At 38.1% G+C, this 144,179-nt stretch overlaps 2 protein-coding genes, 1 non-coding gene and 1 pseudogene across 5 annotated transcripts in view; 2 read left to right on the forward strand and 2 right to left on the reverse strand.

The window, feature by feature from the left end:
• Positions 1–15,279: 15,279 nt before the first annotated feature.
• On the forward strand, positions 15,280–114,049 carry ANXA10 (annexin A10). Of its 3 annotated transcripts, XM_072773849.1 has the most exons (12): positions 15,305–15,478; positions 48,976–49,057; positions 62,003–62,097; positions 86,049–86,162; positions 87,656–87,746; positions 89,098–89,177; positions 104,782–104,835; positions 104,931–105,024; positions 105,694–105,789; positions 108,128–108,186; positions 111,584–111,706; positions 113,740–114,049. In XM_072773849.1, exons 1-12 carry the CDS (start codon positions 15,461–15,463, stop codon positions 113,806–113,808), a joined length of 975 nt encoding a protein of 324 aa, XP_072629950.1. In that variant the 5' UTR covers positions 15,305–15,460; the 3' UTR covers positions 113,809–114,049. The 3 variants fall into 3 exon arrangements, with proteins under 3 accessions (XP_072629949.1, XP_072629948.1, XP_072629950.1); XM_072773848.1 differs by lacking the exon at positions 111,584–111,706 and having other exon boundaries at positions 15,280–15,478; XM_072773847.1 differs by lacking the exon at positions 104,782–104,835 and having other exon boundaries at positions 15,300–15,478.
• On the forward strand, positions 101,086–103,576 carry LOC140603229 (peptidyl-prolyl cis-trans isomerase FKBP3 pseudogene; annotated as a pseudogene).
• Positions 114,050–126,774: 12,725 nt separating the features above from the next.
• LOC140603304 (U6 spliceosomal RNA) lies at positions 126,775–126,879 on the reverse strand. Its single transcript, XR_012006301.1, has one exon. It is a non-coding gene; the product is annotated as a U6 spliceosomal RNA (small nuclear RNA).
• A 1,331-nt stretch (positions 126,880–128,210) lies between these two features.
• The window catches only part of DDX60 (DExD/H-box helicase 60), a 140,549-nt gene continuing 124,580 nt past the window's right edge, over positions 128,211–144,179 (reverse strand). The window contains exons 37-40 of the mRNA XM_072773853.1: positions 143,960–144,102; positions 140,147–140,298; positions 132,137–132,199; positions 128,211–128,938 (exon numbers count right to left, since the gene is read on the reverse strand). Of these exons, the coding sequence (XP_072629954.1) occupies positions 128,839–128,938; positions 132,137–132,199; positions 140,147–140,298; positions 143,960–144,102 (458 nt within the window). The 3' untranslated portion in view covers positions 128,211–128,838. The remainder of the gene's footprint in view (positions 128,939–132,136; positions 132,200–140,146; positions 140,299–143,959; positions 144,103–144,179) is intronic.

Below are 144,179 nucleotides of genomic sequence, written 5' to 3' on the forward strand. Positions count from 1 at the left end.
CTATATTACAATGTATTTTAAAGACATTTGTATTTTTGGCAAAATGCACGCTATTACTCCAAGGACATCTATCAGGAAGAAACAATTTTCACACTTAAATGCTTATGTTCACAGGAGTTTTTAAAAAAGATTTATTTATTTATTTATTTATTTATTTATTTAGACCGAGCAAGCACATCAGCAGGGGAAGAGGCAGATGGAGAGGGATAGGATCCCAAGCAGGCTCTCTCATCGAGTGCAGAGCCCAGTTCAGGGCTCAATCTCACCACCCTGAGATCATGATTTGAGTTTGAATCAAGAGTTGGCCACTTAAGTGACTGAGCCACCCAGGTGCCCCATATGTTCAATATTTTGAACATTTTTAAAATGTTCAGATTAATTTTTTTTTACAAATTATTTTTCAATGTATAAAGTGAGAACTTCCAGTATTGGTGTCCAACTAAAGTAGTTGTGTAGCCTCAACCACCTTAGAGAGATGATAATTATAACAGATGACAGTTATAACAACTGGATAAAATAAAAAGTCAAGCTATAGGGGCACCTGGGTGGCTCCGTGCTGGTGTCTGCCTTCAGCTCAGGTCATGATCCCGGGGTCCTGGGATGCAGTCCCCCATTAGGTCCCTGCAGGGAGCCTGCTTCTCCCTCTGCCTGTGTCTCTTCCTCTCTCTCTCTCTCTCTGTCTCTCATGAATAAATAAATAAAATATTTTTTAAAAAGCTACTAGAAGTTGTCCAAAATCATACAGAAACCATAGGAAATTTCACTCTCATAAATCAGCTCTAAAACAGTAAGAAATGTGAGTTTGAGAATTTAGAACCTGAGTCTGTTACTTTTTTTGTTTTTTGTTTGTTTGTTTGTTTTAATAATAAATTTATTTTTTATTGGTGTTCAATTTGCCAACATACAGAATAAGAGTTTGTTACTTTTGAATTACTAGTTCTCTCAACCCCCTCAGCTATGATAATGCAAATAGGCAGGAAAAAAACATAGTCTCATATGGTCTAAGTGCCAAAAGTGAGTTTAGGATCAGAAGAGGCACTGCCAAAAACAAAAATACTAGACATTCAAAGAAATAGTAAAGTGTGACACATATCCAGTAGACTGTCCTAGAAACTAATTCTAAATTAGCCCATACAGTAAGTTAGGAGAAGACCTCGAAGCCCCTCTTATAAGCATTTGGACATAATAAGACATGGAAATTGGGGAGGGAAGGAGGCAAGATAGCAGAAGAGTGGCGGGCCTCGGTTCACCTGCTCCCCTGAATTTAGCTAGATGATTGTCAAATCACTTGGAACACCTATAAATCCAATCTGAGATGTAAGAGAAGAATTGCTGGAATTCTACAAATAGAAAAACACTTTTTTTTTTTTTTTTGCAAGGGAAGAGTGTGGAGAAGTGAAACTGATGAGAAGTGAAACCATCAGAAGATAGGCCCAGCCAGGGGAGGGGAGGGGGAGCCCCTGCAAGCCTTCTACTGGAGAGTGATGTAGCACCACAGCACACAACCAGAACCTCCAGAAATCTGCTCCAGGGAGGGACATCCCTGCCTAAGAGATGCTCAGTAGTGCCGTGGGAGCAGAATCCTAGGTGGGACAATGTGGTCCAGGATCCCCGGATCACAGAGAGAACAAGGTGCCTGAGCCCGAACAGTTCCCAAGCGTTGGACCTGGGCACCTGTTATGGTCTGTGAGAGAGAAGACAGCTCTCAGCTCGGTTCACCGTAAACCCCAAACCACTCAGCTCTCAGCTCGGTTCACCGTAAACCCCAAACCACTCAGGATCCAGTGACAGCTCTCGGTCAGGGGGCTTGGAGGTTTGCAAAGGACAAGAAAGTGGGGTCCCACTGCCTCCCCTCAAGAGGGGTGTGTGTAGTGTGCACGGTTAGGCAATTGCTCTCTTTGAGGGTCCCACAAAGAACAGCAAACAGGACCCTCCACCTTCCCCTAGGGAGGATCAGTGTGGGCACCAACCCCAGGAATCTGCAGAGTGTGACACCTACAAGAGTGAAGACCGCGTATCCCTGCAGGTTTATTAAGAAAGGGGACCCAGGTCTTTCCAGCTCTGGCTCAGCCATTTTTATTCTCTCGTCCTCTAAAGAGGGTGGAAAGCCTTCAGGGAATAAAAGCCACAAAAACAAACAAACAGAATCAGCTCACACTGAGCTCAGGCCTTTGGTAAGGGTGGCGTAACTGTTGGGGCAATGACACCTGAGAGTCAGCCCTGCAGGTATCTCCCCCGGACCAGCTGGAAGAACAGGGAACACCAAGTTTATGGAGCACTCAGCACTGTAACACCCCACCTCTAGAGGAGAGCACATATAGAATTTGAGAGTTTTTCTCATGATTCATTTAAATTTGTTTAAAATTTTCTTTTTTTTTTCCTTTTTAACTAGTTTCTTATTTTATCAATTCTTTGTTTTTAAGGGTTTTTTAACTTTAATTTTTTAAATATTTTATAGGTATATTCATTTTTGGCATCTTTCACTGTATTCAATTTTATTTTTGTATAATATATGAGTTTTATTTTCTATAAAATTTGGAGATTTAGCGTCTTCTAACACACAGACCAAAATACACTCAGGACCAAGTGGGTCACCCTGTTTTGTTCACCTGGGAGATTATATACTCTCTTCCTTTTTTTTTTTTTTCTTTCGTAATCTTTTCAATTTTGGGATTTTGGTTTCTGGCCTCTTTGAAATTGTCTACTGTGTATTTCACTTGAGGCAGAGTTTTAATTTGTTCATATTTTATCCATTCTTCTCTGGGAAAAATGACTAGAAGGAGGAATTCACAACAAAAGAAAGAATGAGAGGTAATACTCCCTATCCCAGTTCTAAACGATACGGCTATAAGGAAGATGTCACAGCTGGGATTCAGGATATTTATAAAGTTACAAGCTGGGCTTGAAAAAAAGCACAAAAGACACTAAATAATCTCTTTGTGCAAAAATGATATCTAATCAGGCCAAAATTAAAAATGTTTTAAATGAGATACAGACTAAATTAGATGTTCTAATAGTTAGGGTAAATGAGGCGGAAGACAGAGTTGGTGACATAGAAGACAAGTTGATGGTAAGGAATTAAGCTGAGGAAAAGAAAAACAATGGACCATGAGGGGTGGCTTCAAGAAATCAGTGATGGCATGAAAATAAACAATATTAGAATTACTGGGGTTCCTGAGGGAAAAGAAAGAAGGGAGGATAGAAGATATATGGAAGCAAATCATAGCTGAAAACTTCCCTAATCTGGGGAAGGAAACAGTTACTCAAGTCCGAGAGGTAGAGAAGACCCCTCCCAAATCAACAAAAATAGATCAACACCTTAACATAATAGTGAAGCCTGCAAATTTCAGAGACAAAGAGAAAATTGTGAAAGGAGCTTGAGACAAGAACTCCTTAACCTACAGGGGCAGGGACATTAGATAGGCAGCAGACCTCTCCGCAGAGATCTGGCAGGCGAGAAAGGGCTGGCATGACATATTCAGGGTCCTGATGAGAAGAACATGCAGCCAAGAATACTTCATCCAGCAAGGCTGTCGTTCAGAATGGAAGGAGAGATAAATAGCTTCCAGGACAGACAGAAACTAAAAGAATATGTGGTCACTAAACCAGCCCTGCAAGAAATAATAAGGGGGATCTTGTAAGAGAAGAGAGAGTCCAAAAGTAACATACACCAGAAAGAAACAGAGACAACCCACAGAAACAGGGACTTTACAGGTAAAACAATGGCACTAATTGCATATTTTTTAAAAGTCACTCTGAATGTAAATTGGCTATGCCCCAATCAAAAGATGCAGGATATCATATTGGATAAAAAAGCAAGACCTGTCCATATGCTGTCTACAAATGATTCATTTTATTTTTTTTAAGATTTTATTTATTCATGAGAGATAGAGAGAGAAAGAGGCAGAGACACAGGCAGAGGGAGAAACAGGCTCCATATGGGGAGCCTGATGTGGGACTGGATTCCAGGACCCCAGGGTCATGAACTGAGCCAAAGGCAGATGCTCAATGACTAAGCCACCCAGGCATCCCAACAAAAGATTCACTTTAGGCCTAAAATGTGAGGATGTGGAGAACAATTTATCATGCTAATGGACCTCAAAGAAAGCTGGAGTAGCAATCTTCACATCAGACAAATTAAATTTTAAAACAAAGACTGTAGTAACGAATGAACAGAGACACTACATCATATTTAAAGGGTCTATCCAATAAGATCCAACAATTATATAGATTTATGGTCCTAACTTGGGAGCAGCCAATTATATAAACCAATTAATAATCAAATGAAACAAACATTGATAATAATACACTAGTAGTAGGAGACTTCAATGCCCCACTCACAGAAGTGGACAGATCATGTAAGCAGAAGATCAACAAGGAAACAAGGGCTTTGAATGACACACTGGACCATATGGACTTCCAAATATAGAGAGAGCATTCCACTCTACAGCAAAAAAATACACATTCTTTTCAGGTACACATGGAACTTTCTCCAAAAGAGTCACATACTGGGTCACAAATCAGGTCTCAACCAATATGAAAAGATTTCTATCATTCCCTGCATATTTTCAGACCACAATGCTTTGAAACTGGAGCCCAATCACTAGAGGAAATTTGGAAGAAAACCAAACACTTAGAGGTTAAAGAGCATCCTACTAAAGAATGAATTGGTCAATCAGGAAATTTAATAATTTTAAAAATTCATGCAAACAAATGAAAACAAAACACAACTGTTCAAAACCTTTGGAATGCAGGAAAGGCGATCCCAAGAGGGAAGTACATAGCAATACAAGTCTCTTTTTAAAAATTAGAAATGTCTCAAATACACATGCTAACCTTACACTTACAGGAGCTAGAGAAAGAATAGGAAACCAAGCATAAATCAGGCAGGAGAATATAAATAATAAATATGAGCAGGTATCAATGAAATAGAAACTAGAAGAACAATAGCATAGATCAATGAAACTAAAAGCTGGCTCTTTGAAAGAATTAAGAAGATTGATAAACCCCTGGTCAGACTTATCAAAAAGAAAATAAATTAATAAAATCGTCAATGAAAGATGAGAGATCACAACCAACACCAGGGAAATACAGACAATTTTAAGAACATATTATGAACAACTATATACCAACAAATTAGGCAATCTGGAAGAAATGGATGCTTTCCTGGAAACTTACGAACTACCAACATTGAAACAGGAAGAAATAGAAAATCTGAACAGACCCATAACCAGAAAGGAAATTTAAACAGTAATCAAAAGTCTCCCAACAGGAGTCTAGGGCCAGATGGTTTCCCAGGGGAATTCTACAAAACATTTAAAAAAGAACTAATACCAACTCTTCTGAAGATGTTTCAATAAATAGAAATGGAAAGAAAACTTCCAAACTCGTTCTATGAGGCCAGCATTACCTTGACCCCAAAACCAAAGACCCCATGAGAAAAGGAGAATTACAGACCAATATGCCTGATGAATGTGGATGTTGAAATTCTCACCAAAATACTAGACAATTGGATCCAACAATACATTCAAAGGATTATTCACCACAACCAAGTGGGAACCTGGGCAGCAAAGTTGGTTCAACATTCACAAATCAATCAACCTGAATCACCACATTAATAAAAGAAAAGAACCATATGATCCTCTCAATTGATGCAGAAAAAGCTTTTGACAAAATACAGCACCCCTTCTTGATTAAAACTTTCCATAGTACAGGGATAGAGGGAGCATATCTCAACATTACTAAAGCCATCTATGAAAAGACAACAGCAAATATTCTCAAAGGGGAAAAACTAAGAGCTTTTCCCCTAAGATCAGGAACATGACAGGGGTGTCCATTGTCCCTACTGTTGTTCAACTTAGTACTAGAAGTCCAAGCCTCAGCAATGAGGCAACAAAAAGAAATAAAAAGCATTCAAATTGGCAATGAAGAAGTCAAACTCTCATTCTTTACAGATGGCATGGTACTTTATGTGGAAAATCCCAAAGACTCCGCCCCCAAATTGCTAGAATTCATACAGCAATTCAGCAACGTGGCAGGATACAAAATCAATGCACAGAAATGAGTTGAACTTCTATTCACTGAGGCTGAAGAAAGATAAATTAAGGAATCAATCCCACTTACAACTGCACTCAAAAGAATAAGATACCTAGGACTAAACCTAACCAAAGAGGTATAGGATCTGTACAAACTACAGAACACTTCTGAAAGAAATTGAGGAAGACACAAAGAGATGGAAAAATTTTCCATGCTCATGGATTGGAAGAATTAATATTGTGAAAAATGTCTATGCTACCCAGGGCAATTTACATGTTCAATGCAATCCCTTAATCCTAAAATTTGTATGGAACTAGAATGACCCTGAATAGACTTAGGAATGTTAAAAAGGGAAAACCAAAGCTGGCAGCATCACGATGCCTGACTTCAAGCTATACTACAAAGCTGTGATCATCAAGACCGTGTGGTGCTGGCACAAAAACAGGCACAGAGATCAGTGGAACAGAATAGAGAATCCAGAAATGGGCCCTCAACTCTGTGGTCAACTAATATTCGACAAAGCTGGAAAGACTATCCACTGGAAAAAGGACAGTTTCTTCAATAAATGGTGCTGGGAAAATTGGACATCCACATGCAGAAGAATGAAACTAGACCATTCTCTTACACCAGACACAAAGATACACTCAAAGTGGATGAGAGATCTAAATGTGAGACAAGATTCCATCAAAATCCTAGAGGAGAACCCAGGCAACACCCTTTTTGAACTCGGCCACAGCAACTTCTTGCAAGATACATCCACGAAGGCAAGAGAAACAAAAGCAAAAATGAACTATCGGGACTTCATCAAGATAAGAAGCTTCTGCACAGCAAAAGAAACAGTCCACAAAACTCAAAGACAACCTACAGAATGGGAGAGGATATTTGCAAATGACAGATCATATAAAGGGCTAGAATCCAAGATCTATAAAGAACTCAACAGCCAAAAAATAAATAATCCAGTGAAGAAATGGGCAGAAGACATGAACAGATAATTTCTGCAAAGAAGACCTACACATGGCCAACAAGCACATGAAAAAATACTCCACATAACTTGTCATCAGGAAAATATAAATCAAAACTACAATGAGATACCAGTTTACACCAGTCAGAACAGCTAAATATAAGGCAGGAAACAACAAATGTTGGCAGGGATGTGAAGAAAGGGGAACCCTCTTGCACTGTGGGTGGGAATGTGAACTGGAGCAGCCGTTCTGGAAAACAATGTAGAGGTTCCTCAAGAAGTTACAAATAGAGCTGCCCTATGACGCAGGAATTGTACTACTATGCATTTATCCCAAAGATATCAATGTAGTGATCCAAAGGGGCACCTGCACCCCAAAATTCATGATAGCAATGTCCACAGTAGCCAAACTGTGGAAGGACCTGAGATGTCCATCAACAGATGAATGGATAGAGAAGATGTGGTCTATGTATACAATGGGATATTATTCAGCCGTCAGAAAGGATACTTACATTTACACTGATGTGGATGGAACTGGAGGATATTATGCTGAGTGAAATAAGTCAATGAGAGAATAATTATCACATGATTTTACTCATGTAGGAAATATAAGAAACACTACAGAAGATCATAGGAGAAGGGAAGGAAAACTGAATGGGAAGAAATCAGAGAGGGAGACAAACCATGAGAGACTCAACTCTGGGAAACAAACTAAAGGTTGCAGGAGGGGAGGTGGGTGGGGGGATGGGGTAACTGGGTGATGGACATCAAGGAGGGCACGTGGTGTGATGAACACTGAGTGTTACACGCAACTGATAAATTCTTGAACACTACATCTGAAACTAATGATGCACTATATTTTGGCTAATTGAATTTAAATTAAAAAATACATTAATTTATGTTAATGATAAAAATAAGAAAAGATTGAAATTTGAGTAGCTTAACATTAAATCCATAATAGGAATAAACTTTACCAAGAATAAATCCAGACTAGTATGGCTTCACTAGTGAAATCAATCAACTACTACCGAAAGAAATAATATTAATATTACACAGATTCTTTCAAAATTAGATGAAAAAGAAACACTTCATAACTAATTTTATAAGGTCATTATTCCTCTGATAACAAAGCTAGACAAATCTATTATGAAAAAGAAAATACCAGGGCACCTGGGTGGCTCAGCAGTTGGGCATCTGCCTTCAGTCCAGGGCATGACTCCGGGGTCCTGGGATTGAGTCCCATGTCAGGCTCCTTGCTTGTAGCCTGCTTCTCCCTCTGCCTGTGTCTCTGTTCCTCTCTGTGTGTCTCTCATGAATAAATAAATAAAATATTTTTAAAAAAAAGAAAAAGAAAATACCAATATTTTATCCTTTATGAATATTAGATATAATTTTTAAAGAAAATATTAGAATACTAAATTCAACAATATATTAAAAACACAATACATAGTGGCCAAGCAGAATTTTTTGCAGGAATAAAGGTTAATTTAACATTCAAAATAAATTACTATAACTCAATATATTGATACAATAAAGGAAATAGTTCATTTAATTATCTTAATAGTTTCAAAAAAAGAAATTTTAAAAATCCACCAAACATTCATGATGAAAAAAAAAACCTCTCGGTAAACTATGAATAGGAGACTGAAAATATATCTTTTAAGGTATATTTAAATATACATTAGGTAATATACTTAATGATGAAAAACTGAATACTCCCTTCTAGGATTCATAAAAGTTTAGGATGCCTACTCTACTATTTATTCAAAATTCTTAGCCAAGAAAATAGAGAAAAATAAATTTTAAAAATACAGATTGGAAAGGAAGGAGAAAAAATTATATTTTTTTCTTCAAACCGACCTGTTTATGTAGAATATCCTAAAGATTTACGAAAGAGCTGAAAAAACTAACAAATTAACTTAGCAAGGTCATAGAGCACAATGTAAATATATACAAATCAATGCTATACCCATTTATTAGTACTAAAAAACTGTAAAATAAAGTACCAAATATAATATTATTTTCAATGGAATCAGAAAATGTGAGGTCTTTTAATAAAATTAAAATAAAATTAATGAACTAAAAACAACAAAATATGCATGAAAAAGTACATTTCAATAAATGAGAAATATACTGTGTTCATGAATTTGGAGATTAAATATTGTATAGGGATCATTTATTCTCAAAATGACCCATAAATTCAGTACAATCCGAATTAAAAGAAATTGGCAGGTTGTTTTAAAACTCATAAAATAATGGAAGTAATGCACAGGAGCCACGCAATTAAAAAAGGAGGCAGTGGAGAAAGAAGAACGGGAGTAGGAGAAAGAGAAGTATATCAAGTGTGAAAAATCACATTATTTGATATTAATTAAGACAGTGTAATATTGGTGAAAGGAAAGTGTAACGCAGAGCCTATTAATACATATATGGTAAAATAATTTTTGACTCAAGTGTCAGGATATATTAACGGAGAAAAGAAAATCTTATAAACAAATGGAGCTGTAAATCTGAGCTTCCCTATGGGGGGAAAGAAAAAATAAAGCATGACTCGTACTTTACATCATACAAAATATGAGTATTGATCATATCTCCTGTAGGAAATGTAACCATAAACTTCTAAAAGAAACACTGTGACACTGGAGTAGGCAAAAACCTTTTAAGACACAAACAGCATGAATCTAAAAATTATTAAGTGGACTTTGTCCAATTACTAATTAGAAATAAAGAAAAATTTCCCATTCGTAGGACATCATTTCAAAAATGGAAAGACAAGGCACGCACTTAAAGCATGCATTTGTGAATTGAAGATGATAAAGAAAAAAGATCTCTTATAACTCGGCACTGAAACCATCAACTCAGTTGGAAAATGGATAAAAGATTTGAACAACTTGCGTAAGAAGATGTAAAAATGCCCATTTGGTATATGAAAAGACACTCCGTCTCCTTGGTCATAAGGGGATTGCAAGCGCGAAGCACAGTGTGGTACAGCCACACTGATAAAACTAAAATTTTAAGAGGTGATCATGTCAAGCGTTGGCATAAAAGCATCCTTACTTATGTGACCGCCAGGTGATCAACAGGTAAATGGGTGAATAATATGTAGCAGATCCACACAATGGAATATTACTCTGCAATAATCAGGAATGAACACTTGATATATACATGAAATCAATCCCAGAAATATTCTACTGGAAAAATCCAGACAAAAAAGAATACGTAGCCTACAATCCCACTTCTATGAAATTCTCAACAAATCAAACTAATCCAGAGTTGCGAAAACCAGATCAGTAGTTGCCTAGGGCAAGAGGTAGATGGAGGAAGAAACGACACAAAGATCGGGAACGCCTTTGTGAGGGATGAAAATGTCTTGAATCTTGACTTTGGTTTCAGTTCCACAGATGTATATACCTTCAAAACTTATCAAATAACACACTTTAGATGGATGTGGTTAATTGTAGATCATATAAAGCTGTTTATAAAAATAACAAAGATTAGGGGAAAGGAACGAGTAGCTTACAGATTTAAATGAAAATGGAAACCTACACAGGCAAGCTCAGAGGAAAAAAAATGTACACACGTAATTTAATAAGACGACTTTTCCAAAACATACATTACACTTCAGGACAGACATCTGAAAGGGAAATGGATGGAAATAGGAGGTCAGAGAGGCCGAGGAAGGATGCACAACAGCAACTGTTAAGGGCTTATTATATGTTTTTTTAATGACAGAGGGGATGGAATTGCTACGGTATTGGGATATCAGCGGAGGCTTTTCAAAGATTAGAAAGATACATTGCAGCTATCTAATCTTGAATAAAAATATTTATACAACACCTTTTAGAAGGATAAAGATGTACATAATTCTCCAAAACTCATTAGGGAAGGGGCGCTGGGGGGGCTCAGTCAGTTAAGTGTCTGCCTTTGGCTCAGGGTCCTGGGATCAAGCCCTCTCCTCCTCACTCAAGATCCCTGCTCAGCACTCTTTTTGTCTTAAATAAATAAATAAAAGTCTTTTAAAAAAAATCATTAGGGAATATTGAGACAAAACAGTTTAAAAACCACTGTTGAACTGGAAAAGAAATTTGTTCTATTTACAGCCATCTTCTCACAATTGTTATTTTTAGGTATTTTTGTAGTGCTCAAGGAGGCAATATTATTATACGAGTATAGACAAATTTATATCAAACAACCTACATTAATAAGCCTTTTTTGGAATCATGTATAAAATTGAAATCCCAAATTATTAATTGATATATATAAGCAGCACAAGGAAGGAAACTTTGTCTTGTTCAGTGAAGTACCCCAAGCACCTAGTGCCTTTCTAGGCACGTATCTGTTGCTTAATAAGTATTTGCTAATAAATGGAGTGAAGGATATATAAAATTGGCTCCTAGGAGGATTACATGATTGTTTGGTATGACATACTACACAGGGATTCAAATTTTATCTAGATGATCGCCTAGTGAATAATTTTCCAAAAAAAAAAAAAAAAACAGATTCATAAGGTCAAGGTTGAATTGCCTCCAGCCAGAATGCAGTGGTGAACGTTGCCCAGGTGAGGATTGCCTTCGATGCCTACTGCAAATCGAGAGGCCGAGGCGCCCCTGAGGCCTGCTGCCCCTGGGTTCTCACCTGCGTGTCTGCCCTTCTGGAGAGAAGGTGCCGGAGAGCACAAGCCGCAGACCAGACCAGCAGAAGACCTCCAGGTATCCAAAAGCCTGCGCACCTAACTCTGGGAAACGAAAAAGGGGTGATGGAAGGGGAGGTGGGCAGGGGGTTGGGGTGACTGGGTGACGGGCACTGAGGGGGGCACTTGACAGGATGAGCCCTGGGGGTTATGCTTTTTGTTGGCAAATTGAACACCAATTAAAAAAAAAACTAAAAAAAAGGATCTAATCCCACGGATCTAATGGATACGGATGTGGGAACATTGATGCAAAGATGTAAAAAAAAAAAAATTTAATTTGCAACATAAATAAATAAATAAATAAATAAATAAATAAATAAATAAATAATAAAAGCCTGTGCTCAGCCATACCATGCTACCCCCAAGTCACAATCCATCAGGTGGAGCTGGTCACATGGCTCAGCCCCAAATCAAAGGAACAGCGGAGTATATACGTGTACCAGAAATGAAGAAATCAAATGATCAGTACAGTAAAAACAATAACCTACACCACACCTAGTGTCAGGCCACCGCACCTCTAACTTAAGCAATTATTAGTGGGGTACAACCAATATTTGCCCCATTTGTCTAACTAACCCACCTGCCTTTGGATTTATCGCTTTTCTTTTTTTTTTTTTTTTTTTTTTAAGTATTGACTTTGACAGGTTACAAGCATGTCTTTTTGGCCTCGAAGTCATTCTGTCTTTTTATACAGTTTTAGCTTATCTCCTCTCTGATCCAGCATGTGCTGATTTGTGACCAGGGACAACGTTAATTCCAATATATTGAACGCTGCTAGTATTCCTCTTTTGTACCTATAAGGTTGAATTTTAACTCAAATAAATGTAACAGGAAAAATTTGGTATAGGCCATATGTCACTCTTCAAAGTCAAATTTAGAATTAATACAATTACGGTACACACTTCAGACCTTCCACCTCCCTCCTCTACCCCCAAGTGTTTGTTTCTCCGTTTCTGCGCGGGAAGACCCTTTCCCTCCTTCTAATTTGTATTTCAAATGCTACTTTTTGCTTTTCTCACAGCCGAAAGTAATTTGCTTTTTATGAAATTGTCCATAGTTTCCATAACCTGCTTATGGCATTTATCATTTCTCACCTTATATACTATGAATTTTACCCATCTACTAAAATATAAATACCTTTGAATCAAGAATATGCTTTTAAATTTTGTTCTATGTAATTCCTGTCTTATTTATTTATTTTTGGGGTTTTTTTTTTTCTTATTTATTTAACAGAATATCTTTATACCATAGACATTGAGGTTATAGTTTCTGATGTTGGACTACCTAAGCTCAAATTTCCACTGAAGCACTTATTAGGGTATGATTTTGGGCAAATTTTCTGACTACATCGTACCTCAATATTCTCCTCATGAAAATACAGGTGATAGCGCCTAACCTATACAGTTGTTGTAAGAATTAAATTCACTTATATGGGTAAATTTGCTTGAAACAGTGCCTAATATAGAGTAAAAGCTTTATAACTTTTACTATTAGTAACTATTGTTAGCATTTCTTGCTTTCCATATATTAGATATTTTAATCATATTTAAATAAGTTAAACTTCAAAAAATTATCATGAAAATTTTCAAATATAAACAAAAATTGAATTATCTAATGCACTGCCATCTCTTGAACAACTTTCAAGATTTTGTGATACTGAATTAACATTCCCCACGCCTTTTTCACATGAAATGTTTTAAGCAAATCCCAGACCTCATCGTTGTAACTAAGTTTATTTTTTAAAAAGTGGTGGTAGAAGGGGAGAAGGGCGGGGGGTGGGAGTGAATGGGTGACGGGCACTGGGGGTTATTCTGTATGTTAGTAAATTGAACACCAATAAAAAATAAATTAAAAAAAAAAGCTAAGTCGCAAAGTAATGATGAATAAAAATAAAATAATCATCATCTAGAAGGAAAGTAGGAAATATCACCAAATCTCTTTTCTCTCAATTATCTGATAATATTAGAGAAAATATGTTTATCTCAAATATTTTGAAAATTTTCATTTCACGCTGACACAATCTATAATTATAGCCACAAATCACACAACTTTAAAAAATAACCATAACAGAGAAAATGGTGGAACCTGCGTGGATCATTTGGTTAGGTGGCTGACTCTGTGACTCTGGATTTCAGCTCGGGTCATGAACCCAGGGAGTCCTGGGATCAAGCCCGGTCTCAGGGTCCACGCTCCCTGCCATCTGCTTAAGGATTCTCTCCCTCTGACCCTCCCCCCAAGTGCTCCTCTCTCTCTTTCTCTCTCTAAAATAAATAAATTTTTTTTAAAGAAAGAAAGAAAATGATATTTTTAGTTGAAAAATAAATTTTCCTTTGTTTTTAACCTTGAACTGTATACATGCAAGTATAAAGCTATTAGTAATTACTATATGCTCTTTACATACACACAGAAAAAACACAAGACAAATTCAGACATAAATACAGACACACGTACAAACACGTGTACACACATATACACAGAATGATTCATTTTTTGTAACTTTTTCATGAGCAGGCATAACATGGTACCAAGTATATTATTAAATTAATCAGAATCTTATGAATTGAATGCCCCAGATATATTTTTCTGCTCATAGTAAACATTGCATTATCTTGCTTAATGATTTTCATCCATATTTTAACAGTAGACTGATTTTGAGCAAAGTAGTTATGGAAGCTGCTCCACTGATACTTACTGTAATTTTATGTTCTTTTTTTTTTTTAATTTTATGTTCTTTCAATGAAAAATTATTTACCTGTAATTCACTTTCAAAATTTTTTAAAAATTTTATAGACTAAATGAATTCTGTGCTGTTCAATAAATGGCAGTAGAATGATATAATACATGTTTATTTGATATCTGGAATAATGTTTGAAACTTAAGAGATAGACATTTCCTAACAATTCATTAGAATTTGAAGGTATTTTTATTTTTAAAAATTTTTTTTAATTTTTTTATTTTTTATTTATTTATTTATGATAGTCACAGAGAGAGAGGCAGAGACATAGGCAGAGGGAGAAGCAGGCTCCATGCACCGGGAGCCCGACGTGGGATTCGATCCCGGGTCTCCAGGATCGCACCCTGGGCCAAAGGCAGGCGCCAAACCGCTGCGCCACCCAGGGATCCCTGAAGGTATTTTTAAAACTATTTCCTTAAAATGTAATAAAATTAAATAGTAAAATGAAAATATATATGAAGTCCGAAAATGATAATGAATTTATAGTTTCTCCAAAGACTTATTGCTGTGTATTCAATTCTGACCTAAATATATTATTTTTTTTAATTTATGACCAGATACACGGTAGTTAAGAATACTTAATAATATAGATGCACATAGAACTTAGCAATTTGAAACATGAAGCTAGGGGCCTGAGTACCTGGAAGATTATCTAAAAATGGTAAAGCAGAAAATAAATCATTAACTTTGTGACTAATCAACTTGCCTTTCCATAAGTCATCTGCTTTTTCTAAAGATTACACTTCTTTCATTGGTTGGCTAATGTATGTTCCTTAAATCAACACAGGACCAGAGGTTTTATTTATTTTGTGCAATATTCCTACCTGGTCACCTATGACTGATAACTCAGGGTAAATACTGTATCTTGAGACATGAATTGACCCTATATTTTCTTTCCCGAGAGACTGAGGTGAACAGTAGACATATAAATTTGAACCGTGATCCTCGATTCTTTGTCTCCATAGGAAGACAAGCCTATGCAACTGATCACTTACTAAAACTCTTTTGTTTTACTCTGAAGTTAACCTCAATCATCAAAATGTTCTGCGGAGACTATGTAAGTATAACGGCTGCTTCTATAAAACGTTTCCAGTCTTTTGAGATTTGAACCTTATTTATAACATTTCAGTGTAGTACTTGACATTTTCACCAGAAAATATTGACATTTTAATTTATTTTCATTAAATTTTTAATTAGTAGGTGTTCAACATAGCTATTAAATAAAGTTAATATTATTAAATCTCAAACCTATGCTATTTTTGAATTTATTATTCCATAAAGGGAATTTAGATGCCGTTACTTTCATAAGTGACCTCTCTTTGATTTCTCACAGAAGTTATATTTCCCCATATGTATTTCTATAAGAAACTAAAAATAAATGTGATTGTTAATTTTTATTTTAAATCTATGTTCTCTGCAGAAAATAGTTTATTTTTTAATGATTAGCTGTTGAATTTAAGCAAGGCATAACTCAGTTTAGTATTTTTTTCTCGTCTGAATCATTTTGATCCAACTGTTCTAAAGGCCACGAACTTTTGAAGAGCTGACATAGACACTCAGTTGTCTAAATGTACATTTTTAAAAGATACCCATTATGCATGGTCTTAGAAATTATATGTAACTGTGTTCTGTGTTGATGACAATTTTTTAAATCTATATAATAAAAAAATGTTCTCAGGAAGCTTATTAGTTTTACTGCAAAAAGTTTTATGCAAAAAAAAATCACAGCATAATTATTTGGTTAAACTTTGGCAAAAAAAATAATTTTATTTACTTATTTAAAAAGTATTAATTTTTGAGAAATTTCATTTATTTTGCTTTTCAAATTAAATATTGAATAAGGATCTAAAATGAGTCCACTTTTCATCACTGTTGCCTTACGCTTAATCTCGTCTTGAGATTCTAGGATCTCACAGGCAGTTAAAACTTAACATTACAGTTTTATTAATTGTGCAGCAGTTACATTTCACTACAGAGAAATAAAAGTGATGAGGTAATTTAGACCAGCATGGTAAATGATTTTACAAATGATTTAATTTGTAAAAAGCTACTGTTTTCTCACTTTATAGTCATTCAAATATAATTATTTGGAAATAATATTATATTCTATATGCCATGTATGCCAATTTATCAAAGGAAGGATATATAAGCTATATTTCAGGGAATATTAAAAGTTATGAAGATGATAAGATTTTAAAGAAATGCAACAATGGCCTAGGGTTCTAGAGCAGATAAAGGATATCCGAGACTAAAGAGTTTGATTTGAGCATGCTTAAATATTCATTTTAAGTATTTTTGATCATTTAAGAGATAAATGTTAGGTTTTATGTATTATCTCAGCACGTTTTGATAATAAAATGGTTTTACATAATCAACTTCATTATATTTTAAGGTGATTTTTTATTATCTTGAGATATGTGACCCACGTGATTAGAATTGGTAATAGTTGAGGTTAAATTCATCTGTTTAATCGCTGTTTGAGTCTGGTGTTCTCAGGCAAAAGACAAGCTTTTCCAGGCAATAAAGCAGAAAAACTCATATTATAATGTGGATGATTGTTGATTGGTTGCTCTTAGGTCCTCTACTGAGCCGTTTCTACTCAATATTTGACATCTGAACTTAAATGCTTGATATGAATATGTGATCATTTTTGAGAGGCACTGAGGTAACTCATTAGTATCAACTTAAAAATATAGAAAATTTAAATATAAGTCAAGCAAGAGACAAGATTCATAGAAAAGTAGTTGCACATCTGAAAGAAATAATCATATGTAATCCTTTATAATTACTTTATAAAATTATGGATGTAGATAACCCTTAATGATTAAGGCTAGTTTAAGTGGGTTTGTCGCATTAAGAAAGTAAATTTACCTTTAATGCAATGAGTGTATTTTACCTATGTGCTTGATGAAAAGGTTGTCTACTGAAAGCAAGATTTAATTAAATGATTATGGAAAGTCTGAAATTGTTTTATTAATTAGTCAGATACAAATCACCTTTTAGGAAGATATTATTATAATATCCCTCCTACATTGAGGGAAACCGCACTGAAGAGTGCTAATATATGTATATATCTGCCAAAACCCAGGATCCAAACCCAGTACCCCCATGTCATTTGAGCTTTTAGTCACCATAATATACTGCCTCGTCCAAATATATTGGTCTGATTCTTCTAGGAATATATTTGAAATTGTTGGCTGTTTTTGTTCTGTTTTGTCATTAGTTGATCCCCTTTTTTATATAGTAGAATTTTATTTACTTTGGATTTATTTGATTATATTCTTCCTTTTTGACTCAAAGTAAACTTTACTCCTATTCTTTTTCCAATCCTTTTGACAACTTTCCTATTTCAACCATATGTATTGATTGATAGAAAAATATTAATTGTAGAAGTATTACAAGCAATATTACATATTGATATCATCGTCCAATCTGAATTAACATTATGTATAATGCCTGAAGTAGAGAAACAGTTGTTAAAATTATCTGAATCTCTACTATACACCAGGAGCTTTGCACACCTTGTCTACTTTAACAGTCACAGAAAATCTTTCCACAAGAATACTCTTTGACATGCAAAAGTTTTAAAATTCTTTTTGGAAACACCAGATATTCTGTTCAGTGGTGCTACAGTACATTATTTTCAGTCTTCACAACCTTCAAGGAGAGTGTTCCTATTTTCCACCCAAATATACTGAGGCTTATACTTTCCTCCAAGTGAAACACCAGGAAGAGGTGATGCAGGATACTAATTCCAAAACTATTTCTAACACACACACAAGAAAAAGGTAAAAAATACCGAAGTGTGATTATCCTACATAATTACAGACTTCGTGTTTCAAAGCAAAAAGTAGGTCCTTTGGGAACCCAGTTAAGAGGTAGAAAATTAGCAGCAGTAAATTTACAAAGATGGCAAAGGATGGCTCTTACTCATAAATCTGTCTCTAGAATGGCTCCCCAAAGAGTGTCAAAGCCAAATGACAGCAATTTAGGCCATTTCTAGTGTGCGTAACATGATTGTCTGCCTTTTAGCCAAACGAATGTGGACTGGTACTTAGCAGTGAAGTACATGTGAAGCAGGAAGAGCCCTCATAAATCCAACACAGATTCAGGGCATCCCATCCACAGTGACTGTGAGCTGAGAAGACCTCCCAGAGGAGCAGAAGCTGTTGATTAGGCAAGATTATTTTAAAGCAGGATTTTCCTATCGAAAGGTGTTCCTGAGAGAAAAACTTCCATCCAAGAAATCTGACTTTGATTATTTATCTGCAGTATGACTTACTGAACAAATATTAATAAAAGGTTATTCATACGTTAGATTGCTTTCTGCTATCACAAGACTACATTGTCTGAATTTTACACACTTCGATTCAACAAAAGTTATGAATCATGCTGGTTATGCTTCAACTCTTGCTGAAGCCTCTTGAATTAATGTATATTGGACTGGAAAAATTAAATGTGGTGACTTTTTCCTTGAAGCAACATAGAAGTATGTTGTTAAATTTTTAAGGCCCCATATACTAGCTATAGAATACTTTTAAACGTAAAGGCCAAGCAAATACAACTGTAGAATAATAATGAAATAAAGTCAGAGCCAGCCTTGCCCCCGTGGGACCCATATGACTGAGAAAAATTTACCTTTCTGCCTCTCAGTTTTCTACCTGTGAAGTGGATGTGATGATACCACCGGTGTTAAAAGAATTTCTTGAGAATTAAGTGGCAGATAAAACGCTAAGAAGACTTGAAGCATAAACAGTACCCCAAAAAGGCACACGAGTATTGGTGTTTATTTAGTGGCAGTTCCAGCACTTTTATCCCACTCTAACTCAAAAGCCCTGGCATTTAGCAACCCAGTGAGCTCCTTCTAGAGATGAAGCTGTTTTTACCAAGTTTAAGTCTACATAAACACACATATATGTGTGCCATCACTCACATATATATGTACACGCAAACATACACATACACAGGTATGTATGCCATTATTCATCAAATCTATTAATAAAATTGAATAACATCAAAAATTTCATGAATGGAAATACATAGTCTCTTAAACTCAGCATAATCATTATTTGTGAATAGCTCCTACCATACTAAAATTTTCATAATCCCACTTTTTTCCCTCACTGGTTACTTCCAGACTCTTTTTTTTTTTTTATGGCAAAATTCCTTGAAAGTGCAATGCATTCATCATATTCAATTCCTCTCCTCTGATTCTCTCCAAACCCACTTTAACTGGGTTTTCACCCAAACCCACTTCGCCTTAGTTGTCCTTTTGAACATCAATGGTGATCTCCATGTGCCTGAACCCCACATCCAGTCCTCATTCCTCATTTTATTAGATATGTGAGTGTGGTTTGACATGGTCTCCTTTGCCAGGAATGTTCTAGCTTTCAACTGAAACTTTTCTTTTTCCTACTTATGGTCACTCCTTTTGTCATTATCCCAATATGATGGTTTGACTGTAATGTATAGACAAAGTTTCCTGATTTACATCTCAATTTAGCATCTCTGCTTCAATCCCAGTCATATGACCAGATGTCTACTCACTCAGTGGAAACTATCATCTTAACAGTTCAGGCCAAAAAAAAAAAAAAAAAATTATCTCTGACTCCTCTCTTTCTCTTGTGCCTTAAAAACAATCTATTATCAAAATCTTTTCTATCTACATTCACAATATATTCATTATCTGACTACCTCTCAGCACTTCCATTACAACTATCCTGGTCCAAGCTACAGCATCATCATCACTTGTCAACTTTACGAAATAGCTTCCTACCTGGTCTCCCAGTCCAATGTCTGCTCTCAATTCTAGGTACTAGGGAAACAACAGTGAATATGATTGTCAAAAGCTCTGACTTATTGAAATCTGTATCCCACTGATGTATAAGAACCATCATTATTCCAGAATTAAACAAAGACATGAAGCAGGAGGTAAAAACATTAAAGAGGAGACTGTGAAAAAGAATTTGGTTCTGGCTTTCAAATTCTTAGAGCATTCACCATAATAACAAGACAAGCAATAAAACTTAAATTTGTAGGGGACGCCTAGGTAGCTCAGCAGTTGAGCATCTGCCTTTGGCCCAGGGCGTGATCCTGGAGACGGGGAATCAAGTCCCATGTCGGGCTCCTGCATGGAGCCCTCTGCCTGTGTCTGCCTCTCTCTGTGTGTCTCATGAATAAATAAAGAAAATCTTAAAAAAAAAAAAAAACTTAAATTTGTAGAATCTGTTCCACTCTCAAAAGTGCTTACAGTAAACAGATCATAGGGCCTGTGGAAGATGTGATTCCACTTATTGCTCACCAGATCTGTTGTTATGTTATTTTATCTCTTAAATGCCAGGGCCCAGATTATTTTAAAGTCATTCCGAAAGTTATTTTTCCATTATATTTCTATTAGTAACATTAATGCAATTCACTCACTTAAATAAACATTAGGTTAAAACCAAATCCTCTTCAAGTTTAAACAACATTGAAAGTTGGAAAAGCAACAACAGAAAAAAAATACATGGCTAATTATATTTTTATTTCTTCTACTTAATCAACCTATATAACAGACAGCACAGGAAAAAAGTCATCGGATTATCACAACTCACTTTTAAAAACCTGTATTTCTCTTATTACACCACAAGATTAAAGTCTTAAGAAATGATGTTTGCGTAACAAGACCCAGTTATCTTAATGAGTCATACATTTCTGGGACTAGGTGGACTTGAGAAAGCAAATAGACAGCACGGGCATTCCCGGGTGATTGGCCCCTTGTAGCCCCACCTCCCGGACCCACACCCAGTCTTCCATCCACCATAGATTTCTTCTATCAGCAGAAACTCCTTGTAATCAGGGATAGTCCAGCTTGATTCACCAAAAAAGAATGGATTGCATTTCTTTTTAAGTATTTCAGAGTTCACACTATCAGTCCCTGACTCAGCTGCTTTTGAATTGTCTCCAAAGATTCTGAAAGTCTGCCTATAACTCGTGGACGTGCTTTTCTCACACAGGCATTTAAAGAAACTGCCTCTTGAGACCCATTTCCTTTGCCAAGATCCCACCTTACACCACATATAATTATGAATATATTCTTTCTCAATTACCCTTCTATTGCTGTTCTTCAGACATTCTGATAATCATGCTAAAAGGAACCAGAAAAACTGTTAACAGTATTATAAGTATCCTGTATAAAACATACAAATAATTATAGGCTCTTTGTACATAAGATGTGTTTCAGGTACCGCTGTGGATAAAATGGGAATCACTTTACTCATATGGGCTTTTCCTCTTTATTTTGTGGCAATTAATAATAAAGCAACAAGATGTCTTAATGTATTTTATCATCCTATTTCTTAATTGCAACGTTTGTGCTATTTTATTTTTAAATAGCCAGAGTTGAAAGCACTGTAGAAATATTTTTTCAAGTTAAAAAAAGCTTCAACCCCAGTAGACACATTGTTCTAAGTAATGTGTATTAGCAATCCTTTAAAAAATATAGAAACCATTGTATTTTATGGTCCTTATGTTGTTGCCATCACCACAATAGTCATCTTCTTGAATTACCATTCAGTTCTTTAGAAATGTTGAATATATGTACACATTCTTCTAGATTGTCATTTAGCTGCCAGGCTCAAAATGTCGGAGAACAGACAAAGACGCTGTAAGATAAGCCTTGGTACCTGGAGGTACACACACCCTCTGTGTACTTTTCATCACCGGTTATACTGACTACTGTGGGTTTAATCAAGCACGTAGCTCATATATATATAAAAGTAAATATTCACAGTGAGTGCAGTAGTCCCTGCAAGGCAAAAAAGGGTCAGATTTGTGAACCCTCAATATAGGCGAATCATTGGTTTTGAAATGAGGAATTTTCTGTGCAACAAGGTCGCAACTGAACCTATCACAACTTAAGGTTCACTAGAAGCTCGTCAAGATCTCACTCCTCTCCAGGTCTTATTTTATCTCAGATATTGTGAATTGTAGGATGACGGTGTATGGATACGCCACTTCTTTCAAGATACTAAATGTCTTCTAATTTTACAGTTTAGTGGACTTGGTCTTTTTCTTATGTAGAATACTGATTTGGACTAAGTTGAATGCTTCAGAGTTTGAAATATGGTTTTAGAAAATATTATTTAACTCAGTTAGAAGAAGGAAGTATTAAATAAGAGCCTTTCTCAGAATCACTGGGTTATATATATAACTTGTCTGCCAATAACAACCAAGAAACAGGTGAGTCACCTCCCTCTCAGATACTATGCTTTATCTCCTCTCTTTAAAAAAAAAAAAAAAAAAAAAAAAAAAAAAAAGATATAGAAATGCAGCTTTATATTCTAGGTTTGTTTCCTTCTTAAGTCTCTTTGTATATTCAAAAGCAAATTCATGTAATCTAAGATTCAATGTAGGAACTGTTAGGATAGGTATACTGCACTCTAGTGTGCTAAGAGGTCTATTGTACTTTTTCCGGCCCCAGTCCTGGCATTAACCACTTCTCTGAGGATCCCTGATTCCCTTAATCGAATAATAATATTTTAAAAACTGAGATCTGAACGCTGGGTGGGCTCATTTCTACAGGGGAACCATTGCTTATAAACTCTTTAAGATGACAGAGCCATGAAATACGTGAAAATGCTAACCCATATATCTGCACGTATCTATATGCACGTATGTACGTTTAGATCTTCCCACCTATTCACCTATCTATCCATCTACTACCCACCTTTCTGTGTGTGTGTGTGTGTGTCTGTCTCTCTCTCTCTGGCTATTATCTATCTTCATATCGATAACGTCAATCTAATCCAGCACCAAAATTTTATATTCCTCTATTATTTATAACCTCACACAGTAAAAATCTGCCAATACCTAAAACGTGTTTATTTGTTCAACACTAGCATAAGTACAGTTTAAAATGTGGTAAACCACAGCCCTGTGAGGACCAATTTTGCCAACAAAATTTTTATCTTTAGCTTTATGATATCTGGTTAAACACTATTTGCCAAAGTTAGGACATGTCCCTTCTCCCAAACCACTTCACTGTGGGTACAACACTCATTTATAAATTAGATTTGCTTGTTACGATCTGCGTTCCTTGTTGGATTCCCTCTACATTCTAGTCGATCTTATTAATTTAAATTTATGTGAGACAGAAGATGGTGTTTGAGCTATACTGTTGTATGAGTTATGAGTCATCATCCAATACTACATTTCCTTATAGAAGACTTTCATCACCCCAAATCCCTCCACGGTTCCCATTCATAGTCAACCATGTCCCCAAGCCCTCAAATCCTGGCAATTATTCATCTGTTTTCCATTCCTCTAGTTCTGCCTTTTCCAGATTGTCATATAAATAGAATCAAAGACCATGAAATCTTACGAATATAGCCTCTTTCATTTATTAGGATGCATTATCTCATTGTAGTTTTACTTTGCATTTCTTTGTGTATAATGATATTAGTACTTTTTCATATGCTTATTTACCATAACTTCACTGAGAATAGGTCTGCTTATAATGCTTACCTATTTTTTAATTCAGTATTTTTTTCTGTTTATTTCTCATTGTTCTTTATTGTGAAAAAAAGGTTTTCATGAGATATGTGATTTACAAATAGTCTCTGATTCTAGGACTTGTCTTTTCATTCCTTCAACAGTTTTTTTCACAGATCAAAAATTTACAAGTTTGACAAAGCCTAATTTTTTCCTCACAGATTATATTTTTATTGTCATTTCTAAAAATGTTTTACTAACACAAAGTCATGCAGATTTTCTCCCTTATTTTCTTCCAGATATTTTAGACAATTACATTTCTATTTAGGGCTAAGGTCAATTTGAGGTTAATTTTTGTGTAACATGTGAGCTATAGATCAAGTTTTTTTTTTTTTTTTTTTTAATGGACATCCTCATAGTGCTTTAAAAGCACTATGGACAGTGCTTTTAAAACACTGTTTCTTGGAAAAAGTCTTCTTTCTTCATTGAATTGCTTTACAACTTTGTCAAAAGCTATTTTTCCATATGCATGCAGCTCTATTGCAAGATATCCTGTTCTATTCCATTTATCTATTTTTCCAGAACATTAATCAATACCACAATATCATTATTACTGTGATTTCATAACAATTCTTAAAATCAACATTATTCTTCCACATTTTTCTCAAATCTGTTTCAGTTGTTCTAGGTCCTTTCATCTGTATGGGTATTTTAGAATCAAATTGTTCAAATCTACATAAAATGCTGATGGGATTGGGATTGGGATTGTGTTAAATTGACAAACCAACTTGAGGAGAATTGATATTTTAGCAATATTAAGTTTTTCTGCCATGAAAATGATGTACAAAATCTCCGTTAAGTTATGTCTTCTTTAATTATTGCCAAGAGTGTTTTTTTTCTTCTCTTTCAATATATATGCCTTTTTAAAAATATCTTGATTCCATGGGATGCCTGGGGGGCTCAGTCATTTAAGCATCTGACTCTTGATTTCAGCTCATGTCATGATCTCAAGGTCCTGAAATCGAGCCCCATGATGTGCTCCCTGCCCAGTGGGAAGTCTGCTTCCCCTGTCTCTCTCCTCTGTCCCTCCTCCTGCTCATGCATTCTCTCTCTCAAATAAATCTTAAAAAACATTTTGATTCCAGTACAATTGACATAAAGTATTATATTAGTTTCAGGTATACAATATGATGACTTAACAGTTCCATATATTACTCAGTGTTCATCAAGATAAGTGTACTCTTAATCCCTTTACATATTTCAGTCCTTTCACCTACTTCCCCCTTGATAGTCATCTGTTTGTTCTGTATAGTTAAGAGTCTGCTTTTGGGACACTTGGACGGCTCAGTCAGTTAAGCATCTGCTTTTAGCACAGATCATGATCCAAGGTCCTGGGATGGAGCCCTGCATCAGGCTCCCTGTTCAGTGGGAAGCCTGCTTCTCTCTCTGCTCCTCCCTCCTGCTCTGCTCTTTCTTGCCATCTCTCGTTCTCAAATCAATAAGTAAAATCTTTCAAAAGAAGTCTGTTCTTTGGTTTGTTTCTCTTTTTTTCTGCATTCATTTATTCTGTTTCTTATATTCCACATGTGAATGAAACCATATGGTATTTGTCTTTCTCTGACTGGCTTATTTTGCTTAACATTATATTCTCTACTTCCATCCATGTTGTTGCAAATGGCAAAATTTCATTCTTTTTATGGCTGAATAATATTCCATTGTTTACATACCACATCTTCTCTATCCATTCATCTATTGATGGACATTTGTTCTGTTTCCATAATTTGGCTATTATAAATAATGCTGCACTAAGTATAGGGGGTGCATATGTCCTTTTCAATTAGTATTTTTGTATTCTTTGGGTAAGTACCCAGTAGTCTCATTGCTGGATCAAAGGGTAATTCTACTTTTTTATATTTTTTAAGGAACCTTCATACTGTCTTCCACAATGGCTGCACCAGTTTTCATCCCCACCAATGCTGCATGAGGCTTCTTTTTTGTTCACATCCTGATAAACACTTGTTGTTGCTTGTGTTGCTGATTTTAACAATTATGACAGGGGTGAGATGATATCTCATTATGGTTTTAGTTTGTATTTTCCTAATTATGAGTGATGTTGAGCATTTTTTCATGTGTCTGTTGGCCATCTGAACATGCTCTTTAGAGAAATGTCTGTTCATGTCTTTTGCCCATTTTTAATTGGATTATTGTTTTTTTTTGAATGTTGACTTACATATATGTTCTTTATATATCTTAGATACTAATCCTTTATTGGATATGTCATTTACAAATATCTTCTTCCATTCAGTAGGTTATCTTTTAGTTTTGTTGGTTGTTTCCTTTGCTGTGCAGAAGCTTTTTATTTTGATGTAATTCCAACATTTTTTGTTTTTGTTTCCCTTGTCTCAGGAGATATCAAGAAAATGTTACAGTTGATGTCAGAGAAATTACTGCCAATGTCCTCTTCTAGGAATTTTATGGTTTCAGGTCTCACATTTAGGTGTTTAAACCATTTTGAGTTTATTTTTATGTATGGTGTCAGAAAGTGGTTCAGTTTTGTTCTTTTACGTGTAGCTGTCCAATTTTCCCAATACCATTTGTTAAACAGACTTTTTCTCTTTGCATATTCTTGCTTCTTTTGTCAAATATTAATTTGCTATAAAATTATGGGCTTATTTCTTGAACTTCTGTTCTGATCCCTTGATCTATGTGTCTATTTTTGTGCCCGTACACCAGTACCATACTGTTCTGATTACTATAGCTGTGTAATATAACCTAAAATCTGGAATTGTGATATCTCCAGCTTTGCTTTTCTTATGATTTCTTTAGCTATTTGGGGTCTTTTGTGGTTCCATATAAATATTAAGATTATTCTATTTCTGTGAAAAATGATATTGGTATTTTGATACAGATTGCATCAAATCTGTACATTGATTTGGGTAGTATGGACATTTTAATAATATTCATTCCTCTAATATATAAGCATGAAAGATCTTTCCATTTGTTTGTGTTGTCTTCAATTTCTTTCATCAGTGTTTTATAGTTTTCACACCTAACATCATATTCAGTGATGAAAAACTGAGAGCTTTTCCCTTAAGGTCAGGAAAAGACCAGTATATTCACTCTCACAACTTTTATTCAACATAGTAATGGAAGTCCTAGCCACAGCAATCAGACAAGAAAAAGTTAAGAAGGCACCCAAATTGGTAAAGAAGAAGAAAAACTTTTATTATTTGCAGATAACATGATACTATATATAGAAAACTCTAAAGACTCTACCAAAAAACTACTAGAACTAATAAATGAATTCAGTAAGGTTGCAGAATGCAAAATCAATGTACAGAAATCCAATGGATTTCTATATGCTAATAATGAAGCAGCAGAAAGAGAAATTAAAATAATAATTAAAATAATAATAACATCTAAGAATAAACTCAAAGAGGTGAAAGACCTGTATAATATACATGTTTTATTTTTTAATCTTATTATACTGATTTTCAGTAAGATGTTGAATAAATGATAAGAAAAGACATCCTTGCTTTGTTCCCAGTATGAAGGCAGTGATGGAGCAAGTGGTGGAGTACATTCATATTTCACCATTGAGTATAATGTTAGCTGAAAAGTTTTTGTAGATGTCTTTAATTAGATTAAAAAAAAAGAAAGAAACTGAGGCCCAGAGAAAAAAAGAGGCCCACGATGAACCGGCTGGTCAACAGAGGATGAATGTAGAATATGTTCCACAGAGAATATGAAACTGATTGATTACACACTGAAAAAAAAAGGGACCAGGAAAAATAGCAGGAGTTTGTGAACAACGCAAGTCAGGAGAAAGGGCAGAGCTGGCAAGAGAAACAGTGCTTTTTCTCAAACAGGGCTTGTGCAATACACACCTACTATTTCTTAAGATGCGATTTGATTATCCTCTTTAGAATCCCTTCTGGGGAGGGATGATGTTTTTGCAGCCATTTGATGGATGCAATTCCAGGAAACAAAGTCATCTATGTGCTCAAATGCATGCACCCCAATTCAGCATGTGGTGCTGGCAGTTCCACTGCAGCTGGTTCCCACCCCAAAGCTCTTAACTGCACCAGTCAGTGGACTGGTCCCCTAGTTCCCTAGGGCTGTCAATACCACCTTGTAATTCTCTTATCACCGAGGGTGTGCTTGCTGTGGGCCAATAAAGAGAAATAATAATAATAATAATAATAATAATAATAATATTTTCTTAAAAATAATAATAATAATAATAAATAATAAAATAATAAATAAATTTTAAAAATATGTTGCCTTCTCTTTCAAGTTTGCTAAGATTTTTAAACATGAATGAATGCTATACTTGAGTTTTTCACATCATATTTTGATGATCATATGAGTTTTCTTCTTAGTTAATTAAAATGATGAAATAAATTGATTAATTTTTTAATGTAACCTCAGCTTTACACACTTGGAATAAAACTCACTTTGTCATGGTACATTATTCTTTTTATATATTCCTGCATTGCATTTTCTTATATCAGGTTGTGTGTTTTTGCATCTTTGTCCATAAGGATTACTATCCTATAAGATTTATTTCTTGTAATGTTGGTTTTATATTGGTATTAGTGTAAATATGTCTCTATAAAATGAGTTAGAAAGTGTTATCTTCTATTTTCTTTTTTTTAAGATTTTATTTATTTATTCATGAGAGACAAAGAGAGAGGCAGAGACACAGGCAGAGGGAGAAGCAGCCTCCATTCAGGGAGCTGGACATGGGACTAGATCCCAGGTCTCCAGGATCACTCCCTGGGCTGAAGGCGGGCACTAAACTGCTGAGCCACCCAGTCTGCCCCTATCTTCTATTTTTCTATGAGAGATCTGGTAACACTGGTTATTATTCATTCCTTGAATGGTTGGCAGAAATCTCCAGTGAAATTATGTCCCTGAGGTTCTCTTTGTTGTCTATAGATTTAATTTCTACAAAAGATATTAGAGATTTCATGTCATTTGTTTTTCTTGAGTGAGTTTTGATAGTCTTTGTCTGCTAAGGAATTAAAATTATATTTACGGGCACAATTGTTCATAGCATTCCTTCTGGTAGTGATGTCTTCAGTTATTTTCATATTTACTATTTTGTATTTTCTCTATTTTCTTTGTTAGACTTGCTAGAATTTTATCAATTTTACTGTCCAAAGAATAAGCTTATGATTTCATTTATTTTCTTTTGTTTTTCTTTTTAAGTTTTATTTTTACTCTTGTCTTTTTTACTTCCTACTCTCTGCTTGCTTTAAGTATAATTTTCATTTTTTTTCTAATTTCTTATGATAAAGCTTAATTTTTAAATTTGTTTTAACATAGGCATTTAAAGCTATAAATTGTCCTTTAAGTACTGAAACTGAGTACTGTGGGTGCCAAACTTGCATGGTTAATGTAAATGGTTGACTTTGTTTCTCCTGTCTTTTTTTGATTAGAAAATTTCCATATAGTCTTGAAAGCTGCTAGGATCTGTGACCAACTTCTCAATATTATACAATATTATACAGTATATTTAGATCAATAATAGTTGAAAGCATTTATGAATTTACAAATTTCTAAGTATATAAGAAATGGGAAAATATTATAGGTATATGTGTGGGTATCTAAAAGACTGCAAGTTTAAAAAAATAAAAAATAAAATAAAAGACTGCAAGTTTTAATTTTACAACTGAATTAAGTTATTATTTCTAATTTTGCATCTAAATGATTTTTTTGAAAATGATATTGCCTCTTAGAATTCTCATAAGAACAATTAAAATCTAAGCAGGAGTATAGGTTGAAGCTAATGATGATAATGAGGAATAGGAAGAGGAGAAATAAGATTAATAAAAACTACTACTAACTGGAATATATATATCCCATTAATCTCCATGACAACTCAAGCAAACAATGTATCTATGACTGTAATTCCACAAAAGGTGAATCAGGAGAGTTTAGGGAACTTGCTACATTGTCCAACAAGGGATAGTGATTATCTGAAGCCAAGCCAGCCTTACTTAGATACATGTGTTCATCAATAAGGGGAGTGGAAAGAATGTCCTAATTTTTACTGATTACACTTTATATTTTTTATAATATCCAGAGAAGGCAATTATCAGATGTTTCCTAGCTAATGCTACATGATACTTGCTTTACCTTTTCACTTACTTGATGGATGAATGTTTTTTTTTTAATGCCCCACCTCCTCTACTCAGGCATATGATGAACCATAGAAAATAAAGATGCATTAGATATAGACATGGAGGCATCCTAAGCAGTGACATGAGGCACTGACCACTTCACGCAGTTCCTAGTATAGTTCACACTCCACGTTAGGTGGGGGAACTCATGACTTGTCTCTGGAGAGCCATCAAAACATCAAAATAGACCATGAAATCATTGCTATATTAGTATTATTTTCACACAGACCCCACTGGCAAAGGTATAAGCAAACCAACCAAAAAGAGAGTATGGATCTAATGGTTACAAATCAAAGATTGAATAATTCAATTTAAAATAAAAACAGGAAAGACAAAGCCTTGGGGTTTGTTTTGTTTTGTTTTGTTTTGTTTTAAGATTTTATTTATTTGACAGAGAGAGAGAGAGCACAAGCAGGGGGAGCAGCAGGCAGAGGGAGAGGAGAAGCAGGGAGCCCAGTGCTGGGTTCAGACCCCAGGACGCTGGGATCATGACCTGAGCCAAAGGCAGCCCTCAACCGATTGAGTCACCCAGGTACTCAATCAATTACAAAGCTTTGTAATTTGTAGTTAAAATGTCTATTACTTGGTTTCACTTCTCACTGTTAAATATTTCTTTGGGAATGAAAGAAATATAGACTGAGAAAGTCCATTAAGGCAGGCAATGGGGTGAAATAGAACAAAGAATTTCAATGAAAGATACAAAGCAATTTAAGTTTTAGTTTTTTTAAAATAAGTGTCTCTGACACATTGTTAACTTTCTGATTATGTAAATTAATGCACTATTATATTATTTATCCTTTATTTTTGGAAAATAGCAAAATGACCTTCTAGGCAGTTAAGCTTGGGCTATTAATTAGAAACAAAAATATACGTGACTTTTTTTATTCTCACACCGTCCGTTTCAGCACCATGGGGCTAGTTTCCTACAGGTCCTGTCTTAGCTCAGGCTGCTATAAGAAAATGTAATAAATTGGGTAGCTTAACCAACACAGGGTTTTTGCTCACAGTTGTAAAGACTAGGAAGTTCAAGATGAAGGTTGACAGCAGATTCAGTTTCTGAAAGAGCCTGTCCCCGGGTTTGCGGAACGCTTTCTTCTCACTGGGTCTTCACATGGCAGAGAGAGACTGCTCTGATCTCTTCTTACAAGGATATTAATTCTGTTGCGGGGAGGGGGAGACCCACACTTACACCTTATATAAATCCAATTACCTTTCAAAGTCTCCACCTCCAAATATTAATACATTGGGAATTAGGGCTCTATCATATGAATGTGGGAGACACAAACATTCAGTTCATAGGAGATATCATGAGTCTATTACTCTACCTAATTGCATATTAATAAGTCACTTCCACTAACAAAAATTTATAGATATTAAAAAAATGTCTGTTTGTGGAGGTAAAAATTTTGAACATCTATTTTTTTGTTAAGATTTTATTTATTTATTTGAGAGAGAGACACAGAGATAACAACAGAGATAGTGAGAGAGGGCAGGAGCGGAGAAGAGAGGGAGAAGCAGGCTCCGTGCTGAGCATGGAGCCCAACTCAAGGCTCGATCCCAAGACCCTGGGATCACGGCCTGATCCAAAGGCACATGCTTCACCCACTGAGCCACCCAGGCCCTCCTGAACATTTTATTCAAAGTTTCTCTCTCACCGGCTCCTGCAGGCCAAACTCCTACATCAGTAAAGAAGGCAAGACTGACTTTTTTATCCTTGTTTGGGTCTGTCCCTCATACCTGAGAGCAGTCTGACAGGCCTTCAATGCCTCCAGAATTAGGGAAGGGTGAGTATATGGGAAAAATGTTCCAGAAAATCTTCGGTCTAATTTAACAGGTATTTTAGTCATGTAGCACTAAAGTTCTCTGGCCACAGGAGATGTTTCTTTGGAACACAGGAGGTTTGGGGGATACCTCTCATGGCCAGGAATCCTCTGGAGTTTATCAGTCTGCTTCTAAAGTTCCTATCAATCCTCTGAAAGAAGATTTGGACCCAAATCCTTCAAAATGACTTATGACTAAATCTTCCTACTTTGTGGCTCTCAATTGGCCCATGGTAAACACTCAAGACGTCCTATGTCCCAACAAACTCTGGGAGTGTGACCACCTCTGGATGTACATAAATTCTTAGAGTTCGGGCACTCCTGGTGAAGTCACCCCTCTTCACCTAAAGCCGCTAGTTACCCATGTAGCCTCACCGTTAGCCTTTCCCAGTGAGAGTCCACGGTGTCCCCCAAACTCCAGGAACACGGATCCAGTGCTCTCTGTGGTCTCCGTGAAGATGGTATTAGCATCCTTCAGCTTCCACCTCACTTACCCTGGCATGGCAGAAAGGTCTTAGAGAACGCTATCATTTCTCCCAAAATAATCCCATCTATAATTCTAAATTAGACCCTCTTCAACTTCTCAAGGTTGCTAAGTGAGAGAAAACTGGTTCCTAGAATTTTCTTTGCAAGCCCCACCCAGGCGGCTTATCCTTCCATTTGGGATGTGGATGCACTTGGCAGCTGCTGTTTTGCCAGCAGGTTAGAGCCTTGATGAAAACTGAATTCTAAAGGGAGCAAAGTTAAAATCCTGTTCTAGTATTATATAATCATATGATTTTTTTGGCCCTTTTTTTTCCCCCTAGTATTTGTCTATCAAATGAATATTTCTATCAACTATCACTTTCCAAAAAGGAGATTAATGTATGTCCTGTGTGGAGCAATCCATACTGATTCCTATTTAACACACCATATTTATTTGGCAGAGATTTTCCCTTGAATATAAGATATCATATAAGTTTTGATGAATTTTAACATATGTTCTCAATTTTTGTACATTATCTAAGTACTAGTATTGATTTAGCTCTTACATTCAACTGTTACACGTTTTAAGTGAAGAAAAGTGATGTAAAAAACGTTCCAAATGCAATTTAGAACAGAAAATGGAATTGTACTTGAGTACATATTACAAAAATTTTAGATGGGTTATCAATGCTTTGAAGTATAAAAATAACGAAGCATTATTTTTAAAAATAACAAGACTAGATTTCCCCTTTATGTGGATGACTATCATTTCCTGAATCAGTCGTGGTATCATAGTGTAGTTTGGCAAACGGTTGACAGATTATTTCAAAAATTAAAAAAAAAAAGTTGGGGGGCATCTTACCATATAGTTTAGTGACCATCAATATTTTCTGAATCATCTTTCACTTCCTAAAAATTTGATGACTTCTAAGATACATACTTCTCAATGAGATCACTTATTAATTGTTATTTATCAGAATATTGATGAACATTTGCAAGGAAAAGCATAATAAAACTTAAGTCCAATGACCTTATAAAACCAGGCACTCTTAAGAAATTACATTCTAATACTTTAAACATTTTTCAAGCCTTTTAGCTATTAATAAAATTAAGACATCTCACTTGTCTTAGATTCCTTACTCTAATGCCATCAGTGCATTTTATTAAGGAAGTAGAAAGCCAGGAGCCAATCGATAAAACCAATCAAGGTATAATGTGCTCCTTTTGTCTCTTCATCTCCAGAGCAAACTACGGCTAGATGAACAACGAATGTCTATAAAGAAATTTTCCAGTAATTAATGCTTTCCACCTTTATTATTATACCACATTTTTCTTTCTTTCTCTTCTTTTGATATTTGTACATCTTCACTCACCAAACATAATAAAATGCCATACAGGACATTTATTTAAAATAATATTACCCTAAACAAACATTACTTTAATTTTAGAATATATATTAGTTATATGTGTATCAAAATTAACTCCAAAATTCTAAAACTTTTCTTTGGGTTAAATTTCCCTTAATACAGAAATATACAGTTTCCTTATTATATATGTAACCAACTTATTTATGGATTACCCAACCAAGATTTTATTTAGCTGCAAACTGGCTTTTCTTTGAGATCATATTCTCTTGCTTTAGTTAATATTAATTCAGAGAAAGGGAAAAATGTAAAACTAGCTAAAACCAAGAATTATTATAAAAGTAAAATTAGGTAGAAATAGAGCATCCTATTTTCCACAGTTGTCCTTCAGTGTCCTAAAAGGAAATAAAATGGTATGCAAAAGAGGCCATTTTTTTCTCATTATCATTTCAAAAACATGCAGTTCACTAGAAAATATTATCTTTGATTTCTGTATTAAAAGCTAAAGAAATTTTAATTACTAGGAGGCTGATTCTCTTTGTCAAATAGATTACTGAGCTTTGAGAGTACAGGTTACTAACCTCTCAAAAATATCAGATTAGAGGAAAAGTTGCTGAAATTTTAGAATCACTATTCATCTAAGGGTCGCAACATCATTTTGTAGAAATTGTTTCAATAATCCATGAAATCCAATTCTTCACACATTAAATAGCAGCGTAATCTCCATAGGTAGGAAATCCAAGACTGCATGTGTTACATGAGTATGAGAAATCATTTAGATCCTATACTGAATGTGCTTCTCATTTAACCTTCCAAATATGTGAAGTTATTATGTTTTATGCCCTCTAGATTACATTATCTGCATTAGAAATGTTTAACCACTTTGTGAGACATACACAAATATGAAAGCAGCATTAATGTTTTGAAATAGAGAAAAAAATCAACAAAGGAAAAAATGAATAGAGTTGAAAGATAAGATATACTGGAAAAGCACTAGGTTTAAAGTCAGAACTCTTACTATGCTGAGCTGGTAATTATGAAACCAACAGGTTTGTATAAAAACTGAGTTATTTTTTTTGTGATATAGAAATAAGAACACTCCCCTTGCCAGATATAGCCTTGCTGATAACTTCAAGATAAGAAAAGAATATAAAAATACTGCTTAAATCACAAAGCAGCTATACAAATAGTAAAAAGCAAAATCTCTCCTTCACCTCTAGAATACTATGGTTTGCAAAACACATTCACACATTATTTTATTTGGGGGCGTGGGTATGTTCATTTAGACCTAAGTGTTATTTTATCTCTTTTTAAATAATATATTATTAATGAAATTCAATAAGTGTTATAAGAACTTAATTAGACCATTCATAAGAAAGGTTACAAAGTATTTTTAGGTATGTCCATGATATTTTTACCTTCAAAGATAAGAAAATAGCAGAATAGACTTTAATACCCATGGAGTGGTACAATATGAAAAGAAAAAACAGATTACCACATGATACGTAATATATGATTCCACTTGGAAAAACATAACTATATGTAAAGATATGAAAAGCATAAGAAGAGCAGTTGGCAGATGTTTCCTTTTATTTACAATCATTAAAATATTTAACAAGAATTTGTAGATAATACCATAAATTATTTTTTTGACTTTTTTCTCAAAGATTTCCTTATTTGCCAAATCAGTTATATTGATAGTATGCTAATTATTTAATGATAAAAATTTCCCATCTATGTTTCTTCTATATATGGAGTCTAGTCTAGCAATTAAGAACACAGGCTTAAAAAAAAAAAAAAAAAAAAAAAAGAACACAGGCTTTAAAATCAGACAGATCTGGGCCTCTGGGAACCATTATTTACCAACCAGGTAACCTAGAAACAGAAGTTAACCTCTCAAAATCTCAGTTTATCTGTGGCAATAGTACCAATCTCACTTGTTTGCAGATTTGATTGTTAGTTTAATTCCTGGGAGTTAAATAATACTATGTAAATTATTTTACAATTCTTGGTATATATTGAAAATTCAACGAGAGTTGACAATTTTTTACTTGTAGTATTAAGAGTATGAACCTACTTCTTTTGTTCACTTACTATGTTACCCTGATTCAGATTTCTCTGGGTTGGAATCATTCTTAAGTATTAGGTTTTGGAAAGGATATGTGTATGCTATTTTTCCTTTTTGCCCTTTCTCTTAAATTATAGTTTGGTCTAAAACTTCTAAATCCTAGATCTTTTCCTCTGAATTCCTCTGAAGACCCATCAAATGTCTTCTAACATTTAATTTTGTGGACGAAAATTATAATCCCAGTTTGATCATTCCTTATAAGCAAACTGAATATGTCTAAATGTTGTGTCTTAAATGTTAATCTTGACTTCTTCATTAATATTTGCCAATATGGGACTATCGCTTTTCACAAAGATGTGATTTGTTCATTACCTGATTTTGTTCTATCTTTTCTCTTGTATTACTTTTCTTCCATTGTTCTGCTCACTTCAGATGCATGTACATTAAATGTAATGTCCTCAATTATGCTTCCATGCTCTATTTTTTATTTTATAATTTACAGTCTCATCACTATATCTTTTTCTGATTAAATATTCTGGACTATGAACAGAATTTTCTACTAGAAATAATCTTTTATAATCCTCGTTAATTGACCTTAGTCACATGAAATTCTTCTATGATCTTTCACAGTAGTATACCTATCCTAGTAACTTCAGTGATAATCTTTATTTACTTATTGAACTTTATTAGCATTACCTTTTACTTATCCAGACAGAATATTACTTCAAATGTCATCATATCTTATTAAATGCTAGCTCCCCAAAAAAATGCTACCAAAACACTCTGATGATGAAGCAAATCTAAGGGGAAACTCTACCTTGATGGTCTTAATAGCATTCGAGTGGAGGGAGAAATGGATTCTGGCCTTTTCTAGCTTCTAGAAGCTCCCCACATTGCCTTAAGCCATGTCCTTTTCTTTCACCTTCAAAGCCAACAATATAGCATCTGGTTTTGATCATGATGTTCCGTTCTTCTATAGCCCACCCCCTGTATAAGGACATTTAGGATATTTATGGCCTAGCCACATATTTCAGGATAATCTCTCCATCTCAAATTCCTGAAATAAATTACACCCTCGAATCCCTTTTGCCAAATAAGGTAATGTTCACAAGCACCAAGAATTACGAATTGGCTATCCTGAGCCTTAAAAAGTGGCCATTCAATGCTATCAATTTTACTCTAATTAGGTTAACTTTAGTAGTCTTCTGTCACATATTATTAAGATAAAGTTAATACTATCTGTACGAAGATAAGTTATTTTCAATCATATCTTCCTAGGAAATTGTTTCCTAAAAATGTTAAGTCATGTTAATGAAGAAACTTTCAGATCTTAGTTATAAGAAGCCGTGTGGGTGAATTCAATTCTCTCTTTCTTAAACTCCTCGACGTCTATTCACTAAGTTGTAAAGACTTTACAATGACTAATTTAGTAATTGGTTCATATTTATAAATACTTCTGCATCAATTTGAGAAATAATGTAACTAGGACTATCTTAATATCATTATCTGTGTTAGTCATCTGATCATTAAGGTCTATTTTGATTATATAATATATACAAATTTTCTTTGAAAGCATAGCCTAGATGTAGATCAAAGTCATAACTGTTCTTTAAGATTCAAACTAAGTCACAAAAATATTATCTCTGTGGCTGTTTCTCTAAAGATGGTTGCCTGAGGCTGGAGGAACACAGGAAATAAAGATGAACAGGTCTCTCCCTTCAGGCTGTGTTTCCATTTCTGTTCAGTCTATCTCTTCTCCATGGTGGTAACCCTATCATGGACAAAACCCTAATTATTCATTCTTTCAAAACACCATCAACAAAAAGCTATCCCAAGCAACCTTTTTGGGGGGTTCATGATAAAAGAGAGGTTATTATTGGAGTTCTGAAAATACCTTGAAGTTAAATATTACGTTCCATTCTTCAATGCATTTTGGTGACCCAGTCACTGGGAGTCTATTTTTGGCTTTTTCACATTCTCTCAATCCCTCCTTCTAACACACACACACACACACACACACACACCTCTTTTTCTCTTTGAACTGACTTGAGTAAGAGCTTATGCTTTTAGGGTTTTGTTTTTACCAGCAAGATTCTTTGCAACTAGATTTTTTTTCTTGCAAAGATGAGAAAAAGGCCTCAATAATACATGCTATTTTTATTTTACATCAATTATAGCTATAATGGAAAGGGCACTAGCCATGAAGTTAAATTTGGATTTGAGTATTGGCTTCATGACACATTACCTGTATGTATGGCTTTAAACAACTTTCTCAGCCTCATAATCTCATCATCTGTGAAATAAGATTAGTTTTATCAGTCTCACAAGACTGCTGAGGTGATTGCCAAGGAAGTGAAAGTGAAAGTATATAGAGCATAGCCTACTTATATGAGTAATGAATTTTTTAAAAACTACCGGATAAACTAAAATTGTTACTATAGTACATGTATTTTTATATTCTGTAAACATTCCAAGAGCCTATGTTATTACATCTAAGGCACTAGCCTAAATTTTTGCAAAGCAAGAAAACAAATGTACCTGTCCTCCAGAAGTTTAAAATTTAGAGGACAAGACAAATGCAAAAACTGCAAGGCCATGTAAAATAGAGATGTAAAGTAAATGATAAATAATACTTGATACAATTTGAAAAGACTTCACACATAATATGCAGAACTTGAGGTGACTCTAGCATTTGGGTCAGATACGATCCATATAGATGGAGCATATGGAGATTTTTGTTTTTAAATTTATGTCTAAGAAGTACGTGGTCAATGAGTACTAAAGAGTCTACTGACAAGTATGAATGAAACCTAAAGACTAAGATTAGAGATTGACCCGCTTGGAGATTTTGCGCATCACTTATTCCAGCTTTCTTTCCCTGCATCTATCTCTCTGAGTACAAATTATACTTTCAGTATCCTTCCAGGCCAATTACGGTAAAAGATCAGTGGCCATTTACTTTCACAAAAAGTAAAGGTATGATGTTTACCACTGCCTTCTCTATCACCAGAATAATAGAGAGAAAAAAAAAAAAAGAATTAGTATCTTCAGATACCCCAAAATAAAAGAAATAAAATAAAAGGAATACCTTTCTGTGACTAAGCTAGTAGATCAGATATGTCTGAGAGTGACTGTAAATTAACAAAAGAAACTATTTTTATATTTCAATGCTTATTATACAGAGAAAATGTTGATTTGAAATAAAATATTCTAATAACTAAGAAAAGACTCTATAATGGTACAATGGTAGTGTTAAAAAATCTGTGTCATTCCTCCTGCGGGATGTCTACTAACCAAGGCTCCAAGTAAGGCAAATATTTTTCCATAAATTGGGATAGGTTTAAGACAAATCCAACCACAGTTTTTAATCCATTCTTTTTGTGGCCTCTCAGCTAAATGAAGTTTTGTTTATTGAAGCATTGGGTAATGAAACACTATCAATTTATTATCAAAATTTTATTTTTTAATTTAATTTTAGTAATTGCTTCCAGGTTCACTTATTTCAGTGTATTTTTCATCAAAAGAAAAAAGGGGAATTATCCAGCTATATTGCTTTACATATCCTTAGTCCTGCCCTTCAGCTAATTAGAAACATCAAATCCATCATTAATTGAAAAATATTCAAATAGCTCTAAAAGCAATACTGAAATAGTTGTCCCCCTAAGGATGTTTGAACAACTGGAATAATAGTGTGTTCTCCAAAATAAATTCTTTTAAAAATGCATCAGACTATCACATAATAAATATATATTGTATTCTTTCAGTTTTTAGCAGGAATAAATCATGTCACTCCAGATTTCTTATAATCTTTGTCATACTAGCTAAGTGCTAAGCTTCTGATGAACAAGGGACTCGCCTACGTGTAGCTCGGCCATTCTAATAAGGGTTGGGCAGTGTTGTAAAGCTACAAAAGAAAAGGAGAAAATGTACATTTAGCCTTATTAGCATGGAACTTTAAACAATAGAGCTTTCAAAAAAGATCACATAAAAACACACGTTCCTCTCTTTCAGCTGAACTAGTCACGCAGAGTGCCATCTGATGATCAGTCTCACAGTGGTTCCAGCCACGTGTTTCTATTTTGGGGAGGAAGCCTTGTAACCCTGCAGGTTCTTCCTCTTCACTTTGATTTATGCTGTGTTCTCCGGTCCTGAAAAATCCTTCAGACCAATCTGAGGGCCAAGGGATTCTAATGTGATTGCTGTCTCAGAGCAGGAGGGCTTGGTGGTGGTACCAGCATGCTGTCTTTTCCAATAAGTCAAACTAATGAACGGGGAGCTGTTGCCTAACTTATTCAGAATCCATCTGTTGTTTCATTCAAAGAAAGATATTAAGCCTTATAGGTTATATTCTGTTCTCTAGAGAATTTCTCCTTCAAAACCATTTCATGACGTGGAAGGAGATTTTCAGAGATTTGCTGGAAAGAAAGTGAAAAATATGTATATATTTTAGGTGACAAGAAAATAACTCTGAAGATACTGTTTAAATGCATAATGATACCTTTATGGCATATTCTATTATTTATTTGGAAAAAGAGAAAATATCAAGAAATAAAAATAAAATTAAAATATCAAAAATGTGATTATTTATATTTTTTGTAATTCTCTAAATGTTCACACCATTTATTCTAAACTATCTGGTCGATATAGAATATTTGTGCAGACAAAGATAATAAAAACTCTACTCGTTGGATAGATTTGAATCTTTAATGCTTGTTTTTATTTAATTATGAATGGCTTTATTTTTATCTGATATTTTTCTTAGAAACATCATATATAATAATATAAATATATGGTATGATAAACATTCTTTCCATAAGAATGGAAGATTATCTCATAGGTCTTTTGTTCTCTTAGTTTCAAGTATTTAATACTGTTTATACTGTAATACTGTCACAATAACGATGAGAAAATTTGGCTAGAAATAATATGAAATAGCAAAAAAGGAATAATGTCAGCCCATAAAACAATTTAAGGGAATGAGAGATAGAACCTCATGAAAACACATGAGACTTCCAAACAACACATTTCCACTTGTTGAAATCTAATCAAACATGAGGTTTTTGCCTCAAAACTTCTTCAAGAAAACTTCCCTTAAACTCTTTCCTATTTTCACTAGATTATCTCTTTCTCAAAATCTGTGATATTTTATTAGATTTTTATGATACAAGTTATCATCTGCCTTGAATCCGTTGTGTAGAAGCATTTCATGTACAGTAATAAAACTAATGATAAGATGCAGCACAATCTATTACACACATTGTGGTTTATTTTAACTTTCTTCAAAAAATAACTAAATAAACTGACAGCGGATATGATATTTTATTTCCTGGGTAATCTTAATTTTCCCCTTGAATATGTTTTTTAAGCAAATTCATTCTTTTTTAGTAGCTCAACTTTTTTATCCTCCATTTTCACCCCCTACTAATAAGACCCATTCTCTAAAGTCCATGTCAATTGCATTCTCTTTGGATCAGCGACATCTTGACCTTGTTTCCAAGCCTCCTAATCTCATAAGAAAAACAAGGGTTATAAAAGGAAAGAGAAGGTGCTTCTGACTGAGATAAGGTGATTAGGGGGTAATTACCATTTTATTGGATTGCCTAGTAATATTTTTTTCAAGATCTATTTATTTATTTGAGAGAGAGAGAGAACAAGTCGGAATGGGAGGGCAGAGGGATCGGGAGGGAGAGAATCCCAAGCAGACTCCCTGCTGAGTATGGAGCCCAGTGCAGGGCTCAATCTCACACCCCTGAGATCATGACCTGAGCCAAAATCAAGAATCAGATGCTTAATCGCCAGAGCCACTTAGGCACTCCTGCCTACTAAGTAATTTAACTGGGAATTTGCACATAAACTTGAAGCTCAGTCCACCACATTACATGCTGTAGAACTATGTTCCAGTTGTGAACTTTAACTTCTAAGAGGCAACGCTCAGAACCAATGTGAATTATATTATATTTAGCCGAATTTTAAGTCAATTTGGTGAAATCAAAATTCTCACACTCTATTGAAAACTTAGAGTCTATTGAAAAGGCTGAAACAGCAATGATGTCAAATCATATATAGCACCTCCAATAAAATAACACCATATAATCTATGTCTTTTAGGACAAGATGACACATAAGCCAGAGTCTGCACAGAGGATGTAGACATAAAACTGCCTTAAATACCCTATGATAATAAATCTGCCTTAAATACCCTATGATAATAAATCCACATAATAAATATGTGATGTAAAGTCTAAAGCCTTGCCTGGACTTCAAATTCTCAGCATTCTATGTTGTCAAGATATTTTTTTCCACATGAGACTGTACAGCAACACATTATTTTATTTACCCAGACTGAATCAAATAACTCATCCTTTTCCGTAGTCTGAAAAAAAATCCATATACAATACCTTTTAACAAATATTAATGAGAAATTGTGAATAGCAGAGAGAAATCAAAGAAAGTAATTCAACCTCACTCTCCATTCCTGTTATTATCACATATCTTCCCAAATTGCTTCCTAGAAATCCAAATATTCTTCCTTTGTTCATGAGAACAGTTCGATCTCCAAATTTGCACAATCATTCACATTAGGGTTCATTCTCAACAAAACGAAGGAAGCCCAGTTAATAGAACTCATTATTCCTAGAAACCTGGTAAAATTAGAGATTAGTATTTTCTGCTGATATTCCTACTGGTGTTCTAACAGGATATAGTACAGCCCTGGCATAGGATACATTGTGGGCACCAGAGAAGGAGCAGACGATTCTACTAGACGCGTCGGGAAGGGCTTCCTGGGAAAGCTGATACTGGAGTCAAAGCTTGGAAGTTAAATCTTGAGTAGATGTTTACAAGAGTCAAGAGATGGAGTGTGTGTATTGTGGGAGGAAGGGGGAATATTCCACACATACGGAACAGAACGAACAGCGATACAGATGGCCCCCTACGCTGGAGTGTGCAGCTGTGTGTGTATGGTGTGGGAGTTGAGAGGTTTAGGAGAGAGAAAATACACATGAACTCAGATAATGAAGGACCAGCCATGAAGAGCATTGTTTATTCTGTTAAAATATTTGAACTGAATCCCACAAGTCATCTATTCTCAGTCATAGGAATGAGCAGCAATATGCCCCGAAGATAGATATTGCCGTTCATACTAATAAGCCAAAGAACGGATGTATCCTTCTATTCCTTACACCTCATGTTTTGCCCTATATTATGAGATTCTCATTCAGCATTACGATCTACTCTGCTGAGCAGGCGAAAATAAAATGTGATTAAGGCTAGCATACTGGTATGTGCTCATAACCCTAAATGTTCTCAGGGCTGTTTCTTTCATGTGAAAATCATCTATTCTGTGCACCACAGTAGAAAACTAATATGAGAAGCATTGCTTTGCGTACTAACAATTTTAAGCATGGGAAGACAAAAGATGTGTTTGATCTTTCAGAAGGATCATTCTGGAAAATTGAGCCTACTTAGCAGCCTATTGAAATAAACCCAAAAGAAAAGTGGTAAAGGCTAACGTACTAATAACAGAAACTTTAAAAAGGGGAATCACCTGAAAGCTATTGTGAGGACAGAGCTGACGGGACTGGACTGAAGGGCGGATTAGTCGTGGAAGGATAAGAGAGGAACAATGTGTCTGTAACGCATCTTTCCGTGTTGTGTTCAAAGCCACTGAAATCCCATCAGAACGACTCTTGTCAGATATAAGTCAGAGATCAGGTGGCCGAAGACCTTCTGGAGAGTTTAGGGCATTTGGGACTGAGGCAGTGGAGCCCCAAAAACCAATGCCCTAAAGGTGAATACCTGCCTGGCTTTCCCTATGGAAAGGAAATCCCAAGATTTCTGTAGTTTTTCCTTTCATGGCTCTAAAATTCCTAGATTAACTGGAGATCTAGTCCCCTCAACTAAACCAAAACCAAGGTATTTCGATGATGTTCAACCATTCATGGAAACCCGGACTCTATCAAGCATCCAGTCACTAAATTGTCAAACTGCATGGCTAGTATTCCAGAGTCCAAAAGTCCAAAAGTCAAGACTTTCAGATTTTGAATGTAACTCAAAAGCCACACGAGAAGAAGGATTAAAATGTGGAGAGCCTATGAATGTTGACTTTAGAAAGATACGGCCTTATGGATGCCGGCCCTGGATTAGCTGTGAATAAATGAAATATGATGTACTTACTGATGTACCTATTGATATGAGATGTTGCAAATAATTTTATCAACTTCCTGAGCAGAATAGATGTGAATTTTTTGTTTTCAGTTCGTATTCATTTCCAGATAATAATTTAAATTTTTTTGTGTCAGTTAAAGAAATCTGTTCATTATCTACTCAGGCTAGATTCTAGAACCAACTTTAAGTCTACAAATCACTCATGCTCTTCTGCTTAATGAGTTTATGGGGCAATTTATTCTGTCTTTTAAAAAGGGAGTATTTTGTATTCCTCTGTCAAAACCCGAGTTCACAAATGACTAGAAGCAAAGATTATATTTTGATTACCTTGTGGTAAGAATTTAAATCGAAATGACAGGCACTAGAATTTATTTTGCCTTTGACAAGTAATACTATTTCTAAATCTGCCAGTTTTCAGAGCAATAAAAATAAAATAATTTTACCATATGCTCATTATTTTCATGTCATACAGGAAAGCATCCAATTTTTCAAAATTTCCAATTAGCTCTAAGATGTGAAAAATTAGGAACATGTGTATTAAAAATAGCATTGCTTTAAAAGGCATATATGCTCAAAAACACCTGAAACAACAGGCTCTGACTCTTTCAGAAGATTTAACTACTGTTACTGTGTTGTTAAAATATATCTTAAAAATTACTGAGTTGAGTTACATCCAGTTGACTAAGCAATCTATCTTTATTAAGTGTATGCTATTTGTCTCAGTTCAGGGGTGCATTAAATTCCAACTGGGTTTCCAAATTAGCTATCTCTGCCACTTGCATCACTTCTGGTTATATCCTTCACATTGGAATACAGGGTTATTTGTGGGGTCAAATCAGACTATTTTACTCTCCTGCCTAAGAATCTCTAGATGTCCCTTGGTCATAATGTCTTTGCCGCTCCTCACCTCTGCTCTTTGCTCCTCACAGAAGTCAACTATCGAGACTCGCCATGTTCCCATTTCCCAGATCACTTCCTTGCTCATGCATATGGTTGGAAAAAATTCTGCCCTGGGAAACTAGGAACCTCTCCCTCCCCTGCACCCTCTCCTCCAGGGTGATTCTTGTTTGTCTCTCTCATTTATTCCTCTGTTCAGTTTTTCTAATACAAAGCAACAAATACGATAAACACAATGAATAAAAGAATCTTCTTAATTCATGTATGTTCTGCATTTGTAAAAAAAAATAAAAGTTGTATCATATTTATTGTGTATAAAGCTAGGTCATTCAGCCAAAAATCTCATTTTTTTAAATAAATTATTTAACGAAAGTGACATCGTCAGTGGATGAGAATATTTTTAAAAAGAATTCTCACTACATAGATTTGATATATCACAGTCAACCGGCATAAAACGTAACTAGAAGGATAATTAATGGACCCAAAGACTAGCTACTTAGCACAGCAATGTGTTATAAGCAACAAGTACTATATATGACTCAGTGAAATTCCCAATTTTAAGAATAGGTAGCTAATAAGAAAACATAAGGTTCTGATTTTAAATTAAAATGCAGTAAATTCTAGGGAGTTAGTAGAAGAAGTGGTGAGAATAGATTCATCTCATTGGAGAGCCTGGTGTTGGGTATTTAGGAATGCACAGACTATGGTTGAGCACAAATTTGGGGAAAAATATCCAAAGGAAAGATCAAATTACCTTAAAGTACATGAATATATACCTATAGGTACATCATATCCTTTGAAAAAATGTTATGGCTCGAGACACCTGGGGGGCTCAGGGTTGAGCATCTGCCTTAGGCTCAAGTCATCATATCAGGTTCCAGGATTGAGTCCCGTATCGGGCTCCCCACATGGAGCCTGCTTCCTCCTCTGCCTGTGTCTGTGCCTCTTTGTGTCTCTCATCAATCAATCAATCAATAGATAAATAAAATCTTTAAAAAAAAAAAAAGTTTTATGGCCCAAACCATTAATCAATCTTTTTTTTTACATAATTGTTTCATTCCAGGGACAAAATTAGAAATTAGTAATTGACTGTTTAAATAGACTTAACTGGTCAGTTTAGTCAAACCGATCATTAAAAGACTGGGGATTTCCAGGGGCTGGCAGGGGAGGGTGGGGCAGACTGGGAGAGGTTTGCCACAGTACAGACTTCAAGTTATAAGGAAAAGAAGTTTGGGGATCTAATGTATAGCACGGCGATTTTAGTTAGCAATACTGTATGATATACTTGAGAGTTCCTAAGAGTGACTCTTAAATGTTCTTATCAGAAAAATAAAAAGGCAACCGTGAGGCCATAGACGTGTCAGTCAACTTACTGTGATCATCTTGGACACGCTACACACGTACATGCCATACAGCTTAAATCATGTTATAACAACTTAAACTTACACAATGTTATATATCAATCGCCTCTTAGTAAAGCTGGAAAAATATTACCATTAAAGGATAAAATCAGTATCCCAATGACAAAATTAGTAAAAGGAACAGTATGTACCTTATATGGAATCATGTTGCTGACTTGAGCTTAAATGAAATAAATAATTAGCATAAAAATAAATATAATGCTTTCCTATTATATTTAAATAGGGAATATATTTAAATGGTTTACTATTATATTAAAAATAAATATAATGGTTTACTATATAAACGGCCATAAATGACAAACGCTTACTAGAAAAATTGCATCCAGTGAATTACTAAGCATTTACAATTTTTTCTTTACTTTGTCTCAAATTTTTTTTCCAAGACATTTTTAGTGTATTATTTTAATCCCAACTGACAAGGAAATAAGGGCTTTAAATGGCAAAGAAGGTGAGAACTGTAACAAAAAAAAAAGAATGATTTTTATATTATATCATAAAAATATGTTGCACTAGTGCAACCAACAAGGATCACCAACAACCAAAAACTCTAAAGGAAAAAACTGGACTTTTTCCTTTCACCTACAGATTGTGTCTGATAAATCACAATAAACATTTACAACTTCCTTTATCTATAGCTTTTTATCTATAATATTTAAAGCTGTTTTTTCTTCTGTTTAATAAAGGTAAATGCTTTTCTTTTATAGCACTTTCTCCAGTAGAAATTCTGGAAAATTCTAGTCTAGCCAGCAATGAAATGCTCTGCTGTAAACATTTGCATACTCCGTGCTTTAAAACTGCCTGGATGACTTACGCCTATTTAGCAGAATGTCTTAAATTGTTTTCAAAACTATTTTCTCTTGTATAGTTTAAAACAGCCCTCTGGCTGATAGCAGTCAGCAAAATTAAGGTAAAAAATGGTTATTGTCCACATAAGACTTGTCCAAACAAATCATCCGAGTCCTAAAACAGGGGAAATAAAGTATCTCTGTTTCCAAATATATCTTGATTGTCCCAACGGGCGGAAAAAACTGAGAAAGAACTATGTAGACAAAAAGGCAGTGACAAATAGCAGAAAACAATTTCTCGCATTCGATCGATGGCTGTTATTTCGAAAGTTTAAAGCTTTCATTCTTCTAGGATAACAAGATTTAAAGGAAGATGCTTCAGGTGAGGAGAACTCGGCCTAGGAATTTACATTAGAATTTGCTGCCGAGGCTTAATCTACTAAATGAAAGAAGAACCAAAGTCTGACTTCTTAGTAGAGTCCCAGGGGGACGTGTAGGGGATAAAGGAGGTGACAGTCATATGGCTCTTAGTACACGGCCCACGGAGCTGAGGCCTGGCTCTGGAGAACTTGTCTCTAGATCACGTCCGATGGACGTGAGCATGGGAGCCAACCGCGTGCCCTCGGCGTGTAAGATGCAGACCACACTCTCACTGGAGTTACAAGCATCTGTGCACGTCGGCATTTAAAAAAAGGTTTTGCACTTATGAAAATACGACTGTATCCCAATGATTATAGGGTTTCCAGTCTACTTCAGACAGACAGCTTCATGACCACTGACCCTAATCAAAGGAAATCCGAACTGAATGTATTTTTTTTTCATTTTTAACTCAAGTGAACGAGTTTCTTAGTCCCCCTAAAACCGTTTCATAAATATTTTGCTGTCAGTATATGTCTTGGACTAGAAATTATGGTGCAATCTTCTCGTTAATTAATTAATTTTCTACAGTTAGAAAACTGCATCCTCAGCTGGGATACTATGCGCATAGAAGGGCTTGGTGAAGGCCTGAGTTCTCGGGGTCTCGTGGACGCACCTGTCGTGGGAAGGCGTTTCCCCAGGGTTTGTGGCCACACCGGCCACCGACGGGGACAGCTCCCAGGCTTAATGGATTTTGATTGATCGTTGTCTTGTGCTGAGTTTGATGATGGGGGGGGGGGCTAGTCCTGGCTGGCTCTGTCTGAAATAATGGACCGTGTGGGTTCAAAGCCTGACATATTTCGAAGAGAATCTGCCATGTTATTAGCAAATTATTTTATTTTATTAAAATAGCAAGTTCTGCTATTTTATTACTAGCAAGAAAGAAAATTTAAATGGAACTTCAGCCAGGTTTTTGCGTTTTCCTCCGCAGGGTAGGCCTCAGCTAAACAAATCTCTGCCTCATCTACACCACCTAGACTTTTATGAAGCTGGCAATCCAAATTCAAATATTTTGGCTTTCTCTAATATGATTGTAGGGCCCCTGATGGCTAAAAAAGCTGTGGTGGCAAGAGCCGCTCCTAATCCATGTGAATGTCGTGAATTCCCCCACAGAACTATCTTTTCAGTTTCTCTAAATAGCCACCAGTTCCTGAGAAAATGTTTACTGTTGTTACAAAGATTTATACTTATTTGATTCTCACATTTTCTCCTATTGGCCCTGGAATCTCAAATTCGTAGATAAATAATAGAACCAATATAATAGAGGCCGATGGATTAAAAAAAAAAAAAAAAAACACTCAACCAAATTTGCTCCCTACAATTAACGCACGATTAACACACTCGTTTAATAGACGTGAATGCATGTCCTGGGGTAATTGAAACATACAGAATGTATTTTTGTTCTCATCTATCTGCCCCAAAAAAAAAAAAAAAAATGTTGGAATCTTTCTTGTAAAACACCGCAATCTCTTTCTCGTTGGCTCTTCTACCAGGTGCAAGGAACCATCTTCCCAGCTCCCAATTTCAACCCCGTAGCGGATGCCCAAATGCTGGCGGGGGCGCTCCAAGGATTCGGTAAGCCCCGTTACCCCTTTCAGCTCTGCCTGTAATCTCTTTCACTTTACCTTGTTTGGGATCTGCAGAGAGCTGCTGCCTAACAGAAGGCAAACAGATTAAAACAAAAAGCTGGGCAAATAATGAGGAGAAAAATAATAGAAAAGGACAATAATGGTGAAGTGACTTGTTCTCTCAATCGCAAATCTGATCTTGATGTGTTTCTGCCTTAAATCCTTAAATGTCACCTCATAAGTACATTAACTGGAATCCCAAACCAAAAAAAAAAAAAAATCAATCAATCAATCAATCCATCCATCCTAGGGAAAAAAAAATCGTTCTTTGTCCTTGTTTGTTTACTAGCCTATTTCTTTTCTGCTTCATTTCCAGCCAAATTGAATTTTCTGCTACTCCCCAAATTGGATCTGCTTCTCCACGTGTCTGTGAACTAGCCCACAGTCCCCTGCATGGAACGCTTTCCTCTCCTCCTGTTAGTTTGAATCCCAATTCCTTCCAAGATTCCCTCCAAGTAATTCCTCCCCTTTGGACCCTGAATGTGGGCACTGCAGACTCCCGGGGCCCTGCCGGCCGGGCCCCCTCTCTGCTCCCCGGTGTCCCTCTGTGTCACCGCACACCCCAGAGCCCCCCGAGTGTGGAGCCTGGCATGCGGGGCCTCCGTGGACGGGTGCCCAGTGAATGGCACGAGAGTCCGGAAAAGGACTGTAGAGACGAGGGAGGCGAACCGTTGAATTCTTTCAACAAGTTTTAATCTTTAAGAAATGAAGTGGAGCTGGCGAGCACCCATGAGGTCTTCCTTACCTAAAACCTGCTTTCAGACCTCTGGTGAGCCTGAAGGTAAACCCTGAAATGTTTGCATAAAATTTGCACAGCCTTCCCGGGGGCAGCAAGCTCTTAACCTGAAAGACAGGGTGGCCTTGGGGCGCCTGGGGGGCTCAGCGGGTGCCCACCTGCCTTGGCCCAGGGCGTGACCCGGGTCCTGGGAGGAGTCCCCATGGAGGGGGGGGTCCCCACAGGGAGCCTGCTCCTCCCTCTCCCTGGGTCTCTGCCTCTGTATGTGTGTGTGTGTGTGTGTGTGTGTGTGTGTGTGTGTGTGTGTGACAGAGACAGACAGACAGACAGAGAGTCTCACATTTTCTTTATCCATTCATCTGTTAATGGGACTTAAGCGGTTTTCATTTCTTGGCTACTGTGAATCCTACCACATTGCATACGGAGGTGAAGATTTCTTTATGAGACAGTGACTTCATCTCCTTTAGACAAACACCCGGAAGCAGGACTGCTGGATCATATGGAAGTTCTGCTTTTAATTTTTTGAGGAACATCCATACCGCTTACCATTGTGGCCTTACCGATTTACATTCCTACCAAGAGGAATTCCCTTTTGTCCACATATATTGTCTTTCTGATGATGGACATTCTAACAGGTATGAAGCGACATTTCATAAGAGTTTTGATTTGCATCTCCCTGATGATTAGTGATATTGAGCAGCGTTTCATGGACTTACCAGGCATTTGTATGTCTTTTTTAGAAAAATGTCTATTCAGGTTCTTTGCCCATTTTTAATGAGATCATTTGCTTTTTTGCAATTAAGTTGGATAAGATTCTTATGTGTATAGATATTAATCTCTTATTAGGTATATAGTTTGCAAGTATTTTCTCCCTTTCTGTAGATTGCTTCTTCATTCTGTTGTTTCTTTTCCTCTTCAGAAGCTTTCTAGTTGGATGATGTGGTTCCATCATCGTTGTTGATTTTTAACTTGGCTATTATGGTTTACTTAGAAAAAAATCAGAAAGCAAAAAAAAAAAAAAAAAAAAAAAAAAAACTCTAAAACAATGAAAATGAGAGTTTTAACAAAAATTGTCCTAAGTTGTATAAAAATTCACCAATCACACTAAAAAGGAACAACTCTCAGTTAACATTCCTTAGTAGTGCAGCCCAACATCTAATCCCTTACCATTAAAAGCTACTTTCCCTATCTATACAATCTAAGAATAACTGTATTTATTTTGTCTCAATTAGTTAAATTTATATATACAACATATACATTTAACATGTATAATTTCCAAATCATCCTTGTGAGATGCTGGACAGCTGGAACTATTTTTATCCTCATTGCCTAATTCTTGACAAAGCTGGATACAATTCAAAATTAATCTTTTTTGAAACAGTGAGTTCTATTTTGAGTGGACATCTTTGCTTTGTTCCTTATCTTTGTCCCAATTAAGTTTAATGTTCCCTATAGATTTTGCTGAGAGTCTTTATCTTGAACAGGCACAGGATTTTGTCAAATGGTTTTTTCTTCATCTGTTGATACAGTCAACAGTTTCTATTATTTATTCTATTGATGTGATAAATTATGTTAATTGATTTTCAAATGTTGAGATAAGACTTGCTTATGTGAAATAAACACCACTTGGTCATAATCCATAATTCTTTTTATACTGTGTTGAATTCAATTTGCCAATTTTTTTGGAAGAACTTTTATATCTGTGTTCATGACGGATATGGGTGTATAGCTTTCCTTTCTCGTAATGCTTTCTCTGTTCTTGGTATTAGGGTTATGCTGACATTATGAAATGATTTAGGAAGTATTCTCTATGCTTCTATCTTCTGGAAGACACCGTAAAAGAAATCATATAATTTAATCTTTAAAACTTTGATAGAGTTCACCAGTGAACCCATCAGGGCCAAGTGCTTTCTGTTTTCACAAGTATTTAAATGTGTTTAATTCCTTTAATAGATATAGGCCTGGTTCATACTGTCTACTTCTCTTTGTGTAAGTTTGGGAAGACTGTGTCTTTGAAGAAATTGATCCATTTCATCTAGATTATCAAATTTGTGCCCACACAGTTGTTCTTAGTATTTCTTTCTTACCCTTTTCTTACCCATAGTATCTGTAGTAATGTAGCCTTTTTCATTTCTGATGTTGGTAATTGTGTCTTCTCTTTTTTTCTTAGTTAACTTGGGAAGAGGTTTATCAATTTTATTGATTTTTTTCCAAAGAATAAGCTTTCAGGTTAACTGACTTTCTCTATTTCTTGTTTTCTATTTAATGGATTTCTACTCTAATTTTTTGTTGTTTCTTTGCTTCTGCTTGCTTTAACTTGTTTTTTTTTTTTTTCTAATTTCTTAAGGTGGAAGTTTACATTAGTGATTTTAGGTCTTTCTTTATTTCCCACATATTTGTTCAAGGCCATAAGTTTTCCTCTAAGCATTTCATTTGCTGCATCCCACAAATTTCAATAGCTTATATTTTCATTTTCATTTAGTTTGAATTCTTTAAATGTCTTGAGCCTTCTTTGACACATATGTAATTTACAAGTGTGTCGTTTAATCTAAAATATTTTTTTTAGATTTTATTTATCTATTTATGGGAGACAAAGAGAAAGAGGCAGAGACATAAGCAGAGGGAGAAGCAGGCTCCATGCGGGGAATCCGATGTGGGACTCAATCTCAGGACCCCAGAATCAAGACCTGAGCTGAAGGCAGATGCTCAATCACTGGGCTATCCAGGTGCCATAATCTCCAAGCATTTTAGGGTTTTCCAATTATCTTTCTGTTATTCATTTCTGGTTTAGTGCCACTGTGGTCTGAGAGCATATTTTGTATTGTTTCTATTTTTTTAAGCTGATAAAGGTATATTTTATGTAGTCTATTTTAGCATTACATCTGTGTGTGAGAATAGTAAGCAATCAGTTGTTTTTGGATAAAGTATTTTATAGTTATCAGTTAAATCAAGTTGATTGATGTTGTTGATTTCAAGCATGTTCTGACAAGTTTTCCACCTGCTGGATCTATTTATGATAAAGAGGTATTAAACTCCTGATAAAATAGTGGATTCATCTGTTTCTCCTAGCAGCTCTATTAGTCTTTGCCTCATGTATTCTGATGCTCTTTCAATGGGCTTATACATATGAAGATTTATAATATCATCTTGGAGAATTGGTCCCTTTATCATTATGTAATGGTTCTTTTATCCCTCACAATTTTCCTTCTTCTGAAGTTTTTTGTCTTAAAATCAATAGAGCTACTCCAGCTTTTTTTTCTCAATATGTTAGCATAGTATGTCTTACTCTGTCCCATTACTTATAATCTATCTGTGTAGACCACTCACTGCTATTTAGATATAATTTGAAATTTCAGTAATAATTATGTTCTTGCTTAGTAGGCCACCTTTACTTGTTTGACCGTAAGTCAATGTTTATTATTCACAGATTCCACATTTGCCAGTTTGACTACTAGCTAAAATTCATCCATAACACCAAAATCAATACTTGCTGTGCTTTCATGGTCATTAACAGTCATACGCAGAGAGGTGTAAACTTTGAGTCCCCAGACTGCATATTTCCAGTTGACGTTAGACAAGATGATGCTCTCCCTCCCTGTCCCAGCTCTTATCCTGTTAACAAGTGTCCTTTTTGGGGTCTATTTAATGCTACATTATGCTTTTGGTTGGTGATTGTGTCCTCTAAAATACTCCCCCCAAATGTTGTGGGGAAGTACTGTCAAATGTTCTCAAGCACAAGAAGAAATATTATGGAAAAAATTTGTGTATCAGATAAGCTTCATTCAGACATGGGTTCTAATACTGTTAGCTATGCAATTAATGTTTATAAATCACTAATATAGTACATTTAGAAAAAAAGATAAAATTCACTGACCTATACATAAAGCTGTCCAGAAAAATGTGAGGTATTATCTGTTCTATAAAGCTATGGAAAAGCAGCTAAATTTGTGAGTTCATGACATGAAAACTGATAATAATATAAAAAGTGTAGTGATCACCTTTCTTTTGAAAGTAGTGATAGATGGCTTACATATTTCAAAAGGTCATACAGCATAAAAACTGTTAAACTTTCAGTTGAACAAGTTCTATAGATCAGTAGGTTATAGAAGAATGCCTCAAGAGTTTCTTTAAAAACACCTCCTAAATTTAATACAGGAAAAGCAAATGAGGAAAGGAAGGATTTCAATGCTGAAAAGACAGGCTTGTTTTATAAGGACATTCACAAACAGATATGTTATAAATGGCATTTCTGTTGAAAAAATGTTGTGACCAGTGGTTGTAGAAACCTAAATGTATATTTTCTCCCTAGTGATACTTCAGCATCTATTAATTCAGTGTTAATCCAACTTTATAGAAAACTATCACAAATAACAAGAATCAACTGTACATCATAAAAGCCTATAAAATTGCTATACTTTGTTATGCCAAGCTTTTCTACTAAACCAGAATATAAGAATTATCTATAAATTCTTGTCAGAATGCAATAGGTTAAGAAAGAAAAACCTATAATGATTGTAAAGAAGAAGTCAGAATTCTTATTATGTGCAGAGTATATTATTTATAACTCAAAATCTAAGCTAATCAACTAAAAAGTTACTAAACATTGTGAGAGTTCAATAATTTTCCTAAATACCAGATAATTTTATGGTCATAAAATTTAATGTCATTTATTTAAGCAATTATGTGTTAAGAAACAAAATAAAAATAATATAGCTTTAAATGTCAACTTAAATGCAAATATTAATGTTGTTTAGCAAACTAAAGTTTCTTGCCATTTACAAAAACTCCACATATCTTTACTAAGTCTTTTTTTTTAACTTCATTTTTTTTTTAAATTTATTGGAGTTCATTTTGCCAACATATAGCATAACACCCAGTGCTCATTCTACAAGTGCCCCCCTCAGTGCCCATCACCCAGTCACCCCAACCCCCCACTCACCTCCCCTTCCACCACCCCTTGTTCATTTCCCAGATTTAGGTGTCTCTCATGTTTTGTCTCCCTCATTGATATTTTCACTCATTTTATCTCCTTTTGCTTTATTCCCTTTCACTAATTTTTATATTCCCCAAATGAATGAGACCATATAGTGCTTGTCCTTCTCCGATTGACTTACTTCACTCACATAATACCCTCCAGGTCCATCCATGTGGAAGCAAATGGTGGGGATTCATCGTTTCTAATGGCTGAGGAATATTCCATTGTATACAGAGACCACAGCTTCTCTATCCATCATCTTTTGATGGACACCGAGGCTCCTTCCACAGTTTGGCTATTGTGGCCATTGCTGCTGTGAACATCGGGGTGCAGGTGTCCCGGCATTTCACTGCATCTGTATCTTTGGGGTAAATCCCCAACAGTGCAATTGCTGGGTCGTAGGGCAGGTCTATTTTTAACTCTTTGAGGAACCTCCACACAGTTTCCCAGAGTGGCTGCACCAGGTCACATTCCCACCAACAGTGCAAGAGGGTTCCCCTTTCTCCACATCCTCTCCAACATTTGTGGTTTCCTGCCTTGTTAATTTCCCCCATTCTCACTGGTGTGAGGTGGTATCTCACTGTGGTTTTGATTTGTATTTCCCTGATGGCAAGTGATGCGGAGCATTTTCTCATGTGTGTGTTGGCCATGTCTATGTCTTCCTCTGTGAGATTTCTGTTCATGTCTCTTGCCCATTTCATGATTGGATTGTTTCTTTGCTGTTGAGTTTAATAAGTTCTTTATAGATCTTGGATACTAGCCCTTTATCTGACAGGTCATTTGCAAATATCTTCTCCCATTCTGTAGGTTGTCTTTGAGTTTTGTTGACTGTTTCTTCTGCTGTGCAGAAGCTTTTTATCTTTATGAAGTCCCAGTAGTTCATTTTTGCTTTTGTTTCTCTTGCCTTCATGGATGTACCTTGCAAGAAGTTGCTGTGGACAAGTTCAAAAAAAGGTGTTGCCTGTGTTCTCCTCTAGGATCTTGATGGTTTCTTGTCTCACATTTAAATCTTTCATCCATTTGAGTTTATCTTTGTGTCTGGTGTAAGAGAGTGGTCTAGGCTCATTCTTCTGCACTTAGCTGTCCAGTTTTCTCAGCACCATTTATTGAAGAGACTGTCTTTCTTCCAGTGGATAGTCTTTCCTCTTTGTCGAATATTAGTTGACCATAGAGTTGAGGGTCTACTTCTGGGTTCTCTATTCTGTTCCATTGATCTGTGTGTCTGTTTTTGTGCTAGGACCACACTGTCTTGATGACCACAGCTTTGTAGTACAACCTGAAATCTGGCATTGTGATGCCCCCAGATATGGTTTTCTTTTTTAATATATTCCCCTGGCTATTCGGGGTCTTTTCTGATTCCATATAAATCTTAAAGTGATTTGTTCCAATTCTCTGAAGAAAGTCCATGGTATTTTGATAAGGATTGCATTGAACGTGTATATTGCCCTGGGTAACATTGACATTTTCACAATATTAATTCTTCCAATCCATGAGCATGGAAAAATTTTCCATCTCTTTGTGTCTTCCTCAATTTCTTTCCAAAGTGTTCTGTAGTTTTTAGGGTATAGACCCTTTACCTCTTTGGTTAGGTTTATGCCTAGGTATCTTATGCTTTTGGGTGCAATTGTAAATGTGACTGACTCTTTAATTTCTTTTTCTTCAGTCTCATTGTTAGTGTCTAGAAATGCCACTGACTTCTGGACATTGATTTTTGTATCCTGCCACACTGCTGAATTGCTGTATGAGTTCTAGCAATCTTGGGGTGGAGTCTTTTGGGTTTTCTATCTACAGTATCATGTCATCTGTGAAAAGGGAGAGTTTGGCTTCTTCTTTGCCAATTGAATGTCTTTTATTTCTTTTTGTTGTCTGATTGCTGAGGCTAGGACTTCCAGTACTATGTTGAATAGCAGTGGTAAGAGTGGACATCCCTGTCTTGTTCCTGATCTTAGAGGAAAGGCTCCCAGTATTTCCCCATTGAGATCGATACTTGCTGTGGGCTTTTCGTAGATGGCTTTTAAGATGTCAAGGAACGTTCCCTCTATCCCTATGCTCTGAAGAGTTTTGATCAGGAATGGATGCTGTATTTTATCAAATGCTTTCTCTGAATCTATTGAGAGGATCATATGGCTCTTGTTTTTTCTCTTGCTGATATGATCAATCACATTGATTGCTTTATGAGTGTTGAACCAGCCTTGCATCTCGGGGATAAATCAAGTCACGGTAAATAATCTTCTTACTGTACTGTTGGATCCTATTGGCTAGTATCTTGTTGAGAATTTTTGCATCCATGTTCATCAGGGATATTGGTCTGTAATTCTCCTTTTTGGTGGGGTCTTTGTCCGGTTTTGGAATTAAGGTGATGCTGGCCTCATAGAACGAATTTGGAAGTACTCCATCTCTTTCTATCTTTCCAAACAGCTTTAGTAGAATAGGTATGATTTCTTCTTTAAACGTTTGATAGAATTCCCCAGGGAAGCCATCTGGCCCTGGACTCTTGTGTTTTGGGAGGTTTTTGATTTTGCTTCAATTTCCTCCCTGGTTATCTCCCTGTTCAGGTTTTCTGTTTCTTCCTGTTCCAGTTTTGGTAGTTTGCAGTTTTCCAGAAATGTGTCCATTTCTTCTAGATTGCCTAATTTATTGGCATATAGCTGCTCATCATAATTTTTTTAAATCATTTATATTTTTGTGGTATTGGTGGTGATCTTTCTGATTCATGATTTTATTAATTTGAGTCTTTTCTCTCTTCTTTTTAATAAGGCTGGCTAATGGTTTATCTATCTTATTAATTCTTTCAAAGAACCAACTCCTGGTTTTGTTTATCTGTTCCACAGTTCTTCTGGTCTCTATTTCATTGAGTTCTGCTCGAATCTTTATTAACTCTCTTCTTCTGCTGGGTGTAGGATCTATTTACTGTTTTTTCTCCAGCTCCTTGAGGTGCAAGGTTAGCTTTTGTATTTGAGTTCTTTCCAGTTTTTGGATGGCTGCTTGTATTGTGATGTATTCCCCCCTCAGGACTGCTTTTGCTTTATCCCAAAGATTTTGAATGGTTGTATCTTCATTCTCATTAGTTTCCATGAATCTTTTTAATTCTCCCCTAATTTCCTGGTTGACCCTTTCATCTTTTAGCAGGATGGGCCTTAACCTCCACGTGTTTGAGGTCCTTCCAAACTTCTTCTTTATGATTTAGTTCTAGTTTCAAAGCATTATGGTTTGGAAATATTCAGGGGACGATCCCAATCTTTTGGTATCAGTTAAGACCTGATTTGTGACCCAGTATGTGGTCTATTCTGGAGAAAGTTCCATGTGCACTTGAGAAGAATGTGTACTCAGTTGCATTTGGATGTAGAGTTCTGTAGATATCTGTGAAATCCATCTGGTCCAGTGTATCATTTGAAGTTCTTGTTTCTTTGGAGATGTTGTGCTTAGATCTGTTGATTGTAGAAAGCACTGTGTTCAAGTCACCAAGTATAAGTGTATTATTATCTAAGTATGTCTTAACTTTGATTATTAATTGATTGATATACTTGGCAGCCTCCACATTCCGGGCATAAATATTCATGATTGTTAGGTCCTCTTGTTGGATAGACCCTTTAAGTATGATATAGTGTCCCTCTTCATCTCTCACTACAGTCTTCGGGGTAAATTTTAGTTTATCTGATATAAGGATGGCTACCCCTGCTTTCTTTTGAGGAGCATTTGGATGGTAAATGGTTCTCCAACCTTTTATTTTCAGGCTGTAGGTGTCCTTCTGACTAAAATGAGTCTCTTGTAGACAGCAAATAGATGGGTCCTGCTTTTTTATCCTGTCTGAAACCCTGCGCCTTTTGATGGGGTCATTAAGCCCCTTCACGTTCAGAGTTACTATTGAAAGATATGAATTTAGTGTCATCATGATACCTATTCAGTCCCTGTTTTTGTGGATTGCTTCCTTGGACTTCCTCTTTCTACTACAGAGTCCCCCTTAATATTTGTTGCAGAGGCGGCTTGGTGGTCACATATTCTTTCAGTTTCTGCCTATCTTGGAAGCTCTTTATCTCTCCTTCTATTCTGAATGAGAGCCTTGCTGGATAAAGTAATCTTGGCTGCATGTTCTTCTCATTTAGGACCTGGAATATATCCTGCCAGCCCTTTCTGGACTGCCAGGTCTCTGTGGAGAGGGCTGCTGTTATCCTAATACTTCTCCCCATAAAAGTTATGGATTTCTTGTCTCTTGCTGCTTTAAGGATTTTCTCTTTATCTTTGGAATTTGCAAGCTTCACTATTAAATGTCGAGGTGTTGGACGGTTTTTATTGATTTTAGTGGGGGATCTCTCTATTTCCTGGATCTGAGTGCCTGTTTCCCTTCCCAGATTAGGAAAGTTTTCAGCTATGATTTGTTCAAATACATATTCTGGCACTCTGTCCCTTTCGGCGCCCTCGGGAACCCCAATTAAACGTAGGTTTTTCTTCCTCAGGCTGTCGTTTATTTCCCGTAATCTATCCTCATGGTCTTTTCATTGTTTGTCTCTTTTTTCCTCAGTTTCCCTCTTTGCCATCAACTTGTCTTCTATGTCACTCACTCGTTCTTCCACCTCGTTAACCCTCGTCGTTAGGACTTCTAGTTTGGATTGCATCTCATTCAACTGATTTTTAATTTCAGCCTAATTAGATAGAAATTCTGCAGTCATGAAGTCTCTTGAATCCTTTATGCTTTTTACTAGAGTCACCAGTAGCTTTATAATTGTGCTTCTGAATCGGCTTTCTGACATTGAACTGTAATCCAAATTTGTAACTCTGTGGGAGAGAGGACTGTTTCCAATTCTTTCTTTTGTGGTGAGTTTTTCCTTCTGGTTATTTTGCTCAGTGCAGAGTGGCCAAAAACAAGTTGTACTTGATAGAAGCGCAAACTCTTCTCACTGTAGCATTCCAGCTGTTCTCTCTTTAAATCTCAGACTGAATTTGTAGGTTTTCAGGATGATTTGAAAGTTATCTAGGTAAGTTGGTGGGGACAGGTGACTTGGGGACTCTACTCTTCTGCCGTCTTGCCCCACCTCTACTAAGTCTTTTAGAAAAGAAAAACACTGAAATAATTGAGCAGATATAGTGACAAAAAAAAGATAACTTTTCAAAATTGATTCCTAAATTTACATTTATCTGAATTAAAATTTTTAATGAACTTTTGAGATTCATATAAAATTAACCTGAAATATCCTAGAGGAATAAATAAACAAGAATTACTAGGAACACTTTGAAAAATGAAGATTGTCAGAGAGGTAGGTTGTAGATAATCTCAAGAGAAAAACACAAAAAACCTGAAGACTATTGCAATCATATAAATGTGATGATAGTAAAAACAAAAATGGATGTAACTGAAAAATCTATTTATTATTAAAAATGTATTCCTTTTGGAATTCCCATCATGCAGTTAACAGACTCCTACAGAACTGCTCTGCGTCCTTTGAGTCCAGGGTATTAACCAGCTAGCCCCAGGGCAATATGTTACTCTATGCCTCTCACAAACCATAAATTTCAGTATTTAGAGGTGATTCTAGCCTCCCTCCCCCCATTTTACACCTTCCGGTCATTCCTCTCACCTGCATAAAACATCCTGCTCTTCCTTTTGTTTCACATGGTATAATTATCTAGGTAAATCATAGTCACCTGCCTTCATTTACTGGCTATTTCAGCACCTGACTCTGCTTTCCTAAAAACCTAAGGGCATCCAAAAAGATGATTTGCTTAACATCCTAGCCTGTCAATTCCTTTTTTTCCTCTTCTCCAATAAATGTCTCCTTTTGTCAAAGAAAAATTATATTATACAGAATTGAACAGGCAAGGAAGACTTTATTTGAGACTATTGCAACAGAAATCAAGACATAAGCAATAGAGGAGAGAGACTGAACTTAATTCCTCTGAAACTAATGACAAGAGAGTTTTCGAGCGTTGGAGAGCAGTGGGGAGGGGACGACTAGCTGAAAAGTACTGGAGAACACTGGGAGTTGAGGGTGTTTGTCAATGTGATTAGGTCATCTGTGTCTGCTAATTATTATTTTTTTAAGATTTTATTTATTTATTTATTCATGAGAGAGAGAGAGAGAGGCAGAGACACAGGCAGAGGGAGAAGCAGGCTCCATGCAGGGAGCCCGATGTGGGACTCAGTCCCGGGACCCCAAGATCACACCCTGGGCCAAAGGCAGGTGCCAAACCACTGGGCCACCCAGGGATCCCTGCTAATTATTTCTTAAGAAAAGTAAGGTCCCTGTTCCCCCACAGAGACTGGGAGATAGGGATTCTCTCTTTCTTCATGATTATATTTCCAAGAGATGGCTTCCAAGCTTTTGGGAAAGACATTTCTGGGTTGTAAAACTGGGAAGTGATTGGCAGATTTATTTCTCAAAGGAGTAAAGAAGACTCTACAGTTGCAAAGTTTCCAAAGCAAATGCTCCCAGAAAAGGGGGAACAAGAGTCTATAGTCAGAAAGAACCTGCCTAAATTTTAGTCAAGCTGAGGGAAATGTTAAGGCCTTCTTGCTCACTCTACTATGACTACAACTAGGGCTAAATTTGTCTAACCTAGCTGTGCATTCAGGTGTTATATCGGTACGGGGAGTTGGCATATAAGGAAGTGGAGGCCTCAGACAGCCCAGAAACAGCCTCGGCTACAGGAGGCGAAGGCCGTGTTACCTGGCGGCCACGAGATCCACACAGTCCCCCAGGAGGTCACGCGGCCCTCGCACTTCCACACTTTCCTTCTCCATTGCTCTTCCTTCTGGAGGTTTTGAACCATAGCTGTTATTTCTGTCTTAGTGCATGTTCCTTACAAACTATGTCTCTTAACTGTAAGATGAGAACGATGCTGCACCCATTTGAGCACCGATCAGCTCGAAGGTCAAGGAAGCCTTTTTTGGTGGAGTGGAAGAGGCGGCTGATGAGAGACATGCATTTTATCCCTCTCCCTCTGTATTTCTTAAATTGGATCTTTTTAAGGGGAAATCAGTAGGAACAGCACTAAAATGAGAGGGAAGAAGAACACAGCCCTCATCAAGTGTTGCTCTACAATTCCAATTTTAGTTAAAATCGCTCACTGCTCTAAAGCACCATCGGGGACGATGCCGGGGCCATGGCTTTTGATCCTTAGATGATGGCTCCTTCCAAAGTACAGAGCGGCACCTTGACTAATCTCCGAATATTCCTCTTCTCCAGGCTGCGACAAAGACACGCTGGTCGCCGTCCTAACTCAGCGCTCTACCGCTCAAAGGCTGACGATCGCAGAGGCCTACCAGAGCGTGCTCGGCCGGGTAGGGTCTCTTCCGCTTGACCTATTTTAGGGCAAACTCCTGGGAAATCCTAACCGTTTCAGAAAACAGGTACTGCTCTTCTCCTCGGTCTCACAATGACAAAGATCTCAGAGTCACCGCGTGTCGGAAACGGTTCCTATGGGTCTAACATGTTCCCAGGACTGTAAGAAAGACGTGTCCGTGTGTGAGGCACGTTCACACTCCTAGTGACTCTACCAACCAGCCCCTTCTCAAAGACCCTTCGGCTTCACAAAATAGACGTTCCGATAGGCCCACGCTGCTGCTCGGCCCAGTGAGACCAGAAACGTTGTGCTGGAAACGCCCCTGTGTCGAGCTTTAGGGAAAGCAGAGAAAGGGCTAATGATCACTGGGTCAGAAAAATAAGATCTTTCCTGCAATTCTCCACGGGTCTTCACCTAACCCTCAACCAAAGTGAATTCTGTACTAGCTTTTCTTCTCACAGCTTGCAGTGGCAGAGACCATTAAAAAAGAACGGCAGCAGTTAAAAATAGTTCAAGGCAATAAAACTATCCATCGTGCTTTAAAGTAATCACCTTCTAATTCCAAAGCAAGTGCCATTAAAGATTCCTTTCTTCTGTTATGCATTTAAACCACAGATTCAGAACAAAAGCTCTTCAGGCCAAAAGGGCCTGAAATACCAATTACTTTGTCAACTGAGCATTATGGATGAAGCAATCATAAAGCTTTCCCTATAGAGTTAGCTCTTCTAAATTCACTCCATCTCTAAACCTCAGTCTTTAACCAGCTCTAACACATGAAATAAAGGATAGCCCTCTGTTGCAGTATAAATTAATAATCAAAGAAGCTACCCCTTCTTTGGGGTAAATTAGTTGAGTTAAACCATAGAAGAAAACCAAGCATTCTTATTTCTTTTTTCCAGGTAAAACTGCTATGTAAGCTTATGTTCCTATGATCCCAGGGCTAGTTTCCTTTTGAAAGAGAATGTAGAAACCATCAAAGTTGTGGGTAGCACCACTAATCAAATGTAATTTTAATATGCATACTGTTATAAGAGTGGTCATTTTTCAGTATTTTTTAACCCCAAAGTGTACGTACATCTTTGCATTTTATACGTCAGGTCAATTTAGGTTGGAGGCATTACTTTACTACGTCCCACAAAATTACACTAAAACAGATTAAAACATTAAGAAAGGACGTACTTACACTCAAGGAACGTAAAATCCGTTAAACAACTCACACTCTCAGGGGTCTCAGGGTTGGTGGCCCCCTCCCTTCTGCTGAGCGGCGCACACTGCAAGGGAAAGCTGGGCTAACACCACAGCAGCGCCAACGGATGACAGTGGATCCTGCTGGCCCCTTTCCTCCAAAACACCCTTGTCATGCGATCTGTTATCCAGCCTTGAGAATTATTCTTCCTCTCACATTTCTTTCTCTTTCTCCCACTTGCACAGTCTTGATTCATCTGGTACCCAGACTAGTAGGAAACTCCTACCAGGTTCCTGCTACCCTCATGCCTTCCCGCTCTGGTCTATCCCCCACACGGAAGCCAGAACGATTCCAAATCCAGATTTCTGCTTTCTCGACTCGGGCCCTGAGTGTTTATCTCACTTCTGCCTCACAAATACCCACAAGTCCATAGAATACGCCAGTAGCTTCCCAGGACACACAAAGCCTTGCTTACTTTGTTTCTGTTCTCCGTCGTACTCCTTCCCTCCCGTCTTCACACATCAGTGACTGCAGACCATTGAGGCCCATGCCCCCCCCTTTAATCAGGGTGCTTCATCTACTTCAGGGGCCTGATGTCCTCCCGCCACAAGCTGCACCCCGCTCTTCCTCCCGACATGCACAGTTCCTCACACCACTAACCCCAAACAGAGTGGAACGGACTCGTGCTGCTACTGTATTCACAAAACTTCCCCCTCAGGACCTAGGGGCACATCAGTGAGCTTGTTTATATGTGTTTCCCTTTACCGGAACCTGAATCTTTGAGAGTTGGAACGCATTCATCCGTCCCTACCGTCTAGCCCAAATGTCTACATAATGTGCTGAGATTGCTTAGTCATGTTTGTGCAATGACACTGTGAAGGCAGTTTCGGTTGCTTGTGTGGCCTTCCCCACCTTCCCCACCTGTCACACTCACCCTCTGCCCTGAGCTAGCTTATTGGGGGGGGCGGGGGGGGTCACAGAACTCCCCGTACATACAGTTACCATGGCCTTGCCACACAGGGTTGTGTCGGCTCACTTTTTTCTCTTGATGACTAGACTGAAATCCCCTAGAAAAGCAGGGACCAGGTTATTTGCTGCAATCCCTCCAGAGCTCGGCCCAGGGCCTAACCTAGAAGATGCATTGCATTTACAGAACAAGGGAATCTAAGGAATTCTATTTTGCCTACTTACATTTATGTTTAAAAAAGGGGAGGAGACATTCCTGTATCATCCACTTTAAACTTTTGCTATCTTTGCCTTTCCATAGCGAGAGTTTAGAGATTTCCTGTATGTTAGTCTTTGATATTATTTTTTATTAATATGGATAATCAAGATTTGCCAGAATTATTTTTTTAGCTGCCGCACAAAGCGCTAGTGTAGGCACGCTCCATAAATACGTACTACTTGACATTTTACACTAGTGAAGGATGGCTGACTTTCATCAACTCTTCCTCACCCAGAGCACACTAATCCCTACACCCAAATGAAAAGCCTTTTTGGAACGCCTCTGACTGACATATTAATTAACCGACACAATGATGAGGTCTCCCCTGACCTTCCACACCAAAGTAAACACTATGCTATCGCCAGTGCAGCAAAACCAGGGGAACAAGGAAACACCTCTGGGGCTAGGCAGAGAACTATACATGCCTGATAAGTTCAGCACTTGGACAATGATTCCTGGATGTAATCAACCTAATTTATGCTCTCAGTTTTCATCTGCAACAGGGATAATCAGCTCTGAAGTACCCGGGCATGTAGAATTCATTAAAATGGTGGGGTTGGTCATACAATTTAGTGCCGAGGCTAACTTGCCCTGAGCAATACAAAGTTAGAACTTAAGCCAAGGTTATCCGACTCTAAATCATGTCTTTCAAAGTTCTCCATGCCTGTTGTTCTCAACCGAATGAGCACCAGATTTAACAAGAGCAGATACCTATCCTGCTACCCCCCTCATATTCTTCAAGGCTTTGGGCAATGTCTGCTACTCCAGAAGGCCCAGTCTGATTGGTCTGTTTAAAACTGTCATCCACCCAAAGCCTGTGCCAGGACCCACATCTCTTTCACCTATTTTTGGGTTTTTTTTTTTTTCTTTAACACTCACTGCTTTCTAACACACTACCTGATTTATTTATATGTACGTATTATTTATTGTTTGCCATCTCTCCCTAACACAAGCCCCACAAGGAGAGGAGTCTTTGTTTTGTTCATTACTGTGTCCAAAGCACTTGTGACAGTGGCAGGCACAAAGCTGGTGTTACAGCCTCAACTGTAACATTTAAATGTTGAAACCCTAACCTCCCAAAGTAACTGTATTTGAAGATAGGGCATTTAAGGAGATGACTAAGGTTACATGAGGTCATAAGGGTGGGGCCCTAATCCTATAGGACTGGTGTTCTTTCTTCTAAGAAGAAAAAAAGATACCAGCAGTGCATGTATAAAGAAAAGACCATGTGGGACCATACAGCAAGAAGGCAGCCATCTGCAAGCCAGTAGATATCTCCCTAGAAACCAGCCCTGCCAGTATCTTGATCTAGGACTTCCAGGCTTCAGACTGTAAGAAAATAAATTGCTTTGTTTAAACCATCCAGTCTACGGTAAACTGGCAAGGCAACCTGAGCAGACTAACGTAGCTGATACTCAGTGCAGAAATGTGGAGGGCAATGCCTGGGTGGCTCAGGGGTTGAGCATCTGCCCTCAGCTTAGGGCATGATCCCAGGGAACTGGGATGCAGTCCCACCTTGGGGTCCCCACAGGGAGCCAGCCTGCTTCTCCCTCTGCCTGTGTCTCTGCCTCTCTCTGTGTGTCTTTCATGAATAAATGAATAAAGTCTTAAAAAAAAAAAAAAGGAAAAGAAATGCAGAGAGAAGTTAAGAAAGCCAAAGAGAGGGGGTAGCTGTAGGCTGCCAGAGGTAGAAATCAGCCACCCTGTGGACAGCAGGAGCTGTGGAGAGTTGATGAGAGTTGATCTGGGGGAGAAAAGAATCAGAAGTGCTACAAAGGGGAGGGAGCCCTGGTCACAGAGAGAGAAGTGAGACAAAAAGAGAGAGAGAGAAAGAATGAAAGCACGCACAAGGAATCGCATGAGAAAAACTCTTCCCCAAAACCGCTGACTGGAGAAAGGAGAAGGCCTGTGTACCACAGGTGTTCATAAACAGTGGAGCACAAAGTTCGAAGTTTTGGTGGTCCACACCATCCCCAAGGTCATGCCTGTTGAGCTTGGCAGTGCTCTGGTGGGAAAAGAACGTAGAAACCTGGAGCAGGCAACAAGACCAGAGGATGCCCCGGGGCGCACAGGGAGGATACATTTCCCCACTTGAGTGCATTTGGGAGTGGTGGCACAGCCTCTCTGGGGACAAAAGAACTGAGGGTGCCAATGTGCTGCCATGTTCACTAGCACAGGAACAAAGACATCAGCTGGGGTCAGCAAACCTTGGTGCTGGCTTTTTGGTTGTGCTTTATCATAAACTTAGAACAGTTGAGGGGCACCTAGTGGCTCAGTCAGTTAAGCATCTGCCTTTGGCTCACATCAGATTGCAGGATCCTGGGATTGACCCCCACACCTCAAGCTCTCTGATCAACGGGGAGTCTGTTTCTCCGTCTCCCTCTGCCCCTCCGCACACAAGGCCTACCTCAAGAAGTAAGAAAATTCTCAAATATACCACCTAACCTTACCCCTTAAAGGGATAGAAAAGGAATAGCAAATAAAGCCTAACGCCATCAGGAGAAGAGAAATAGTAAAGATTAGAGCAGAGGTAAACATATAGAAACAAACAAATAAAAAAATCAGTAGAATTGATCAATGAAACTAAGACCTGGTTCTTTGAAAAAATTAATAAAACGGATAAACCCCTAGCTGTACTTATCAAAAAGAAGAGAGAAAGGACCCAAATGAATAAAATCATGAATGAAAGAGAAGAGATCACAACTGACACCACAGAAATACAAACAATAATAAGAGAATATTATGAAAAATTATACACCAACAAATTAGGCAATTTGAAAGAAATAGACGAGTTCCTAGAAACATACAAAATACCAAACCTGAAACAGGAAGAAATAGAAAACCTGAACTAACCCATAACCAGCAAAGAAATTGAATCAACAATCAAAAATCTACCAAAAAACAAACAAAAAAAAAAGATTCAAGGCCAGATGCCTTTCCAAGGGAATCCTACCAAACATTTAAAGAAGAGTTAATACCTATTCTTCTCAAACTGTTTGAAATAACTAAAATGGAAGCAAAACTTCCAAACTCATTCCACGAGGCCACCATTATCGTGATTCTAAAACCAAAGACTGCACTAAAAAGGAAAATCACAGGCCAATATATCTGATGAACATGGATGCAAAAATTCTAAATAAAATACGAACAAATCAAATCCAACAGTTTATTAAAAGTATTATTTACCACGACCAAGTGGGATTTATTCCTGGGTGGTAGGTGTGGTTCAATATTCACATATCAGTCAATGTGATATACTCCATTAATCAGAGAAAGGATAAGAACCATGTGATACTTCAATAGCTGAAGAAAAAGCATGTGACAAAATACAGTATCCTTTCTTTAAAAAAAAAAAAGATTATTTATTTATTCATGAAAGACACAAAAAGAGAGAGAGAGAGAGAGAGGCAGAGACACAGGCAGAGGGAGAAGCAGGCTCCATGCAGGGAGCCCGACGTGGGACTCGATCTCAGGGCTGAAGGCGGCACTAAACTGCTGAGCCACTGGGGCTGCCCCAGTATCCTTTCTTGATAAAAACCCTCAACAAAGTAGGGAGAGATGGAACACGCCTCAACATCATGAGCCATATACAGAAGACACACAGCTAATACCTTCTCGAATGGGAAAAACCTGAGAGCTTTTCCTCTATGGTCAAGAACAAGGCAGGCATGTCCACTCCCACCATTACTATTTAACATATTATTTAAATAGTCTGTCAGCAGTCAGGCAACACAAAGAAACACAAGGCACCCAAATCAGCAAGGAAGAAGTCAATCTTTCACTATTTACAGATGACATGATACTCTAGATAGAAAACCCAAAGACGCCACCAAAAAACTGCTGGGACTAATACATGAATTCAGCAGATTCACAGGATATAAAACCAATGTACAGAAATCTGTTGCATTTCTATACACCAATAATGAAGCAGCAGAAAAAGAAATCAAGGAATCAATTCCATTTGTATATGCACCAAAAACAATAGAATACCTAGGAATAAACCTATCCAAAGAGGTAAAGGATCTGTACTCTGAAATCTATAAAAGAGAAAAGAAAGAAATTGAAGAGGATACAAAGAAATGGAAAACCATCCCATGCTCATGGATTAGAAGAACAAACATTGTAAAATGTCCATAGCACCCAAAGCAATCTACATAATTAGTGCAATCCCTATCAAAATACTAACAGCATTTTTCACAGAGCTGGAACAAACAATCCTAAAATTTGAGTGGAGCTACAAAAGACCCCAAATAGTCAAAGCAGCCTTGAAAAAGAAAAGCAAAGATGGAGGCATCAGAATTCCAGACTTCAAGGTATATTACAAAGCTGTAGTCATCAAGACAGGTATGATATTGGCACAAAATCAGACACATACATCAATGGAATGGAAAAGAAAACCCAGAAGTGGACTCACAACTATATGGCCAACTGATTTTTGACAAAGCAGGAAAGAATATCCATTGGAAAAAGGATGGTCTCTTCAACAAGTGGTGCTGGGAAAACTAGATAGCCACGTGCAGAAGAATGAAACTGGACCACTTTCTTACACCAGACACAAAAATAAATTCAAAATGGATGAAAGACCAAACGTGAGATAGGAAGCCATCAAAATCCTAGAGGAGAACACAGGCAGCAACCTCTTTGACCTTGGTATGGTAGACATGTCGCCAGAGGCAAGGAAAACAAAAACAAAAATGAATTATTGGGACTCGATGAAGATGAAAAGCCTCTGCACAGTGAAGGAAACAGTCAACGAAACTAAAAGGTCGCCTACGGAAGGGAGAAGGTGTCTGCAAATCACATATAATAAAGGGTTAGTGTTTAAAATCTATAAAGAATTTATGAAACTCAACACCCAGAATACAAATAGTCTAATTAAGAAGTGGACAGGAGACATGAGTGAACATTTTTCCATCGAAGACGTACAGATGTCTAACAGACACATGAAAAGATGCTCAACATCACTCATCATCAGGGAAACTTAAATCAAAACCACGATGAGATACCACCTCACACCAGTCAGAGAGGATAAAATTAACAACACAACCAATACTGCGTGAAGTGTTAACTAACTAGAATTTAAATAAAAATTTTTTGGGGGGAAAAAAGGCAGACATGTGAATGCGTGAAGAGTCTAGTTCACTCTTCAGACCCATCTTGTTCTTACAACACTATTTTTTTGCTATTATATCTCAGCTTTTGATTAAAAACACTGATATTGAACTATCAACATACCTAGGAAGTAGCTGTTTAGAAAATCACCCTCGCTACTCCCCAGGTAGGACTGTCTTGTCACGAGCACCAGCGATAGGCGCGGCACCTGTTCGTCTATCCTCACTTCTACCTTAGAACTGAGGGCTGATGTAGTTTTAGCCTCAAAAGCTTAAATTCATCACACAATTTATCACACATCAATTTCTTAAACGTGAATTAAGTAATTTAAAATGGTGCAACTAGGGATCTCTGGGTGGCGCAGCGGTTTAGCACCTGCCTTTGGCCCAGGGCGCGATCCTGGAGACCCGGGATCGAATCCCACGTCGGGCTCCCGGTGCATGGAGCCTGCTTCTCCCTCTGCCTGTGTCTCTGCCTCTCTCTCTCTCTCTCTCTCTCTCTCTGTGACTATCATAAATTAAAAAGAAAATAAAAATAAAATAAATAAAATGGTGCAACTAAAAAAAGAAAAAAGAAAATGGTGCAACTATCTCATCTTCCAAGTATATAATGGATTCGATATACTCCTTTCGGTAAAACTTAACTACCAGGAACGTAATTTATAATTTCAAGAAGATTTTCTGTAGAATCAATCAAAATTTTATAAGTTCAGAAAACCTCTGTGTATGCTCGTTACAGCCTGAACTATTATTTGTCTTTAAAATAACATCTGATCTCTGCCAGGGAGGGATGGAGGGAAGAAGAAAGACGGAAAGTAGGAGAAAGTGAGATGCTGTGGAAGCCGGCTCTGACTGGGCTTCGAACTATCTGAAACATTCTGTAAATCTGCACTCCACCTGCTGCAAATATATAATGATTCCCATTTCCCTTAAATTTTCATAAAACTTCTGAAGTTGTGACCCATTTTATGGATATAAATGGGATCTCATTATGGTTTTAACTTGCATTTTTCCCTGGTAAAATGTAACATTGACCATCTTTTCATGTTTTTTTTTTGTTTTTTAATAGACATCCTGGCTTCTTCCCCTTTTAAATCTAGATTCTCTGTGTATTTTTCTTTCAGTAGTCTGCCATTTACTGACTGTAATTATTTATAGAATTTGGACGTCAGTTATTTCTTGTGTATGTAGACTATAAATATTTTCTCCAAACATATGTTTTAATTTCAAGTTGTGTTGTACAATCCGCCAAAAGCTGTGAAAGGTAATGAGACTTGGACGTCCGAGACAGTGGGAAGCTAAGCAGCCGAGAGAACGTAGATCCTGGTAGAAGACAAGAGGCCCCTGCGGCGAAGGCTAATTACGGGTTCTCACTCACAGTCACAGCTGCCACAACGTCGAATGTTTGCACCAGTTCCCTGAGCCTCGATCCCAAAGGTCAAGGCAAAAATGAGTAGGTGACATTTGCACACACGGTGGGTTGCCCTGCAGAGAAGAAGCCATGTGATGAGAGACTTGACCCATTGACAATGGGCAGAGCGAAGGGCTGCCCCCTGCACTTAAGGTGAGCCCGTCTACCTGAGGGTGCCATTCACCACATGAACACACTTGGAAAGCTGGTCTAGAACACGCGACTGTCGGTGCCTCACTCTGCGCCACACTCAGAAACACGAGACCTACGGAAAACCGTCTTCCAGCAACATCGCCTGTCATCTCATTTCACTACATGCCCCTTCACCATTGGCTTTTCTCCTAGGAGCCCAGCATGCTCGAAGCCACTCCTATGATTCCAACGAAGGCTGAGACTAAAGCCATGAATTTGTCTCATATAGCATGTAACTATCAAAGATCCCAGCGGCAGGGGGAGGTCAACTGGCGGTATCGCTACCAGTCACTCCAGGGGCCTGGACCCAATGAACTCAACAAATCCCGTAAGTCATCAGGGCCTATTTAAAAAAGCTAAGCGGCTTGTTCCTAAGGTTTAGACATGACCTTTCCTCTTGAAGTCTTCATTTAGATACAATAAGATGTATTAGCGATGGCAGAGACCTTACCTTTGCCCACAAGGAGGAAGTCTAGAACCAGCCCATCGTCCACAATAACAACCTTGACCAGTGAGTTGCGGTCGTCCTACCTTCCAGAGCCGAGGTGATGTGATTAGGTATTTCCTCTGCAGCTGCCAAGGTTGTTGCTCTTGCTCCACCATTAGGAAACTGTCACTTGTCTAGTCGTTGAGACTTCATTTTTTGTATTATTTCCAACTCAGACTCAGAACTTTCTTTCAGAAGGGTCAGGTGCAGGAGGGACAAAGACGTTTTTATAAAACTTCAAAAAAAGCCATTATGTTACACAAGCAGTGTACCCAACGAAAGAGCTTTATCCTTATGATCCAGGACTGTGGAACTACAGAGGTAATTTGGTGGCTGAACTAGAATTGGTTCAAATCCTCAGCCCACTTCTGCTTAGACGGCCACCCACCGAGCAGAGTAACCAATACACTCCGAGGCTGACAATGCTGGAAGAAAGAAAAGAATCTTCATACCCAAAATTGGTCAGGATAGAATGCAAAATTTTCAAAATAAGTCTACATGATTAAAGGAAAACTCCTGTTTCTCTCTACACAGTTCAACACTTCACTTCTGATACCAAATGTGTGAATTACTTTCCTCAAACTGAAGATAATTCTCAAACTAACCACAGATCCTAGGTTACAGGCATATCACAAAAGTGTCTCCCACTTCAACGTCCTAGATTGTCACCTATACCTCTGGTTAACTGAAATTCGGAGGCTCCCACAACATCCTCCTTAGCTCAGTAATTTGCTAGAATAGCTCACAGAACTCAGGGAAGTGCCGTGCTTACGATTACTAATTTATTATAAAGGATACAGCTCAGAAACAGCAAAGTGTCAGAGGTGTATAGGGCAAGGCGTGTGGGCCAGGGTGCAGGACTCCCCGCACCTCGAGGCGTTCAGCAGCCTGAAAGCACTTCACACCTCTTTACAGTTTCTGTAGAGGTTTCACTATATAAGCACAAGTGATTGAATCATTGGTCACTGATGAATGAGATAGTCCCCGCCCCCCTGTCTTCCTAGAGATTAGTAGGGCTGCCGGTTCCAACCCAATCCTCTGGTAATCAGCCCCCTCCCTCTAAGATCACCTTCTGACCATAAACTTAGATCTGATTGAAAGGGGGTTTTTATGAGTAACAAAAGATGATCCTCTCACTCCTATCAGAAAAGTATAAGGTTTCAGGAGCTCTATGCCAGGCACGGGGATAAAAGCCAAATATATATATTTATTTATTTATATTTATTACATATATTAAATATATATTTTATATATAAATACATATAAATTATAATAAATTTATATATAAATAATATAATATAATATATAATATATAATATATAATAATATATGATTTATTATATAAATATTATATAATATTATATAAATATTATTTATTGGTAAATAATTATTAATAATTATTAACAAATAATAAATATATGATTACATGATTTATATAAATAATATAAATAATAAATATATAATGTTATAAATGTAACATATAAATTAAATATATATTTATATATGAGTATTTATATTTATATTTAAATATATTTATACATTTATAAATATATAAATATGTATATATTTATGTATGTTATTAAATATTATATATATAATCACAATATCACAGTAACCCTCTCCCCCACTTCACTATGATTATAATCCAGGAGGGAAAATTCCATTTGGTGACCAATGGCCCTACTAAGCTGTGTACAGCAGGAGGAGGTAAAGCAGACAGAGTCAGAAATTTTATTGAGTCAATCAATTATCACCAATACCAGAAACCAATGGATGGCAGGAACTATGGGAGCTCCATCAAATAGCTTCACTATCAGTCTATCAGTTGAGTGACTTTGATAATAAACATGGCACCATGTACCAGACTGCAAGTAGTCTGGAAAGGCAAACACATGACACAGATTAGTTTCAAGGACAATAATTGTGTCCAGAGTCAGCTGACTCAACAGGAACAGCTGTGCTTCTACTTGACAAAGTATTAACGATTTCCAGGACTTCTAGTAACCTCAAGAGGAAGTCAACTCTGGCGCGTCCCATCAGCCGCGGCTGTGCGGGAGCAGTGCCCTGTGAATGATGACTTGGCTCACACTGAGTAAGGCAAGTCAAGGCAAGTCAGCTCACAAAGCTGGCAAGAAATGCTCACCTTGGTTTCAAGCACATAAAACACTACACGCCCAGCGTGTGACAGTGCATGTGTTCTGATGTCCAGGAGGATGACGGATCCGGGAGCAACACTATAATACGGGCAGTGCAGGCTTGAGTCGGTCTTAGCAGGGAATGAGTCCTCACCATGGACGTCTGTGAGAGGGACACCCAAGTTCCCATCAGCAGCCACCGTTTGTCTTGATAGATTACAGCCCTCCAAAAAGTCCTTTTTCATATGGAATCTGTACATTTCCAAGGGTCAAACCAAAGTGATAGGTCTAACAACCCAGAGTGGGTTGAAAGACTAAAAAGTTTTTCAAGAGGGGCACTGGCCAGAACTAGGAAAACAGCCTTGATTTCTGCCCATTAAAAAAAATAAAAAGTCCCTTTTTGGTTCTTCACTGCTATTGCTGAGTTGAACAACCACGGCCACCCAATGGACGTCTTTTGGGTTTAGCATATTTGAACCATCAATAAACCAGTCAAGGCATTTAGGGCAATTGACTAAAGACTCCATTGACTCAGTAGCTTGTTTCAAGAAGCAGAGTGGGGTTAAAGTTTTCCCCAAAGGAATAGCTGCCATTTTTTTAATGTAAAACCATGATTCTCCTGGGCCCAGGCCAGCTGTTACCCTCAGTGTACCGTCTCCATTAGGTGAGATTGGTTGATTTCTTCCCACCTTTCCAATCATTGATCACAGTTGACTCCCCAAAATGAGATCACCAGGAACAAGTCATCCCCAGAGATCAGCATTCGGTTAAGTGCTGTGCATAGTTGTATGACGAAGGCAACAATTTTAAGACACCAAGAGGCACCTGTCGGATGCTGGCTCTTCTTGACCGAGACTCTCATCAACAAGCCATCCGTCACAGAGACGTACGGCAGATCGTGGTCATCGGGGTCATTGAACCGTCCCCATTGTGCTGTAGGCAGAAGCCCTTCCCTACGTGCGGCTTGTTTCCCACCAAAAGCATCTCCCTTGGCACGTGAAGGCACTCCCAGGGGAGACCAATGAACATCCATTCCAACCGTAGCCATCATGGAAGCTGTTCTCGCAGAAGAGTGAAAGCCGCCCAAAGGGCCTCGAGCACAAGCTCCCGTAGTTTTCCTTTTTCCACTGCAAACCTTGCCCACGCCCATCATTTGAATTGGAGGCAGCCCCAATTTCAACCGACAGGACCACACAGAACGGCGACCTGGCAGCTGTATCCAACAGATTCCTAAGAAATTGGGTCCTTCTGTTCCCAAGAGTCCGCCCAGCACGCTCCAACAGCAGGAATGCTTTCGTCCACCGTGGGACAAGACCTTGGTGCGACTCCTGATCATTCCTCTTTGGAAAGCAGCAGAGGCTGGGGTAGCGGGGAGAGGAAGGCAGGCACGGGAGGACAGCAAGAGGCTCTGCATCAGTCAGCAGGACATTTCCTCCCCGTGTGTCACCCGTGCGCCTCTCAGTCACACGGACTTCCATGGCTGGGGCCCACCGAAAGTTCTGCAGCAAGAAGTGGCAGCTTCATCCCTGCGGACCCCGTGTTTCGACCTTGTGCACTCCTGACTCGGTGGCCAGAGCCACGTTTTGTTCTGGCCACAGGCGCTGGCTTGGTCCTTTGGGCTGGTCTAGAGGAGGCTGACATTTGGAAAGGTTGGTACTGCGTCCACCCTGGGCATGGCTCCCGGGGCAGTGCCGCTGTGTCTTGGCGGTGGCCTCGCGGGCTGGGCCGCAGGTAACCAAGAGCTGGGGGCTTTTCCAGGCAGTATACTGTTATTGTTGAATATTTTTATCCTACCTTATTTTATACTCCCCCAACTTAATGATTATTGAGCTTTTGATGGGTTAATGTCTCTTCAGTTTTATTCATAATTTTCAACTTCTTTGTTTGTTTTTCTTCAAATACGCAACTCCGTGTTTCTGGTCTCAATGTCGTTTTTCAAAAAAAAAAAAAAAAATGATTTCCTAGCATTTTTTTCTCCCAGAAATGACAAATGATTGGTGTATGATTTCAGTCCCCTCCTCAAGAATACCTTTATCATTTTATTGTTGAGTATTAGTTTAGATGGCTATAGCATTCCTGGCTGAATTCCAGTTACTTTTCCTTAGGTCTTTGCAGATATAATTTTTATTTTTTTCCTAGCCTTCATGGACAACTTTTGAGAAATCCCTTCTTTCATTAACAGTCTTCCTTTGTAGATTACCTCTTACTCTGTTTGTTTTAAAGTTTTTTTTTTTAATCTTTGATATTCTGTAGTTTCACAGTATTAGTTAATAGGCTTGTGTATTTTTATCTAAATAACTGAGGATTCAGAGAGTATATGATATTTGAAATAGTATTGCCCTGGTATTGCCCACATTCTCTCCCGCGGTAGCAGTTGGTTCTTGCCATTCAGTCTTCCAAGTCCCTTAACCTTTTATTTGTATCGTCTATTCTTCTCTGTTTCTGCGGAATCTTTTACAATTTTTTCTGGTAGTTTTCCCATTTACTAATTCCAACTCAGTTGTTTATTAGCTACTCCTTAAAATATATATTACGTCTTTAAATTCTAGAACTTTTTCATTTCTAGAATTTTATTTACTTTCTTTTTGAGGTGTCATTTTTTCATAGTGTTTTTTCCTGTTGTTACCAATTGTCTCAAATTGATGAAGTTTTAATTCTGCGACATGTAGAGTCCACTGTCTATCCTCCAGGAAAATTGATTTTAAGTGCATACTATATTTTTGTTATGAGAACTTTTAAAGTGATGCTCTTTTTTTTAGCGAGATTTTTTAAAATTTTTTAAATTTTTATTTATTGTTATTTTATTTTATTTTATTTTATTTATTTTATTTTATTTTATTTTTCTGGAGAGTCAGAGAATCTCTGACTTGTTTGGCATTTGCTTCTTCCTGGTGTCCCAGGAGAATCACCAGCCCTGGATCAACTTTGATGATGGTTTCTCTTCATGGAGGTCTCAGTTCTTGTGCATACAGTAGAATAAATTTAAGAATCCTGCCCAAGGGAGACACAGCTCTATTATTGTGAAGGTCTCCGGGAAAATATCCTTCTACTTAAAACCCAGACAATGCAAGGTAAGCTTTCTGCTCACCTTCCAATGCTGGGTGATATATTTTTTTTTCCTATTTCATACTTTTACTGTGGGTATAATCCATTGAGGTTCCCAGCCTCATAGTTCCTTGCATTACAGTGACCCCATAAATGCTCTCTTGTCCTCATATAACATCCCATCCTGGGCACTGAAACCTAAAGCAAATCATTCTCAAAACCAACCCCTACTCTCCCCAGTCATCTGCAAGATCATCTCCAAGGTCAGCTCATTTGCTTATCCTCTGGTTTTCATTTATCCCCTGGTGTTGGCCCCCAGGGATTTCTCTTTATTCCGAGATCAAGCGTACTTTTAAAAGAATGTTACTCCTAACGTGGCGTTTGGAGGAGAGGACTTTAAACTTAATATACTACGTTTCTCCAGAAGACCGAAGTATTATCATCATCACTAGACAAAAATTAGTTCAGACTCCCGCTGAAAATTGAATCATTAAGTAAACTGTGAAAACGGCCGTTAAGTGGAGCTGTTCAAAAGAATATTCACTTACCACAGTGAGCTGACAATGCGGCTTGCACAAATGTTTTTATGATACGATATAAAATTATGCGAGTATTTATACAATGAGTATCGGGGTAGGTGGAGCTAAGAGAAATTCTAAGGCGCGCTTTAGAGGGGCCTACATCACTGAGGGTTTAAAGAGCGAGTATTGGTTCTTTATGATAATAGGAAAAGGCCTATAAGTTAAAAGCATACACAAATGTCGCCCTGAGCATGCTCAGACAAGCAAAATGTGGGTCATATGTCTACTTCCTGCCCCTGGTTACACATAATTATATATAAAGGTAAGAAGAACGAGGAAGAAGAAACTACCACTTCGCTTTCCGTTCAAAGGGAGCAGCGGGAAGAGCGGCCCCGCGGGTGATCTGCAGCTTCAGCGTCACCCAGAGCAGCTCCACTTGAAGAGCAGGCACCGTTCGCTTCGGCCGGGCCACACTGCGGTGCCCAGAGTCCCTTTAGGGCAGATCTTCGGCAAACAAGAAAGCAGAGGGGGCCGGGCTGGGGCGAGTGACGCTGCAAAGGTTGCATCCGCGAGGCTATTTCTATAAAGCCAAGTGCAAACGTAAGACCTTGACTGGAGCACCTACTTGAAGGCTCCTCCTTGAACGTGCAGGTTTTAGCTCTTGAAGCATATTATTCAATATTTATCTTCCCCTCGGAAAGCAAGATCTCCTCTCAGATGTCCTGATAATATCACACCCCCTCCCCCAGGAGGGCGCTCAGCACACTTCGCATTGCGAGGCCGTTATCACTCCTGCCTTTCTTGATTCCCTCCGCTCGGAAAACCTGTCTGACGATAGGGCCCTTCCCTGTGCATCTTGGGAGAGCCAAGGATGACCCCACGCAGGTACGTGTTGAGTCCCAAGTGGGCTCCACTTATTTATTTTAGACCCACTCTGAGCGGGCTCACCCCGTGGCAGGCACAGTCCTGCAGGCTGGTGTGATCGCGGCGAGGAAACCAGGGCAAAGGCCCTGCCGCCAGGCAGCTTCCATCCCATCTTGGTGAGACAGATAGAAGAAATGGTAAACTGAGTCATGTTAGAACGTGACAGCGTCACGGAGAAAAGGATGAGGCCTGGTGAGGGACGCAGTAAGTACTAGGGAACCGGGTAGGATTTAAGATCGTGTGACAAAGGCCGGGCCACGAGGGCAGGAGGGCTCAGGAGGGCAGCGAGGGGCGACCCCCAGGACATCTAGAGGAAGAGGGTTGGAGGAAGAGGGAAGGGCAGACAGAGGCCCCGCGTGGACAGAGGCCCGCTCTTCCGGGCTCAGCGAGCGGGAGGCCGGGAGGGGGGTTGCAGGAGATGAAGGCCCAGAGGTGGCCGAGGACACCTGCGAGCCCCTGCAGCCATGTGCGCTTCCCGGACAACCACACGGCGGCCTCCCTGGTGGCCGGCCCTGGGCGAGGAGGGGACGGGCCTCTGAGCGACTGATGGGACTTGTGTGCGCTCGGGGTGGCTCTGCCCGGTGTGCCGAGGGTCGCTCCGGGCAGACGCAGGAGGGACGGTCCTTCGGAGGCTTTGACCTTCCCAGAGGGGGCTGATGACTGTGGCCGGGCCGAGCCCTGTAGCCGGGAAAGAAGGCGGAAGAGCCCCTGCTTCTGGGTGTCTTGCTAAGTTGAGACAATAGAAGCTACTGACGCTTGGATGACACAAACGTTGAGGGAAATAACACAGTAGGTGCGATCCTGACGTGGAGAAAGAGCCAGGGAGAGAGGACTCGGGGGGAGCCGGTCCAGACCCGGCCATTCCCTATCAGCAGCGAGTTACGGAATCCACTTTGAGGACAGGAAAGACACTTGAGTACGTCTGATATGGCCCAGAAACATCGTACGCTTTCCATCTGAGCTGCGTGTCCCTGGACTTAGATCAGGGCCGCTGGGTGCGCGTCACAGAGGGGAGCCGGCGCCGAGGGGCTGAGCACCCCGCCGGCAGGCCAGGATGCAACCCAGAGGCTCCCCTCCCGAACCCCAGACCCCAAGGCCATTAGAGGGCCTTGGCACGGTCTCCTTCACGGAAATCCTGGAAGCCCACTGCCGTGTGCCCCAGGCCCCGCCAGCCCGCGCCGCACCCGCCGGGCCACGGCCTGCCCACCCCAGCCGCGGCCTCGGGACCGCGAGGCCCAAGCCGTTGTCCCCTTGAGCGCTGACCCGATGCTCTACCTGCAATCAGTAAAAGGGGGTTTGCCCAAAAAAGGGGGGTTTGTCTGGGTGGACATCGGTCATTCATGTTTGCACTAGTTCACATACTCACTCGTGAGCGAGGCGCACACCCTGTGCTCGGCCCCGTCCCGGGCCCAACCGTGCACCTAGGAGGCCTGAGGGAGAGGCCGGGTCCTGCGGACTGGGGGTACCACACCGCTGTCGCCCGGCCGTGGGGGTCTGGAGCGATGGATGCGAGGACAGGGCAGGGTGGCAAGCAAACAACGGCCCCACTTAGAGGAGGGCCCTGAGGAGGGGTCACCCCAGTGTGCGCCTCTCCGTCGGCTGCCAGCCGCCCCGTCTTCTCCCAGTAGAAGGGGGTCGCCCGGTCCACGTGCACCCGAGCCTTCGGGGGGCTGCACCGGATTTGAGTGAAACAGCACTTTCGGCCCTGTGTGCTGTGCACACCGCCTGGCTGACCTGCCCCTGCGGCTCCCACGGCGCTGTCCAGGGGAGACACGGGGAGCCGGACTCTTGGCTCCAGCGCTTGCTCTTTGGCCACGTGGAACTTGCTCCTCGAGCTGAGCTCTGCGTGCCACGGCTTTGCCCCCTGTACCGTGGGATCTTCTGGTTCTCGTGGTAATGAACCATTAGGGTCGTTCCAACGTGCAGAGACCACCTGACAGGTGGGAACGGGGACGCTTGGTGGGCCACGTGGTCATCACGCTCCTCTGCTTAAATCTCCACGAGGAGGACCTTTGCTCTCCGGACTGGAAGGGACTTTGCAATGACCGGCGGCCAAAGTCGCTCAGAGAACCTGCAGATTCCCAGGCCACTTGGAGCCAGGGGCAACTGCGGGTCCTGCTCCCCTCCATCCCAGCGACGCTCAGCCGGGGGCGGGGGGGAGAGCAAGCACCCCTGCTCCAAACAGGTGCTATACTACCGCTCTGGAGGGCCTCCCACCCAGGAGCCCCGCTCGCCCCCCGCTGCCCCCCAGGTAAGGATGCATTGCTGTGCGGCCCCAGTGTTACGAGAGGTGTTTGATTCTAGGGTGGGAAAAAAAATGCAGAATATTACTAAATTAAATGAGCATTTGAACCTGAGTGTTAACTAGCATAGCCCATAGATGCAGGAAAGGATCTATTTGAAAGAGCTACGTCAATCCAAGCTTTAGGAAACATCGGCTTCGCAGATGCCAAAGTAACACGCTAAAATAAAACTCAAAATCCACAATATTGAGGATATAAACTGCACGTTTATAAGAAACACTCATTTCAATACAACCTGATGAGTTTTCACAGGCACGATAGCCCTAAATGGTCCACATCCTTCCTGTCACCCTCTTTTGGCCGTCTCTGTGATTTTAGACGCCCCAAACAACGTGCAGTGGTAGCGCATCGTGGCTTTAACTCCCTTTACTCTGATGACCAATGTGAGCATCGTTTTCCGCTCTTAGCGCTCATTTGCTTATTTCCTAGGTTAGCTAACAGCGCAGATCCCAGGTCCGTGTTTTGATCAGGTCGTCTTTGCATTATTGGGTTTTAAGAAGTTTCTATGCCTTCTGGGCACAAGTGTTTTGTCGGACGTGTGAAACCAAACACGCGTGGTTTCCTTGGAAGAACGCAAGTCTTTATTTTGATGAAGTGAAATGCATCATTTTTTTTCTTTCCACGTGTGGATTGCTACGTTTACGTACTCTATCCAGGAATTCCTTGCTACACCAAGACCCAGGATTTGTTCCTACGCTTTCTTCTGCAAGATTCACAGTTTTAGCTTTTCTTTTTGGGTGTGTACGTCGTGCGTGACACGAATACAAGTGGCTTAGGAGCAAGTATCTCTGCCTTGTTCTCAGTCCTGGGGCAGGAGTATTCACTGTTCACGATCGCGTCATCTCAACTCTAAAGTTTCAGAAATTCCTTCTATCAACATGAAGAAATTCCTTCTATCCATTCTTCCCTAAGAGTTTTTCCTATGCTTATATGTTAAACGTTTTCAAAAGCTTTTGCTACATTTATTGATATCTTGCAGCTTTTCTACTTACAAGGAATTGAGTTTATTGATTTTTTCAAGTGTAAATTGACCTTGCCTTCCTGGGATAAATCCTATCTCGTCGTTACATGTCACTCTTTTGACATATTTTACATATTGGATTTTATAGCTGATTCCACTGGGGTCTAGAGACTGGCAAGGTGGAGTTAATTATTGATTCAATCTCCTTGATTACTGTAAGGAAATTCAGATTGAGTGTAAAATTCTGCTTGAGTTTTCTCTGATAATTTGTATCTTTCAAGAAATGGGCCTTTTTCAATTAAATTTTACAATTTAGTGGCATTAACGTGTCCATAAAATTTCTTTTTCCTTTAATGTCTGTAGTATTTGTACATGACACTCTAAAATACCAAATACTGATATTTTGTATTTTCTCTCTTTTTTTTGATAAGTCTAATTAGAACTTCATTAACATTACTGATTTTTTTTTTTAGAGAATCAGACGTTTTATTGGTACTTTCTAATATTTATCAATTATCTATGTTATTGGTCTCTGATCCTGTTATTTTTTCTTCCTTCTTATTCTCAATTTAATTTACTCTTTCTAGTTTTTTTTTTTTCTAGTTTTTTTTTTAATGTGGAATCTTAGGTCATTTATTTCATATGTTTTTCTTATAACAAATATTTTAATATATTTATATTTATAAGTTCACATAAATTTATATAAAGTTTATATATTTATATAAATATATATTTATATATCTTATAACATAAATATTTTCTTATAACATAAATATTTATATTTTCTTATAACATAAATATTTATATTTTCTTATAACATAAATATTTTAACATAAATATTTATATTTTCTTATAACATAAATATTTTAATATTTAAATAAATATTTAAAGCTAAAAAATTATCTTCAAACACTGTCTCACCTGCATCCTACAAATTTTAACATGTATTTTTCACCTTCATTAAATTCAACATATTCTTTGACTTCCTTGTGATTTATTATTTGATCCTTGAATCATCCAGAAATATTTTTTTTGACTTTCAAATATCTGGGATTCCCCATATATATTTTAAAGTTTATTGCATTGTACGGAGAGAACAAATTCACGTGGAAGCACATTACCAGACATATTGAAGGGAATATCTCCATTATGTGTCAGTACAAGTAGGCAAGGACCTCACTGTTGGGAAAGAGCTACAGGTGGGCATGGGGGGAGGGAATGGGCGGAAGGTTGAGGAAGCCAAGAGAGCCCCGTCAGGATGGCAGTGTTGGGGGTTAGGTCCTTGGGTTGCGTGTCTAGGACAGAAGGCACGATCCCAACAGCTAAGTTGAAGTTTGAGCGTAGGGTATCAAGACCCAAGTACCACACCTGCTTGACTTCACCCTTAAAACACCTATGCAAGGTAGGATTGACTTAAAAATGACAGAGTGATTAAAATTATCTTGTAATTCATTAACAAAAAGTAGTTATTAGATCTATCGCAGACTCCTAGATCTCCTGCATGAATATCTGATTTAAAAAAGCATTTTCATAATATTTTATCTGGGAGAGACCATTGTGCATCCTAGATATTTAGAACAACATAATAATGGGAAATTATTTGTGGAAATAATTTTAAGGGCACAAGGTTTTTTTTTCATATAAAAAGTTATTACATTTTAATCTCTTAAGGGGTAGAACTCAAAGTTAGAATATTAATCAAAATTCATTCCTCTTGATGATGCATATTGAGAAAAAAATATCATTTTTAAGAAGCTGTAATTATTTTGTGCCTTAATAGAACACAGGCTTAGAGTTCCTTGGCCACCAAAAGCTGCCCTGGGTCCCGAGTTCCTGCAGGAGCAAGGTCCCCTTGTCACATAATTCTGTGCTGCAAGTCTAATCTGACGCTCCTCTTCTCCTCCAGTGGGTCTTGCAGTCCTTCAGATGGACTTATCACCCGCGTGTGCAGACACACCTAAGCAGACACAAGGATTGCCCCCGCGGTGCACTCCTCCCTCACCGACCGACCTTCCGAAGGGATTAGTCAGGGCTGTCCAGACACGCAGGACCCACACGATATGCACACGTACGCCCGTGTGCTTGGCAGGCGGCCTGCACCTGGCCCCTTACAGACAAGCCTGGGAGAGGGTCCCTAGCATCGGGGTACTGGGGGGTTCTCATCACAGCAGTCCTCTGAGGGCCCTGGCCGCCCGTGGAAGCCCGAGGCCCCACGGGATGGGGCTCCCCTGGGGAGAGTGTTCACCAGAGAGCGCGCAGGCCTGGTTCACCTGAGCCACCCAGACGCTCAGCACGTCCAGCCCACCCCGGTCCTTCTGCACCATCCAGACCCACATCTACTCTTCCCACAGGTCTAATAAAAGGGGGAAAAAATCTCTCTCCCCCTTGAAGTCTCTCTGTCCCTCACTCTTTCCCTGTCCAGATCACGTAGGACCTTATAGCAAGGATAGGATAAGGTGCTCAAACGTCCTCATTAGAGCAATGGCAAGCTGTTTAAGGAGGTGGCATGAGCTAGCTCTGTCCGTCCAGCTAAAGAGAGAGAGAGAGATTTTAAGGAATTAGCTTATGGGATTGCAGTGACTGGCAAACTCAAAACCCATAGCAGGAGACTCAGGGAAGAGCCGCAGTCCAATTCCAAGGCTGGTCTGTTTGTAGGATTCTCTCCTCTTCAGGGGAGGTTAGGCTTTTTCTATTAAAGCTATTTCTATTAAAGACTGGATGAGGGCCACTAATATTGTGGAGAATATTGCTTTACTCAAAGCCTGCTGATTCAAATGCTGATCTCATCTACAAAATACCGTCACAGAAACATCTAGAATAATGTGTGACCTAACGTGTGGGTACTGTGACCCGACCAAGTCGACATATAAAATGTCACCTCTGGGTTTCTAGAGTGTGAATCTCCTTGAAAACAGAGACTCTGTTGCGTTTCTCCCAAACCTACTATGTCTTGGAAACAGTATTAAATCAAATGTGTTGAGTAACCGCAATCTTTCATTCAAACACAATTTTTGAGCTCCTGAGTGTATGAGAATGTGAGTTTCATAAGCTCATATGTTTATATATGTTTTATTCATTGATGTAGTCCCACCACCTAGAAGAGTGTCTGGCTCGTGTCACCTTAACAAGTATTTGGTAGAGAAATCGGAAATGGTCAACGGTGCATAAGGGGGGAATTAAATAGAATATAAGTTCTACAGAAGAAGGGATCTTATGCTTCTTGTATATACTGCAAGCACCGGAGTCACTGACCCTAGCAGAAATTCGATTCAGACTCTCTGTATTACCAGTTACCAACTTACAGATAAGTGCTTTTATTTACTAAAAGTGAAAACCCACAATGTAGGAATGGTGCTGTCAGATTATCTTAAATAAAATTAAAATTATGACTATCTTTTATTCTAATAAAGCTTATTATTCCTCATCATCTTTCACTTGAATCCTGTTGAGTTACCTCAGAACTAAAATATTGCATATTTTTTAAATAAAATTGAATGTACTCTATATATCTTGGTGATAAATGTTAAGTTTTAAATATCTTTCAAATATCTTTGTAACATTGCAAAAAATGTTTATATAACATATATTTTTTAATATTTAATTTTTAAATATTTATTTATTTATTTTATTTATTTATTTATTTATTTATTTTTTTGAGAGAGAGAGAGAGAGCAAGAAAGCATGAGCAGGGACTGGGGGGAGGACGAGGGCAGAGGGATGGGGAAGCAGCAGATCCCCCCAGCAGGGGCTCCATGCAGAGCTCAATCCCAGTACCCCAGGATCACGACCTGACCCAAAGGCAGACGCTTAACCAACTGAGCCACCCAGGTGCCCCTAACATGTATGATTTTAAAATGCCCATTCTACACTGGCAAAACAAAAGTCAAAATTAAAATGATCAATATCATGCTTTCATAATATGTATTCCAAGGACAAACATTCAACACGCTTGTTTTTCCTCCTTAAGGGTTTAACTTTCAATATTTTTTCAAAAATGTATTAATGCAGCTATTTGATGAAAGTTCTTGGATTACTCAGTTCATCTACACAAGTTGATTGAATCGTTGAACTGCAATGATAAAATAAGATGCATGCTCGATTTAAGGTCTAGTGCTTCATTAATTCCACGCAAGAAAACTAAACTCTCAACCACGATGTTTTTCAGCTTCAAATTTTTACTTATTTTCATAATGAGATCAACAGGTTGGTGTTGGGATTAGGGAAAGAAGATCATTTCATATTTACGTGACCGCAGTGTCCCTGTGGATGACCTCTCATGCAGAGATGCGACTACATCAGGCGTTCTCAGACCCTCAAGTCCATCAGTTCCTACAACTCATATTGGCATAGAAAAGGAAATCGTAGTCAGAAGACTTTCTGTAATTATCCCATTTCTCTTGTAAAATTGGTAACTAATATAATAAAAGTCTTTGCTCCTCCATCCATAGGACTTAATTGGGGACCTGCGGGAGAAGCTCTCAGATCACTTCAAAGACGTCATGGTTGGCCTCATGTACCCGCCGCCATCTTACGATGCCCATGAACTCTGGCATGCCATGAAGGTAATGGTTTGACAGGAAAACACGCCTGGAGGAAGCGCGAGTCAATATTTCAATAGAGCGGGAACTGCCTGGGATGTTGCTCTACGTGATCAGGTTTAGAGGAGGGGATATCTGAGCAAAATTAGAGCGATGCCCATGCTGTGCTCAGGACAAGTGACCCTGTTAGGAAGAGGGACCCCGAGGCCCCAGTGGCTGGGACCAGTCTGTTCGTTTGCTGTGCACACGCGGACCCACTGACCCAACTCCGTGCTGAACCACAAGGAAGAACGAAGTAAGCTTCCGGGGCTGTTCATCTCTGTCCCTCCCTAGTGTGTATTCATATATTAAGCAAAAATGTTCTACGTTGTGTGAACCTCTTTAGATTTTTGTTGAGTATCGGACTCACTACGTGGAGGTAGGATACTGAGTCAGAGATAAAATATAGACATCTTTATTTATTTCTGTGACCTTAAGTTACTCTTTTACAAAAACTGTTGCTCCAATGTATAAAAATCTTACTTCTGAAGAACCAAAATAATTCTTCCTTACAGTGAAGTCACGCCCACGAAATAAATTGACTACAGATTTGTTAGAGACTTTCTGGGCCAGGGATGGGGTGTGAAAGGCTTTTTATGTCTTTCCAAACACAGATATTAAACACCTGCAGAATTGTTGCAATCGTTCCAATATGATGCCTGCCAGTGATCAAGTTACTCGATCTGGGAGTGATGTGGGGCAGGAAAGAGGGAGCGGGAGGGGACACTAAGGGAACTTGGATTTTGGCCATCATTTTTGCAGATGAGAATAACCATTGTATAAAATTCATATGTACTTAAACCAATCGCTTTTTTTTTTTAATGTGGCAATTCCTACCTCTTGCAAAATGATGTGCCTACAAACTAGAAGAAGGAAGTCTCAGGTTACTGTTTAGATAAAGGGTTATCGTTTATTAGGGTCACGTTGAATGGTAAGGATTTCTGAGACTTTCCAGAAGATGTGCGGTCTTTGCAATCACTGTAATAGAAAAACGTACGTGTACAGCTGTTAGAGACCCGAGAAAGTACCCAGTCCAAACCTTAGACAATTGGTACAAAACTCCACATTTAGGGAGAGGCAGAGACCGGGCCTTGAATCGTCTTTAGGAAACTCAGAGACCGAAATTCTAATTTCAGCTTTGCAAAGAACTGATATTCTAGTAGGAAAAAAAACAAAATCAGTGTCATGAGCTCAAACATCTTTTTTCCACATTATATAGAAATGTCCGTGTTGTTTTGTTCTAAATGAAGGAACAGGGATTCAGAAAATAGTATCTTCTCAGGGGCAAGTGACTAGTACACAGCAGAGCCAGAACTGAACCGAGCCCATCCTCGTCCCAAACACGCTTTCTTTCTCCTCCGCCCTCTCAGAATACCAGGAATGTTGTAAATCTTTATTATCTTTATCTTTATTATAGGAGATGCACTATTATTCCCAATACAAATGCCTTTCTATTTCTCCCTTTCTCTGTCTTTCAGGGAGCAGGCACTGAAGAAAACTGCCTCATTGATATTTTAGCTTCAAGAACAAATGGAGAAATTTTCCAGATGCGAGAAGCCTACTATCTGCGTAAGGAAATGCACATACGTGCCTATGCTTTACACACATATAAACTTTAGATTCTTCAAATGCACAGAATATTCCAGTTTAAACTTTTTTTTTTGTTTCTTTCTTCTAAGATACCCTTATATTTGAAATATTTATTCTCACTCAAGACCAATTAAACCCACTTAAGTAAACTTGATGATTAGGCGCCAAAAATGAAACGATTCTCTAGACAGTCAAGTTAAGAAAAGTTTCCAAGAAAATACGTACAACAGGGATCCCTGGGTGGCGCCGCGGTTTAGCGCCTGCCTTTGGCCCAGGGCGCAATCCTGGAGACCCAGGATCGAATCCCACGTCGGGCTCCCGGTGCATGGAGCCTGCTTCTCCCTCTGCCTGTGTCTCTGCCTCTCTCTCTGTGTGCGTGTGACTATCATAAATAAATAAAAATTTTAAAAAAATTTAGAGAAAAAGAAAAAAAAAGAAAATACGTACAACTTACTACAAGCTAAGTGCTTACGTTAATACAGGCAGGTGCACAGCGCTGTGGCTCAGGAGCATTTATCTCTCACCCAGGAGAGACCGGGTAGAGACTAAAGCAAAGGGCGATCAATGACCTCTTCGCAAATTCGACAAATGTGGGTAACTACTGCACCGTACATACATCTCATAATCCCTGGGATCTATCTCAAAATCATATTTTTACGCATCGTAAAAGTAATAAAGTTGACTAGTTTTACTTTCCAAAAAAAGCCTAATACCTCAAGCTGCATTGCATCAGGTATTACCTCTCACTGAATGTCAAGATACTAATCTAGACAGTCAGCTCGTGGCATCGAACGAGAACAAGAGGAAATTCCCAAAGGGAAGGAAGTAAGAACCTTCACCTAAAATATGAAAAGGAGACAAAGCACTTGGGACAAGTTACGGGCTGGGTCTATGGAAAGAGGATGCAGAATTCCAGACTTTGAGAATTAGAGAATGTTAAACGACTCTCGACGTTGTTTTTCAATTTTGGAATAAAAATAATAGGTTCTTTTTTTTTTTTTTTTTTTTTAAGAAAACAGACTTGTGCCTATGTTAGTTAGGTGTCACATTTCTTTGGTGGATTCTTTAGAAGATTGGCTTTATCCGAGGAGGAGGCAGTAAACGACAAAGAAGTGTCAATAGATTGATTGTATTTCCTGTACTTTCCACTCACAACTGGGACAATGACATTAACTGATTCAAAGTATGTTGAAAAAATTAAAAAAAAATGAAAAAAATGAAAAAAAATAAATAAAATAAATAAAAATAAAAAATAAATTTAAAAAAAGTATGTTGACATGTGGTTCTATAATAAATCATACCTTTAACATGGACGGTTATTTCTTCCTAGAATACGGCAGCAATCTTCAAGAAGACATTTACTCAGAGACCTCAGGACACTTCAGAGATACTCTCATGAACCTGGTCCAGGTACGAAATTCAAAATTTCACACCTTTTTGCACTAGTAAAAAATATACGTTTCATTTTCAAAAAATAGGACAGAAAACTCTAGTTTAACAGTAAATCCAGTATAATGACTTTTACTGGATACCATCCAAACTCAGAGCGCTATAATAGAAGCTTGGATTGGATATAGAAACAAACAAATATAAATAATACGCCATTTCTATTCTTAAAAAAAAATCTACTATATATATGATGATTATAATTATAGACATATACACGAGTAATGACATATTATGAGGGTGTTAAAAGGTTAAATTATTTTTAAAAGATTAGAAATTAGAATTCTAATTCTATTTTTTTAAGACTACTAAACAGGTTTGGTGCGTACTAGCTTCTGAGGTCCGAGTATGGCCTAGTGCCCTGGGAGGGGAGAAGTGCGTTTCTCACTTTAAACCTACAAAGTACTGTAATATAAATATTCTTGTAAGCATTTTTGGAATTAAAAAGACAAGAATCGGGGCACTTGAGTGGTTCAGATGGTTAAGCATCTGCCTTCGGCTCAGGTCATAATCCCGGGGTCCTGGGATCGAGCCCCACATCAGGCTCCCTGCTCAGCAGAGGGTGTGCTCCTCCCTCTCCTTCTACCCTTCCCTCTGCTATTGCTCTTTCTCTCTCTCTAATAAATAAAAAAAAAAATCTTAAAAAAAAAAAACAGAATCAAAAACTATTAGGCGTTTGCTCTCTGTCTAAAGAGGTAATAAGCAGAAATGCAGAATCTGAATTGAATCCTATAGACTCCCAAGGGCCAGCATACGATCTTCAGCGTTACCTTTGAAAATTCTGTGGTACTACACGTTCCCACAAAAGAACCCTACGGCTTCAAATTAAAATAATTAAAATTCGACCCTTATTTTATCTTTCTGTACTGACTACACGGGACGTAATTATTGTATTTCAACTAGTATTTCTTGAAAACATCCCAAACATTAGCATTGCATGATAATGTGTTTTAGATATAATCAGCCTTTGTCGGACGCATATTCTTGGATATTCCTGTCATCCAGTTCAGCAAACGCAGTCAGGGATGTAGAGGGAATCCGTGTTCAGCTCTTCACTCTCAAAAGAAAACGTGGAAGTCCATAGCTGGCAAAAATGTCTTAAGGACCAGTGTTTTGGTTTGGTTTCACGTTGTAGGAGTGTGCGTGCGTGTGTGTGTTTGATGAAACAAGCATTTCTGAATCCCCAAAACTTTTCTCTTTATGTCAAGAACATAGCCGAGCCGTTGGTAGTTGGCGTAACATCTCCCTAAGAACCCTGGGTGGATGGACTGTGGGGGTGGGAACGCGGAGCTCAGAGGAGACTTCACCGCCTTTAAAGAAAAAAGAATGGATGGGAGCCTCCTGGGGAGTACGGGGGGACGGGCCACACCTGGGAAGGTAGAGGAAGACCGAGAAGGAGGAGACCGGGTGAGGCCGCCCCTGGGCCGCCGGGGCCCAGGGCCCCACATGCTCAGGTGGGGAGTCATCACTGGACGGAACCGGGCCGCCCGCCAAGGTCCTTTGTCCCTCTGTGCTGAGCCCTCCGGTACCAAGGGCCTCCATCAGTCGCTGCCTATGTCTTTGTTAACCTGAACACGTGTGGGCCCAGCTGCCGGCTCCGAGGTGCCCTCCCTTGGCCCGTGGAGCTACGCCCGGGGCCTGCACCCCCCGCAGCCAACCTGGCGACCCGAGCGGCCCGAGGAGCCCCTTGTGTCCAGTGTGGCCTCCAAGACATTCAGAAGGACCCTAAAGCCACTGCTCCCAGGGAACGCTGCCTAGACCTCGCCGCGGCCCAGCATCTCTCCTGGGGTGCCCTCTGCACCCTCCCGCCCCCGACCACACCTGTCTTCTCCACAACCGAGGGCCAGTCCCTTGAACGTCCTCACATAATGAATGAACTTGGCCGGCCGCCCGCTGCAGGGCTGTCTGGGGGCGCCGGCCTCTCGGCCCTTCCTCAGCCCCAGCTCACATGCTGGGGTCCCCGGGGGCCCCTTCGCCGCCACACGCCCAGACCTCTCTACTCTCCCCTCTTCCTGCTTGCAGGGCAGCACCTATTCACCTGGCCAGCCCCTTGCTCGCAGCTCCCCAGCAGCGCGAAGTAGCTGCCGCTCGGTAGGCTCCCAGGTGGCCCGAACAGGTGTCGCGGCCCGGCTGCGGCCCCCCTGCTAGTGCTGCAGAGACCGGCCCTTTCCACCTGCTGGCCCGTCGGTCCCCCCCCCCCCGCCCGCTCCTCCTAAGCCCTGCAGGCGCACAGGTGCTGAGGCCGCCCGGGAACTTGGGGTGGCCTCGCTGGGATGCCTGCCACTTCCCCTCACGCTCCGCCGGCCAGACCTCCACGAGGTGACTCCCCTGCTCCCGGGGGGGGTAGCCCAGAAGCCAGCTGGTTGTCCTCAAAGAAGATGAAACAGGTCCGGAGACCAGCTGTCAATATACAGACGAGACTTGAAAGCCACAACCGAAGCAGGCCGGGGAGCAACAGAGGAGGGAAGATGAAGACACCTGGGACAGTAAGGAGGGAATCCAGGAGGATGACTACTGGGGCCAAAGCAGAGAATTTCCCGGAGGAGAGCAATATATACACAGACCAGCAAATAAAATGTCCTGCGTGATTTCTTAAAGGCACTTTATTTAAAAAAATACTTTAAAGGGTAAATTTCTTTCCATTTTTACCTATGCTTCGATTTTTGGCACATCCTTATCGCGTCACTGTTTAAAATGATCTTTAAAAGATCGCGGTGTGAACGATTCTCGGCCTTACTTCTAATCTTACCTGCAGAATGATGGTGTTCACCATACTATATGCTATGATGTGTATAATACACAATTTTAATCTGGATATATGTAAATTTTTATGTGATGAATCCTATCATGAATAATTCTTATGAGATGAACAAAAACCAACCCCAGTTTAATCTTTTATTTCTTCTGCTTTGTCTTTGGCCTCGATGAACTACGCATGTGCAAAAAAATGCATCAGCCCAACATTCACCTGTACTTGGTTGATTGATAGCTGAGTTGTTCCAACAAGCACATTTCAAAAATGCTAGTATGAGCGGCACCTGCAGGGGCTCAGCGATTGTCTACTTTTGGCTCAGGGCCTGACCCCGGGGTCCCGGGTTCGAGTCCCACGTCGGGCTCCCTGCACGGAGCCTGCTTCTCCCTCTGCCTGTGTCTCTGCCTCTCTCTCTGGGTCTCTCATGAATAAATAAATAAAATCATTTTTTAAAAAAATGCTAGTGTGAGAGCTAGTACGGGAGTTAGGAGTTCTCATCGGGCCTCTGATTGAACCCCCTCTTCAAAGCCCCATGCTACTCCTAGGAGCTGCTCTCTTCTGAGCCAGCCTTGGGTATTTCTATTCTATTTTATCATATAATGTGGGATGTGTTTACACAGCCACCTCTCCCAGTAGCTCAGCTTCCCAGTCATGAGAATGATGTCCCCCTATTCAACGGTAGAGTCTTAGAACAAGGTTGCGTGCAGGGTATGTGGAAAGCAAGTCGGACTTTTCGGAAATAAATGCTGCAAAGAACAAATTCATTAAAAACTCTGGGAGGATAATGTTCAGTGCTTGCTGAAATCACAGGCTTCCTACAAAATGGGTCTGTGCCAGGGTTCTGGAAACTGAGTGCTGCCTGCACCCCCGGAGAGGACGAGTGAAGGCGGTGCAGGGTGGATGGAAAGGTCCTGCGTGGGCATGCTGGCTGGCTCGCAGGACGCCCGCCCGCCCGCCCGCCCGCCCACCCGCCGAATGGGGCAGATTTGTCGGATGGAATTTCTGGCTGAGATGCGGGTTGACAAGTTGTCCGTAAGCAGTAGAGAGTCACAGGGGCATTCTTTGGCAGCATGCAAGACGATAAAATCGGGAGATTTTATCCATTATCATATCTGTGTAAGCAGCAAAAAATTAAGTTGCACGTGTCATGATCATTTACCACAAACAAATAGAAACATCCACTGAAAGCCCCGTTTGTGACTTACGAGAGTCTTACTTATGAAGAATAAAAGCTAATTTCCCCTTATTATCATCTTTAATTTCTTAATTCCATTCTCTTTGACTTCAAATTGATCAGATCAATCAGATGTAAGGTGAAGTGAGACAAGAAACAGTGAGAAGATGCAGCAGGAGGCAAGGGACGTGTATTTAGGCAAGAAAAAATTATTAACAAATTCCCTCTTTTATTACTCAGATTGTCTCACCGGCCATCTTCCAGCAGGGAGAGCAATCAGAATTCTTAGTTCCAACTAGATTAAAGAATAAAAGGAAGCAAGGAAGCATCCAGTTGAGGAAAAAATACAGCAAATTCCCCAGCTACTCGGGAAAATAGACCCACAGCCCTATGCTGATTTTTTTTCCCTAAAATCACAAATTCAAATATTTACCTTACAGAGATGTCTACATTTTTTTTTAATTCCGCAAAACTTTGCTTTTTAAACAACAAAGTTTGTAAGACTTTTCCGATGTTAAAATATTCTCTTACTACACACAAGAAATATGAAATTAAGAATGGTTTCTACCTTGTCTAGAAACATAAAGTGAGAACGTGAATATTTCCTCTAGGATAGCAAAGGCAATGCGCGAATTTACATGACTACTTTATTTTCCTTCTTTTCTTATAATGTTATTTTCCTGCCTTCTTCATCCCGGGTGTATTAACATGTCCAAACAGGTGGCATGGGTTCTCTTAATATGTGTTTCTTGTGATTAAAAATTTCATGTTGTACTTCACACATTATTTTGTATGATTGAATTAAAGAATAATTATATTAGATTGCAACACTAACTCTCCATTCATTGCCAGACAACACAGATTTTAATTCTCTTTTATCCTCTTTGTGTGGTAGGGGTGCGTGTGCCCAAGTTATTGCCAGTTTTGAATTAGGAATAAACATTCCTAAGGAAATCATTGCTGAGGAAACCAAGTATTAACTGCACTAGGTTTACGAGAGATTGGTAATTTGGACTTATTGGATTTTTTTCAAATTGTTCACTTTAAAAAGGTGGTATAGTACTAAGCAAATCCACTGGCTTTTCAAATAAATTAAAAAGTTTGTTAAATTAGATTAGATTAGATTAAATATTAAATTAAATTAATTGAAAAGCAGGGTGGCTAAGTATAGCAAGTGTCTGCCGTCCACTTGGGTCATGGCCCAGAGTCTTTTTGATGGGTACCCAATGTCTCACGGAAGTGTCGGATCATTGTGTTACGTATCTAAACCCAATATTAGACTCTATGTTAACTAACTGGAAATTAAACGAAAATTAAAAAAAAAAAAAAAAACACCACACATTCTCTCAATTTAAAAAGGTCAAATAAATAAATAAATAAATAAATAAATATAAAAAAATAAAAATAAAAAAATAAAAAGGTCATAATATTTTTTTTTAAAAATTGTAACTAATGATGCTACAAAATATAACTTAAGACAACTATTTCCCTTGGGGCACCCGGGTCTCAGTCATTGAAGTGTCTGCCTTTGGCTCAGGTCATGACCCAGGGTCTGGCGATGGAGCCCTACATCCTGCTCAGCGAGGCGTCTGCTTCTCCCTCTCCCTCTGCCCCTCCACCTCCCCGATTGTGCTCTCTCTCTCTCCTGCCCTCTCTCTCGCTTGCTCATGCTCTCTCTTTCTCAAATAAATAAATAAAATATTTTGAAATAAATAGATTATAATAATAAAACCACAGTTTTCCAGTCAGAAATTCATATTAGCCTAGGCGTTGCCTCTAATAAAGGAAACCAGCAGTCCCACTGTAAATCCATGAGTTGCAGCCTAATATCAAACAAGTTTTTATTTTCTTAATATCCAAATAGAAATGTATTTCAATTTATTGGTGAAAAATATACGTTCTCTTCTAGGAAATGAAATGTATTTTATTAGATAATCTTGCATTCTCTTAGACTTCTATCAGAGATTTTGTTCCCAAATCCTGCTTCCCTCCTTTCTCTTCCCTAAGTGTTTCTCCCAAGCACACTCCATAATAAACAAGTCGAGTGCTCATCTACGTCTCAGAATCAGCTTTCCCTGGAACCCAGCGGCCATATCCCCTCCTTGCAGAGACAAGGAAACCAAGGCTCGGAAGGATTCCCATTACACATCTACAATATGAAAACAGACCTAAGTACACTATCACCCCATTGTTTAAATCTAATTTCTCCTTCCTCCAACCCCATTTGACTCCATTCCAGTTCTACTTCTGTTTGGTAAAACGTCAATGACCAATATGCAAATAACCTCTCAAAATCTCTGTACTTCTTAAATGGTTGAGCTAAACACCACTTAAAAGTACTGACATCTAAGAATCAGGATTGCAGTGGATCTTTCAAAGCAAAGATTCTTCTAGTGCAGGGGAAAAAAAAAGCCAACAACACACAGGTTTGAAAATTAAGCATGACAGAAAATGGCAGGAAACACCAGTGACCCATGTTTTCTCAATGTAATCAGGCAATCGATCTTATTTGTTTGTTTTCTTTAAGTTATTTATTTTTAAAAATTTATTTATTTATTTATTTATTTATTTATTTATTTATTTATGATAGACATAGAGGGAGAGAGAGGCAGAGACACAGGCAGAGGGAGAAGCAGGCTCCACGCAGGGAGCCTGACGCAGGACTCGATTCTGGGACTTGAGGATCACGCCCTGGGCCAAAGGCAGGCGCCAAACCTCTGAGCCACCTGGGCATCCCAATCAATCTTATTTGTAATTGCAGTTCCTTTTCCCTGAAATTAAACAATAATACTTTATTATTGATAAAGTGTATATGTGTGTGTATTTGTATATATAGTGATATTATCTATAGAGACGTACGTATTTTAAAACAGCACAAGTAATTTATGTCATCATGGGGTTTTTCCTAATTTGGATCATGACTTTACAGTATAAAGTGTTACTTCTTACTTTTAATTTCTAGAGTTGGAACATTAAATTGCGTGTGTGTGTTTAACTTTGAAATAGCTTTTCAGTGTAGTTTACTTCAGCGAGTAAATGTTTCCTTCCAATAGAGAATATTAAGAAATGAGGGTGAAGAGACCTAGATTTTATAAGATGCCAAGGAAAATTAATAAAGTTTACCTAAAGGGGTGCTGGGGTGGCTTAGTCAGTTAAGCAAAGGCCTCTGGCTCAGGCCACGATCCCAGGTCCTGGGACGGAGCCCGCGTCAGGCTCCCTGCCCAGTGGGGACTCGTGCTCTCTCCCACCATCTCTGTCACTATCTTTGTCTTTCCCTCAAATAAGTAAATAAAATCTTTAAAAAATGAATAAACAAAAATAGTTTACTTAAAGACTAAATACTTATAAGGTTTCACAGTATATTTCTTTTAAAATCTAAAAAACACAAGTATAAAATAATACACAGTTTAAATTCCTTAAAATTACAATATTACAAAAATTCCTTAAATTACAATAGAAATTAAAGTAAGAGGAGGTATCTTAGGATAATCTCCTTTAATAATAGTCTTTTTGAAGATCAGGAGTCTCATGATAATTCATACTGTTTATGTATAAATGATCATATATATAATTAAATGTATAATTTCTCTTAGAGGTTTTAATGTTTTGAAGAGTTCCCACTGACTCCCGACTTCTACATCAGTGGCTCTTCAGTTTGGAGCTTCTGACCTAGCATTTCAATTAGTAAATTTGGTTCGGAAAAAATAAACAGTGAATTAGGGAACCGAAAAACCTTATCCCTTCTCCTGACCACTACCTGTGGTGTACACCACTTCAGAGAGAATCGATCTAGACATTTTACAAAAAGGAAATGGAATTTATTCCCAAAGGTTGTGCAATTTAGACTGATAACTTCCAACCAGATAACTGAGGGCTACTTCAGCGTGAACAAATCTCTTCCACCCTATAGTTGGGATCATTTCTCTCTCTGTCCAGCTCCTTCTGACTCTCGTGTGCGTGTGCGTGTCTCTCTCTCTGTTGGTCTGTCTTTCGCTTTCTCAATCTCCTTTTCTCTTTGTATATATATAAATGGTAGATGATAGGTACATAGATAGATAATAGATAGACTTTGTGTAAAACAAGGTATATATCTATATATCTTTTCCTCTTAGCTGTATTTAAGTCAGTTGTATGTCCTTATATTTATTATTTTACCTTCTTGAGATTCAGATTAGAGGGATTTGCTTTATAAATTAAGGAATGTGAACTCATTCCTCTCTCAATTCCCTCCCAATACAAATATTCTAAAATTATTCAATTATTGTAATTACATCTACTACTTGCCTCTGCATTTTATTTGATTTTCAGAATCAAAGTACCAACAATCTGTGGCTTTCATCTTTTTAACATCATGGAAATCAGGCTCACCTCTTTTGTGGAATTAATAGAGATTGAGAGGATTGGAGCATAGGAGCCTTAAGATCTTCATGAAATGGAAAATGTTGGAAATTATTGTCATATTTCCTGGGAGAGAAGATTTTTTACTTGACCTTTAAAGTATTTTCAAAAAAGGGTATTTTGAATAAGGAAACAACTCAGCCAGAACACCTTCTTCTTGAAAACTGCATGCCAGTCATTAAATGGGCTTACCACACTTCATGCATGCTTTTATTAAATTAGATATAAAAAAAAAAACTAGATATACAGGAGATCTAATTATCTGTCAAATAATACAAAATTATTCATTTGGAGATTAATCAATGAGTATGTGCAAATCACACTGGAGATGATAAGTGTTTCCATTTCATCTCAGCTCTTAGGATTTTCCTTACAATCGTTTCTCAAACTTGTACAATGAGACCTCTGGGGATGCCATTGCCATCAGATTTCAGTGATCATCTCTAGTCCACTTACCTGTTTCAAATATTTTCAGCCAGGTTTTCATTCCCTTAGTTTCTCCTTTCCACAATTTTATTTTGCCCCTACCTCAAATTCTGTACTCATTTATGTCATTTCTCTGGCATTTACATCAGCTACACACACCATGCTGCTGTTGTAGGATTTTTACATGACAAAACCAGCTTGACTTTGCCTTGGTGGAAAAAGCTAAATCACAAACTTACTTATTCACGTATATATTTGTTTTTAATCTACCAGTCTGCTTAGAAGTGCCTTTGGTAATTAACTGCAAAAGGAAGTAAATGGATAAGCACCATGTCAAGTTTAATGTCAAAAATCTAACGTTCCAAAAAATATTTCAGATAATCAGAACTGCAGAAAATTCTTAAATATTTCTCACAAACTTTGAAAGAGTAGGCATTTACTTAGCTATGCAGTGTGATTGGAAATCACCAAGAAAATTTCAATTCAATGATCTGTAAAATCTTCTTACATCTACTAGTTGATCTTTTCATTATTTATTTTAATTCCAGTGTAGTTAACATACGGTGTTATATTAGTTTCTGCTGTGCAATATGGTGATTCAACAATTTCATATGTTGATTCAGTGCTCGCCAAGATAAGTGTACTCTTAATCCCCTTCACCTACCCACCCATCCCTCACCCCCACATCCCCTCTGGTAACCATTCATTTGTTCATTTTAGTTAAGAATCTGCTTTTTGGTTGGTTTGTCTCTTTCTTTTCCCCCTTTGTTCATTTTTTTTTGTTTCTTAAATTCCACATGTGAGTGAAATCATACGATACTTGTCTTTCTCTGACTGACTTATTTCACTTAGGGTGATACGCTGTAGCTCTAACCACCTTGTTGCAAATGGGAAGGTCTCATTCCTTTTTATGGCTGAGCTAGGTTCCATTGTGTAAATAGACCGTATCTTCTTTATCCATTCATCTATTGATGGGCTGCTTCCGTAGTTTGGCTCTTGTAAATAATGCTTCAATAAACATAGGGGTGCATATATCCCGTCATATTAGTGTTTTTGTATTCTTTAGGTAAATACACATTACTGCAATTAGTGGATTGTAGGGTAGTTGTATTTTTAATTTCTTGAGGAACCACTATGCTCTCTTTCTTTCACAGTGCCTGCTCCAGTTTGCATGCCCACCAACAGTACACAAGGGTTCCTTTTTCTCCACACTCTCACCAACACTTGTTTCTAGAGTTTTTGGTTTTAGCCATTTTGACAGGTGTGCAGTGATATCTAACTGTGGTTTTGATTTGCATTTCCCTCATGATGAGTGATGTTGAGCGTCTTTTCATGTATCTGTTGGTCATGTGAATGTCTTCTTTGGAAAACTGTCTGTTCAGGTCTTCTGCCCATTTTTTAATTGGATTATTTAGGGGTTTTGATGTTGGTTGTATAAGTTCTTTACATGTGTTAGATACTAACCCTTTATTGGATATGTCATTTTGAAATATCTTCTCCCTTTCAGTAGGTTGTCTTTTAGTTTTCTTGGTTGTTTCCTTTACTGTAAAGAAGTATTTTAGTTTGATGTAGTCCCAATAATTTATTTTTGCTTTTGTTCCCTTGCCTCAGGAGACACATCTAAAAGGAGGTCATTATGGCCGATGTCAGATAAATTACTGCTGTGCTCTCTTCTGGAATTTTTATGGTTTCAGGTCTCACATTTAGGTCCTTAATGCATTTAGAATTTATTTTTTTATGGTGCAAGAAAGTGGTTCAGCTTCATTCTTTCGCATGTAGCTGTCCAGTTTTCCCAATACCATTTGTTGAAGAGACTGTCTTTTTCCTATTGGATATTTTTTCCCGCTCTGTCAAAGTTTAACTGACCATATAATTGTGGGTTTATTTCTGGGCTTTCTATTCTGTTTTATTGGTCTGCAGAAATCTGTTGTATTTCTATACACTAATAATGAAGCAAGAGAAAGAAAAATCAAGAAAACAATGACATTTATAAATGCACCAAAAATTAGATACTTAGGAATAAACTTAGCCATGGAAGTGAAAGACTTGTACTCTGGAAAATGTCAAACATTGTTGGAAAAAAATTGAACACAACACGAAAAAATGGAAAGACATTCCATGTTTATGGATTGGAAGAATATTGCTATAGTATCTATACTACCTAAAGCAATCTACATAATCAATGCAATCCCTACCAAAATACCAACAGCATTTTCATAAAACTAGAACAAATAATCCTAAAATTTTTATGTAACCACAAAATATCCCAAATAGTGAAAGCACTCCTTGAAAAAGAAAAACAAAAGTGGAAATATCGTAATTCCAGATTTCAAGTTATACTACAAAGCTATCAAAATATAGCTGATCTTTGAATTCTGTTATTTGAAAGTTATTCCTTTAGCTTTCCTATATTCTTTTAGTACTGACTCAATTAGCATTTGTCACGTGCCTACAACGTGCCAAGCATGATTCTATGCAATAGGAAATTATCAGTGAACAAAAGAGACAAAGACATCATCAATCTTTAAGAAGCTTACATTCTAAGGGGGAAGGAAAAGTTCAAGAAAAAATTTAATAAACAGGTTCATTATACAGAATGTTAGAAGGCAGTTAAAAGTATGGAGAGCAAGATCATGGGGATAGAAATTGTTGGGCTGGGCATGGCGGGTGGGTTGCAATATTACAGAAGTCAGGGTAAATCTCATTGAAAAGAGGAGATGTGAACAAACATCTAGAAAGAATGTGTCAGCAAATGAATGATTAATGATAGGGCATTCCAGGCAAAGAGAAAAATTAAGGAAAAGTCCCAAGGCAAGGGAATGGCTGACGGTTGTGAAGAACAGCAAAGAGGCCAGCTGGTGCCACCTGAGCAAGCCACGGAAACGTGTTGTAGGAGTGGTGAGTAATGTCAGGAAAGTAGCAGGTGAGGGAATTAGGTCAAATCTGCAGCCTTGTAAGGACTTTCATTTCTGTTGTGAACAAAATGGGGAGAGGAGACTCGTTCCTGGATTTTGAGAAGAGAAATGATTATATGATTTTATGCTTTAAAATATTCACACTAGATGCAATGTCAGGGAAGAAAGTAGGGAGACAGGTTAGAAACAAGCCTGGATGAAAAAAACATGGATGCGAGAGCAGCAACAAAGTCCAGATACGATGTTAGTCTGGACCCGAAGGAGAGCTCTGGCAGTGATGAGGTGCCCAGATTCTGCATGTACTTTGAGGGTAGTATCCATATTATTTCCTGAGGAGTTGGATAGAGGATGTAAAGTAAAAAAGAAGGGGAAAATATTAGCTTTTTTAGTCTGAGCAATAGGAATGATGGAGTTGATATAAACTGAGATCTGGAGGGTTATGGATATAGGAGGTTTTTGAGTTGAAGGGAGACCTGGAGATAGATTTTGAACGTGTTGCATGTGAAGACGTTGGGCTGCCAATTGGAATATATGTACCAGAAATTCCGATGTTAGATCTGAGCTAGGGATGTAAAATCAGGTATCATTACGACATAGAATGTAAAGCCACGTGGGCAGCTAAGATTAATAAGGGAAGGATTGTAGATGCAGACAAGAACAGGACTAAAAACTGAGCACGATAACTTTCCAGTATTAAGAGATTGAAAAGTAAAGGGGGGACCAATACACAAGATTAGGAAGGAGTAACCCAGGGGGTAGAAAAAAGGAGAATGAGAGTGTAGGATCCTGGAACCCCAGTGATGGAGGCATAGCCAGGAGGAAAGAGTGAGCATCACATCAAATCCTACTGATGAATGAATGGATAAAGAAGATGTGGTTTATGTATACAATGGAATATCACTCAGCTATTAGAAATGACAAATACCCACCATTTGCTTCAACGTGGATGGAACTGGAGGGTATTATGCTGAGTGAAGTAAGTCAGTCGGAGAAGGACAAACATTATATGTTCTCATTCATGTGGGGAATATAAATAATAGTGGAAGGGAATATAAGGGAAGGGAGAAGACATGTGTGGGAAATATCAGAAAGGGAGACAGAACGTAAAGACTGCTAACTCTGGGAAACGAACTGGGGGTGGTAGAAGGGGAGGAGGGCGGGGGGTGGGAGTGAATGGGTGACGGGCACTGGGGGTTATTCTGTATGTTAGTAAATTGAACACCAATAAAAAATAAATTAAAAAAAATAAAATAAATAAATCTTTAAAAAAAAAAACAAAAAACAAATCCTACTGATAAGTCAAATCAGATAAAGACTATGAAGTACCATAATAACTTGGTTATTAAAGAAAGGGCATATATTCATAGAAGACATAGCATATTTATTGCTTTCTGTCATTTGTTACTTGAGTAAATTAAAACCATAAGACACTGACCAGAGGATATTCTCTGAAAATGAGTTCTTTAGGCTAAGGAAGAGTATAGTAACCAAATCTCAGGCCAGATATGGCACTGAAATTTTTTTTTTAAAAATCATCTTTTTCAAAACAATCAGACCTTGAGAAATTCACTTAGTATCTGTAAACCCATTTATTTTTTATCTTCGAGATAAGGGGCCAAACCATACAACCCCTAAGCTCCCTCCACCTCAAGACTTGTGCAATTTGAAAATAACTCCCAAAATTCTACCACTTAATGAAATGACATTCACATTTAAGTGTTGTCTTCTAGTGTTGCCCATCTATGTAGAAAGCACACTTGTATACAAAAATACACAGATTTTAAAAATAAGAATTTGATGTGTGCATTCTTAGTCACCTGATATTCCGTAGTGGGTCTGGACTGTGAGCAGATACACAGCGAGCAGCTACCCAACAAGGATTTTATCAAGTTTCCACAGGACCATGGTTCAGCTTTGTTTCTTGTGGAACAGAAGTTATTAGGAAACATTAAAAATGTGACCAAGACAGCTAACAAGACCCATCTGGTTACAGCCTATGACCATCTTTTTGAAAATAAGCATTTCAAAAGGTAATGAAAGGATGAGTATAAAGTGGCTATAAGCAGTGAAAAATGAGAAGCTTAATGAAGATAAATCCAAGGAAACCACGTCTGAAGAGACTCTGGATGAGGCTCCACCAAAACATATAAGATCTGTTCTTAGATATAAAACCAACTTCCCAAAAAGGGCAAAGTTGTTCACTGCTGGTTTAGAGGAACACTATAGGATGGGACTGGCTTTGATGCTAATATTCAAGAGTTCAGAGGAGAAGAAAAATGCCACACCTCAAAGTTTGCAGGTTGGAAAAGGCAAAGTCATCAGAGGATGGGATGAAGCATTTACTGGGAGAAAAGGCTCACCTGGAGATAGAAGGGGACAGGGCCTATGCAAAGGACAGCCTGATGCCAAAATTCCACCAAAGACAAAACTCATTTTTGAAGTGGAATTAGTGGATACTGATTGAATAGCAACGCTCCGGATATTAAGACATGGCCTTGAAGAAACGTATGTAGCTAATTAGAGCTGGTTACTATTGTGAGGGAAGAGTCAACTGGAAAATTCAAGAAGTTGGATATTCTTTACTCAATCCCCAACTTTTAGGATTTGTAACCCATTACAATTCCCTAAAATCTGAAACATTTTACTACATCTGTGTAAAATATTGGGTAGGGAGAACTGGCTTTCCCCTTTTACCTCATGTTGTAAACTAAAAGGCTCCATAAAAACCTATCCGGTGTCTTTCAAAAAAAGTTTGTACCAACTCCTCCTTAGGTGGACGAGTCTAGGTGATACACAACTTCTAAGTTATTGTTAAATAATAATAAATAATAATAATAATAATAATAAATAACAAGAGAGAGGTGGAGAGCCATGCGCGTGTGGTTTAGGAGATCTCTTTATGTGAGAGAGAGTCTCTCGATCATGAAGATATTTTCTGCATCTTGCTCAGCTTGGCTGTGGGGTGGTAGGTAGTTCTGGACAACTCTGGACACGTAGCTGACGAGAGAGAGACGTCCAGGGCATAAGCACTTCTCACCAGCAGCTGCCAAACCACGCGGCTGCTTAATTTATGCTCCTTTTTCTGTCTCATTTTGATCAGGGCCAAGTAACCGTCTATGATGGTTTAGCCTCATCCTCACTCTCACTGGAGGGGATTCTTCAGCTCTTTCGGACTCAGCCATTTCCAGAGTCCAAAAAGATGATAGCAGAAGCCACTGCATTCTCCGTGTTCTCTCTGCGTCGTTAAAAAGGAAAAAAGGAAAAGGAAAAGCTTTCCCTCCAGATCTCGACCCAAGGGAAGGGTTAAGTGAACTCTGTGATCACATGCCTCTCCCAACTTCTTCTCCCGCTTGTCATAGTCCTTGGAGACCAGAGTCTCCTGCTCTGGCTAGCCCTCCTGCCTCCGGGTTGCAATGGACATCTCTCCATGGGCGTGGGCCTGAAACATTTGTAAAGCATTCTTACTCCACAAAAGCTGGATTTCGTTATTATCTTATCGTTGCACATATCCTACTTGACAAGTCAGAGACTGAATATTATTAGCTCATGCATTCTCTCTGAGTTTTCACTCTGACCATGTTAAATCTATCTGTACTACCCACGGCCAGGCCTTGGGTGCTCAGTTCCACGGGAAGAAGATACTGTACAGAGAATCAGAAGAGAAAAATATTTCAACATCTCTGAAAGATTACCGCTGGTGCAAAGAAAAGATAAAACCCACATTTTCAAAAAGGACCTGTATTTCATATTGTACTCAACAAATGTAGATGAACTCCAAATAATGACAGAATTTTCTCAGACTTTACCAAGGCACTTGGTGGTTCAAAGATTTGTGTCCCAATAATCCTATGTGGGTGGTTAATTGAGAAAACTCACAGAGGAAAACCTGTGCTTATTTTACAGGGAACCAGAGAGGAAGGATATACAGACCCTGCGATGGCTGCTCAGGATGCGATGGTGACTAGAACCAGATCTCAAAATGACTATGAAAAAAATGTGTTAAAATGGTCTGGGGTGTTTGGGTGCTACTTGCCAGCTCTGTGATGTTTCAGGTCCTGTGGGAAGCCTGCCAGCAGAAGACAGGGGAACACAAAACCATGCTGCAGATGATCCTATGCAACAAAAGCTATCAGCAACTCTGGCTGGGTAATCATTAATTAACTTTCTCTTCAGCCACTTAACTGATTGTATAATAAAAAGCAAGTCGTTAACTGGAAGGCAAGAAAGGGAAATGTCACAGACAAAGGAACTTTGAATTATGTGTATACAGACATGCCTCAGCTAATGACACTACTAAGGAATACAATTTTCTTCTGACTTTATTTTTTCCAATAACTGAATTATATAACCTTTAAATGTTGGATCTTTTAAATCATCTGTTTCTGGTGGAGAACTTACTCAAATAAATTAGCTATTTTCTCCTGGGTATGTTAAATGTTTTTGTGAAGAAAATAGAGTGAACATGGCTTAGCTAGTCCATTATAAATCAAGGAGATTATCATTAATGACATGATTTACATGAAGCTGCCATATTGGTCTTAGAGATACATTCTTATCAGTTTGTATGTTGTTTGACTTTTATACCTTTCTATTGCTTTTAGCTAAAAAAAACTGTTTTTTTCTGCATATATGAAATAGTATAAAAAATCTGTAAAAGCCTACTCCAACTCAGCCTGCACCCCTCTAGTTTATTTGCCTTCACTACTTCTAGCAATATAATCAATATTTATATTTTAAATTTATATTTAATATCTTTATACTAATATGTTTATAATATGTACAAAATCTCCTTTGAATTACATCAATCTGTTGAAGTTTTCCAGGAATTTCAGAATATTTCTGGGCAAGACATAGTAGATGCCATCAATGAATGCTATGATGGATACTTCCAAGAGTTGCTAGTTGCAATTGGTAAGTAATAATTTATTTGGTGTACAGAAGGCCTTTTATTCCACAATAAATGCTGATGAGCTCTGACCGAATTAGAGATGCATGAGTATGTTCTTCATTGAGTCACTTTCCCATTAATTTACTTAGTGAGGATGTTAACTCTGTAGAGGAGAAGTACATTAGCTACTGACACAATGCACTAAGCTGGCAAATTGTAACTTTAATAAACTAATACCCTCCCCTAAGAGCTGGTTCAACTTTCCTACTGGGAGACATTGAATTCTCAGATACTCCCTCCGATAACTGGGATCTCACATCTTTAAATTCATGTTCTACGTACTGGCTTCCAACCCCTTGTTAAAGAGCAGATTAATGCTAGCAACACGGCTTCCTTTTCTCCAAGAAGAGTTTTTTGCCATCATCTTTAGCACTTTGCCTTTAGGGGTAAGTTCTACCATAAACACAGATTTACCAAGCCGTTTCTCAGTAGTGATTTCTGCAGGCTTGTGAGAGAGACAGACATGCCTCCGTCTCTTTCCTAAGAAAAGATATCTTTCCACAGAGAGGAAAACAGTGGAGGTCACCCATAACAACTTCTCTCAAATTACCTATGCTGTACCTGTGCTGTGCTAGGACTTGACAGCCTACATCGTAGGAACTACAAGTGAAAGGTCTTTGTGAAATATCCCCGTAGAGTAATCACTTATAAATATTATGATTTTCCATTCCTAGAATGGCACAAACATACATGGGCATTGGAGAGGGTAGGTAACAGGGTTTTTATAACTTAGCTTGTAAAGGTGTTTTAAGCTAGGTTCCCATAAAAAGGTTTGGTGGGTTCTATGAAATCCTTAAAATAGTATACGATATATGAGTATTTATGTGTTTTCCTGGGAATAAAGTACATTTGTTTTGGCTAATTCTCAACATAGTTTAATAACCACGTATCACATCACAACTCATTTAGCAAACAAGGTCCAAGGAGGTTAACTGACTACTTCAGAGTCTATCAACTAATGAGCAACGAAGTTATGACTAGAACTCGTGTCATCTGAATTTCAAGATAACTTTTTCCACTGTAGACTGTACCACAAACAAAGCCGTGAGTGAGAGGAGATAGCGGACATGAGAAATACCAGAAAACAATTTAACTGATTCATTCACTTATTCAATAAACAGGTATTGAGTTACGTACTATTCCGGCCATTGAATTAGACATTGCAGATGAAACAGTAAAACCACAAAACCAGCAACAAAAGCTACTTCTCCTCGAGGTGCCGACATTCTAGCAGAGACTCAAGAGTACTATGAAGCTCACAGTTATTAAAAAAAAAAAAAAAAAAAAAGTAAAAGATGAAGGCGTAGTCTCACAGCCTAAAATTATCATTTGAACTACAGAGAAAACTCCACTGTGCTGATTTTTATTTTGGCCAAAAGTTATAACCTCACATATGTTATTCGTTTACTTATTAATTTGTTTACTTATTCAAATAAACACTATTGAATGGCAATAATCATCAACTGACCTCCAACAAGAACAACAGTTCACCGGGCTCTGAGGGGTTCTAATGCCACAATGGTTTTGAGTAGAAGACAGGATCCTAACACTGGTCCAGGCTCCTTATGGCCCATCCAGGTTTTCTTTAAGAGACCTCAGATTTGGGGCACCTGAGTAACTCAACTGGTTGAGGATCCGACTCTTGGTTTCAGCTGTGGTCATGACCCATGTCAGGCTCCACATTCAGTGGGCAGTCGGCTTGAGGTTCTCCTCCAAGCCTTGCCCTGCACTCTCCCTTCCCCCAATTTTCTCTCCCTCCCCCTCTCACTCTCTCTCTCTCTTAGGTAAGTAAATAAACCTTTAAAGAAAGAGAGAGAGAGGGAGAGAGAGAGAGACCTCAAATCTACTCATAAGTCTACGAGGGATTAAAAATAATGTTTGGGAAAATGAATCATTTGCATATTGTCACACAATAATAAAAATCTATAATAGTGGTGATAACCTGGGTCTCTTTGAAGTTTTATTTAATTTTCAGATAAAGAGGACGCATTTTTCTGTAGTAGGCTACGTGAAGGAACTAACAGATCACCACGGGGTAGAGATAGACTCAATGAAAACCTGAATGAGTCATTATAATATTGTTGCTTTACATTTTTCTATGGGTTATGGTTTTACCGCTATTCTAAATGGTGAAATTTTACTGTAGTGTGCAGTGAGGGGTCCCACACAGAACTCAAAAAGTATCACTCTTCCAAGATTTTAACAGAAAAAAAAAAAAGAAGTGTTCTCATTGTTTCCCAAATTCTGAAGGAAATATATATTGTCACTCTCACTGTCTTTGATTTCTCTGATTTTTCCTAGTTCTCTGTGTTCGAGACAAACCGGCCTATTTTGCTTATAGACTATATAGTGCAATCCATGTAAGTATGACCAACATATTTTTAAAACTTCTCCAGAAAATCATGTCTATTTTCTCAAAGCACTAGGTTTACTTTTATTATTTAAATATTTTTATTTAAATATAATTTAAATTAATTTAAATTTAAATATTATTTAAATATTTTTTGTTTGTTTCATTTCAAACAAAATATGCTCAAGTGAAAAAAAATGTATCATACACTAAATGAGACCCACCAAACGAATGATGCTCTGCTCTCTCTCTGCATTGGAATGAGTTACCTGAGAAGCATGGCTCCTTCGGGACTGTATCCCCCAGGAGCTTTTCGCTCTTCTCAGCCTATGAAGAAACTGGCAAATCCAAATACTTTTATATTTTGCCAAAGACCCCACTTCAAGCTTAATGCAAGTAAAAAACATATAGTATCAAGCAGAAAATGTCAAAACATTATAAGCCCTTAGTAACAAATTGCTACATTTCTGAAGTTTAAAGACATGAAATAATGGCACTGGTTATTTTTAAACCTAAAGTGTTATTTAAAAAAAAAAAAAAAACCTTAAAAAGAAATGGCTAGACAAGAATAAATTCTAAATCTATTTTAATAATTAAATGAGAATCTTATTCATAGTTTAGTGTGATTGCCAATCACACCTCCTTTGGTGCATTTATTTTTTAAAAACCAAGAGGTTTAAATTCATGAGATAATGCACAATTCACCCATGATGTGCATGACACATTTTTAGAAAAAAGAAAGATCCTGATACAAATCATTATACACATATTATAGCCTCAAAAGCTCAGTGAAAATTATTTTTTTTAAAAAATTAGTAATACGGTAGTTTTAGTAATCAGCATCCTGTCCTCAAAGTAATTTTTAGAGACCAACTTATTAAAAGTAGCTAGCACGCTGGGATAATACGATAATAGTCGAGACTATTTCTATCATGTATCTTGTAAAGAGTATTTTTTATTTATGTACAAGAACCAACCTATGTATCCTCAGAACACATATGCTCACAGCCTTCTGCTTCTACTTTATTCTATATGTTTCCAAGCAGAAAAAATTGACTTGATTTTTAAAAATTTTTAAGTAATGTATTGGTCAGTGCTATGGAATGATTTAAACAGTGTCCTTCTCCACAAACAGAAGTTTCACTTGCAAGAAAAAAAATTAAAAAAAAAAGTTTCACTTGCAAATGATCCTGGGGAAGTAAGTGTAGTTAGTTACTCTGATGCCAAATTTGCCCAAGCTAAGGGGTACTTATTCCAATAATAAATAAAAATTCTATTCCTTCTGTGTGTGTTTCAATACAAAATTGAAGATACATGTACTCACAACTGGTTTGGAGGTAAAGAGGAAGATTGTATATTCAGGTAATTGAATTTTTGATATATGATGACCTCAAATGTAAAATATTGGTAAAGCTGTTTACACTACCCCTAACCAAAGAAAGTCTACAGAGATTTTTCTCTCGTGCCCTCTAAGTAAATGATATATAACTTAAATAAGGGAACTCGGGTGAGTCACTTAATTTAATCACCTCAAATTGTGAAAATATGGCTTAGAGGTCTATACACAGAACGTTTAGACATCAAAAATCTAATGCTCAAAAAAAAATTTATATTATGCTCATTGGCCACTGGATGTCCCCATTACTCCTTTTGGAAAGACAAACAGAACTTCGTTTGTAAAGTAATATTCTTCCCAGAGCTAGGATATAGAAATTGATTTTTGTATTTTTCAGTCCTTGAGTTTAAATCCAAAAATATTTCGAATGCTCAGAATTTTTATTTTTACAGTTTTTAATAATAGACCATAGAATAAAAACGTAACTGTTGTCTCACTCAGACATACCAACGTCCGTCTAACATAATTCTAAGCTCACCTCCTTCCCTGGGCTAGAATTTTTATCTAGAAAGAGCACATGATCGGACTTTTCTGCTATATCACGACGTGAAGGCGACAGTGTGAAGGTCGCTAGGCTACAAGTAGAAGGACCTATTTCAGGGTGAAAAGATGAGGCCCAGCATCAAGGCCGTGAGCCCGGAAATAGCATCCCTGAGGGGCCCGTGCCCAGACGCACCGTCCTGGCCAGTGAGGAAGCAGAAGTTTAAAGAGCATCTGGACTATAGGTAGAGGAAATCCATTCATTGACCTTAAAACGTCCACCAATGGGCAACAGACAGTCGAGGTCTGTCTAGGGTCAGAAAACCGGTCAGAGCGCCCGTCCTCAGCTCCCCGTCCGCCTTGAGAGCAGAGACAGGCCCAGGGCCCAGGGCCGCCACCCACCCCCGCTCTGGAGTCCCTCCGAGGGCCACTCCCCGGCGGCCAGCGGGCACATGAGCAGATGTCCAACGTCACTGGTCATCAGGGAAAAGCACATCACCAGTGCAGGGAGCCATCCCCTCACGCCCTCATGCCCTCACGCCCTCACGCCCTCATGCCTGCCAGCCTGGCCGTCACTGCAAAGACAGAAGAACAAGCCTTGGTTGGCCGAGCTGTGCGGCAGAGAGAGGCCTCATCGGCTACTGGTGCGAATGAACCCTGGGGCAGCCAATGTGGAAACAAAGCATGGAGTTCCCTGAAAAAACCCAAAACTACAACCGCCATACAATCCAGCAATTCCACTTCCGACTGTTCATTCAGAGAAAACAAAAACACCGATTTGCAGAGGCGTGTGCATCCGTGCGCTCGGCGCAGTGGCCGGCAAACAGTCTAAGTGTCTGTCAGTAAGCAACGTGTCACACGCAGGCAGGCACATGCACAGGAATATGACTTAGTCATAAAATAATAATAGGATATTGCCATTGGCAAAACATGGGACATGGGTGGGCCTAGAGGGTATGAGGCTAAATTAAATAATTCAGACAGAAAAAGACCAATACTCTGCTATTTCATTTACGTGTAGATTAAAGAAGACACAAACACACCCATGGCCACAGGACACAAGCTGCTGGTCACAGAGGGAGAGGGTGGGGGACGGCGGAGCCACTGAGGGGGATCAGGAGGCCCAAACTTCCAGTTACAAGGAAATAAATGGAGCCGATGTAACACGGCCTCGGGGACTCGGCAGCAATGTTGTCAGGAGGACGCGGTGCAAAGCTGCCTGGTGAACACCCGGTCTGGGGGCCCCTTGGTAACGCATAGACCTTGAACCACTAGGAGGTACGAATAGGTAAGAGCGTGTCAATTGCACCTCCACGAGACGAATCCCTAGAGGGAAGGAGGCAGGGCACACACCCAGCACAGGGCACCAAGGGCGCGGGCGCAGGCGCAGGCCAGGTGCGGGGCAAGGCCCGGGCCCGGGCCTCGGGGCCCTGCAGGGTCTGAGCAGGAGGGCGCCAGCTCTGCCTTAGGTAGACTGACCTCAAGGCCCTGCTTTCTGATGTTTTTTCCTCTCCTTTTCTGTCTCTTTTAGGACTTCGGTTTCCATAATAAAACTGTAATCAGGATTCTAATCGCCAGAAGTGAGATAGACCTGATGACCATCAGGAAACGATACAAAGAGAGATACGGGAAATCCCTATTCCATGACATCAAAGTAAACCTCCTGCACGTGATTTGTTTGTGACCCACAGTTTAACCTTTTTGAAACTGAAATAAGAGCTTTTGTTTAAATGACTTCGTGCGAGAATCTAAAAAGTTAGCTCTTCTGGCCAGGATGGTCCGTGTCGGCACATGGCACAGCCTTCAAGGCCTCCCCGGGTAAACGAGGCGATGCCTTCACCTCAGCAGCAGTGTGTTTCCCTTTGATGTATTTTACACAAAAATCGTTGATGGGTTCAGGTAGAATATCCATCGCCTCATGGCGTGGTTGTGCCTTCTGGGACTTCAGTTCGAAGCATGAGCTGTGTCAGGAAGAGCACGGTTGGCTGTAAGGCCGCACAGAGCGGGAGGAGGCTTCTTCGGTCCACTCAGCTGCCCCCTCAGAGGCACAGAGGGCAGGGCCGCCGGGAAACCCCACAACCGGTGACCCGGACAAACCCAACCTGGCCGCTCTGTGCTCTGGAACACTCTCCTCTCCTCTGTCCCTTCGGCCCCTGACAGCCAAGCAGCGGCGATTCAGAAGCACAGTCAGCCTCGCCATCCGATTCGCCCAACCTTTAGTCTGCATTTTGATAAGACCCAATAAAGAATTATTAGAATATAAGGACCGCCTATGTACTTTGGGGCACCCAACCTAAAATTAAAATATTTCACCTCTCATTCAAAAAGATCATAAAGAATTTCAGGATGAAATTCAGCAGAACGCTGAACCAAGGGACCTTTAGACTGTATCTTACCTTATTCTTCGCACGGAGAGCTAAGTGCTGTTACCTGTTCAAAGTGCTTTACACTGACATTTTCAGTGGCATAAAGTAGCTTTTCAGTTGATTAAAAGAGGGATCCAGAAGCAACTTGACAACCTAAGGACCAAAAGATCAGAAACACACACACACACACACACACACACACACACACACCAAAGACCCTGTAGGGCTTTGCACAGCCAAAGTGGTTTCCAAAAGGAGGCATTGTGGCAGTTAAGAGAAATTTTATTTCTTTGTTTTGATAAAACCCTCCTTGCACCTACCTTCAAAACCCTAAGCTTTTAGTGGCAATGAATATTTCTCATTGAGAAATACATGTCCTAACTCATTTTCTAAATGAATAAAATAATTCTAATATAGATACCGCAACTCACCAGTCACCTCAAAGTCTGCATATAATTAATGTAACTTGACCACATTTAAAACAGTGAATTATAATTACATGACTTTGTGTGAGAGAACATTAAATATGATAGTTGATTTTTAACACAGGTTTTATAATTCCGTTTATTTATTTATTACTATTATTGTTTGGAAAAACTTAGAAACTGTAGAAGACCGTAAAAAGAATCATAAAAATTGCCCTTATTCTCCATCACACAAGATCAGTAACAAAATGTTAGATGCTATCTTTTTTAAAAATATATAAATATTGATATTTTACTACATAAAGGAATACTTTTATTGAATCATGGTATTCCACTGTTTGTTATAAAATACATAAACTACCCCACATTATTAAATATTGCTTTTTTTACTTTTTCACTATTATACAAAATGTCTATATTTTTTGGTGTAAGTTTTTGTGTTCATCAATAATTGATCATTTTCTTAGGCTGTATTTCTGGAAGTAGAACTACTGCATTACTGAGTACAACATTTTGAAGTCTTTGGAGGCATATTGTCAACTTGCCTTTCAGATTCTGAACTGATTTATAGCAATAATATTAGGGCACCTCTTTCAAAGTTGAGGAGAAGATTTAATTCTACTGTGAGTTATTCTTTTCATAAATACATATTAGAGTTCAATCAACTTTAGACGAACCCTATTGTATTGACTATAACCATGGTATTATTTTTCAATAACTTCCACTCGAAATAGTTCTCAGGACATACTAAATCTTTAGATGAGAAAGGTCAACAATTTTGGAAATGCTAATGGCCCATGGATCTTTCTCATAGCAGTTCAGAAGAATCATGCTTCATTTTTAGAAACACTAAGATATTTTATTTCAAATACATTGTTTTTGTTTGTTTGTTTCAGAATTTTGCTTCAGGGCATTATGAGAAAGCTCTGCTTGCCATCTGCGCTGGGGATGCTGAAGACTACTAAGTCAAAGGACACTGCACTCCTCTTCAGAAACATGTCAAAATACAGAGTTGCGATAAGTTTGCATCATTAGAAACATTATAGCAAAACTATAGAATCATATTTTCTTTTCTCTTTAAAATCATTGTAAGCCAAAGAAAAATCTATGGATAAAAGTACATGAGACTGGATTTGTACTTATCTTCGAAATCAGAAATTTACTGAATTGTGTCTAATGGAATAATAAAAATTTCACTGAAATATATTTTATTTATTTATTTTTAAAGATTTTATTCATTTATTCATGAGAGACACAGAGAGAGAGGCAGAGACATAGGCAGAGGGAGAAGCAGGCTCCCTGCAGGGAGCCCGATGTGGGATTCGATCCCTGATCCCGGGATCACGCCCTGGGCCAAAGGCAGACTCTCAACTGCTGAGCCACCCAGGCGTCCCCAAATATATTTTATTTAAATGTGAATTATAAATTCCCTACAAGAAAATCTACTTAGAGCTGTTCTTAGCACGCATGGGGAAAACACGGTGTGTAGCCAACCCCCTTGGAGAAATTTTCAAGATTTTCTTACAAATGCAATAAAGCTACAGTGAACGTCTAAAGCTGCCTTTATTTAAAAGAAAATGAAGCTATAAAACTGCAAGATGCAGCCAGGTAGACGGTTGTCAGGCGTAGATGTGTAAGAGAACCAGATGTGAAAATGGATGTCTATGTCTGTGTGGGAGTGCATACATGAGTTGGGGGTTGAGGGTGAGTACATCTGACAACCATTCTGGTAAAGGCAGTTTATTTCTAGCCCATTTTTTAAATACGTACACCTACCCAACCCAACATTTGCCCATGCAGTGTCATAAAAGTCATTGCTTATTGTTTTTGTCTTTCCTTCTTAACATCCACATCAAAGTCATTTGGAAGTTACTATGTGCTTTGTACCATCAGGAAAGCCTGGCCCCTTGCATGTCTGAAGATTCAGTAAATTAGGAGCAGCAAGGGAAAAATACTCACAAGGTCAGTTTGGGGAGACCATCTAGATTGATGCCACAAACTAGGCAAGAATGAAAGCAGAAACAGGGACAGGTGAGTCCACAACAGAGGGCTCCCAATATATGCAAGGGAAAAGACAAAACCCAAGATCCCAGGAAGCAGCAATTAATGAAGTCAACCAAGGAAAATGAGGACACATGCAATAAATCTAGAGGAACTGGTGAAGTTGATAGGAGTCCTCTATTCTACATGGAATGTTTTTTCAATAGCCTGTAGCCCATTCCCTGTAGATCTGTCTCAATCAGTCTCAGAAGTGAAAAATATATTCAGAACCTGTTTCTTTACAGGCAAAAATGATACAGGACATTTAGAACACAGTGAATGGGCACAACATGAAATATTTCAGAATAATTAGACTTCTGAAATCATTTACAATATTTCAACTTGCTGCTGAGGTATATGTCATATTTTAAATTGGCTTTGACTTCTATCTTTTAAAAAAATATTTCAAAAAATAAAAAAATAATAAAAATAAAAAATATTTCATTAGCATTTCAGTCAAAGGTAGTAATTGTTTGAAATATTAAGCATAGTTATCCTACAATTTTTTTCAGCTAAGAGTTTTAAAACAAGCAAAATTGTTAGAATTCCTACTGATAATTTAGATATTTAAATTAAAATTTTCCTGGTTAGGACATTTTTGTGTAGCACTTTAGGACATTGTGGAATTTATACTTTAGCTAGGTAATGCTTTTTCTTTGGTATGGCACAGTGTTGTCAAATCAAAATCAAATCTGGACTTAGATAGGGAGAGATTTTATTCAAAAAGACTATTGCAATAAATGGAGAGAGGAGCTGCAATAGGGAAAGAAGGGCTACTGCAACAGAAAGGATGCTCTGACCGTGAGGTTTGCAGGGGGCTCAAGAATCAACCAGCAAAGGATGTTTGATTTATGGGAATGAATAAACAAGGCTGGAAAGAATCGAGTGTGGAGGAATGGGATGAACTTGTGGTGTGACTGGACAATCCACGTGGGGATCTCTCTGGTTAACGTTGCCAGTCATTGAACTGAGAATGGACAGTTGATCTGGGGACGCCTCCAGTTAGTTTTCAGCAGGAACCAAAGGGTGGATGAAAGTCCAAGGAAAGGAGAAACCTGAGTAAAGTTTAGTCAAGTTAGCCTACAATTTGTCCAGATTGGTCAGTAGGGGAGAATAGTTCAATTAATCATTTATGAGACAAAGAGTAGGAATTTGAAGGGCGTGTTGAGGATTGTTACGGGTAAACAGGGGTCATGTGCAAGTCTTATCTAAGTCATATGAGAAAGAATGGTTCTATATAGTAGGCCATTTTCTGAAACACAAAAGGGTGGTATTTCTTCACCATTTCTATTTTCCAGGATCACAGCAATAAAGATTAACATTCTCAATGTCTTTTTTTTCCCCAAAGTTTTGTCTTGAATGTTTCACTTAGTTGTTTAAATGCCAACATAACATTATCATCTTCACTATCACATAATTCACTTAGTAAAATCCTGTAAAAAAAAATAAGTGTTTAAGTTATTATCATTGTTATTTGTACTTAATGACGTTTAGCTGTTTATATTAGCCCAAATGTTTACTATACCTGATGGATCGAATAACAAGTGAAAAATCTCTGATTAAATCAAAAGCATCTCCCATATTTAAGCTGTAGGGAAAAAAATGTTTAAAGGAATAAATTTGCTTTTGGTGTGTTATTAACTTCCAGTACAGGAAATACTAAATGACCCCTGAATTCCTGGCCATTCCAGAGACAAAATTAAATCAGATATGGAAAGACTGCAGAGAGGGATTTATGTCCATTGTATTCAGTATTTTACTATGCTCAGTTTAGCCCTAAGGAGGTTAAACTTGTATGTGATGTCACTGAAAATGGCAAAGTAGTTTGCTTTAAGAGCCCATCCCTCCACAGAAGCATCCAAAACAATCATGCAAAAACTGTCAGAATTAACTTTGTCAGAACTCTGAAAAATAGTGACTCTGAATCAAGAAAAAAGTTACAGAAAGTAGGAAAAATTTGTGATATTTCTATTTGTTATTTCTCCATCCTCCTCCCAGCTCAGTGACAGTCTTGAAGACAGCAGCCTGCCCCTAATGTGGACTTCGGGTTCCTAGTTCCGGAAGGAGCAGATCTGGCTTTTTTTTTTTTTTTTAAGATTTTATTTACTTATTCATTAGAGACACAGAGAGAGAGAGAGAGAGAGAGAGAGAGAGGCAGAGACACAGGCAGAGGGGGAAGCAGGCTCCATGCAGGGAGCCCGACGTGGGACTTGATCCCAGGACCCCGGGGTCACACCCTGGGCCGAAGGCAGGTGTTAAACCGCTGAGCCCCCCAGGGATCCACTAGCTTACTAACAAAGACTATGTTTATCTGTCTGTTCTGTCTGGGAGCTTCCTAAAAGACCAGGGTGAGGCACTTGTCTTTGTTTGGTCCAACTCAGAACTCACTCAAGGGGGGAAAAATCATAAGACAAATGAGCCACCTGCAGCTGTCTGGAGCAAAAGATTACAGTTGAAGCAGTACAACTGAGTAATAAAAACCTGTGAAGAAAATTTGGGAAATCTATACATTCCCCCTATATAGGGGGATGTAGAAGGCCATTCACATACCTAAGGCAGGACACACGGCTAAAAACACTTGAGAAGATCTTATGCTTTCAACTCATGAGCTCTAGGATTAGTCCAAGCAGAAAGTGGAAGGCGAGGCAGTAGACCCAAAGACACAAAGATGTTAAAAGTGAAATGATGGGGAAATATATTGCATACAAATAGCAAATAAAAGACAGCCGAGTGGCTTATACTAATATCAGACAAAATAAACTTTAAGTAAAAAAAAAAAAAAACTGTTTCAAGAGAGGGGACCTAACTAACTGAAGTGGCTCAGTTGGTTAAATGTCTGACTCTTGATTTTGGGTCAGGTTATGATCTCAGGGTTGTGAAATCAAGCCCCACATTGGGCTCTGCATTCGGTGGGGGGTCTGTTTGGGACTCTCTCTGTCCCTCTCCCTTTGTCCTTCCTCTCTCTCTCTCTCTCTCTCTCTCTTTCCATTTCTGGAATAAATAAATAAATCTTTAAAAAAAAAACCTGTTACAATGGATAAAAAATACATTATATACTGATTAAAGGTTTAATTCATCTAGAACACATCACAATTAAAAATACGTAAATATCAAACAAAAGAGCCCTCAAACATCCGAAGTGAACATTAGTAGAATGAAGGAAAGAAACTGATGGTTCTTGGGATCCCTGGGTGGCTCAGGGGTTGAGGGCCTGCCCTCAGCCCAGGGTGTGACCCCGGCGTACCAGGATCGAGTCCCCTGTCCGGCTCCCTGCATCGAGCCTGCTTCTCCCTCTGCCTGTGTCTCTGCCTCTTTCTCTCTCTCTCTCTCTCTGTGTCTCTCATGAATAAATAAATAAATTAGTTAATTTAAAAAAATATTTTTTAAAAAAGAAACTGACAGTTCTAAAATAATAGTTGAAGACGTCAACACCCTACTTCCAATAATAGACAGAATATCTAGACAGAAGATTAGTAGGGCAATAACTACTTAAACAATATCATAACCAACTGGACCTAAAGGACAACATACCCAATAACAGCAGAATATACATTATTCTCCTGTACAAACATTATCCAGAGGAGACCATATGTTAGTCTACAAAACAAGTTTCAATGTATTTAAAAATACTTAAGTCATACAAAGTATCTTTTCAGGTTATAAAGGAGTGAAGCCAAAACTCATTAACATGAGGGGCATTGGGGAATTGACAACTATATGGAAAAAAGTAAACAATGGGTCAGAGAAAAAAATCTCAGGAAAATTAGAAAACACTCAAAAATAAATGATAGTAAAAGCACAGCATACCAGAATTTATGAGATATTGATAAAGTGGTACTCAGAGGAAATTTATACCAGTTAATGCCTTTTTCATTGAAAAAAATGAAAGATCTGAATTCAACAAACTAATTGTGTACCCTAAAGAACTAGAAAAAGGAGAGTTATCTAAAACTTAAGCAGAAGAAATGAAATAAAAATGATTAGTTGGTCATAAATAAAACAGAATAGAAAAATAATAGCTCAATAAAACAAAAGTTAGATTTCAGAAAAGACCAACAAAATTGACAAACATTTAGTTATATTTACAGAGAAAAAAAAAGATATAAATAAAATTATAAATGAACATGAGGGCATTACTACTGATGCTACAAATATACAAAGGATTATACAGAAGTGCTGTGAACAACTAACTATACATATATATTATATATTATATAATTATATATTATATAATTAATATTATAATTATTATAATCACAATATTGTTGTATTATATAATTAATTATTAATGTATGTATTTAATCTGATATATGTATTTATATATATGTATGTGTATCTGATATATACATGTATCAGATTAAATTCACAAATTCCTAGAAGTACGTAAATTATCAAAACCAACTCGAAAGAAATAGAAAATCTAATAAAACCTATAATAAGCAAAGAAATTAAATCTGTTATCAAAAACCTCACAACAACAACAACAACAACAAGTCCATCCCAGCTGGCTTCACTGGCAAATTCTACTAAACATTTAAAGTAGAGTAAGTGCCAATCTTTTTCAAACTCTTCCAACCAGAAGAGGAAAAAATATGTCTTAACTCACTATCCTTTGAGCCCTGTATTGCCTGACACTAAAATCAGACTAAGAGATCAGAAGAAAAGAAAACTACACACCAATATCCCTATAAATATAGATTCAAAAATCCTCAATAAAATACCAGCAAACTGAGTCCAACAGCATATTTAAAAAATTATACTCTATGACTCAGTGGGATTTATCCAAGAATGCAGGAGTGATTCAACATAAGACAATCAATCAATGTAATATACTATATTAATAGAAAGAAGGTGGGTAAAAAAAAGCTATATGATCGCCTCAGTTAATGAAGAATAATCATTTGAAAAAAAGTATTTTCATGATAAAAACACTCAGTACACTAGGAATACAAGAGAACTTTCTCAATATACTAAAGAACATTTATGAAAACAGCTAACATAATAATAAAGGACTGAAAGCTTTTTTCTAAAATCAGCAACACAACAAGGATGTCCACTTCCATCATTGCTATTCAACATTTACTGGTAGTACTAGCCAGAGCAATGATGTAAGAAGAATAAAAAGAAGACATCAAATTGGAAAGGAAAAAGCTAAACTCTCTACACACAGATGGCATGATCCCATATATAGAAAATCTTGAAGAAGCCACAAAATAAGTATCAGAGCTAAAAAATTTTATAGCTGCAGAGTTCAATATCAACACTCAAAAATCGGTCATCTTTCTACACACAAGCAAGGCACTTCCTGGAAAGGATATTAAGGAAAAATATCCAGTTACAATAGCATCTAAAAAATAAAATACCTAAGAATAAATGTACCCAGTCTGAAGACTTGTATGCTGGAAAATACAGCATTGATGAAAGAAATTAAAGAAGAGCTAAAAAATGGGAGTACACCTTTTGTTTATGGATTGGAAGAGTTAATATTGATAAGATGGCAATGCTACCCAAAGTGATCTATAGATTCTTTGCAATCCCTATCAGAATTTCCACATGTCCCTTTTTAGAAGTAGAAAAGACAAACTTGTATTAATATGGAACTGCGAAGGACGTTGAATACCCAACACAATATTGAATGCAAAGAACAAAGTTGGAAGAGACATTTCCCTGGTTTAAAAGCTAGAGCTTTTAATATATATTGGTTTATATATATACTAACTTTTTAAAAATGTATCAATGATATTTCTCAAAACTTATTTAAATGGACTCAACAGCTAAACCTGAACATTCCCAGACGAAAACTCCTGGGGCCTCCGTTGGTTAAGCATCCAACTCTTGATCTCAGCTCAGGTCATGATCTCAGGATTCTGAGATCGAGCCCTGGTTCAGCCTTTGTGCTCAAGATTCTCTCTCTCTCCCTCTGTCCCCACCCCCAACTGTCTCTTGTCTTTCTCTTCCTCTCCGTCTCTCCCAAAATACATAAATAATTCTTTTTAAAAAAGGAAACAAAAGGTAGGGATAAATCTTTATTAACTTGGATTTGCAAATGAATTCTTATATATACACCAAAAGCATGAACAACAACAAAAATAGGCTGGATTACATCAAAATTAAAAACCTTGATGTACCAAAGAACATTATCAAGAAATGGAAAAGATACCTTATAGGAGAAATATTTGCAAATCATATATCTGGTAAGGGTTTATATCTAAGACATACAAAGAATACCTACAAATCAAGAACAAAGAGCGACTCAACTAGAATCGGGTGAAGGACTTAAAAACCCATTGCTTCAAAGAGAATATATACATTGTGTCATAACATGAATAGGTGCTCAACTTCATTATTTTTTAGGGAAATACAAATCAAAACCCCAATGAGATATGTATCACTTCACACCCCCCTAGAATGGCCCCCTAGAATTTTTTTTAAAAAAGGAAAATTACGGATGTGGTGAGATTTCTCCATAAGTTAAACTTACAGTAACTATATGACCCAGTCATTCTATTCCTAGGGATATACCGAGGCAATGAAAGCAGGTACTCAAATAAATATATGTACATGTATGTTCACAGGAGTTCAGGATAACCCAAAATTGAAACAACCTAAATATTCATCAACTAAGTAAACAAACTGTACATAACATACGAAAGAATAGCATTCAGCTATAAAAAGGAGTACAGTTCTGTTAATGCTACAACAGGTATGGGCCTTTCTGATAGTGGAAAAAGTCAGATACAAAAGGTCACATATATTGTATGATTCCTTTCCTGTTAAATATCCAGAGTAGGTCAATCCATATAGACAGAGAACAGATTAGTAAATGGCCAAAGGTTGCGGGAATGAAGGAATGAGACATTGGGAGTTACAATTTAATGGTACAAACTGTCCCCTTGGGTTAATGAAAATGTTTAGTAACTACATAGAGTTAGTTGTTGCACAACATTACGAATGCACCAAATGTTGTTAAATAGTTCTCTGCAGAATGTTTTTTTTATTTTATTTATGTGTACTTCACCACAATGATAATAGTAAATAGTATTTTTAAAATAGCCCAAAATAATTTGGATCTTATTCACCTCTTAAATTGGGAAGCTAGTGTCGCCAAAAATGCAAACTACATTTCATTAGGAGGAAATAATTGTGAATCTCCTAGAGATCTCCATTCGCTTAAATGTTTTACCTTAATTTTACAATTTTCTACCATTTCTAGAATACAGTGATGTAAAATCAAAGCCATTCCATAAGCATTCTTTTTTCTCTTTGCATAAATAAAAGCAATAGGTTATAAAAGGAGTATTACTTTTACATTAAAAGATTTCTAAGAGAAAAGAGTAAGGAATAAAATCAGAGGCAAAGCAAGAACCTCAATATAATATATTTAATATAATTGATATATTTGATATATCAAATATCAATTGATATTTAGCTACCATTGTAACTAAATGTAGCTACCATTTTATATTGTGCTTTGTATTTTAAATCTTTTTATCTGCTTTCTTGATTACTTTCTGATTGCCTTAGATGTTTCTCATGCTATTTATTTTCTTCTGTAGTTTGGACATTATACACTCAAATTCTGTTCTCTCAATAGATACTGACAAATGTATATAATTTATATAAATTTATTTAGTTTATAAAAGTCCAAAACTGAGATGCCTGGAGGCTCAGTCACTTAAGCATCCCAGTCTTGGTTTTGGATCAGGTCATGATCTCATGGGTCATGGCATTGAGCCCAGGCTCTGCGCTCAGCATGGAGGCTGCCTGAGTTTCTCTCTCCCTCTTCCTCTGCTCCTTCCCTTCTCCCTCTCTCTCATAAAACAAATAAATAAGTCTATAAAGGAAAAGAAGCCCAAATTTATCAATGATTTTATCCTCCCCTTGAATATTACCTCAAACAACTCTCATTCCTGAAATTTTTATTATTGTAACATATTTTATCTCTTTATTTAAGATGTTATTTGAATTTTTAAATTTAGATAATAATAATTTACCCCATTTATCATCATATATATATAAATAAAATAAAAATATATATGTAAAAACATACATATATATTCTTTATTGGAGTTCAATTTGCTAACATATAGTATAACACCCAGTGCTCATCCCATCAAGTGCCCCCCTCAGTGCCCGTCACCCAGTCACCCCATCTGCCCGCCCACCTCCCCTTCCACTACCCCTTGTTTGTTTCTCAGAGTTAGGAGTCTCTCATGGTTTATCTCACTCTAATTTTTCCCACTCTTTTTCTCTCCTTTCCATGTTAATCCCTTTCACTATTTTTTATATTCCCCGTATGAGTGAAACCATATAATGATTGTTCTTTATCTTCTTTGATTGACTTACTTCACTCAGCATAATACCTTCCAGTTCCATCCATGTCACAATGCCAGATTTCAGGTTGTACTACAAAACTGTGGTCACCAAGACAGTGTGGTACTGGCACAAAAACAGACACAGAGATCAATGGAACAGGATAGAGAATCCAGAAATGGACCCTCAACTCTATGGTCAACTAATACTCAACAAAGCAGGAAAGACTATCCACTGGAAAAAGGACAGTCCCTTCAATAAATGGTGCTGGGAAAATTGGGCAGCCACGTGCAGAAGGATGAAACTAGACCATTCTCTGACACCAGACACAAAGATACATTCAACATGGATGAAAGATCTAAATGTGAGACAAGAATCCATCAAAATCCTAGAGGAGAACACAGGCAACACCCTTTTTGAACTTGGCCACAGCAACTTCTTGCAAGATGCATCCATGAAGGCAAGGGAAACAAAAGCAAAAATGAACTATTGGGACATAGGATAAAAAGCTTCTGCACAGCAGAAGAAACAGTCAACATAACTAAAAGACAACCTACAGAATGGGAGAAGAGATTTGCAAGTGACCTATCAGATAAAGGGCTAGTTTCCAAGATCTATAAAGAACTTATTAAACTCAACAGCAAAGAAACAAACAATCCAATCATGAATGGGGCAAAAGACATGAACAGAAATCTCACAGAGGAAGACCTAGACATGGGCAACAAGCACATGAGGAAATGCTCCGCATCACCTGCCATCAGGGAAATACAAATCAAAACCACAATGAGATCCCACCTCACCCCAGTGAGAATGGGGAAAATTAACAAGGCAGGAAGCCGCAGATGTTGGAGAGGATGGGGAGAAAGGGGGACCCTCCTGCACTGTTGGTGGGAATGTGACCTGGTGCAGCCACTCTGGAAAACTGTGTGGAGGTTCCTCAAAGAGTTAAAAATAGACCTGCCCTACGACCCAGCAATTGCACTGTTGGGGATTTACCCCAAAGATACAGATGCAGTGAAACGCCGGGACACCTGCACCCCGATGTTTCTAGCAGCAATGGCCACGATAGCCAAACTGTGGAAGGAGCCTCAGTGTCCATGGACAGATGATGGACAGAGAAGCTGTGGTCTGTGTCTACAGTGGGATATTCCTCAGCTATTAGAAACGATGAATCCCCACCATTTGCTTCCACATGGATGGACCTGGAGGGTATTATGCTGAGTGAAGTAAGTCAATCAGAGAAGGACAATCATCACATCGTCTCACTCATATGGGGAATTTAAGAAATAGTGAAAGGAAATAAAGGGGAAAGAAATGAGTGGGGAAAATCAGTGAGGGACACAGAACATGAAGACTCTTAACTCTGGGAAACGAACTAGGGGTAGTGGAAGGGGAGGTGGGTGGGGGGTGGGGGTGACTGGGTGACAGGCACTGAGGGGGGCCCTTGATGGGATGAGCACTGGGTGTTATGTTCTATGTTGGCAAATCGAACTCCAATAAAAACAAATTAAAAAATATAAAGGGCTTCCTTTACCGATTCTTGAAGGATAGTTTTGCTAGTGAAAATTATCTTCATTTCCTTTGAGTGGACAGTTTTTATTTTCTCTTCATTTCTAAAAAAAAAAAAAATATTTTCACTGGATATAGAATTTTTAATTGGTAGATATTTAAAATTTCAGTTCTTGAAAACTGTGCCACTTCTGGCCTTCCTGGTTTCAGATGAGAAACCCAATGTCAATTGAATTTGTATTCTACTATTGGTTATGTGTTGTTTTTCTCTGTCTGCTTCCAAGATTTTTTCTTCATTTTCTGTTTCCAGAAATTTCATTATGATTTTTGCTTTGCATGGAGTCCACTCTATAGGTGTAGTTTTTTTTTTTTTTTTCCTAAATTTGGGGAGTTTTCAGCCATTATTTATTTGAGCATATTTTCAACCCCACCCAGTTTTCTCTCCTCTGAGACTCCAATTTATGAACATTAGCTTTTTTTTGTATTGTCTCACTAGTCTCTAAAACTTTCTTTGTTCTTTTTCAGTCTACTTTCTGTTACTCAGATTGCCAAATTCTGTTGATCTACTGAAAGTTTACCAAATCCATCATACGTCATCTCCATATTTTTTTGACTTCTATATCTTTGCTGGGATTTTCTATTTTTTATTTGTCTCAAAAGAATGTGCAATTGTAGGGAGCCTGGGTGGTGCAGCTGGTTAAGCAACTGACTCTTGATATTGGCTCACATCTTGATCTCAGGGTCGTGAGATCAGCCCCCCTGTCAGGCTCTTCACTTAGTATGGCATCTGCTTGTGATTCTCTCTCTCTCTCCCTCTGCCCCTCCCACTCATGCTCTCTCTGTCTAAAATAAATAAGTTTTTAATAAAAGAGCATGTGCATTTGCTTGTTGCAATACTTTAATGACAGATAATGTAAAATCCTTATAATTTAATCTCAACATTAACTTTATCTTGGTATAAGTATCAGTTTTGTTTTTTGTTTTTTGTTTTTTTTCTCATTCAGGTTTTGATTTCTCTATTGATATGATGAATGGCTTTTTACTGTATCCTTTGGACCTTTTAGATATTACGCTAGGGGACTCTCAAGCCTATTTAATATGCTTTTTTAGAAAGTGAGGTAAGGTGTAGCATGAGGAATGGGGTGGGTGGCAGTTCAGCTTTCCTCTAGACCTGCTGGCATCACGCTGGCTATAGGAGCCCAAGCTCACATTGCCTCCATGCAGAGAGTGACGTATTGAAGTTCAGCTTCGCTGGCAGGCTCCTGACATCTCCCTGGTGAAAGTGGAATCATGCTTTCACTGCCTTGTTCCTTGCCTCTGAGTGGGGATATGTATGGACCTTCCCTACTAGGCCTTGCCCACAACAGGGAAGGGGGAAACAGGGTTCGCTCACACTGCTCTGTTGTTTTAGGATGAGGATGGGAGCTCAGCGGTCACAGGAATGGATGCGGGACAGCGTTGATTAGTCTCTTGTGAAAGGACTCGTCACCAACTCATTCTTTCTTACTAATGCTGTTTGAGGGAAGAGGTTCAGCATCCTCCCTCCTCAATACACACACACCAGGGAAGGGGGTAAAAGTGGGGTTCTAATTAGCTCCACCTCATACCGCCTTGTTTATTCGCATAGATGCTAGGTCAGGGAGTGGCTGGATGGTCCCAATGGCACCTGGAGATGGTGAAGTGAGGTCGTGATCAGCCTCTCCTCAGACTACAAGAGACAGTAAGAAAACTCAGTATCATGTCATTTCTCAAGTCACAAGTTTCCTATTGTTTTTGTGTTATGTCTAGTTGCTTTGGTTGCACAAAGGAAGACCAAGGAGGAATGGGACTGCTCTGTCTTTGACTTTTATTAAAAGAAAGGAAGATACGGACATGTTAGGAGAAGTTTAAGCCTATATATATATAGGCTTATATATGTATATATATACATTTTTTTTACATGAATCAGTAACTGGGCCAAGGGAAAGCTTCACTTCTTCATACGGTTATGATTTCATCAGTAACTAGTATGTGGCCTTTTTGTCATATATTATTAACCATATATGTATGGGTTTTTTATTTTTCTTTTTTTAAACATGGAACATTTCACAAATTTCCATGTCATCCTTCTATAGAGGCCATGCTAATCATCTCTGTATCATTCCAATTTTAACCTATGCAGTGCCAAAGCAAGCATAGTATGTTATTTCTTATGCCAGCATTTGCACCTATAATTTGTATTTATCAAAATACAAATTTTTAATAAATGGCTCTTATAGAAGATCCTTTATAGACCTAATGCCAACATGATTTTCTCCTCTCATAAGAAAAAGGAATAAATTATGGTGATAATAATGCTTCTCCAGTAAATCTCACAAGGGTCTCTGCACATGTTTCACAGAAAGAAAAATTTCACATTATTACAACAAATGGAGCATAAAAGAGTTCCTGTATAATCTTTTTTCATAAGTTGTTCCAAGTTACTTTTTAAAGTCTTTGCTAAAAGTCAAAAAGGAAACAAAGGAAGCTTCCATTAGACCCACCCCAAAAAGGTTAGATACAACTCCCTTTTAGCAGAATGACAGATTATAGGAAATAATCTTATTTTACCTCTAAAAATTAGGGAACCAGATTGGCTCAGTCATATGGAAAAAAAATCTTCATGTCTCCATCAGATTTATGAAACCACAATTAAAAGGTAGAAACTAATGTGACGTGACAATCTATTAATATTGTGTATCAGTGTTTTGAGTATAGAGGTCAGTAGAAATCACTTTAATTTCTAAGTATTTTGTGTTCAGCAATTGTTGCAGTGCACATTTTAAAATAATATGAATGGGTTTAGTCTGAAGAAATTGGAGTCTCCTAACATGGCACATGCAGGAATGGGTCAGTTCCAGGTAACAGAGTATTATTCCTTTATCTCCAGACAAAATGAACCACAGATTTATTTCTTTTTTTTAATAAAATAATTTTTATTGGTGTTCAGTTTACCAACATACAGAATAACACCCAGTGCTCATCCCGTCAAGTGCCCCCCTCAGTGCCTGTCACCAACTCACCCCCACCCCCGCCCTCCTCCCCTTCTACCACCCCCAGTTCGTTTCCCAGAGTTAGGAGTCTTTATGTCCTGTCTCCCTTTCTGATATTTCCCACACATTTCTTCTCCCTTCCCCTATATTCCCTTTCACTATTATTTATATTCCCCAAATGAATGAGAACATACAATGTTTGTCCTTCTCCAATTGACTTACTTCACTCAGCCACAGGTGTATTTCTAAGCCAATTAATATATGTATAAATAATATCATACAAAAGATTATCTTCAGTAAGACATAGATAGGAGAGAGCAGACCTTTAGCTCTGCTCAAGTTTAGAGCCTAAAATAGATTCAAAAACTATAATCTGAGGCTTAGATTATGGAGGGAAAGTTATTAAACATAAATTATTTATTATATATAAAATCCAGATGTGTGCAAATGGATTGAAAGATGTACAGACTTAATACAAAGAGACCAATGATAAATTGATTACACCCATTGTATTTATTTGTGGGTTTTCAGTCATTTATATACAATTAAAATCAAGCCAAATCACCAGCTATATTTTATTTTAAAGCCTCATGGGACTTATGCCAAAACTGTCATTCATATTTTTTTAAAAAGTAAGTCAAGATTACGAGATGGTAAAATATATATCTAAGTCATATAATCACATTTAAGTTAATTAGAGAAAATATATTTCTACTCCAGGATACTGTAATAGCTTTTTCTAGCCTTGATAGACTTTTACAAATTATGACAGCGAGGAGGAAAATGCTGAGAATGTCATATTTGTTTACACTTCTCGAAGTAAAATTTTTTCTTCGGTCACACACAAAAATCTTTGGATTTTCTCAATCAGTCCATAAACTAGTTGAAATATAAGCATTATTATTCAACTATCTAAAGAAGCCAAGATTAAAAAATATTAAATGACTTGTCTAAAGGTATTTATAAGAGAACATGACAGGTGTGATCACAATTCTGAATCCAAAGTGTTTGCTCTTTCCACTCCATCATATGTGTATTTCTGACAAAAAGTATGAGGATCATAAAATATGACTTGAAAAATGCCCATAGCAACATTTTAAGTGGTCTGGATAGTCTCTGTTTTTAAACTTCATCAAGTTTTTCAGAAAAGCTTTTACTCAATTGTTCAAATGCTAAGACCACGTTGTCGTCTTCATCTTCACATAGTTCACGCAAGGACACACTGTAAATGGAAACACACACACACAGAGAGCACACATTTTAGTGAGAGTCAGTATTTTAAGAAGGACTTTCTACAGGTAGGAAGAATTAAATAAATACCACTATATGATGTAATGTCAGCAAAATATGAAGAATACTGATAAATATATTTACCTTTAAAAAAACTTGTATAGAAAATAATAATAATAATAATAATAATAATAATAATAATAATAATATAACAAAAAAGTTCCCATGCACTTCCTCTTCATATCGATTAGCAAGAAGATTTTCAGGGCCACCAAATCCCATCTAACCTTCTCCCATCTCCCTTCAATAGCAGCAACACAAAGTCCCTTCCTTTTCTCCACACATTTCTTTGGAGTCTATTTTGTATTTTTTTGGCTACCGTGTCCAGTATATACTGAAATCCACAAGTAACTACTTCTATGAAAATCAAAATATTCCTTCCTTTACCTAGATATGTGAGAAAAAAATTTAAAACAGAATGTAATAAACAGAATAGTGTCTTTTATTTGTGTTCTAGGGACACCTGGGTGGATCAGGGGTTGAGCATCTGCCTTCTGCTCAGGGCATAGTCCCAGGGTCCTGGGATCGAGTCCCACATCAGTGTCCTTATTGTATTTTGAATAAATACAAAATCTTTAGAAAAATTTATTTGTGTTCTAATTCACAGAAATCTAGGACCATGTTAGTTTACATGGTAACAGAGAATTAAGGTGGCAGATGGAATTGAAGTTGCTGATCAGCTGACTTTGTGATAGAAAAATTATCCTGAAAAAAAAAAAGAAAAATTATCCTGGATTATCTGGGTGGGGGCAATATAGTCGAAGATTCTTGCGAGAGGGTTGGCAGGAGAGAGTTCATCAGAGTGATGCAATGTAAGACTTCCCTCACCATTGCTGGCCTTGAAGATGGAAGGGAACCATGATCAAAATAGTGCCAGCAGCCTCTAGAAGCTGTGGAAGACAATAAAGGAGATTCTCCTAAAGTCTCCAGAAAGAAATGAGCTTTGCCAACATCTTTACCGTAACCCAGTTAGACCCATTTCAGATTCAGGCTTCCAGGACTGCAAGAAAATAAATCTCTGCTGATTTAAACCATGAAGTTTGTGGTAGTTTGTTATGGCAGCAACAAGAAATGAATATGCAGGTGAAAAGAAAGGAGAGGAAATCCAAGAATGAACAGTGCAGCTGAGCTGATAAAGTACTGACCACAATCAGGATCTGACATTTCATCAGCCTTTTGCAATTCCTTATCTACCTTGGTTCCACTAGAGTTCCAAAATTTTTCCTAGTGTCTTCACTGACCTACTGCAGAGAATGACCAGATCTGTATCTATAACACTGAATTTCTTCCTAGTCATAGACCTATAATTATGACACTGACCATTTCCCCTCGAATGAATTCCCACAGGTATTACATGACATGTATAAATTCTAAGTCATTGTTTCTGGTTCTTGGTCCTCCTCAAGCTTCATCCTCACTTCTGTTTCTTACGTATCCTTAACTAAAATAGAAACCTCATTATCATTACCAGCTACATGAACTTTGACAATTTCTCTGAATTCTATCTCATAAATATTTCTCCAACCAACCATTCTTTTCTATCATTACTCTATTTCCTTAATTCAGATCCACACTCATTCTGACCTGCTTGGGTCTCATAGCCTTTGAGTCTCTGCCACGTATATAAACCAACCATATGCCATGGACCCATAGCATATTCATGCCTATATACTACCTATACATTATTCAGCATATTAAGTCCAAACTCCATGATATGAGAATTAAGACCCTTTCCAATGCCTGTCCAAATTGCCTTTAAAGTTGCTTTAAACAACTCAGTGTCTTTCCCCACCCCTGTGACAAGTCCCACATTCCCCATGCCAGTAGAATGAGATTGAAGCCTACGCCTGACATATCAGACCACCCTTTCTCATTTCTGTACATTGAAAACACTATTTCCTCCGCCCCATCCCTTAAGATCCTTTAAGGCTTAGTGAAAAAATTACTTCATTTGAAAATCCTTCTCTGAATCCAAGGTTGCCCCCATTATCTGTCATCCTACCCCTTATTGCCTTTGAAATAGTTTACAAGTCAGTTTCCGCACACTACACTGTAAGATTATGTTTAAAGCAGGGACAGATTTGTTGATTCTGTACATCTCAAATCCTTAGACGTATGTCTCAGACTAATAGTATTTCAATACATTTTAGATAAATGAATGAATGATATTCCTAGGAGCAGATTTTGAGATTAAACCAAAGTCTGTGGAGTTTCTTAGGGTACTCTTGAATAACTATGAGCCACTCAAGAAATACACTACCTAGAGGTGCTCAAGATAGTGAGCATTTCCCTCTGCTCTAGCATCCCCATAGTTTCATTCTCTGTATGAAACCTCCAAACAGGTCTGATTAATCTCATATCAAAAAATTAAAAAACAATGACCTGATACCAAGAGCTTCATGAAGAGATTCATGGTAAATTACATATGTGCATGTATGTGAAGATATATAATTTTAAAGTAAGTGTAGAAAAGGGAAAAACATAAAGTATTAAAGTATGTGTAGACTACAGGCTTTAGAAAGATGTATATTTAACCAGGCAATACTAGAAGGGCCTAATAATGGACCTTCTAAAAAGTCTTAGATGGAAGTATCCATATAAAGTTTAGAGTTGTCTGGGTCCCCACTGAGTCCCACATTCCCCATGCCAGTAGAATGGCAGGATAAAAAACAGGAAGCCAAATGGGAGACCAGACTGATAAAGGCTGGAAAAAACACTGTATAAAGCAAGAGAGTCTGGAATATGTAAGTTGATATAAACCAGAGACCTGGTGGAGCCCTAAGGGGCCTTCTGACGTATCATGTATCTCACCGACACTGGTTGTGAAAACTGAGAATACTGGGATCTAGGAATTCTTGAGGCTTTGGAACATTATCCTGCTGTTTGCAGTGCCTGAGGCTGGGGCTCTGATTTGAATGAAACCTTCTGTCAAATGGGATTTGGAATTAATCCTATTATAAACCAGTGCAACAGGGTGTTGAAGAGAAGCTCTGCAAAATGTTTGGGCAGTTGAAATTTGTCAATCTAACAAGCTCAGTGGCACTTTTAAGTATGAGGTCAATGTTTTTCAAATTACGGTTAAATTTTTGGAAAATCTGAAATCAATATTTAAAATATATAACATACATACCTGATAGATTTAATGGTAAGTGCAAAATCTTTCAACAAGTCATATGCAGCTCCTTCATGTAGCCTAAATAAAATATAATTTTGAAAATCAATAGTATGAAAACATTAAAGAACTTAATTCATACTGAAATGCTGGATTTGTTGATAATAAATTACTTTTGTCCATCAAGACATATTTACTAGAAATATTTTGCCACAAGTCCTAGATGATGATTCAATCAACAGGAATAATGATTATAAATTCAAAAGTCATACGTATCACAACCACACATAATCAATACACACAGGAGACTGATCATCTCAGGAGAAAATCAAAATAGGAAAATTGTAAGCTCAGGAGAGTGAATGGGAGCTGGAGAATCAAATGGAAAAAAAATCAAATGAATTATTTACTAATGTCACAATTTTATTTACAATAATGAGTCATATTTGAAAAATGATCAGACTCCCATCCAAGAGGGAAGATGGTAGTGGAGTAGAAAGACCCTAGGCTTGACTCATCCCATGAACACAACTACATAATGATAAAAACATCATAATATCCCAGAAAGCAACCTGAAGACTGACAGAAAAAACTCCACAAATCAAGGCAGACAAGAAACCACATTGAAGGTATGAAGAGCAGAGACGTTATTTGGGAGAGAACTGGATAATGGCCACTGCAGTGAGTAAGAGCCATGAAAGTGGAGCAGGCAAGACACAGACTAGCACACAGCGGAGTATACAGGGAAGATGATTTCCCATAGCAACTGGCTTGGAAAATGAGAGGGGTCAAATTTCATGAGTTCTTGCAACCAGTGAAGCTTAAAGCTTGGAATTTTAAAGGTCAGTGAGCTTGGCTCGGATACGGCCCAGGGTCATTAGAGCTACTTTTAGAGAGAAGGCAGGGCCAACAACCCATAGATATATAGCATGGAAACAGCAATTTGAAGAGTGCCTGTGGCACACAGTGGGGAGGTTATTTGCTCTTCTCAGAGCATGTCCCAGAGAGACAGTGCTCACAAGAGACCCCTCTGTGAACAAAGAAACTGGTCAGCACCACTTCCCTCCCCCGCCCCTCAGCATAAGCACAGGGCTACTTGCAGGAACCAGTACCCTGCCAGCACTCAGTACCTAACTTGTTTATGACAAACTCTGCACGTGCCATGCTCTGATGGAACCACCCTTCTGAGTCATACTTGCCTTAGTCCCAGCACTCTGGACCCTTTCTCCAGGAAGACCATCTCAAACCCCTTCCTACACTGCATCTCCCAACACAGGAGTTTTTCTGTATGAAGCTCAAAAACAGGAGAAGTAGCTGACTTTCCTAACACACAGTAGCTGATGCAAACTTATACAAAATGAGAAGACAGAGGAATGTGTCCCAAATGAAAGAACAGGATAAGGCCATGGCCAGAGATCTAAGTGAAACAGAGACTTTAAAGGAATGATCATAAAGATACACGCTGGACTTAAGAGTGGAAGACATGAGTGAGAACCTTAACACAGAGATAAGGAATAACACAGCAGAAATAAAGGGCTTGATAAATGAAATGACAAACATGCTTGATGGAATGAACAGCAGGATGGAGGAAGTAGAGGAATAAAGTAATGACCTAGACAACACAGTAATAAAAAGTAACCAAGCTGAACAAAAGAGAAAAAAAAATTATGCAAAATAAGAACACACTTAGGAACTCAGTGACTCTATCAAATGTAATGACATTCACATTATAGGAGTGCCTGGGTGGCTCAGTCAGTTAAGTGTCTGCCTTTGGCTCAGGTCATGACCTCAGGGTCCTGGAATCAAGCCCCATGTCCAGCTCCCCCACTCAGTGGAGAGTCTGCTTCTCCCTCTCCCTCTCTCCTCCCCATTTATGTCCTTTCTCACTCTTTTTCTCTCTATCTTCAAATAAATAAAATCTTTAAAAATTTTTTCACATTATAAAAGTCCCAAAAGTCCCAGAAGAAGAGAAAGAAAAGGGGACATAAATTTATTTGAAGAAATGATAGCTGAAAACTTCCCTAATCAGGGGGAGGAAAAACATATCCAGATCCAGAAGGCATAGAGAATTCCCAACAAAATCAACAAAAGTATATCCACACTAAGACATAACTAAAACACCAAAATACAGTGATTAAAAAATAAATAAAAGCAGCAAGGCAAAATAAGGCAGTTATATACAGGGGAAACTCCATAAGGCTATCAGGGTTATTTTGGTTTTTTGTTTGTTTGTTTGTTTGTTTGTTTGTTTTGCAGCAGAAATTCTCCAAGCAAGAAGAAAGTGGCATGATATATTCAAAATGCTGAATGGGGAAAAAAAAACTTGCAGCCAAGAACACCGTATCTAGCAAGTCTATCATTCAGAATAGAAAAAGAGATAAAGTTTCTCAGACAAACAAAAATTAAAGCACTTCATGACCACTACACCAGTCCTTCAAAAAATATCTTTGAGGGGAAATGAAAAACCAAAAGTGACAGTATGAATGTACAAACACAAAAGCAAAAGAAACGAATCTTTTTGTAAAATACCAGCCAAGGAACTCACAAAATAAAAGTATGTAAAATAAGACACCACATATCTAAAACATGGAGAGGAGGGGAGTAAAGAATAGGCTCACACCTAAAGGACCATCAACTTAATATAGACTGCTATATGCAGAAGATGTAACCTAATGGTAACCAAAAATCAAAAACCACTAATAAATACGCAAAGAATAAAGAGAAAGAAATCCAAATATATCACTAACGAAAATCAGCAAACTATGAAAAAGAGAAAGACAAGAAAGGATCAAAGAAAATCTTCAGAAACAACCACAAAACAAGTAATAAAATAGCAATAAATGCATACCCACCAATAATTACTTCGTATGTAAATGGACTAAACACTTGAATCAAAAAACACAAGGTGACAGAATGAATAAATAAATAAATAAAATAAAAGACTCAACTATATGCTGCCTAGAAGAACATTTTAGCCCTGAAGACACCCACAGATTGAAAGTGAGGGGATGGAGAAACATTTATCATGCAAATGGATGTCAAAATGGAGGTCAGAAAGCCAGACTAGCAGTACTTACATTGGACAAACTAGACTTTAAAGCAAAGACTGTAACAAGAAACAAAGAAGGATGCTATATAACCATAAAGAGGACAATCCAACAAGAAGATATAACAATTGTAAATATTTACACACCCAACATGGGAGCACCTAAATACATAAAGTAGTTAATAACAAACATAAAGGAAACTAATTGATAATAACACAATAATAGTAGGGGACTTTAACATCCCACCTACATCACTGGACAGATGATCTAAACAGAAAACAACAAGGAAACAATGGTTTTAAATTACACACTGGACCAGATGAACTTAACAGATATATTCAGAACATTTCACCTTAAAACAGCAGAATACACATTCTTTTCCAGTTCACATGGAATATTCTTCAGAACAGATCACATAATAGGCCACAAAACAACCCTCAACAAATTCAAAAAGATCCAAATCATACCATACATCTTTTGTGGCCACAACCCTAAGAAACTAAGAATTCAATCATAAGAAAAATCTGGAAGAACCACAAATACATAGAGGTTAAATAACATGCTACAACACAATGAACAGGTCAACCAGGAAATCAAGCAATAAATTTTAAAAAAATTGAAACAAATGTAAATGAAAACATAATGGTCCAAAACCTTTGGGATGCAGCAAAAATGATTCTAAGAGGGAAGTTTATAGCAATACAGGTCCACCTCAATAAGTAAGAAAACAAACTCTCAAATAAAAAAAAAACTAACATTATACCCAAAAGAGAACAAGAACAATAACCAAAATTGTTCTTTAGCAAAAGAACAATAAGCAAAACCTAAAACCAACAGAAAGAAGGAAATAATGAAGATTAGAGCAGAAATAAATGATATAAAAACTAAAAGACAATAGAACAGATCAATGTAACCAGAAGCTGGCTCTTTGAAAAAATATCAATAAAATTGATAAACCTTTAATTACAAATGAGAGGGGAGACATAACTACCAACACAACCAAACTACAATTATAAGAGAATATTATGTAAAACGATATGCCAACAAATTAGACAACCTGAAAAAAATAACTAACTTCTAAATTCCTAAAAGTATAAAATGTACCAAAACTAAAACAGGAAGAAATAGAATATTTGAATAGACTGCATATCAGTAAAGAAATCAAATTAGTAATAAAGAAAATGCCAACAAACAAAAGTCCAAGACCAGATAGCTTCACAGGCAAACTGTACCAAGCATTTAAAGAGTTAATACCTAGTCTCAAAATATTCCAAAACATAAAAGGGGTTAAGAAAACCTCCAAATTCATTCTCTGAGGCCAGCATTGCCCTGATACCAAAACCAAATAAAGATACCATAAAAAAGAGAATGATAGACCAATATCTCTGATGAACATAGATGCAAATATCTTCAATAAAATACTAACAAACCAAATCCAACAATATACTTAAAAAATGATAATTTACCATGATCAAGTGGGATTTGTTCCTGGGTTACAAGAGCGGTTCGATATCCACAAAGCAACCAACATCACATAAATAAAAGAAAGGATAAGAACCATTTGATCATCTCAATAGATGCAGAAAAAGCATGTGACAAAGTACAACAACCATTCATGATAAAAACCCTCAACAAAGAAGGTTTAGAGGGAACATACCTCAACATAAAAAGGCTGTACATGAGAAACCCACAGCTAAAATCATCCTCAGTGAGGACAAACTGAGAGCTTTCCCTCTAAGGTCAGGAACAAGACCAAGCTGTCCATCCTCACCACCTTCTTCCACATAGTCCTGGAAGTCCTAACCACAGCAATCAGACAGCAAAAACAAGTAAAAGGCATCTAAATTGGTAAGGAAGAGGTAAAAACTTTTACTATTTGCAGATGATATGATACTATATATAGAAAACTGGAAAGACTCCACTAAAAATCTGCTAGAACTAATAAATGAATTCAGTAAAGTCACAGGATACAAAATCAATGCACAGAAACCTGTTGCATTTCTATCCACCGATAATGAAGCAGCAGAAAGAGAAATTAAGGAATCAATACCATTTACAATCGCACCAAAAACGAGATACCTAGGAATAAACCTAACCAGAGAGCTGAAAGACCTGTACTCGGAAAACTATAAAATGCTGATGAAAAATGACACAAAGAAATGGAAAGACATTCCACGCTCATGGATTGGTAGAAAACATATTATTAAAATGTCTATATCACTCAAAGCAATCTACAGATTTAATGCAATCCCTATCAAAATACCACCAGCATGTTTCACAGAGCTGGAACAAACGATCCTAAAATTTGTGTGGAGCCACGTGGGACTCTGAATACAGCAAAGCAACCTTGAAATAGAAAAGCAAAGCTGAAGGGATCCCAATTACAAACTTTAAGTTACATTATAAAGCTGTAATGATGAAGACAGTGTTACTGGCATAAAGTAGACATATAGATCAATAGAAAAGATACAAAACCCAGCAGTAAACCCAAAATTATATGATCAATCGATCTTCTACAAAGCAAGAAAGAATATCCAATGGAAAAAAGGTAGTCTCTTCAACAAATGGTGTTGGAACAACTGGACACCATATATTCAGAAGAATGGAACTGGAAGGGGCACCTGGGGGGCTCAGTCAGTGAGGTGTTTGCCTTCAGCCCTGGTCATGATCCAGGGATCCCAGGATCGAGCCCTACATGGGCTCCCTGCTCACCGGAGAGTCTTCTTCTCCCTCTCCCTCAGACCCTCGACCTGTTCCTTCCCTCTCTCTCCCTTTCTCAAATAAATAAAATCTTAAAAAAAATGAAACTGGAAAATTTCATCATACCATATACAAAAGTAAATTAGAAATGGATTAAAGACCTAAATGTGAAACCTGAAACCATAACAATTCTAGAAGAGAACACAGACAATAACTTCCCTGACCCTGGATGGAACAACTTTTTTCTAGATTAGTCTCCTGAGGTGAGGGAAATGAAAGCAAACATAAACTATTAGGACTACAAAATAAATACCTTGAGGGGCACCTGGCTGGCTCATTTGGTAAAATGTAGGATTCTTAATCTCAGGTTCATGAGTTCAAGCCTCATGTTGGGCATGGAGCCAACTCAAAAAAAGAAATTAAAAAAAAAAAAAAGTAGCTTCTGCAATGAAGGAAACAATTAACAAAATGAAAAGACAAGCCCAGGGGATGGTAGAAGATATTTGCAAATGACATATCTGATAAAGGCTCACAACCACAATATATAAAGTATTTATAAAACTCAATACCCAAAAAAACAGTCCATTAAAAAATGGCAGAAGGTCTGAAAGGACATTTCTCCAAGGAGGACGTACGGATGGCCCACAGACACGGGGAGATGCTTATCATTACTTGCCATCAGGGAAATGCAAATTAAAATCATAATGAAAAAAAATAAAATAAAATCATAATGAGATATCACCTCACACCTGGCAGAATGGCTAAAATAAAAAACACAAGAAACAGCAGGTGCTGGTGAGGACGTGGATAATGAGTAAACGTCCTGCCCTGTTGGTGGAGTGAGGCCTGGTACAGCCACTGTGAGAAAAAGGAGTGTGGAGCTTCCTCAACAGGTTAAAATTAGAGCCACCCTGCTCTCCAGCAATCACACTCCTGGGTATTTATCCAAAGAAAACATAACCCTGATTCAAAGGGCTACATGCACCCTCATGTCTATAGCAGCATCACTTACAACAGGCAAGATGTGGAAGCAGCCGAGTGCCCATCAACCGCGAATGGATAAAGAAGAGGTATATGTATATAGATATATAGGTAATACTGTATTATTATATATCATATATATTTAATGAAATATTATCCAGTCATAAAAAATGAAATCTTGCCATTTGCAATGACATGGGTGGAGCTAGACAGCATAAAGCTAAGTGAAATAAGGCAGCCAGAGAAAAACAGATACCAAGGGCTTTCACTGCTCTGTGTAATTTAAGAATAAAACAAACCAGCGAAGAGAAAGAGAGAGAGATCACATCACAGAGAGAGGCAAACCAAGAAATGGAGTCTTAACGATAGAGAACAAGCGGATGTTTACCGGGGGATGGGTGGGGGGTTGGGTAATGCGTGAAATGGGTGATGGGGATTAAGGAGGGCACTCGTCATGACGAACACAGAGTAATTAAAATAAAAACTTAAAAAAAAGAGTAAAATCCAGTGAGTGAGCTGTGAAATACAAAACAAGCAAACCCCAAAATATCAAACATTTCTCTAGTGTCCCGAGTTTTAAATCCTTTAATTCAATAAAGACCGTTCAAGATTTTATGTAAAATGTCTATTGAATTCCTGGTTACTGTGAAGAAGGTCCCTCCCACATCTATATGCTCAGTGTCTGGGCCAATTTCTCTATTCTCGGGTAAATCCAAGAGGGTTCACCCCGCCTTACTGTTTTGGAAAATGATTTCCTTGCCAAAGCGCTAAAACAACTGCCCTATGCTCAGTCCTAAGATGAGTCATAGGCCTTTTTATATGCTTTTCTCAGATAATGGTGAGTATCGCATTGTTTGTTATTCTTTGTCAGTTTTAAAATATCTTATATTGAATAAATAGGATGTTAACAAATAAAAACACATCTGTGAACGTATAGAAACATAATCGTAGGGGACATCTCTGGGTCAAGCGAGGGTGTCTAAGTCCCCAGATTTTGCCGGTAAGCCACAAACAAAAATAACACAAAGTTTGTTTTTCTCTCTCATCATTGATCTGCAGGGAAAAAGTTCCAGTATATTATTTAGCATGATTCAACTCTACTTAAAATCATAAAAAGCTTTGCCTAAAATTCATTAGGTTCATCCACAAGGTATAAGATGTAGAGACGGATACAGCAATGGAACTGGAGGTGGAGGTAGCAAGGAGAGAGGAAGACGGGGCCAGAGACACAAACGCAGACGTGGAGACAGAAGGAGAGCAAGATTCTAAGTGGTGGAGAAGAGAAGGGGGATAAGCCCACCTGTTGTCCTGGACTAGTCCAGTCAAGGAGCCATGTTTGTAGAAATCAAGTGCATAAGCGTTGAGTGGCATTCTTCTTCCTTGGTTGTCAAATGTCTGCGACCACAGCACAGGAGCCCGACTGTGATCGATGCCAATTGTGCGCAGAACGACCTAAAGAAACACAACTCTTCTCGTTATTTGCGTGCAAAGAAAGTCTCCGATCTCTGACACCGAGCTGTGAACTTCCTTTCTGTACTCGGCCTTCTTGAAGCACACTCTTCACCATGAAGGCAGAGGGTGTCTTCCGTACACAGTGGGTTGGTGGCGTCCTGAAGCAGGCCTACGGGGTGACTTGGTACCGCCCGTGAACCTACTGCCTCAGAGCACGCGGACACTTCCAACCACCCAGCCATGAGAATCACAGCAAGGCTCACTAGAAAACAAAGGCTAATTTTATTTTTTTTATTATTATTATTATCCTAATTGGCCTAAGAGATACCTTGTAAACGGAGTATCAGAGAACCAGTGCCTTTTCTGTCTGAAGAGTTCGACTGAACGACTCTACCAATCACAAAAACCCAACCACCACCAGGATAAAAAGGAAGATATAGGGGAAAGAGAAGAAAGATAAGAATAGGAGGTACACAAGTCACTCGCTTTTGATGTCTGCTTATTTTACAACTATACGGGGTCAATGAGAACTACTCCGATACACTGATCGGTACAACTTTCCAAACGGTTTGGTAGTAGCATGAAAGCTCTTTTATTATTAAGAGTTTCTTGGAATATTCTTATTCTCGCACGATCTAGAAAACTGTTGTGACCTCAAAAATCCAGAAGATTTTACATTCAAGGGGAAACTGCCACGCACGTGTACTAGACATTTGTGGCAGCGCATTTGTAACAGTGAAGACTAGAAACAAACAGTTTCTAAGAAGAGAATAGATCAACGGCTCTGAAATACTGTGAAGTAGTAAAAATAAGATAGAGCTTCATGCGACCACGTGGACGGATCTTGGGAGCATGGAGTTGAGTCCAGAAAACAGAAACAAGAAATGCAGGAGACTGCAGTAAGGATTCCTTTGCTTTTCATACAAAAGCAGCAAATATAAAAAGCGACTTTGGAATATGATGTTTTGTAAAGAATTAAAGAACACAAAATTCAGGATAATTGACATCCAGGCAAAAGAGGGGAGACAAGAGAATAAAATGGAGGAGGAGCCCATGGGTGTTGAGTCCGTGAGTCTTCATTTTAGTTTTATGCTTTGCAGCTTATCGATGCGTGATTTAAAGATATCGTGAATGTCTATTTAACATTGAATTAAAAGGTAACGACCAATAAAAGCAAAAGAATCTTGAGAGTACTAGGATACTAGTAAAGTGAAATTGTATGTAGTGAGTGGGGTAAGGCAAAGGGCGTGCTGTCATCGAGGAATACTCTGGAAATCTTCATCAGTGCAGGATGCTTCAAAATAAATGAACTAGAACCACGCTCTTCCCTAGCGCACCATCAGGAACAACGAAAGGCCCGTCTTAGTTCATTCCCTGCACCTTAAAGATCTCTTCTAATTGATGGTGACTGCACAGCAACAGGACATAGACATTTTATCCTATTAAAACTGTATCAAGTCCCTCCAAAACTCGAGGGGGAAATTTGCATATGGAAAGGAGCCAAAAGTTAATGGTAGGTACTGACCATCCGTTAAGTTAATTGTAAAATAGAGAAAAAGGGAAATTATAATACTTAACAAAATGCCTTGTTTTCCATGTGATTAGCTGCAAACGTCTTATATAAGTAATTCATTGTAATTATAGATATAAAATACAAGGGAAAAAACCTTCATAAAGTCATTGATCTTACAAGCGGGGCTCAGTCCGCTCTTATTTCTATGCAAAAATTCCACATTCCGTAAGACACCGTTCGTTCGACGAGGGTAAAGAACTAGCCTGAGAGCTTCCCCTAGGCCCTGAGCAGTGGTCTCAGGTTCATTTTTAAACCATGTACATGATCAGTGAAAAAAAAAAATTCTTTCTCATCTCTCCTTTCATAAATGCTTTTCTCTCATCTTATAAAACAAAAAGCTTCCTCAGACTTACGTGGGGTTTGAAAACGTACAGGGTAGCCACAAAGAGCAATATTGCTTTCCTAATGAGAAAGTGGATGACTTTAAAGGCTACATAAGAAGTGCATTTTTCCCTTTTAAATTAGGTTGCTTCCAATTCCTTGAATTCAACAAAATTAAAGTGGCTCTAATTAAGTTGCTAATTAAAAGAACATTAAAAATATATTTGTGATAATAGACTGCTAGGTGACTTGAGACAAACAACTCAGAAGGAATCAGAAGAATTGTGTATCACTGGCATAACGAAAGTTGTTCAATTCTAAGCTACTTATCTATTTGAATAAGGTTTCTCAACATTCAAATTGAAATTCGGTGATGGAACCCTGTTTCATTCTGAAAATAAGTAAATATTCATTCTTAGTTATATGGACTAATTTATAAATAGTTTCAGCCACTGCATTAATACATATATTTCTAATACAATATTAATTTTATTTTTAGTAATCCTCATAATCCGTATTATATTTAAGTTTCTGTAATTAACAGAAAATAACCATTAAATTGAAATTGCATACTATTTAAGCTTAGAAATGGATAGGGTGGCTTGGTGTTTAAAAATATATTAATTACATTATGTGAGGGAATGTATGATCTAACTCCAAGAGAAAAGAACTGTCCCAAATTTTAAGTCATTAGAAATTTTATTCTTGACTGTTTTTAATTTTATAATTAAGTCATTAGAAATTTTATTCTTGACTGTTTTTAATTTTATAATTAAGTCATTAGAAATTTTATTCTTGACTATTTTTAATTTTATAATTATGGGTATCCAAATGCTTCAGTATTCATATTCCATTTTATTCATTAAAAATGATATGATGGCATTATTTTAACATATCAACATTTATCTGAAGCTGGAAATTATATCATTAGAAATTATTTGAATTTGTGATAAAAATGTATGTGTCCATTTAAAATGCACAACAGTCAGGACTCCTGGGTAACTCAGTGGTTTAGCGCCTGCCTTCAGCTCAGGTCGTGATCCTGGGGTCCCGGGATTGAGTCCCTCATCGGGGTCCCCACGGGGAGCCTGCTTCTCCCTCTGCCTGTGTCTCTGCCTCTCTCTGTGTGTCTCATGAATAAATACATAAAATCTTTTAAAAAAATAAAATAAAATGCACAAGGGTCAACTTAGTTTCTCAAAATTCTTTTAGGTAGACTATTTTACATAACAGAGGACAGACTGACTTGAGATGAGAATGGAATTGAGACACTAGTGTCTAACCGTATCAAATATCACGAAACTTATTTTTTTCACAAACTGTGTTAAAATATGCATTAAATTCCTACAAGATTCCAGCATTCAGTGGATTATCCAGCATGTTCCCAATGTGCTAGTTCTCTGTACTCCACTTTGGACATCAGTGATCCAGAATATATATATGGGATTTGTGGCCTCTGTAGCAATACTGGGAAAGCCCGAAGATAGTTTTAAGTGCTTTATGCATAGCAAACTTGCATCAACCTATAAAGACAGAAGAAAAGCTGGGAATTCTGTATAATGGAGCAGGGTTCCTCAGGCCAACACGGAAAAAAAAAACAGAAATCCTACAGGGCTCAAGAGTACCATTTCCTGGATATTTCTGTTCATACACCTGGAATTTTTGTTTTTCAATTTGCGAAATATCAAATCCTTCTTAAACAGCCTAGAAGTTTAAATCTAATTCTTTCTTAAAGATCTTTTATTTATAAACCCCATCTCTACTTACATGGTTTGGAGTATTTGGTTGAAGCAAATCACTATCAGAGTTTCCAGAGAGACAAACAAATGGAGAAATTGCTACTCTTCCTTCTTTGCAGCTCATCAAGTGAGACACAAGTTCAGAGTCCTCACATTCCTTTCCTGTGAAATCTGGTCATAATAGATTGGGATAGATCAGTTTTTTTAAAAACCAGCCAAATTGGTAAGCTTCATGCACATACTCTAGG

This window comes from Canis lupus, chromosome 13 (assembly GCF_048164855.1).
Source record: "Canis lupus baileyi chromosome 13, mCanLup2.hap1, whole genome shotgun sequence".
Taxonomy (NCBI): Eukaryota; Metazoa; Chordata; class Mammalia; order Carnivora; family Canidae; genus Canis; species Canis lupus.

What these genes read in the sequence shown, in the direction of transcription:
- ANXA10 (XM_072773849.1), top strand. An exon ending in ACCAGAGCGTGCTCGGCCGG is followed by an intron (nt 62,098 to 86,048) that starts GTAGGGTCTCTT and finishes CTCCATCCATAG; the next exon opens with GACTTAATTGGGGACCTGCG. An exon ending in AACTCTGGCATGCCATGAAG is followed by an intron (nt 86,163 to 87,655) that starts GTAATGGTTTGA and finishes TCTGTCTTTCAG; the next exon opens with GGAGCAGGCACTGAAGAAAA.